This window comes from Corapipo altera, unplaced genomic scaffold (genome assembly GCF_003945725.1).
Source record: "Corapipo altera isolate COAL_440 unplaced genomic scaffold, ASM394572v1 93, whole genome shotgun sequence".
In the NCBI taxonomy this organism is placed as follows: Eukaryota; Metazoa; Chordata; class Aves; order Passeriformes; family Pipridae; genus Corapipo; species Corapipo altera.
This window is the reverse complement of record NW_020885000.1, coordinates 1,013,899-1,154,669: the sequence shown is the minus strand read 5'-3', so window position 1 is coordinate 1,154,669 and position 140,771 is coordinate 1,013,899. Positions and strand designations below refer to the sequence as shown.

Below are 140,771 nucleotides of genomic sequence, written 5' to 3'. Positions count from 1 at the left end.
ATTTCTTTAATATGCCAGCTGGGGATTCATGGGGGTACTCCACCATGCATGAATCAAAGAATCAGTATAAATTTCGGAATATAAATACAGTGATACTTGAAAGACACCCCCCCCTTCCACAAGCCGTCCAGAATTCTGTTCTGACTTTGGGGTCAAATAGCACCTGGGATTTTATTCGTGGAGCAAGACTGCCATCTTGCGTTCATTTCTTCTGGGAGGGGCAGTCATTTTCGCAGCGTGGTCTTCTCGCTTAGCAGGCCTCGTAGCATCTCAGATTGATCTATCCGACCTCTAACACGTAAGATAAGTGTTCTAGGACCAGTTAAGACATGTGTCTTAGAACTTCCCATTTGCTTAAGCAATGTTTAATTGACTTTTTTCTTATTAAACAGGTTTTCTGAGGCACGTAATACCCTCTCTCATTTCAGTGTCATTGTGATAATTAAGTCACAACTAAGTCAATTAAACAGGTGCAGGGCAATGTCGCTTTTGTTCCTGGAGGAATCTCCGAAAGCTACCACATCCCACAGCCTTTCGCATCTCTCAGGACTCTCCCATTTTCTCTGTTGCACAGGAGGACGTTCTCCAGGGCAGACCTTACCTGCAGCATCGTCAGAGAGACAGTGCGGGTGGGCTCCTTCTGCCAGGGATGGCTGCGGGGTGGGAAGGTGGGGGTGCAACCAGGGGTGCCCGAGGCTGTCCTGCAGAGCAGAGTCCCTGTGCTCCGGGGTTCTTCGTGCCAGGGCAGGGACTTCGCTCCCTGCTGGGGTCATGTCTCATCCTGCCTGGGTAGTTGCCCACACCTCTGCAGGGAGAAGCTGTTGGTGAGTGGCGAGAACCCCAGCAGGAGCCAGAAAGGGTCTTCCTGCTGTTGGATGAGTGCTGTGGGAGGTCAGGGCTCCTCCCAGATCCAGATCACACCAGCACATTTCCAAGAGCACTGTCAAATGGGAAGGACGAAACACAATTATTAGGAAGGAAAGGAGCTTTTCTGAGTCAGTCTTTTCAGTTTCTTGCTCCTGCGGAATCTGGGGGTTGAGAAAAGGAAAAGGAGCTCTCATGTTGGACAAGTCACTGAGACTCCTGAGCTGTAATTTGGAATGCACAGTGCTTCAGCAAGCAACTTTCTAAAGTGCTTTTGGCCTCTGCTCTGCTTTTGACAGAAGCAGCATCACTTCTGCTGGACTCATCTGTTTTTTCTTTATCTGCCCTTTTCCACCTGCAAAAAGAAAAGTTGCCCAGTCAATGCCCTGCAAACAGGCAGGTTTCTCTCAGGCCAAAGTGAGTGCACAGACATTCGGATGGAGTGCTACCAGGGAAGTCACGGCACAGGGAAACAGCTCCAGAAGGAAAATCTCCCGGAAGTAGACATAAGATTAGGGCCTGAGACAAAAAAACCCCACATGTGTCATCAAATGTTTAGAGATCTCCATATGATCCCCTCCAGTGCAGACCCATCCCTCTGAAAAAGCCCCCTCCCCTCCTCTCCCACTCAACCAAGCCTCTGCCCTCAGGGCAAGGGGTTCCAAGAGGTGAAGCCCCTTCTGTGCAACCAGAGCTGCAACAGAGCCGTGAGGCATCTCTGCAGCCTGAACAGAGCACAGGCCTGGGAGCAGCTACCCAGCCCTCTTCTGCTCTGGGAGGTGCACAGCTGGCTCACGATGAGGCCTGAGTGCCTGGCGGGCTCTGCCCTGACCTCTCCCAGCCGCACCCTTCCTGTGTTGGGCCTTGCTTGGTCCCAGTTCTGCTGTGTGTCACTCCTGCGATGCAGGTAGGTTCAGGCCTTGGGCACCGCTGGGACAGAACCGAGCTCCAAAAGGAAATGAGATCTCCTCAGGGCAGTGCCTGAAGGCTCAAGTGTTCTTTCAAAGTTGCTACCAGGATCAACCTCCAGGAAATTTCCTGCTGCATAAAGCACCACTGAAGAGCTGAAGCTGGTGACTGTACAGGATGGGGGCACACAACCCTGTCCCTTCCACAACCAGGCCTCCATGAATACTCTTGAAGGACCAATAGTGACCAAAATAGTCTGGTCTGTGACCCTATTTTCTGGGCCCCCTGCTCAAGGGGTCCCAGTGCACTCATCACAGACCAGTCCCTTGCAATCGCTGTTCCCACCACTGATCTATCTCTCCACCTCATAAGGATTGTTTGTCCCCCACTGAGGAACATCAAATGAGCATATTTGCACTGTAAAGAAGAGCGTTAAGCATTCACACTGTGTGTGTGCAGAGAGGAATCAGAGTGAGCACAAACACCATCAGCTACTTCTAGAGAGGCCAGGAAGGACAGTGTCTTGAGATTACTTCATTTTGAGAGTCACATCCCCTTGGACACCACCTGAATGCAGCCCTGGGACGTGCTTCTGTGAACACAGCTCCCTGTGTCTGGCCCTCAGGCCGTGAGGCATCTCAGAGAGGGGCAGAACAGGGTCTCTGACAGCCCAGCACAAGGCTGGGACCAAGAAGCCCGGCTGTCACAGGGACTGGGAGATCCCCTCTATCTGAGGGCCTGGGCTCACTCCAGCAACGGGGCTTCTATTTGGGCTGCCCCGTCCTTCGTGCTGAGCGCAGGATGGGACAGCAGCTGGCACAGCTGAGCCCTGTCTGTGCCAGCAGCTGAAAGGAGCAGCCTGGGGAGAGCACACGGAAGCTGCTACTGTCAGGGCAGGGGAAAGGCCCCAGGAAGGCTGAGGGCCTTCATGCTGCTGGAAAGGCTGTGTCCTACCTGCTGGAGTTTTCCTAGGAGGAAGGAAACTTCCCGAGACCGAGACACTGCCCCACACTGCAGTTAGAAAGGTGGAGAGAGGGGACGAGGAGAAAGAAATGTCCCTGTAAGGGCATTGCTGTGGGAGGAGAAGCATCCAGAAGGAGGAGGAGATCACTCCATGTGTGTATTTGAAGAAACAGAGTGTGAGGGTGGGCAGCGGTCAGGGAAGGATTGCAAATGGCAGGAGTGAGAGCTGGGGGGGAAGCCGGATGGGTGTCTACAGCCTGCAGGGAAACAGAAGCAGCTGTGGGACAGCACAGGACAAGTTGTGCTGGAGACGGTCAAGGGCACTGGCAAGGCATGTTAACTATTGCTTTTAGGACCAGAACTTGTCCCAGTGACCTCCCACTGCCCCCCAGTGTGGCCCAGTGATGCTCCAGTGAGCATCCAGTAACCTCCAGTATGACCCAGTAACCTGCCAGTGTCTCCCCGTGTGTCCTGGTAATGCCCCCAGTAACTTCCCAGTCCCTCCTAGTGCCCTCAGTAATCCCCCAGTCCCTCCCAGATCCCCCTGGTTCCCCCCAGTGTGGCCCAGTATCCCCCAGTAATCCCCCAGTACCCAGCAAAGGCCCCCAACTGTCCCCAACATGTCCCCAGATGCCCTTGGCCTTTCTGTGAGCGTGGAGGTTTTTGGTGTCAGATGGTCTACGAGGGGCTCCTTGAGGGAAATGGAGAGTTGGGGACATCAGGGATGGGGTTTGGGGACAGTGGGGAGGGGTTTGGGGACAGTGGAATTGGGGGGGTCAAGGGGGGAATAATGGCCACAGGGACGCCTTGGGGACACTGGAGACACCAGGGGGGGTCTCGGGGTGTCAAGGGGGGAATTAGGGACACCAGGAGGATCTTGGGAACACCAAGGGAGTCTCAGGATTCACCTGCTCATATTACAACCCCTTCTCTCCCCCCCACCCAAGCCCCATTAACCCCCCAAATGTCCCCTAAACTCCATTTTCGCTTTAATCCCCTCCACCCACAGATCCCTTTGACCTCCCAAGACCTCTTTTAACTTCCCTAAATGCACCCAAAGCACCTCAAAAACCCCCAAATCCCCATCCAAACTCCCCAGATCCCCCCCAAATCTCCCCCAGCCCGCCCCTCAAATCCCTTCCAACACCCCCAAAAGGGATCACCCGGTACCCTGGGACAGGAACACAGCAGGCTGTACTGGGGGCACTGGGGGGGACTCAGGTGTCCCATGGCAACATGGCCTAGCTCCAGGAGAGATCTGGGGAGCAGTGAGGAGGTACTGGTCTGTCCTGGTCTGTCCTGGTTTGTACCCCCAATCCCCAAAGCCCTTCTGTGGTGGTTTCACCCTAGGCCTTCCTGGAGACCAACTTGTAACCAGGAAGGAAGTAGAAAAGTGATCATGGAAGTATTCCATGCTATTCCTTTACGTAACTGGAGGTATAAATAAAGCCAGTGGGAGGGATCGCGCCCTCTTCCTCTCCGGTGAGGTTCGAGAACAGTGGTTCCCTGTTTTGGTCGAGCTTATCTGGAGCCGAGGCCTACAGTGACTGCTGTTATCTATCCGCCACGCGTGAGAGGAGAGCCTTGGGCCGCGTCAAGTCATTCTACCTGTTGGAAGGGAAGTGGTGAGATTTCTGCTAGTTTGCCTTCGGCTGGCTGTTTGACTTGCTCGGTCCTTGCCGCTTTTTGTCTTTCTCCCTTTCCCTTCCCCTTTCCCCCCCCCCAGGTGTGTGGTATTTTCCTTTTGTGTATCTGTCTCATATGTAAAATATATATATATTTGCTATAACTTTGGCTGCTTAGTTTTTTTTCCCTCTTTTCCCTCTCTGGGAGGCGGGTCCTTGTTGTAGAGTTTTGGGGACTTGACGGGAAGCCAGCTCGAAACTTGCACACCTTCCCCTGCTCCCCCGGGACCCTCCCGGACCCCAAAGCCCCTCAGGCCCCCCCAGGCCCAACTTGGTCCTGCTGCCCCTTGAGCATCTCCCGCTCCTGCAGAACCAGGCATTTCATCAGCAAATTTGCAGCTGTCACCAAGCTGGGGCAGGTGTTGATCTGCTGGAAGGCAGGAGGGCTCTGCAGAGGGACCTGGACAAGCTGGATCCATAGGTTGATTCTAAGGGGATGAGGTTCAAGCAGGCCAAGGGCCGGGTCCTGCCCTTTGGCCACAAGAAGCCCCGTCAGCCCCCCGGGCTGGGGCCAGAGTGACTGGAGAGCAGGCAGGCAGAAAGGGAGCTGGGAGTGTGGATTGGCAGGAAGCTGAACAGGAGGCAGAGTGTGCCCAGGTGGCCAAGAAGGCCAGTGGATCGTGGCCTGGCTCAGGAAGAGTGTGGCAGCAGGAGCAGGGAAGTGATTGTTGGACTGGACTGAGCACTGGTGAGGCCACCCCTGGAGTGCTGTGTCCAGCTCTGGGCCCCTGAGTTGAGGAAGGCCCTGGAGGGGCTGGAGCAGGTGCAGAGAAGAGCAACGAGGTTGGGGAAGGGAGTGGAGCACAAGTGGTGTGAGGAGAGGCTGAGGGAGCTGGGGTTGTTGAGGCTGGAGAAGAGGAGGCTCAGGGGAGACCCTCTGACTCTCTGTAACTCCCTGTCAGGAGGTTGTAACCAGGTGGGGGACAGGCTCTTCTCCCAGGCAGCAGCAGTAGGACAAGAGGCCTGGGTCTTCATCTGTGCCAGAGGAGGTTTAGGTTGAATATTAGGAAGCAATTTTTTCCCGAGAGAGTAATCAGCCATTGGGATGGACTGCCCAGGGAGGGGGTGGAGTCACTGTCCCTGGAGGTGTTGAAGGTGAGACTGGATTTGACATAAATGCCATGGTCTGGGAAGCACGGTGGGGTTGGATCAGGGGAATGTGGGAAGAGCTTCAGTGACAGCTCCCACCTCCGCACCCACTAGCTCATCCACACCGGGGAATGGTCCTACAAGTGCTTGGAATGTGGGAAGAGGTTTCAGACGAGCTCCAGCCTCCTCAGGCATGAGCAGACACACACAGGGGAGAGGGCCTTTGACTGCACTGACTGCGGGAAGAGCTTCAACCGGAACTCCACCCTCGTCAGGCACCAGCGCACCCACACCGGGGAGAGGCCCTACAAGTGTGGGAAGTGTGGAAAGAGCTTCAACCACAGCTCCACCCTAATCAATCACCAGCGCCTCCACAATGGGGAACAGCCCTACGAATACTTGGAATGTGGGAAGAGCTTCACCCAGAGCAGTCCCTTGACCAAACACCAACGGACTCACCTGTAAGGGAAGCCCTATGAGTACCCTGATTGCAGGAAGAGCTTCAGCTGCTGCTTCCACCCCAAATGAACCCCCTGATGGTGAGGCAACCCCTGGAGTCCAGTGACTGTCAGTCCATCCCTTTCAACCAGAAAGCGCCAGTCCCCTTTCACAGAGGCAGGTTCTTCCGACAGAACCCTTCCGGGGGGCTGTATGGAGATTCCTGCCTTGGCTGGGGACCCCCCAAGGTCACTGCTGGAGGTTGAGAGCGGAGATCTCCCCACGAGCATTGGTCTGGGGGAGTTCCATCCGTCTCTAATTAAGAATGATTGCTTTTATGCCAGCTTTAGTGGAATTACTTCAACAATTGCTTTAGTGTAGAGCACTGTCCTATCTTATCCTGTACTCCTGGTAGTTTTAGTGTTTCTATTGTGCAGGAAATAATTCTGTTGAAGATCTTTTATCTAATCATTTGTATCCCTAAATAATTAATTTGTATCAATAGATGTGATTTGCCATCATTAAAACCTGGGGAACAAAAGTGGTTCAGTCACAGCTCTGTAATTCCTCTAAACTGCAACTGTTGGCATAATCCAAGGCTGAGATTAGATCCAGCAGCCTCCAGCGTCCCAAAAAAAAGGAGTTAGGTGGGGTCCTGGGTGGGCTTTGAGTGTGTTTGGGGGTCCTTGAGGGCCCATGGGGAGGTTTTGGGGGGTTCCCAGCACCTTTTGGGGTGAGCTGGGTGCTTTATTGAGGGGCAGCTGCCCTCCCAAATCCCACCCAGAGCGGGTTGACATTGGGGGAACACAGGGGGTTCCCCATTCCTGATCCATCTTGGGCTGGTTCTGCCCCCCCAAGCTTGACTCCACCCCTTGGGATTCCCCCAAGCCCCTCCCCCACTGCCCCCAATAACCAGGACTGGGTAGGAAGCGGGGAGGGCCTGGCGGTGTCTAATAGAAATAAATCAAGGCAGATCTCTCTCTTTCTTTTATCCCCTGGGTGGTGACCATCAAGAGACATCCCTGCTTCATAGCAGAAGCTCCACACACAGTTCAAGAAAGTCTGTGGAAGAATCTGCCCTATGAAAGTTGACCCTGGGCTTTTATGCTTATCCAGTGATGGATCACCAATCATATATTCCCAGGCCAGTGAGCAGCTGATCTGCCAAACTCTGCTTCCAAAAGCAGGATGTGTGTTGGAAGGTTGGGGAACCAGGGTGGTTTTGGTACAGTTCAACACTAAACCAACCCCTTGGCACCAGCAGTAACTCCCCACAGAGAGCTTGCATTGCTTGCATTCTCTGACGAGATTCTTTTCCAGGTAGAACATCCTGCTACAAGGGGTCTGTTACCACCCGCCCCAGAAAGGGGGAGGCAACCCAGGTTCTTATTAATAAATCCCTTGTGGTGGATTAGAGTGTGACGACACTAAATAATCGGTGTTTGAAAATATATATGTGTAGGGTTTATTTTAGAACAATTTTGTTTCAAAGGTAAACAGGTATGTTGCCATTTTGGGTGTTATCATCTGTATCTATAGCAATATGGCATAAAGAAAACCTTTAGGGAAAATGCATAAGAGAGAGAAAAGAAAGACAGGATAAGGGTAAGGGAGAGTAAGGGAAAGAAAAGAGTGGAAAGCTCTCTATAGTCACTGCCCACGGGGTCCAGAGATGGAACTTGGTAGTTGCAGCTTCCATGTCTGTCAGTTGAAGTGGTGGCCTTGATCCATTGGGGGTGGGGGAGGGAAGCCCCCACACTCCAAGAAGTTATGAGTTATTATATCCATGGTCAGTGTCCTGGGCCATGCCACGACCCTCCTAACGTCTCCTGGGTCTGCACAGAGTTCCTGTGAGGGGCCTGGTAAAAGGGTTTTTCCCGCCTTTCAAGATTGGCAGAGGGGGAGATGGGCTTTGATGGGCCATGCCATGAACCTCCAAACATCTCAGACAGCCCAGCACAGAGTCCATGTGGAGGGCATGGTAAACACCACTCTTCTCGCCTTTTCAGGGCTTGACACTTTCAGCAGCACTAGAGGGGGAGATGGGCCCAGCTGCCCATCAGAGATATAATGCAAAAGTCCTGCAAAAGCCTGCAAAAGTCTCCTGGCAATCCTAGAATGCATAAATCATTAACCGTTTTCAGTCTCTGACAGGCCCCTGGCAACCAAAGAACCAATGACTCACACCCCACGATGAAGCCCAACCCATGTGCCATGGGCCCCTTTCTGATGTCACTGCCTATCCTCCTTATTCCAGAATGACCCCTGGAAAACAAAGAACCAACACCACACAATGTCACAGTGCAGCCCCACAGTGCCCCTCTGTGCCATCAGCCTCATTGTGATGTCACAGCCTATCCTCTCCATTCCAGAATGGCCCCTTGCAGCCAAAGAACCCATGACTCACACCACACAATAAAGCCCAACCCATATGCCATGGGTTCCATTGTAAAGTCACGGACTATCCATTCCAGAATGGCCCATGGCAACCAAAGAAGCAATGCCTCAAACCCCACAGAGAAGCCCATCCCATGTAACTTGTACCCCTTTGTGATGATGTGGTCCATCCTCTCCATTCCGAAATAACCCCAGAAAACCAAAGAACAAACACACAACATCTCACAGTGCAACCCAACCTGTCTGCCATGGGTCCCTTTTTGATGTCACAGACTATCTTCTCCATTACAGCACGGCCCCTGGAAAACAAAGAGCCATCGCCTCACACTCTAAAATGCAGGCCAACCCATGTGCCATGGGCCCCTTTGCAATGTCACGGCCGATCCTCTCCATTCCCTAATGGCCCCTGGCAACCAGAGAAACAATGACTCACACCCCACAATGAAACCCAAGCCATGTGCCATGGGACCCACTGTAAGGTCACAGCCTTTCCTCTCCATTCTAGAATGGCCCATGGCAACCAAAGAACCATTGCCTCACACCCCACAGAACAGCCCAAGCCATGTAACTTGCTCCTCTTTGTGATGTCATGGTCTGTCCTCTCCATTCCAGAATAGTCCCTGGAAAGCAAAGAAACAACAGCGCACATGTGCACAGGTGCATGCCCACCCATGTGCCATGGGCCCCTTTGTTCTTTGGTTTCTAGGTTCCATTCAGGAAGGGAATTGATAGGCTGTGATATCACAAACGCACCACAATGTCAGAGTGCAGCCCCACACGTGAGCCATCGACTCCTTTGTGATGTCACAGCCTATCCTCTCCACTCCACAATGGCCCCTGACAACCACAGAACCAACGGTGCACACCCACAGAGTGCAGGTCCACCCGTGTGCAGTGGGCCCTTTTTTGATATCACAAGCTATTCCCTCCATTCCAGAATGGACCCAGGAAACCAAACAACAAACACCCCATGTCCTCACAGTGCAACCCAGCCTGTCTGCCATGGGCACCTTTCTGATGTCACGAACTATCTAATGCTGGGTTATTCCTTTTGTAAACTCCAAGAAAGGAAACCAAAATCAGTGCATGACTTTAGCAGCACATTGGCTAAACCCCAACCATTCCACCACTCACCATCTCCTAAGTGCACTGAGGTCCTCGAGTCCCTAGCTCCGGCCAGAGTCGCAGCCTGCGGCTGTCACTGCATGGTTCACCTGGGATAGGGAAAGAAAACCTTCTGTGACATTTCTGAAATTTTTCTGGACCCCTACTCCTCCTGGCTACCTCCCTGACTCTTATCTCTTATCTACCTGGGACACTTATCTCTTTCCAAAGGCTACCGGGATGGCACCTCCAAAGAGAAGAGGGGAATGCTTAATTGCTCAGCCCTGCACTACCCTGCCATTGCCCACCAGGCCAGCAGAAGATCACTTGACCTTGTCACTCAGCTCCTCGGCCTGTGGTTCTGCTCCTCTGGGAATACGGACAGCCACTGCAAAGAAATCACAGAGGCAAAGGCACATACTGATGGATCGCCTCAGAGTGCAACATACTGACCAAAGTTCCCTTCTCAGGTTCCTTCACACCGACCTCTTACTGCAAGGACCTTCTTCCCATTCCGCTGACGCTTGTAAGGTTGTGTACAACCGGAAAAAACCCAGTTGACTAGGAGGCGGAGGCCAGCCCATCCACAAGGGATTTAAACGGCTGCTGGGAGCACCAGTGACCTGGTGTGCAGCAAACAGGAGCAGGCAAACAGGGATGTGGCACAGCAGTTAGAGAGGGAGTTCATGCAGGCAGGACAAGCAGGAGGGGCACAGCCACCTCCCAGCTCTCTTGGGTGAACTTCCCCCTCCCCCTCAACTAAAGGCAGCAATGGTTTCCAAAAAAGTGAAAGCCGTTGCTGCTGCTGTTATCACAAGGGGTATGTTCACACAGACAGAACCTCCCAAGGACATCAAGAAGGACGCAGCTGTTCAGGTCTCTGGCTGCGCAGAGTGTTTGAGCCTGGCTTTAGTACCAGAGGACAGTGTGAGTGGCATCTGTGTATGATGCAAGCAGGTGAATGATTTGCTGTGCCTGGTGGCAGAGCTCAAGGAAGAGGTAGAGAGGGTAAGAAGCATTAGGGAAAGCGAAAGGGAAACTGACCGGTGGAGTTGCACTCTTTCACCCCCAAAAGGAGCCCAGCAAGAGACAGTGAAGGCCTGCCCCTCCTGCCATCAGGCAGATGGAGCAAACCAAGTAGATGGGGGGAGTGGAAACAGGTCCCTGACCGGAGAGGTAAAAGAATCCCCTCCCTACCCCCATCACCTCCCCAGATGCCCTTGAAAAAAGGATATGAGGCCCTGGACCCAGAGAATCAGATAGAGGACAGGCAGGAGGAAGATCTGCCTGAAGGGTCTCCCAGTTACACCCAATCTACCAGATGGATTACAACTACAGCTAGAAAGAAAAAAAGAAGGGTAATTGTGGTTGGTGACTCCCTTCTGAGGGGAACTGAAGGCCCTATATGTCGACCAGACCCATCCCACAGCGAGGTCTGCTGCCTTCCTGGGGCCCACGTGAGGGATATTAGTAGGAGACTCCCTGACCTAATAATAATAATAATTATTATCCACTGTTGGTAGTCCAGGCTGGACTTCAGCAAAGCCTTGGATACCGTCTCCCATGGCATGGGCCCAGCTCTGTTTTAATATCTTTATTGATGATTTAGATGAAGAGGTTGAGTCCACCATCAGCAAGTTTGCAGATGACACCAAGCTGGGGGGAATGTCGATCAGCTGGAAGGCAGGAGGGCTCTTCAGAGGGACCTGGACAAGCTGGAGAGATGGGCTGATTCCAGTGAGATGACGATAAACAAGGCCAAGGTCCTGCCCTTTGGCCACAACAACCCCTGGCAGCGCTACAGGCTGAGGACAGAGTGGCTGGAGAGCAACCAGGGAGTTTGGATTGACAGGAAGCTGAACATGAGCCAGCAGTGTGCCCAGGTGACCAAGAAGGTCAATGGCATCCTTGCCTGTATCAGGAACAGTGTAGCCAACAGGTCCAAGGAAGTGATTCTTTCCCTGTACTCAGTGCTGGTGAGGCCACCCCTGGAGTACTGTGTCCAGTTCTGGGTCCCTCAGCTCAGGAAGGATATTGAGGGGCTGGAGCAGGTCCAGAGAAGAGCAATGAGGGTGGTGAAGGGACTGGAGCAAAAGTGGTGTGAGGAGAGGCTGAGGGAGCTGGGGTTGTTTAGCCTGGGGAAGAAGGGGCTCACCCTCTACAAGTACCTGAAAGGAGGTTGTAACCAGATGGGGGTTGGGCTCTTCTCCCAGGCAGCTATCAGTAAGACAAGAGGGCATGGTCTTAAGCTCTGCCAGGGGAGGTTTAGGTTGGATATTAGGAAGAAATTCTCTACAGAGAGGGTAATCAGGCATTGGAATGGGCTGCCCAGGGAAGTGGTGGATTCTCCATCCCTGGAGGTTTTTAAGATGAGACTGGATGTGGTATCAGTGCCATGGTCTAGTAACCCTGGCGGTAGTGGATCAAGGACTGGACTTGATGATCTCAGAGGTCCCTTCCAACCCAATTGGTTCTATCATTTTATGAAATTGAAAGGGATCATATACAGAGGTCTTTTTCTTACCAAAAGTAGCTAATTATAAAAAGGCGCTGACTCTTGGCTTTGCAGCAAAGCTGATGAATAATTTTGTTCCCAAACCCACTCCCACCCTCCAAAGGGAAAGGTTTTTAAAAATCCATCTGTTCAGGGCTAGGAATTGCCAATGGTAATAGATTTTATTCCTTGTGAGTTTTTAAATGATACCTGGATTTAAGCAATTGCTCAGAATTAACCTTGAAAAGAGCACACTTATCAGAAAGGTGAAAGCTGTTCAAGTAAGGCAGCAGGAAAAGAGGCAGGATGAAGATTAACAGAGACTTATTTCAAGTCTATCAATGAAAATTTTCTTTTTATTTCACCAGGTAAAACAATACTCAGTTATTTCCCCATTGCAGTGTTCTGCTATCTAGCTGGATTTTCTACATTGGCTTATTAGAGGATGTACCTCATTTTGTAGATGACCTTCTTGACAGCCTGGGAAGAGATATGTGGAAATCATGAGTCCTCAGAACTGCATGCTGGCAAAGGCTGCACATAAAATATTCTCATTTGCTGAAGCCAAATCAAGTAAATCCAAAAGAGGCATTCAGAACCACTGAGTACCTTTGACAGGTGTAGTCGCCCTGAGCCTTGGAGAGCAAAGTCTACTGGTCTCACAAAGGTCTTATAAGGGTTAATTATTTAATCTTTCTGAAGCTCACAGTTTTTAATTAAGTTGTTCATTGAAAAGAAAGTGAAGAAATCAATAATACTGGATTCAGGGAGTAATTTGCAGTAGGAATGGTCTAGTATCCTACAATATACATAGGAGTATACATACAAAATACTGAAATCTGAACACTGTTTGTTTTGTGCCCTAAGAGAGGTAGGAAAAATTGTTAAATGGAATTACAAGTAACATATTGTAAAACCACCTGAAGAACAATGTAAGGCACTCCTGGTGCAACTACTCAGGTGCGATATGAACTGCTACCAGACTATCTTCATGACATGACTCTAATATCCTTTTCTCTTTTATTTTCACAGTATTTTAACCTTCCAGTCACAAAGATAGGGCAGATAGCCGGCAAGAAATGTCAGTTTCAATAATTATTTGAAATAGCACTGGTACAACCTTAGTCCTGCTGATGCCTGTAATAACAACAGAGAATTTAATCTTTTCTCCCTTCTCTCTTACAGCGTTTTCCATGCAAAGTGGATGTTTTGATGACATCCCTGTTCTGTCCAAAATTTGCTCTGTTAGTCTCTTAAAGGAAACAGTCAGATGCTAATTTCCCTTCTGTGTGGTTGTTGAAACTTTGTCAGTTTCCCCATCCCACAAGAATTAAAGATGGCTTGTGAAAAGAGGAGAAAAACCAGAACAGCCTGCAGGGAAACCCTGTGCCCTTGAGTGTTCCGGAGGCCGATGTTCCATCAGCACATGATACAAATAACAAATTAGCTTACAAAGGGGTCTAAGCCAAATAAGTAGTAACCAGGGAAACAGAGTGTTTGGGAAGGTTGATATAGGAACTATAGAAGGGTTTGCATATGAAGAGAATTAGCAATATTGCAAGGAGCAACTGAAGACGAGAGTGCTGGTAGGAAATTTTGGGAACTGTAAGGAGAAGATTTTGTAGCTGAGGAGAGTATTTTGAGGAAGAATTGGAGTGATGCCATTAAAAATTGCAAGCTGCTGCTTGGAAGTTTCTATTCAGGTACTGCAAGGAGGTACTAGATGTTCCCGCCACATTTCATAACACTAGGAAACAGCACAAAGCCAAGACAAGCAAGAGCATAGTGCCTGTATAACTGCACTGTCCTTCAGACAAATGCAGACACTGCAATTCATTCATCCTGAATCCTTGGTCAAATCTTGTACCATTGAACTTAAGGATGCTCCCTATGAGACAAACCAAGCAATGAGCTTAAATCCTATGAAATAGAGGGGGTTGGTATCTCCAAAAGCCAGGTTTGCTCAGATAGCTGCAATTACCATTTTTTATTGAATACTGTGTTACTACTTTAGGCTGAACTTGAGCTAGAGTAAAGCAGCTACCTTCCTTTGGACCTATTAGAGTGCACAAGGTTTGAGGGGTTAAATCTTGTAGAAGAAAATTGCTATTTTATTTTCAGGCTCTTTGCAATCTTTCAGAAAAAAAGGCTTTCTTTCAGAAAGAAAAGATAAAGCTTTCTCCAGCAAAAGAAATAAGGTTTTTTAATCCTAATTTTAAAGGAGAAATCCAGGTTTTCTAAATGGAAAGCACATCTTCTAGCTAGGAAACAGCGTGTAGATTGTTGTACAAGCTCACACACTGGACTTTTGAGCCTGGAAGCAAATGAAAGCTACATCTTATTTGAGCCCCCAATATCTGACAAAAGATGCTTTACTGGTGTTCCTCTGCTTAGCTGCAGCTTCTAGAGAGCACATATCTTATCTGCTGGTCTTGTATCATGTTGTCAAGGGATGCTGACATATACTTTAAATAGACAGTTTAAGTGGGATTAATTTGTTATTTTTACTGCTGTTGACCACATCTGTTGGCCATTTCTGAGCTCTGTAGTAGAGCCAGAGAGCTGGAGAATGTCTGGTTAGGATTTTGTTTCCACCACCTGCCCCCAAGGTGAGGAATTCAGCAGCGTGGTTGCTAAACAACAACAGCTTCAATAAGAAGTAGAGGAACACCAAAACTTTATCCTATAATATTACTGCATGCAGCAAACCTTGTCTTCAGTGTACTTCTCTCTGAAATATAGACAGGACATATGTCTTGCAGTTATTCTGGAAGTGAATAATTTTGGAATTCACACCAATACAAACCAATTAAGTGAACTACAGTAAGCAGTTCTAGAAATAGTTTGATTTTCTATTTCCTGGCAAGTCGCTCATATTCATGCAAGGGTCACTATGCCTCTTCCCAGAGCAGCAGTGAGCCATGCTGTAATGGAGGAAGGAGACTATGTGAAGGAGACATTTGAATACTACGGAACATATTCTATACTCTCTTGTATTTCCTTTGGAATTATAATAACTGAGATGGATAGAAAGATTCAACAATGAGCTCAAAACATTCTTGTAGTGGATGAGGCTTGCATGGGAAGAGCACAAAGTCCTTTTAGAGGCCAGCCAAGAAAGCATGTCATATATTAACGATATTATTTAATGTTGTTTTTCTTAAGAAATATTCAAGGTTGTTGCTAATTAATACCTCGAGATGAACTGTTCCCTGCTGAATGAAACCATCTTTGTGTTGGCCATTTTCTCCATGAATATGGCAACAGCCCGTACACTAACAAAGATGACTGTTGTCCTTTTTTTGATCATTGCAAATAACCAAGGGGTGTAGATGACACCCTTCTGGGAACCTTCAAGCAGTAGCAGTTTTTTCCAGAGTGACAGCTCATGGCTCTTACTCAGGCATGAAATTTATGAGGCTGGAAATGCTGTGTTCAGCAGGACAGCCTCCTTAGTTTTCAAAAGAAACAAACTCTTAGTTCAAGGTCCACCACCCTGATCTCTCTTGGCATGTTGGAGTCCCTTGATTTCAGAAATTACCACTTCAGTGGGTGATTTAACGTGGTACTTTAACTCTTTCATGGATTGCAAGACCCTGTAAACCCAAAAACATTAACATCCATTTCATGGAAAGAAGACAGGATTTTGTTTGTCCGTAATGTGGGGTTTTTTATTGCTTTTTCATGTATGCAAAAATATATTTAAAATATTTTTTCCTAGATTGTGTTTATACTTCGGTACATAATATTATTTCTTTACGCAAAAATAATCCTCTTTCTCAAATAACCACAAATCTAACAGCATCCAAGTGGTTAGTGAATATGTAAAGGTCATGGATACAACTGGGGGTTGGGAAACAGAAGCTGAAACAGAAACGTTCATTATGCTTTTATGTAACTGGAGGTTTGGTTGCTATTTCAGAAATAGTCATTTATTGCAATCAATTGAATGGTCTGTCTTTGCTCTTTCTGTCAATAAATCAAGATGGATTTTTAATTCAGAATACAGACCATTAAAACAAGGAAGGTAGCAGATTATGTACTTTTGCAGGTTTTCTTTTAGGGGCTCCCTCTGCACAGAAAAGAAATGAGAAGGTACTCTCTGCCTTCTAGAAGAAAGTCAGAAAGTAGTTCTGGAGAGCTGAACTCCAGGTCTCAGTTGGCAAAGGAGGCATCATTGTCTCTGTGCTGCTGTCTCAGCCTAAACTAAGCCCAGACTGAGGTATGATGGCAGTAAGATAGCAGGGGATCAGACAGGGATCATCAATCAAGGGACTTGTGAGTAGATTAAAAACTCTCACCTGAAGCTCAAAGCAGAGACTGGATGGACCTGGTTTGCTACATGCAGGGACTTTGGATGAGTTGGAGCTATGCTGAAGGAGAGGGAAATTCTATATTAGAAAGACAGGACTATGTGCAGATAGCTTGCTAGTAAAAATTTGTATTAGAGCTCAGGAACCATATGTATGAGAGGGAGAAACCCAGCAAATGGGGATCATAGGTGAATGAATCTGTGGTTGTAGAAAGATGTGTGTCTCGGTTCATGGCATGCCAGTGCATGGGAGCTCATGCTCCCAGGATGCTTCAGACCAGGTATTACATACCACAATGCGTCTTGATATGGGTGGGTAAGTTTGGAAAAGAAGGTGAGAGTTACCTTATTTTGAGCTATCTTCTCTACATTGAAGCATTCCTGGGAAGCTGAATTTACATAACCACAGAATTTTTTGAAATTTATTTGTTCTGAAGTTCCCTACAAAACTGTGATACTGAGGAAAAAAATAAAGAAGTTTTAGAAACATAACATCATGTTTTCAGAATCACATTTGTTCTCTGCTGGTGTTGCAAAATGTGGAATATGTTAAGATTATTTACGTCAGGATGTTTTTGATGTAGGATCTTTCTATACTTTCAAGCCTAATCAGGAAGACAGGAGACCTAATCAGGGGAACAGGCAGCATCCCTTAGTCAAGGACATCCTGGAACTCGCAAACTTTAAGGATATAGCAAATCAAGATGAAATTAGGAAATCACTGTACCCCAAAATCGATGTATGGAAATGTGGGGAAGGAGACCCTAGACACAGGCTGAAAGTGGGTGGTCTGTGTTCATGAAGCACTGCACTGCATGGCTGCCAGTACTAAGAAATGCTACAGCTTGCACCAGCTGGGAAAAGCTGGCTTTGTTCTGCCCAGTAGGAAGAGTCTGTGGGTCAAGAGCAGTGAAACCAGCAGCCTGAGTTCCTCACAGCCAGGAGCTTCCCTTGAAGCTGCCCTGGAATGCAGAGTGAAGCAATGTAACATATGAAACCCAAAGTGTGAGCTGGGCAACACTGCATTTCCGCTTCATGGCAAGAATAATTCTAACTGCCTAGAAATTCAACCTATGCTCTTTTGGAGCTTCTGGGTCTTGCAACAGATTTCGTGGTAGGGAGAAGGGAAATGAGCGGTAGGGTTCTTATTGCCAAGGGGCTCTAGCACCCAAAGGTGATATGTGTTCACAAAATGAAGAAGCAGAAAGGAATAAACAAGGGACATTTTCTGAAAAAAATTCTGCTATCTTAGCTTGGGCAAATGTCTCCACCACAGATACTGAGATTGGTTATGGGATGAAGAAATCCTACCTTGGAAATGTAAGTGTTCATCAAAGAAGAAAACCTGAAAAACTTCGTTATTCACACATAATATTTATAAGAGCTGTGAATAGGCCAAGCCAGAAGAACATCTTTCTTTTTTGCTTTGGATGATGACCTTATCCTTGCAGGCTGACACTACTCCTTTCCCAGCATGACTAGTCTCCAAAGCACAAGAAAGCTCCCCTTGAGTACCCGTAATGGTGCCAAATCTCATGCAAACTTTTATTTTACATTCCTTAAAGTGAGGTTTGTCAGAGTTTACCTCCCACCTCCCAGTGCCCATCATCTATCCTTCTTGCAGCTTTAGGACTTGCATGGCAATGTCCTGAGGTTACCATAGAGCAGAGGGGTTTGCTGCTTGTTTTTTCTGTAGTTACAACTTTCGCTCTCTGTCCATCCTCCCTGCAAAACTCCAGCAATCTGGTGGAAGTGGAGACCTAGGACTCCACTAGAAACCAGGATTCCACCTACACGTTTGCATTAATCAGTGCTAATTCCCCTGTTAAACACAGTTATGATGCTCCCACATGAACTTTTTGAAGCTCTTTATGCCTTCTGATTTCCTAAGCTGATTTCTTAGGGATTTATACATGAGTTCAATTCTGGGAATTTCATTCTTGGCACTTATGTCTGTAGAGGTGAACTGACTGGTCACAATGTTCAGAGGTGCTTCCCATTCACCTGGTGTGCTTAGAATTCTTTTCTCATCCTCAATTGACCCTTGAATTTCAAGGCTCATAGGGGGATTTTCCCAGGGCTCAAGAAAGAATGTAAATATACAAAAGAATTTCTGATGTTATAAATGATCAGCCCTCTGCAATCTTTACCGGGTGCTGGGATGAGAAAAAGCAATTAAGGACATACTGATCACTGGGCTAATTTCAAAATCTACCCTCGGGAGTCTGACCTACTTTGGACTGAGCTTTTTCATTGGTAGTTTCCTCTCTGCTTCCAAGTAAAAGTAGCTGCATCGACAAGGACAGTGCTGCTCTCTGAGATGAAAGTGGGGAGAAAATGGTGTTCCACAGGCTGGATGCACCTAGCTGTTACCACTGAATGCATCAGTGGTGAGCAGACACATCACAGCTGTCCCCATAATGCACATCTCAGCCCAAACCAGAGCTGGATCCTCCTGATGGAAAAACTGGGTAAAGCTGGGCAAACCCATTCTTAAGTTTGGGGGTTTTTATATTATTTTTTAATTGGGACAGATTTAGCCTCAAGCCCTTGAGAGACTATAACAACGGGGTAATCTGCAAGGCCTTTGCTTTTATGGAATGATTTACCAAAGGGAACAGCTGAAGGCAAATGTTTTTGCCTCTAGATAATTGGAACAAGGTATTGCAGCTTTTTCCATACACAGAGCAGAGGCACTGGGCATGAGAAAGCTTCTCAGTGCTTGGGGCTGGCTCTACTTCTCCTTCACCTGCCTCTTGGTCCATCCCAAATGGGCAGCACGGGCTGTACAGATGAGAAAAGAGAGGTGTACAAGTTCCCAGTCACCCTAGAGTTGCTCTGCACAGATCTCTCCCTCCCTAGCACCTGCTAACCCGTTTTCTCTTTCCTTCTGGAAGGCTTCCTTCTGAAGGAAGAAAGATGATGATCTAATTTCATCCCAGGAACTGCATATGTAGCATATTGGACCTCTAGTAACGCTGCCACAAATGAGCAGAGCACAGCAACAAGAAAGCAAACAAGAGATTCTGCTTGATAATAGAATGGAAAGGTGGGGGGGAAAATTCAAATATGCTCCGCCTACCTACCCTTTCCTGGATGCACAGAGTGTGAATTCCATGACACTCATGGTTCATGGATAAACAGAAGCCTCCCTTTGAAGGGTTGGGAAGTGGTGCTGCACTGGTGGGCAGGCAGTGCTGCAGTGTGAGCCAGGCTCTGTACTTCTTTCTGCCTCTGGCCTGAGCTGACCTTGGGTTTTTTACTCCCAGTGACTCATTTTCCCCATCTACATAGTAAGTTCTGCTATTCACAAAGGGTAGCAGGCAGGATGAGGAAGGATGTCTACACTTAGCTAAACCAGTTTTTGCAGTTTCATTTTCTCTAGAAACACAGTATGAAAAGGGAAAGCCATCCAGAATTTTAACAGGGCAGAGGTGAGGCAGTGGGGGCAGCTGGGCAAGATTTTTCCAAACGGACTCGTGGAAAGTGGCTTATCAGGGAAACAGCTTGAGACCTAGCCAGGCCCCAGTGGGCAAGTGCAGAGGTGGAGCTTATACTGGAGCTCTTTGTTAGATATAAAAGGCTTAGATGGGTCAGTGCTGACCACAGTCCCTGGGAGGTGGCTGAGAGAAACTGTGCAGAGAGCAGAGAGCAGCGCTGGCCATGGGGAGGGCAGCTCCAGCCCTCCTGTTACTGCTCAGTCTGACAACGACTATTTGTGATGCTGAGGACACCTGCTCAGGTGAGTGGAGCACAAATATTACTGCCGTCCCACTTCTCCCTATAAGAGAACGACCTTGAGGGGGGAGAAGAGGCATATGATTTTTTCCTTCTATGCTTTTTTAAATTCAACTGCAAGTGGGAGGAGGGGGAGGCTGAAGTCTCAGCAACCACTTAACAAAGAAACCTCCAATTAAAGATGTAACATCCTTCCCCAGTCACCAGCGGGACCTCTAGGAACAGGCTGTCCCTGTTGATATTTTCCATCCTGGTTAAGGGTTTTTTCAGTGGTACCTTGGCACAGTTACCAAAGGATGCAGAACAATACAGAGTATTGGTGGATGCCTGCTGGGTGCTAGGCACCCTGGAAGCCTGGGGATGCTGCTCAATGCAGTGTTCTGTCTGTATTCCTCATGAAGGCCATAGGGGCAATTTCAAACTGACCTGCCATCAGGAAATTTAGAAGAACGCTTACAGTCCACAGATCCATCAGTGTCACTTACTCCGTTGTTAATACCCCGTTGGTGCACCTCTCAGGTTTTGTTTTATTAAGCTGCAGTATATTTGTCAGGCAATGTCATATACATTTCATATATATCAGCCTCTTCTCCTACTGAACTCTCCTGAGGCAAGAGAGATTCAGAGTCTGGCTCCTCTAATATGTGAGATCTTCAATGCCATTCATATAACAGCTGTTAATTCACGCAACACCTCCAATTTTCCAGTCATTGCTTTTGATTGAGTTGTTCTTCAACTTCAGAGTGTTTGGCTTCCTCTCCAAAATGTTTCAGAACCCTAATAATCTCCACAAATACTATCTTCATTTCCTCAGAGGTGAGAATAGTGGGACTGGGTGATGCTGACCGACTTGCCATTCTCCAAGGATGCCCAGGTATCCCAGGTGTGTCTGGCCCAAAAGGAGAACCAGGTCTCCCAGGAAAAAAAGGTGAGACCCCTGTCTTGGTTTAATGAGACTGAAAGTGTTTTGCTAAGAAGGGTGAGTTATGAGGTAGACCAAACCCCTCTCTCTCAGCAATTGTAAATCTGAAATTAAGAGGTTCTAATCGAGGAAGTATGGAATAAAAAGAAAAGTAACAACCCTTTATTAAAGGATATATGTGTATTGGCAAAAGCAGCAAAAGAACACAAAAAAACTAAACAGTCATCCTGTACCCAAAAGTCTCCTTCAAAAAAGGAAACAGTTTGATACTCCTCTGTCCTCCAGCGCGAATCTAATCACGGTTGGCAGGAGCGCTGTTGGATCCTGGAGGAGCAGAGTCTGCACTGCTCAGTGTTGGACAGCATGGGGCGCTTTTTGGCTCTGGTGGTCGCTGTGTGGGGGCCCCGGATCACGGGAGAAACCAAAAAATGGAGGTTTTTCTCCCCCACTAAGGATGGGAAGGGGAAGAGGGGAAAGAAGGGCGGTTTCCTTCCCACTAAACTCACGCTGTCTGTGACTGGCTGTGGTCAGGGCTCCACTTTTTTCATCGATGAGCACAAACTCCCTGATGAATTCTGAGCAGATTCAGGCTGGAGACAGGGCAGCGTGCAGGCAAGCCGAGGCCAGAGAGCAGCCAGATGACCATGTCGAGAGCAAGACGGCCTCGGAGCTTTTCACACAGACACACACACACGCCCTTGCCATTAAGGCAGAAGAGTCAAGTGCCTCTTTTCAAAGAGAGGAGGGGAGGAAAAACTCCTTCCCCCCAACCTCCCCCCCCCTCCCCACACACACCCCCCAGCCTTAGAGAAAGCTATCAGCCTCAAATGTAGGTCTACCAGCTAGTTCTTTTGTATAGTCAATTAATCCTTCCGCCTCCCTTGTTCAACACCTTTTACAGTGGGACAGGTGAAAGGAAAATTTCTGCTTGGATTTTTAGAACAAATAAACCTATGACACTCCTAAAGCCAATGATGAGAACTGTGATATGGGGCGGCATTTTTGCTTTAAGTAGGAGAAGTCAGATGAGGCTGCAGCAGTGGCAGCCTTTGCACTGGCTGCTGTTAGCAACTGGAGAATCAAATAGGAGTGGAAAACAACACCAAGTAGACATGTGCTGGTACACATGGAATCACCTTTTTCTTCCCTGAGCCCTGTCACAAGTCTGAAAGTCATAAAGTGATCCTGGGGTGCTAAGTGTCATAATTCATTTGTTTCTTTGCAACAAAGTAATCCATTTATTCTCTGTGTCTGTATTGAACACTTTGGATGGGAGGGAGGCTGTGATGTTCCTGCATGTTTCCTGGGGAATAGTTTGAGAACTGTACTGGCATCCTCTACCCCAGGAAGCAAGGGAGATGGTGTTCCCTCAGGATTTTCATAGCTAACTCATGGAGAAGGTGAATCACATCAGCAGAGGGAGCATATCCACCAAATCCATGGACAGGCTCCACGATATAAAAAGTTCATAGAAATTTTTATGTGAACTGCAGATTAAGACTTAAACTGACAGTACCAGTGTAGTGAGGTTTCAGCAGAAGAAAAGGAGTAAGGTAAAAGAGTAAACTATGTTGCAAGTCTGAACGTAATTAACAAAACCCATCTCCCTTTCTTCTGTGAAAGCAAAGGTTCAGCTCTCCCAGATTTTGTGACCTCTCTCTTCTGGTCAGTTTGTAACGTGCACATAAAAAATGAGTCTTTCTTTGCAGGAGAAACGGGAGATCAGGGATTCCCTGGGAAAGCAGGACCACCTGGTGCAAAAGGTAATGCGTAACATATTCAGTTCTAATCCATAAATCTCCCTAAGCTCAGGACACGCATTGGGAGACTTGGTTGGCCATAGTCCAAGAAACAGCCCTGAAGTAGCATACTGAAAGCCTGATTTTGGGGTATGGCTATTGCATGGAGTGAGCACAGTGTCCTTGAGTGGAACCACAGCATAGAGGAAGATACTACTCTTCTAAGTTCACACTGATCCTTAACAGACTCCTAAAATCAGGCCTCTCCCCATTCCCCACTCCTACATTAACCTTCCTCCACCACAAAACAAACCTGCCCAAATACCCCACAGCTCTGAGAACTTTGAAACTCGCTGTAGAGCTTCGTCTCAGAGGCCTGAAGCAGAGGCATGATGCTCAGTGCTTCCAGCATCCTCCAGGCTTGGAGTCAGTGCTTGATGCCCACTTGATCAGAAGGATGTGATCAAACCACCAGGAAACATCCATCACAGGGTGAGATTTTCTTGTAATAGGATGAACCCCTGAAAAGAGGAACATGTCTGTTGAGAAACTGGCTTTCATCACCCAGGTTGTGCTTAGGATCTTCAGCAGGGCCTGTGTACTACAAATATTGAAAAAGTACCTCTTCTAAAGAAACGAGTACAAGGTAGCACCCAGGAACTGAGCACCAGTGCACTGACTAGCAGGGAAAATAGCTTGGCCAAATGCACCAAAGACTTGAACTGAAACTCTAGTAGGAGATGGACAAACCCACTGAAAAAGCAGCTATTGCACAAAATCTCAGAAGTGGCTGACTATAAACAGAAACCCCGCACAAAAAGTCACTGAAGTGGAACTGTGAATCCCCCATACACTTCAGGAGGTGGCACAGCAGTTCTCTCTTCCCTCTATCCTGATCTTCCTGCTGTATCCGAGAGATACTGCTGATCAAGAGAACAGCCAGACTGGCATGGCAGCGACACCTGGGATACTCAGTTGAGTACCGTATCTTTGCACCTCTTGACAGGTTCTCTTGTACATTTGGGACATATGGAGGGGCTGGAGCAGCCATCTGGGGAACCACAGTAATTCATTTACATTGCTCATATGTGATGAGCATTTCCCTCTTGTGTTTTGCAGGAACAGTTGGAGAGCCTGGTTTCCCAGGACTGAAAGGTAAATCATGCTGTGCTGAATTTAGCATGTGAGCTACTTTGTTAAACTTCCACCTTGTACTGTTCTGGAACAACACACCAGATGGGAGCAATTATAGAGAAATGGAAGTACCCCACTAGAGCTCTTTGGTAACAGCTGTGCCCCATCATAGGCTCAGCCCCGGCCCAGGTGCTGTGGGCAAGACCCCTCCCAAACCAGCTGTTCATCAACAAGTGCTGCCCTCAGCTCCAGCACCTGGTGCTGCTACCTGGCACCATCAGCTTGTGTACCACCTAGCAGCCACCCCATTTACTCTTGGGCAACCTGCAGAGCTGCTTCCAGTGTCTCGGTGTGCTGGGTGTCATAGGGGTAGTTTCAGGGGTCTATGACTTGAGTTCCCACATGCCCCCCTGTGCTTTCCTGAGTCTGTGCAGATGGGCAGGTGGGTCTCCTCTGGTGGACCTGGGAGCAGCTCCTGCCTGGTTTTTCCATGCCTTTCTCCATGCTTAGCACAGATGAGCCAAGACCTTTCCCTAATATCACAGCTCTCCAGTGCAGCTACATTTGTCTAAGCAAATGATGCCAACTGCTAGGGGAGGGGAGTGCTGAGTGTGGAAGTCGAAGAAAAATTGGTGGTGTTGTTTGTCCAACAGGAACAAAAGGAGAGCCTGGATTTCCAGAAATATGGGGTGAGTTTCATCCTAGGTCTTCATGCCACTATCAGCTTTGCAGAGTGGACATTGGTGGACTACTTACACCAGAAATCAGGACAGGACAGAGATAAGAAAAAATTCAGAGTGACATTAAAGGACGGAGTAAGAAAATATCACAGTTAACCCGTTTGCTTCTCACAGGTACATGCAGCTTCTGTGGGTCTATTTTGTACTCCAGCCTGGCCAGGAAAGTCATGTCCTCTGAGCACTACTCGGGTCTCCTGTCCTCTGTGTGGGAGAGATAGACCTGGAGGAGGTCTAAGTTTCTTGGAGCTTCAGTGTCCTGGTTTCCAAGATGAAACCATTGGAAAGAGCCGTATGGACATGTAGCTACTTAAAAGGCAGTTATACCCCTCCACTTGCTGGAGTGGGAAGTTTCCGTAGATGGGGAGTTCACATGTGTGGTAGTGATCAGATTAACCTGATCACTGGGAAAAAAAGGGAAAAAGAAAACAAAGAAGCTTCTTTTGGCCCATCTGACTCCATGAGCTAAAAGCAGAGCTACAACCTGCTCTGGCTAAAATTGGGTGTTGCGTGGCCACAATCACATCCAGGGGCTCAGGCAGATCAGAGCTGCTGTAACACCTGAGGGACTGGGATGCCACTGAACAGCCCCTTGCTGCCCCAGGCACTTATGGCTTATTAAAGTAAAAAATAAGCATGCAACCCGGCTGCATGGATTTCCAACAACCAAATCCATTTATTAGAAGAAAACAGCACCTTTCATACCTTCGGATAACACGTGATTCACCTAGCCAACCACCATGGGACTCACACTGCCCATGTGTGTCAGAATATACTTTGGAAACTACCAATCCCAAGATGCATCACCCAGCATCCCTGAAACATGTTTCCTACATCTCCCCCGACTTTAATATTTAAGGTGAATCATAGAACAGTGCAAATAATAGAACAGTACATTTTTTTTAAAAAAATGTAAAAATGTAAAACCTTTAACAATTACCATAGTATCACAATGACCCAGCTCACTGCTTACTTTGGTTCTTCAACAAACTTACTTTTTTATTAGAAATTTTCTCTTTAACCTTTTGAACCTGTTTAATATGAACATGAACTGTTATTTTCCTAAGGAGTATAACACAACTGGGATAAACAACAACTTTATTGATATGAGGGTTTTGGCATTACCGGGGAGTACTTATGTAACCTTTATCTCAGGGTTTATGTAGAAAAGGGAAAACTCAACTCTATTTCAACAACAGGGTAAACGTCATGAACTGAATTCTTCTAGCGTGACCGTGTGGCTGAGGTAACGTTACCCTTTTAAGGTTTAGTCTTTAAAGTGCTTATACACTCACACAACTCTCTTTCATTCACTCACGCACACACACAGGTGGCCACTGCACCCATTCCTCACATGCACATCCATGGCTTTTAGCAAAACTGTATTTTGCCACACTGGTAATTTTCACAGTTAACAGTAGTAAACATCAAATGGTAAACATCAACTATCAAATGGTAAACATCAGGTGTGCATCTCTATCTGCAGATTCTTCGCTCTGTATTACTCTGGTTCTTGTTGCTGCTGTGAGGGTGTACCTATGTAGGGTCTGACACACCTGGAGAGAATCCATTTTAGTTCTTTACCTGTAGATATACTAACATATCCCCTTCCCCACGTCACGAGATCCACCAGTCCCACCCATTGCCCTGAGATTAAATCTTTTATCATGACCAGTGGTCTGAGAGAGGAGAATGCCTGAGGTCTGTGCTGTCTCTCATACCTGCTTTTCTCAGCACTGTCACAATTTAAAAAATTTATGACATATGCTGCTTTCCACAGACACTCCTGTGGGCTACAGATAGACTCCCCTTTTCTTTTGTCTTTTTAGCATGTCCTTTAGGGTACAGTGTGCTCTCTCTACCATGGCCTGTCCTGTGGGTGAATGCAGTATGCCTGTGGAGTGAGAGATCTCCCAGTCTGTCAGGAAAGTTTTGACTTTTGCTGAAGTGTATGCTGGGCCGTTGTCAGTTTTTATCCTTTTTGGTGTCCCTAGCGTTGCAAAGCAGCTAAGCCAGTGCCTTATTATGTCCCTGCCTTTTCTCTAGTGTGTGCAGTGGCAGTTATGTATTTGGAGTGCGTGTCGACTGCAACGTGAACGTATTTCATCCAATCAAACTCTGGTATGCGTGTAACATCTGTCTGCCATACCTCATTAGCTATTAGTCCCCTAGGGTTAACTCCTTCCTGGGATGGCATTGGATTTATTTTCTAGCAGTCTGGACATGACAAACTATGTCTCGAGTCTGATTGATGGTAATTTGAAATTGTCTCTTCAGAGAACGTGCGTTCTGGTGGAAAAAGGAATGAGACAATTTAGCCTGCTCAAGCATTCTAGGCACTGTTGTGAACCTAGCTGCTGCATCTGCCCTTTGGTTCCCTTCTCCTACGGGCTCCAGCATTTCCGTGTGTGATCTAACATGCATTATGTAAAAATCAAACCTTCTGTGATTGACAAGAACCCATACAGCACGTATTTCAACGAGTAAATATGGGTTTGCAACATCCCGAAGGAAGGAAGCCTTGAGATGTGAAACCAAACCTGCTGCATAATAAGAGTCATTAACAGTATTAATAGGTTGATCTGAAAAGAATTCCAAGGCAATGCAAACAGCTGCAAGTTCTAGGACCTGTACAGAACCATGGTTTATGGTCTGTACCTCCTGTTCCCACTGTCCTGTAGCAGGGTGTACCCATGTCTCTGCAGCATTTTTGGACCGCCCTGATGTGTCAGTAAAGACCGTGAGGCCTTTTACTGGCTGATATTGGCATCTGGTTGTGGCTTTTAAGGGTAAGTTGCCCAAACCCTGTGTTTAGGGTAGTGAATGGGAATGTCACCATCATAGCCTGCCAAGGCAGCTTGGAATCCAGTGTCTTCAGCCAGCAGCCAGTCGAGGCTGTCCTTCATCACCGGGATGTAGATGATCGATGGATCCTGTCCGTCCAGCTCCTGTAGCCATCCTCTGCCTATAATGACAAGCTTGACAAATATTTGTTAGTTGTCCACACAGTTTTAGGCAGTGAATGGGGCAGAAACAGCCACTCCAGGATCCTCAGTGGATCCAGTTCAGTTTGGTCCCACTGAAACAAAACTGCAAATGGTTGGAACCTGCTAGGAACAAGGACAAGGCAGATTTGAAGTTCAGGATTTCTCCTTCTGCCTTGTCTGCTCTTGATTGCCTTAGAACATGTCTGTAACGCCTGCTTTGCCTCCATAGTCAGAGATCGACTAGATGTCAAGTCTGGATTGCCTTTCAACAGTTAAAACAAGGGGTGCAGCTCCTCTGTGGTCAAGCCTAAAATAGGCCTTAGCCAGCTGATGGCTCCTAAAAGTTTCTGCAATTTGTTTAAGGTTAAAGTGTCCTTTACCTTAATCTGAAGTGGCTGGGGCGAGATCTCCTGCTGTGTGATCCTCCATCCAAGGTAGATCCAGGGCTGAGATCGTTGGATCTTCTCTGGAGCGACCTGCAACCCTGCTTCTTGGACAGCATTAGTCAGAGCAGTAATAACAGTTTGTAACTCAGTTTCTTTGGCAAGAGACACAAGGCTTCTGTATCCCTTTCTATGTCCCGGGAAACCGAATTCCCCACGCCTTTTTACCTTTTCTCTTACCACTTTCGTCTCACGTACGTTTTCTCGCCACTCGCTTTTTTCACCAATTCGTTTCGGCTTTCGGTCTTACCGCTTCTCGGCTTTTCGCTGCCTTGGTTTTTGGTGGTTTCGTTTCTCACCGCTTCTCTCGGCTCGCGTTCACTGCTGCTTTCTCGGCTTTTCTTCTCCACATCCTCTTGGTTTTTTGTTCTCCGCCACTCTTCCCCTGGCACGTGCACTTTCAATTTTTTCGAGTTCGGTTCAGTTCTGTGTCCTTCAGCCACGTTCTGCACTGAAGTCTGTTTTTTTTCTCGGTATGCGTCCCTGAGCCCTAAAACGAGCTAGTGGCAAACACACTCACAATTTTCCTTGCTGCAAGGTAGTCTATGTTTCCCTGTTACAGGGAGAAGCCCTCACATTTAGGGCGCCATGTATGGCTTATTAATATAATAAATAAGCAGGTGACCTGGCTGCATGGATTTCCAACAACCAAATCCATTTATTAGAAGAAAACAGCACCTTTTATACCTTCGGATGACATGTGATTTGCCTAGCCACCACCATGGGACTCACACTGCCCATGTGTGTATGCTTTGGAAACTACCAATCCCAAGATGCATCACCCACCATCCCCGAAACACATTTCCTACAGGCACTCCTCTGCCCTTTTATGTTTACTGGGCATGTAAAACATTTGACTAATAAGGAAAAGGCCAAGTCCAGGACCAGACCTCCATTAGGATGGACACACATGCCCACAAGACAGCCTGGTACAGCTGTGCATCCATGCATCAGACAGCACACTGGGTCACCTGCACCACCAGCACCACCATCTGAGATCATCTCCCAAAACTTTCCCTATGACAGATACAAATGTAGGTGTAGGTTGGGTTGTCTAATAGGGACCATTCCAGTCACTTGTGAATCTGAGATTCTGTTAGCAGATGTGGTTTGGGGAAGGAAAAAAAAAATATTCATAATATGTACATATATGTATACATATATATTATATATATATATTCAGAAGTGTTTTCTGTCTTGGGGAAACCTCAGTGTGGCCTTTCAGTACTTAAAAGGTGCTTATAAAAATGCTGGAGAGTGACTTTTTACATGGGCATTTACAGGACAAGGGGAAATGATTTAAAATTAAAAGAGGAGAGATTCAGATTAGATATTAGGAGGAAATTCTTCACTCGAAACTATTTGAGTAGGGTGGTGAGGCACTAGCACAGGTTGCCCAAAGAAGCAGTGGCTGCTCCCTCCCTGGAAGAGTTCAAGGCCAGGCTGGATTGAGTTTGGAACAACCTGGTTTAGTGGAAGGTATCCCCTCCACCCCCATGGCATGGGGGTGGAACAAAACGACCTTTAGGTTCCTTCCAACCCAAAACAGTCTGTGATTCTATGATTCAATCCACAGAGGATGATCTGAACGCTGTTCACCGCTGCATCCCAGGGAGCTCTTTCTCTGTATCCCTACTCCTTTCCTGACAACTCCACATACATTCTCTGTGTCCTCCAAACATTTTGGAGTCTGGACAAATTCCTTCTCACAGCAGTTCCATCACCCAGACCCCCAAGAGAGTCATTGTGAATGAGAGAACTCTGAGCACCTTAGACAATCTCTTGGAAGGTGCCCATCTCCCCTGCAATATATGGACTCAGAAATCATGGCAGGGTTTAGTTCCCAACAGCCACATGCCAGGGTCCTGCAGTGTTAAGAGCTAGCTGAGTGCTGAAGGGCTTCAAGCCTCGAGGCTGGTGTGCTCCCTGGATGCAGTGAGCACATTACAACTCCTTCCACTTGATCTCTTTCTCTGATTTGCACAGAACCCAGGAATTGCAAAGAACTGTTGGGCAAAGGGAAGATCTTGAGCGGCTGGTACACCATCTACCCCCAAGGCTGCAATGCTACAGCTGTCTTCTGCGACATGGACACAGATGGTGGGGGATGGATTGTGAGTAGGATGAGAGAGGGAGGTTTTTATGTTCAAATAGTGATTTTTGTTAAGGCTGCAAATGGTGGCTTCAAAGTAGAAACAAACGGGAGGAAAACACAGACTGAGCAGACAGCTGAGGTTCACATCAGCAAGCCAGTGTGAGTCCCTGTGTGGATGCAGGAGAATCTCCCAGGAGTTGTCTCTGGGAGCAGACTCTGGCCACTCCCTGCTTAAATCAGCAAATCATTTCCTCCTCATTTCCAAGGGCAGATGGAGGACATCCCTTACTGAGGGATCCCTTACTGACTCTTATGAGGTTTGCTCCCCAGAGACCCGCAGGAGTGTCCTGATGCAGGGGGCTGTGTACCTTAAGTGCTGTGTACGCTTTGGGTGAGGGATGAGCTGGTGTGGTTGAGGGTCTCCTTTCCTGTAGGTTTTCCAGAGGCGCTGGGACGGGTCAGTGAAATTCTTACGAGACTGGGATTCATACAAACGAGGCTTTGGCAATCAGCTGACAGAGTTCTGGATGGGGAACGACAACATCCACTTCCTCACCTCGCTGGGTAAGGTCTGCCTTTGTCCCAGGCTGGGGCCAAGAGAGTACAACGCCTGTACCACATTGGATCATTAAAGACCTCTGAGCTTCTTGCATCCATTTGATGCCCCCCACTGTTAATCCCAATGTAGGTTCTTGCAGACTATTACATACAGGAAATTGTATTCTTAAAAACAAACAAACAAACAAGTATTCTAGAAAGAGAATGAGCTGGCTGCACGATTTATCCTGGAGACAGGCCAAAACATTTTCCTACTGAAACTGGTTATCCTTCATGTTGTCCACACGAAGGTTTTGAAGTCTGTATGCAGGAGTCCTGGGCATGTAGCTTTCAGTGTTCATGACCACCCACCATCATATCTGAAAAGGTGCTTCCCAAGAAAACCATCACATGTAGAGGAGGTTCTGTGGGAATATTAAATAAAACATAATTTCTGAAGTAGTGGAAGCTCCTCTCAAGATAGCTCACGGCTCATTAAAACCCCCACCCTGACATCCAGGGATGTATCCACCATAAGCTCTGCACCACTGCTGCCAACCTTCTCTTCTAGGACCCTGTGAACTCCGCATTGACCTGAGAGACTTTGAGAACAACTACTATTTTGCCAAGTATGCTTCGTTCAGAGTTTTGGGAGAGTCTGAGAAATACAGACTAGTTCTAGGGGATTTCCTTGGTGGAAATGCCGGTAAGTTTGAAGCAGCTCTCTGGGAAAGTCTGTTTTACTAGAGCATTTCAGAAGTGCTCGGCATCTATAATGCAGAGCTGAATCATGCAAACTCCTTGTACCAGCTACATTTTAAAACAGTTTTTTAAAACTGGCCATGGTACCTCTAGTGCATGACCTCTAGGTGCAGGGAAGGAAAGAGACGCCCATCACAGAGATGTGACCCAGAGCATTACCTACAAGCCCAGCCACAGGGTTTAACAGAAAGTGTGGAGCCTGGTCCTGAGCAGCACCCAATCCAACTGACCTTCCCAACAGCTCTGTAGCAGCCAGGTCAAGTTCTGCTTTTGATTACTTTGGCAGGAAATATTTGACCAGAAAGTTTGGCATTTCCAGGGCTGGGGTGCTGTTCAGCTGTTGCAGCAACAGCACTGCATCCTCTTAATACCTGATGTTTTGCTTTTCTTTAAAAAGCAACCAAATTCTCTTCAAAATTCAATATCCCTCACAAAAGAATGAGTGAAATCAACACCCGAGAGACCAGTGCACTGCATTTATGTGGCTTTTTACACTGCAATTCTGTCTAGTATTTCAGACACCAGTGTGTCTGCAGAGAACCTGAACAGTGCAAGAGAAGCGACACCTATGTACATGGGAGGAGAATCTGACCCATTTGATTCACAGGCATAGACAAATTGTCTGTGTGTTTTGGCAGAGCTCAGGATACTTCTTTTGTCCAGAACCAAGGAAGAAACCTGGGCAACTGGGGCAAGATTACAGCGGGATTTAAAAAATTTGCCTTGCACCCAGCAAGGGCCACTGGTGCCCAGCAAAGTTGCACAGGCACATCAAGGTCCTGTTTGTGATCCTTACTGCAGTAACTGTGAATGTGTGTTCTCTGCAGGAGACTCTTTATCATACCACGGGGACATGCCATTTTCAACAACAGATCAGGACAATGACATGAGCTCCTTTAACTGTGCCACAGAATACAAAGGAGCGTGGTGGTACAATGACTGTCATTACTCAAACCTGAATGGGATGTACTGGATGGGTGTGCATGGGAGCTACGCTGATGGTATCAACTGGAAGACAGGCAAAGAATACCACTACTCCTACAAGCGAACAGAAATGAAATTCAGGCCAGTCTAATATGGTGAGAGGGTACCTGACTAGCACCAAGAGGTGCCACTCACCAGCCAAGAGAAGACAGAAAACATAAAGTTTGAGAACAAAAATAGACCAGGAAGGATATTATAGGTTGTGCCTTCTATGTAGAACAGACTTTTTGAGGCCAGAAGAGATCAGTACTTTTTTGAGCTCCCATAAGCACCAGACTCTCACCCTGACTACCTCCAGCAGCCACACCGATGTTGAGCTCAAGCATCTTTTTCTGAAAAGTGCTTTACTTTGATTTAAAGACCAAGTGATGAGTGAGGCCAATGCATCTGAGTAAAGCTCTCTGATATTATTACCCTAAACGTAATTACTGGTAATTTTCAGTCTAATCCATGTATATGAAGCCTCCAATATTCTTGCAGCCTCTTTCTGTTGGACCCAAGACTCATCTGAAAGGCACTGAATTCCTGCAGGCTGTGATGGAGCCGTGATGTAGAACAGCATGGAAAGGACTGTCAGCATCACCCCTTCCCTCCTCAAGTGCTCCAAAGCCTCATGTGGGACCTCAGTTGCTGGAACCACAGCAGAGTTGATCAGCACTTCCCACCACAACACAGCTGCAGTTGGCCCAAAGGCCAGTTTCAGCCACTCTACCAGGGCAGGTTTCTTGATCTCATTTGCCCCTGAGGACCAATAACTCTATGCAAAAGTCTGTGGTGGTACCAAGACACTACAGCAGGTACCAGTGTTTTCCATTTCACCACTTCTCTCCCCCACAAGAGCTCCATTTTAGTTTTCTCCCGCTACCAATCTGATTGGCATACCCTCAGCAGGAGCAAGGTCCCACATCATCCAGCTGTATGTCATTCATCAGCTTCTGATACTGTTGTCCAGGAGTAGCTTCTCAGAGAGGCCCAGGGTGCTGCCACGACAGCTCTAGAGATCCACAGACTCCTCTGCAGAGAGGTACCAGCAGGTGCTTACAGCCTGGGCTTTAACCTAGCTAAAAGTGCTAAATCCCCTCTCTTTGCTATCCTCTAGCTTCTCTTTTTACTACACAGAAACTGTCAACATTTAAATTTTGTTTGTGAAGGACACTGGTGTCTGAGGGATTAAGAGAACACCAAGAGCAGTTTACCCAAACTCTATGGGAATATCTATTTGATATTCCCATACCCCGATATGACTCCATAGAGGAAATATTCAGGTATGACAAGCCATCAGCAGTGCTAGGTGAGGATCTTGCTGCAGAGTGAAATTATCCTGAGTCCTTATGCTAGTTTTGGCTGGGGTAGAATTCATATTCTTCACAGTGGCAAGTATGGGGCTGTGTTTTGGATTTGTGCTGAAGACGATGATAATATAAAGATGTTGATATTATTGCTAAGCAGGGCTTACACAAAGTCGAGGCCTTTTCTTCTTCTCGTGGCAAGGAATCTGGGAGGAGACACAGCTGGGACAGCTGACCAAAGGGATATTCCACACCATATGACATCATGCTCGGCATATAAAGTGGGGGAGAAGAAGGAGAATGGGGGGACATATGGACTGATGGTATTCGTCTTCCCAAGTAGCCACTACACGTGATGGGGCCCTGTTCTCCTGGAGGTGGCTGAACACCTGTCTGCTCGTGGAAGCATAATTCCTTGTTTTGCTTTGCTTTGTTTGTGTATGCAGCTTTTGCTTTCCCTATTAAACTGTTTTTATCTCTACCCATGTTTTCTAGCTTCTTCTCTTCTGATTCTCTCCCTGATCCCACTTGTAGGGGAGTGAGCAAGCTGCTGAGTGGGGCTTAGTTGCTGGCTGGGGTTAAAGCACAACAGTCCCCTAAGCTGGCATAGTAAGGCATGGGCTGGTACTGCAGCCCCTCCAGCATGAGTCCCAACCACTCCAATGAACAGGAATCCTCCCTGTGCTGATGTAGGCATGTGGGGGAGAGGGTTATAGAATCAGAAAATGGTCTGGGTTGGAAGGGACCTTAAAGAGCATCTAGTTTCACCTGCCCTGCCATGGGCGGGGATGTCATCCACCAGATCAGATTGTTCAGGTCTCCATGCAACCTGGCCTTGAACAATTCCAGTGATGAGGCACCACACCTGCAGCAGTCACTGAGTCGGCTTGCACTAACTCCAGCCAGGAAGAACTAAATTCAGGATCCAGTTCCCCAGATACCTGTGCATACAGAGCTCCCACCTTTCCTCAAGAGAAGGGTTCTGATTCCTCCATGACCTCTCACACCTGACCAGTGAGGGGAGAGGCAGGAAACAGACTTGAGATGTTCCCTCAACTGGCAGGACACCATCTAATCCTTCTTGCTTCCTTTCCTCTTGCCAAGGGTCCCCAGAAGAAAAGCAGAATAGCCCCAGTCACTCTGTGACTGATTCTGGCCACTGATCATCTCAGAGCTTTTTCTCTGTCTTGGAAAGCTCATAGATACTGTTTGCATCTTGTGTTTGAAACCCCTTTTCTGCTTGTTAGTAGACCCATAATGGGCCAACCACGAAGCCCAGAAATGACAATGTCCCTGGAGCTTTCTCCAGACATTTCCCTTGCTGCAAATGACAACCGAGTCTGTGAGAGTCACCAGGAGCAGCCTGAGACAGGCTATGGGGTCTGGGAAGAGGACTTAGTTTCTACCACATAATGGAGCCAGACACACACTGAGAGGCTGGAAGCATCTCTGATGGCTTGTTGATGCACAACCATCTGAAAGCAAAAGCAGGGCCAAACCGGTCCTCTCAGGGCCCACCCAGTCCAGCCTCCTGGCAAGATTGAGACTGCCTCAAGCAGTAGCCTCGTGCATTGCCAGGAATGTGGGAAGACTCAGCAGCCCAAACCACCCATGAGATTACTGCAGGACAAGGGCTGCATGGAGGCTCTTTCCAGGGAGGAATACAGCCAAATGTAAGTGCCCAAAGATTTCACAAATCTGAAAGTTGACTGATATCAAGAAACTGGACTTTCGAATGAAAGGTCTTCCTACCTAACACCGATGATTATCCTGTCACGATTTGTGTTTGGATGCAGCAGATCCAGGGGTGAACACCTTCCTCCAATTTTCAGAGGTGTCCCTGTGAGAGGGCTGCATCTGAAGAGATATGTATGAGTCAGCACAAAACAAGCTGCAGCTGGGAAAGGGAAATCATTTCACTGTGGTTTTGTCCTCTCCTGTGTGTCTTGGTTGGTCTCCGACTAATTCCTTTCTGTAAGAATCCCCCAGGCTGGAGATGGTCAGGTGCTGTGCCACAGACATACCAGCAGCTCTCCACTGCAGTAACACCTGGCACTAACATGGGACCTGGTCTCTGCCATCTATTTCTGAGCAATGCAAAGCTCCCCCGCTGAGCTTCACACACAAGCTCTCACCACACTGGTGAATAGTGAATCAATACCAAGGGACCGTGCTGGAGGCATCGATCTCCACGGACCCTCCACCGGTCCGAGGCTGCAGCTGGGAAAGCACCTGCGGCTCTGCTCAGCACCATCCGAGATCGGCAGAGCAGCCGAACCGCTACATCCCGAGGCTGCTGCTCCCCGCCATCGCCCTCGGGAGCCGCTGCCCCAGCCCCAGCCCGCTCCTGTTAGAATAAAGCCTCTAGGGACTGCAACCAGCTCGGTCCCCATCTCCCGAGGAGGCGCAAGGCAGCCGGCGGGGCTGCATTAACGAAGCGGAGTCGCCTTGTAGCAAACCCGAAGCTCTACGCGAGGCGAGGGCTCGGTTCCGCGAGTACCCACACCGGGGACCGTGGGCGGTGTCACTGGAGAAAGGAAAGAGGAGATAAAAAGGAGCCCGGGGAGTGGGACGGCGGTGCCCCGTGTAGTACGGCCCTCCCGCTCCGGAGCTTCCCGGCGGGGACAGGACGAGTACGGCACGGGAAAGCCCGAACGCCCCGGGGCAGCCAGAGCGGCGACTCACCGGCTGCGGCTCCTGCGGAAAGCTCCACCGCCCGCTCGGAACACCCACCACCTCCCCGGCTGAGCCCACCCAGCCGGCCCCGCCCGCCCCGGCGGTGCGATGGAGGCACCACCCCCCGTGCCCGCCCCAGCCCCTCCCCAGGCCACCCCACCCCTCCGGTTTCCCCCCACCTCTGCCCCTCCCGGGCAAAGGAGAGCAGCCCCGGGCCCGGGAGCACGCCGAAGGCTGTTGGGAGCAGAGGCAGCTCCAGCCCTGCCATGCACACGCGTCTCCCGAGGAAACCGCGGGCAGATCCCCGACTGTTCAACGTCAACAGCTTCGGCCACACACAGGCACCCACACCTACACCCTGCTCCAGATCTCCACGAACCCGGGGGACAGGAGCACGGCGACCCCCTCAGCTGTGCATCCGGCACAGCAACGTTTCCCCGTCAATACAAACGATTCTGTGACACGGGTGAGGGTGCCCTGTGGGTTTATAGCAACCCCACTGTGCCCTCATCAGATAACCTAAATAAATCCTGGGTGATCTCAAACAGGAGCTGGTGGCAGCGGGGACTTGAACACAGCTGATGACAGGGAAGGCTGCGCAGCCACAGCCAGAAACATCTGTGCTGCACTACTGACTCTGGTGACACTAGTGTCTCCCAACACCTCCAGAGCAGGGCAGGGCTCCCAAGACAGGAAATATGTGACCAAGGCACGTGCTCGGCCCTCAGTGAGCCCCCTGCCCCCTCTCTGGCCCTGCTGGTTCCCAGGGACTCCCCATGATGCTCACACAGAGTCAGGAGCAGTGTTTATCCAGGCTGTGATACAGTCTGCAGGGGAGATACCTGGAGCAGCCACACTGCCTCTCCCAGATGAGGATCCTTAAATCCCCTCTGCAGAAGGATGAACTAGCCAGGGTAGTTTCCTCCAATAAGAATGAAATCAGGTGGAGAGAGGATGGCAGAATGTATATGGCAAGAAACTTCATTTTAGGGATGTCACAGACCTTCTTTCCCTGAAGCACCACAGACCCCTCCATCAAAGCTGGGACAGGCCACTGATGTGTGGAAAGCAACATCCAGCTGCTGCAGATCACACATTTTGCCACATTGCCCAAGGCCTAGAAGCCCCTTGTACTTCTACATGACAGCCAGCAACCAGGGAAGCAACAGCAATCCCTTCTCTGGGATGTCCAGGGGTCACGTTCACCATATGAAAGGTCAGTTCTGCAGATCACAACAGAAGATGCAGTTTCAAAGACGCTTCCTAGTACAAAAACACAGCATTTAGATGTCACCAGCTGTTAATGCTTTTAATGTAGACACCTCACTTTTAGAGTATGTACTGCCTATTTGCTGTGACCTTGTAAACACAGCTGCTAAGATGCAGCTGAACAATGAGAGATCATTTCCAGCAGTGTCCTCCCACTGAAATGTGGGGGCTGAGTGTGGCTTCATTGGCACTCACTGCACCGAGATGCAGGGCACCAGCAACCTGCAGTGCTGCCGACCCCAATGTCCTCACAACTCAGGCCACAACGTTGGGCTATGAACACCTCCCCCAAATTGGTGACTATTTCAGATACGTTTTCTTCACGACCAACACCACAAATACAGTGGGAACAAGCAGATTTGCACATGTGGCACCAGGAGCTCATCAGCAGACTGGCACCCCAAAGCTGTGCTCTGGGTACCCATGGCTCTGTGGCTCCATTTCCTTTAGGGAAAATTGGGAAAGGAATTAACAGGGACTGAAATCAACTCCATTCACAAGGCAGATGTGTCAGCACATCCAACAGGCTGGCCAGGCAAGTCCATTTATGGGCTGAAGCTCTCATGACCAAAAGCTCACACTAGGATGTGGATGCATCCTCATCTGCTTCAGTATTCATTCCTAGGCATGTCACTCCTTGCTACAGTTCAGTCTCCGCTTCAGGCAGGGATGGCCCAGATTGCTGCCCAGTGACCTATCCTGATTTCCCTGCCCACCCTCCTGCCTGCTCCTTCCACAATATGCATCAAGAGTCACACATTCAGCGCTAAAGTGAGAACCCCAGTTCCTTCCTCTCCTTTTGCTTTTCTCAGCAGACATTCCTTCACAGGCTGCATACCCGCGTGACCAGCTGTGCTCCACAGAACACCCTGCTACATTGTCCTGTCTCATCTATGAGCATGGATCATTTTTCCTGCAACAAGCAGCACACTCTGGCAGCAGCTGTCTACTTCCACAGCTTGCAGGGGAGCAGCGAGCCATCGAGCTAGCAGCAGCAGGTGTCAAAGCAGGGAGGTGGGCTCAGGCCCAGCCCAGCTGAACACAAAAGCAGCCCCGTCACCAATAGCCAGATGGCTCAGTGGCCCTGCTGTCCACATCATTAAAGGGAATGAACACCAGACAGCAAGGCAACAGGAACAAGCAGACAGTGTTGATGGCTGAGAAGCACCTGTATTTTTCAGACCTAAACTTAGGGAAACACGGTGTCCTCCAAAACAGAGTCTAATGTCATGCTGAAGGTCATTCAGTGCAGTGCAAGATATTTATTCCCTTTGTGCTCCTCAGAAGGTATCTTGTGCGATCACACTGTACAATCACACCACCTCCACGTGTTTGTTCTGCCTTTGACAATTTTGGGGCTCACTTCTGACTTCACATTTGTCAGAAGAGTCAAGACCTTAGGGGTGCATGGGTTTGTGAAAACAAACAGCATGTGGGGAAGTGACTCTGTGCTCCCAGTGCAGAAGGTGCTGCCGCCTTCAGCAGACATTTGAGAGTCTAGACCCCAGAGCAACTGCCTCAAGGTCCAGCAGCGGGAGAGGCTCCGGTAGGAGACCGCACATTCTTAGACACCAAGAATACACCATACCCAACTGTAAGAAACCTTCAAAAGGAGTCCCTAGTCAGTGCAGGAACTGCCCATGTGTGCTGAAATACCTGCTGTGGCTCCTGTTGTCAATATGAGACGTGGGACAACCAGGAGATTGTTGACACTGAATAGAGCACCACCGAATTGGGTCCTGACAAGAAGGGGTATGTTTATAGCTTGAGAAATTGTGTGCATGAACCATTCTCATACCCCAAAGAAGGAAAAATCTGGTTGCTGTGTAACCCAGCAGGCACTGTGGCTTAGTATGATCCTTTATACAAGTCTGAGGTTGCTGCTGAGCTCTGTCCCACACTGATGCCTACTCCTCCCACTAGCCATGTGCACCCATTAGCAACTGCCTCCAGGACGTTTTCCTTGAACATCCTGGAGGACTGGCAACATTCCTTCTTGGTGGCCTGGGCAGAGGCAGATGTGTTGTCCCTTGACACACTCCCAAGATGTGGGATCTGCTGCACCCTGTGCAGAAATGGGAGAGGCCTGGACTCTGACAGGGGTGGTATGTGCAAGGGAGACCCTAGCTTCACCTCTCCTGCCTGCAAAACAGGATGCTTACAGGTTGCTCTGCAGGAAGAGCCACTCCTGGCAGGGACAGCCCACCCACTCCTGCACACCCACTCCTGCCTACAGGCAAGTTACCATTTTCTGGCTTACAAAAATCACTCCTAGCTTTTGGCACTCCTAGCTTTTGGAACCTTACTCACAGACGGATCAGCCACCCTCCTGCAAAACACAGCTAAGTGGCACCTAATCTGTCATGCATTGTCAGACCATGCCCCACTCCCAACTGCATTGGAGGCATTGCTTGCAGAGTAAATTCAGAGCAATGAACACCTGCCAGAAATGCACGGACTGCTCAAGATAAGAAAAGCCAACAGTAAACGTGAAATTTCTGAGGGGCAGAGCCCCTCACCAGAACTCATTGACACCCTCTGCAGGCTGCACAGCAGTCTGTGCCCACTCCTGCCTGCAGCATGGTGCTGGGGGTTCTGACAGCAGCCTGCCAGTAAGTGCCACTGGCAGATTTGGTGCATCCCAGTGCACCGACCACAGCATCTCTTGAGGGTGCAGGGTCCAGAGCCACAGTCTGCCACTCTGGCATGGTGTTGGTCCAGACAGCAGGGGTAGCCAATGGAGGCAGCCGCATGCTGGCCAGGCTCTGTGGGGCCCACCCCCGGCTTCCTGCAGCAGTTCACCCTGCTGAGCTGCGCAGCCACATGCCTCCTCAGCAAACCGCCACATCACGGTCACCGTGCCGCCAAACCTGAAAAATCTTATCAGGAGGCTGGTGCTGTAACACCACTTTGTGCAGCTCTGGCAAGCCTGCACATGGACTGACGCTACCACTTGGTCACCTGGCTGGCACAAATCATACCATGCCTTCTGCACCTCAGGCTCAGCACTGTGCTGCTCCCTGCCCTCCGCAGAGACGTGGCTTCTTTGTCCCTCCTGTGCCACCATACTGAGCTCTGGCTCAAGACAGCATCTAGCATGGAACATCCAGGAACATCCACTATCAATGTGGAGGTACAGAGACACAGCAACACGATCAATATGATCAAAGCAATGTCCAATTTATTGTTTAAATCAGTTAACTTTTATACAGTTTAGTTTGCTCAGGGTACATGCTCACAACAAGATGATTGGATAGCTCAGTCTGTGCACGTGTCTCATGCTCTCAGTTTATTGGATCTGAGGCTCTGTCCATGTGACCTGAAATCATCCTTGGCATGGAAACCTCTTTCTAATTAATCTGCTTTTAAGGGTTTTCCTAGATCTGCAGGTGTACTTTTATCTCTAGGTTCTCAAGGTTTTCTTACTACAAGCATATTATGTTCTCAAACCTTATAATTAGACACACAGCTAACAAGTATAAACATCACATATTTTCACACAGTCTATAAGTATAAACAATACACGCTTGTCACTTCCATGGCAAGCAAGGCCTACAGAGTGCAGGAAAAATTGTTCAGAGAAATCTCTCTGTTCCGGTGACAATCCACCCAGTGCTTTATAGGGATAGGAGCACCAAAAGACAAGGCCAAACCTTTCCTCTGACATCCGCCAGGCCAAAAAAAAAGATTAGGGTTAAGTTCTTCCAGTCAGACGCTGCAGCCTTCTACATCACATCCTCTGTGAGCCAAGAGACCTGCCCCACAGTGTTTTCCTGGGCTACACCAATTCTGCAACCCTGAAGAAATCCAGCTGTTGCTTGAAGGTACAGCCTCACCTTCCCCTACTTCAGCTGTCCTGCCTTTTCTCCTGTGCTGGCAGCAGCCTCTGCATGGACTCTCCTGTGAGCCAGATCTCAAGACCAATCCCTCATGAAATTACTTCAAGAGGAAGAAAGCAGAACTCTTTTTTTAGCTGGCTCAGCTCCCTGGGCTTGGTCTTTACGCAATGGCACAAAGCCGTGCCCAGAAAGGGAGCACCTGATCAGGGAGGGAGTGCCCCCTTCTCCTACCTCTGACCTGGGCATACACAAGACGAAGTGGCCAGGTAACCTTGGCCTCACTACAATTACAGGGCCTGCTTCCCACATCTGCTGCCTTTTTGGCCTCTGCAGTACAAACCGGCCAATGTCCAATGCTCTTCTTGAATCCTTGAACACCTTCTCTCATATTTTTCTCCACTTGCTCCACATGTTGGAGGGTCCTCTTCCAACATAAATTTGCATTTTTTTTTTTTTTGTCCCAGGGATGCTCCCAGTCCCAGGGCTGCCAGCTGAAAGCAAGGGAAGGGAGAGAATGCAGTGTCCAAATACACTCCTCACTCTCAGCAACACTGCTCCAAGTCTCAATGCTGTTCCATGCTGCCACTGCAAGCAGCCAGAGAAACACAAGAAGTGGAGCCAGGCAGTGCTGCCAGGACCCACCAGAGCAAGCAGAGCGGCTGGGGGGATGCACTCTCAGGAGTTACACGGGTGAGCACTGACAGACCTTGGTCTCAGCCATGGCTCACCAGGGAGCCAAGCCACACAGCTGCCTCGACACTTCCACTGCTGCCCTAGAGAGCATCCAAGCTGAGCAGCAAGGCAGGACTGCTGGCATACCTCTGAGCACGGAATTATTGCTGGATCTCAGAAGCGCTCTGGGAATTTTTGTAAATGAAGATAGACTGATCCTACTTCCTCCAAAGAGGGAAACTGATGTTACACAATTACTATTTATAGTGAAGTTTATAACTGACTATATGCTTAACTCCTCTTCCTATTTTGAATGTTAGAACATCCCATTGTCATCCTGCCAGCTAGGACCCAGGGCTCCTTACACCAGCTGTTCTTTACCTGACACAGACATCAGACACCGATTCAGGGAAAGGCAGCGCTGCGCCCTATGCTGCTCAGTTCATAGAGGACAAGTGTCTGATCTCTCCACTGTCAGTGAACAGGAACTTGGGAACAGTTAACCTGGGGCAAACAGAAGAAGGATTTACATAATTTTAAATGAACAGACAAAATACAAATGCAGCCATCTAGAAACACAGGACTTCACTGTCCGGATCTAGAGGTCACTGCAAGCTGCTCTTTTGTCCCATCATAGCCAAGGATCTGGCCAAGAAAGAAGCTTGTCCAACTGGAGCTGCCCAAGGCTGACAGTCACAAATTAACACCTAAGGAGGACTTGTCTTCTCAGTTTAGCATCTTTGGATGAGTTTATTATTGACAGAGGAGGGACAAAAGAAGACCGTTTCTTTCTCTTTACAGATCTTGGAAAGCCTTTTCTCTTTGTCCCACCCACCAGCAAGTACTTTCATTTCTGAAGATACTAAGAGTCTTTTTAAATGCATTATTTTATTAGGATTGGTTTACACAAAAGGCTTCAGTAAAAAAAGCTTTTTCTCACCACAGGCTGAAAGTCTTTGTCCGTGTCACCTCCTGGATTTCCCTAACCTCTTCATAAAGCTTGGCAATGAGCACGAATCCTTTCTGCTTCCCCTAAAGCCATTGATTACACAACCTCACTGCCATTACTTGTAGCCTAACTCTGCAAAGCTCTTAAGGACAGAATTTAGACAAGCAGTGGTCTAAAAACAAGGTCTTAATCCTGCTTCACGCAGCACAGCCTTCACCCTGAGCCCAAAGTGGACCCACTCCAAGGATGAGTTCCAGCCTTTCCTCTCCACTGCAAAAGTAACAGTTTCCTGCTAATGTGTTTAGTTTTCTTTGTATCATTTCAGATTTTAAACTAAGACTTCTGAAGACTATTCAGTGATTTATGAAAAAGTGCCTACTATGTCACAGCCTTCTCTGGGAAGGTGGGAACAAAGTTGCTTGAGCCTCATCTTTTCGAGAAATAAACCTGCTCAGGAGCACCAAGCCAAAACAGTTTTAAAAACGAGACACTAAAAAATCAGAGATTTCAAAATCTTAATTATAATGAAGCTTTACTGAAAGCCCAAATCTGGGAGGGCAGGAAATTAATTTAAAAATAACATACTTGAAATACTGCTCAGAACTCCTCTAAGTATATTTTTATTATACTAAATTCATAAAGAAAGCATAATACTGTTTTAGTCCTAATGCACTAAAACCATTTTTTTCAATCAAGTGACCAGTCTGTCAGGAATAAATTTTATCAAGTTTCAGACAAGAAGTAGGCAGGATCTCTGTACATCTTCAAGTGGGAACCTAAGGACAAAATCAGCTCTAGAGGAGCCCTGGCCAGAGCCACTTGCTCACCGTTAGAGCCTGGTGCTGTCCTTTCATCACGCCAAGACAGGTCAGACGTACCTGATACCAGGCTATCTTGGGGCCACCTGACCCAAGCCCATCTCCCATGTTGCCGTTGCCACTGTGTGACTGCAGATGGTAATAGGAAATGTGAAAGTGCTGTTTCTGCATTACCATATCCTTTAAATCTTCCTTTAACAGCTCCTTTGGTGTTCAGTAATCTAAACCTCTTCTTCTCTAAAACATAAACTGCTATGACATTCACACACACCTTGTAAAGTCTCTGCAATATTTTGAATAACCTGACAATGTACTGACCCTTTGGGGTAAACCCAGACTTTTTTTGCACGCTGATACAGCACTTAGCATAACAAGATCAAACTTAATCATAGTTACCGGTAAGTTTACTTACAGCCACACTGGCAGGTCCAGCCCTGCCCAGTTTCCAACACAACTTTCTCCATCCCCCCTTTTGTTCAGCACTGCATTTTCTTTGGGGTATCTCCTGGGGTTCCCCTCTGGAACCAAAACTTAGAGAAATCATCCACAACATGATTTCATGCTGCTCTGTACTGGTTCTCAGAGCAGCCTAAACTCCCTCTCATCCCAGCATGTCCATCTGCAGAGCCTCTAGAGCCACTATGGGAATATGCTCTGTGCTTGTCACACACCTGCATCCTCCTGCCAAGAGTGGCGGGCATCATCCAGACCTCTCCTCTGCCTCTCCCTCACTCCACCGCTCCTCTCTGAAGAGGTGGACATGAGCCAACTGTTTTGCCAATTGACGGGCGATAGAGAGGACACAAGACACCAACAGAGGGAATGGTCTTACTTTACTAGCAAATTTAAGGCAACACAGAAACAAGATAATGCATTTCATATGGCAATAAGCTTAGCACGTGCACCATTTTGACAACAAACTAAGCAAGGTAATGCTTCATTACTCTACAAGCAAAGAATAGTGATTAAGAAAGATACGTCACCAGTTACCCCGCCAATACATTACCAACATCCAGACCACCTAATTCGCTAGGGAGCCCCGAGTCACAGCGAAGGGTTGGAGAACCACTCCTGATAACTGGGAAATCTACACAGTGTGTCCACTTGCAGGTGAGGTCTCCATCTTCACTGTGAGGGGGTCCACAGCGAAGACGCAGTCAGAATCATTTGCATATTTTGTCATGCAAAAACACCTGGTGACAGTCTTCTTGACCACCCAAGACCAGGGCTTGGCCAGAGCCCAGGTCTAAGTTGGGCAAGGTTCCTGGGTGAGGTTCCTAAAGGTCCCTAAAATATCTTGCAGACAGTCGCAAGACTGTACCACAATTTTTTAAGCATCCAGTTTAACAGACAAGATTTAGCAAAAGATGTCTCAAATATATGGTTTGACATAATAATGCTCAGCATAAACAGTTGAGCTCATCTATGTATAAGGTTCATACTTAGCACAAGCAATCTAACTAATCTATGTATAAGGTTTGTGCGTTTTCCTATATCAAGTAAGGACAGTACAGGATTCATCTCTAATCCTGTCTCAGGCCCTGGCACTTCAGCGACAAACCCCAGTGTGGGTCCTCACCCTGATTTCCTCCTGTGCTACGTTCTCACTTCCCTCGCCTCCCCTGGGCACTGAGCACAGGGCCCATGGCCCCTGGGGGCTGGCTGGGCTTTCCCTCCTCTCCAGCCCTTCCTTCTCACCCAAACACACCACGGAAGGGACCGGAGCTGCCACCACTTATCCCCGCGAAGGGCAGCACCGATTCAGCACCTGGAGGCAAACGCTGCAGTGGTTTGAAAAGCAGCAACCAACAGCAAGGCCAGGGTGGGGACACCCCGTCCCGTGCCCAGCTTCTCCCCCGGACCTGCGGGACGCTGCGGTGTAATAGAGCCAACATGGACCCTCGCTAGCTTCACCTCCGAGCCACACGCCGAGTTCCCGGCGCCGAGCCCGGGGCCGTGACGGCCGGACAGCACGGAGGGCACACCGCTTGCCGGGGAGGGCTGCCGGCGGGACGGGAACCGCGAGCACGGCCTGAGCCCTCCGCGGGGCACACAGACCCGCTGGCCATCCCGGCACCCCGCCCCGCCCCGCAGAGGGCCCTGCAGCGACCCACTGCACCCCTAGGGGGCTCGGGAGGCGACGGTCTGGCCCGGCCCGCGAGCTGCGCCCCGAGCTACGCGCAGGGAACCGCCATGGCGAGGCCGCGGCGGGGGCGGTGCTCGTGCGGTCACGTGAAGGGCTGTGGGTCAGCACGTGACGTCACGCGCTCGGTGGCCGCGCGGGAGCGCTCGCGGTCCGGGTGCCGTGAGGATGTTTCGGTCGCTGCTGCTCCCGCTTCTGCTTCTGCTCCCACCCGCCAGCGCCGCTCCTGGTGGGTGCCCCGGCCCAGGCCCTTCTGCCTGTATCCTCGGCCCCCGGGCTGGAGAGCCCCGGCCCTGCCGTGGTCGGAACCCTCAACCGACTTTCCCGGGCCTCGGGCAGGACCCCGAACCGGCCTCCCTGGGCAGGAGCCCTCAGCCGGCTTCGGGAGCTCCGAGCTCTCGTGGGCCCCAGTTCCCGGGCTGGGCCGTGCCGTACTGGCTGACGATGCCTGTTGTCGGTTTCCCGTGTGCTGACTGTGTCCCCTCCAGCTGCCCGGGCGGTGTGGCCCGGCCTGGAGGAGCGGCTTTATCCGCAGGTGCGGGACCACTTCAGCTTCGAGACCCGAGGCAACGAGACCTTCCCACAGCGGTACCTGATGTCGGGTAGGTCCCCGGGGGTGCTGTGGCCTCGGACTGGATTTTATTCTGCTTAAGCTTTAACCACCCCTGTCCGGTGGCAGAGCAAGAGCCAGAGAGCTGTGCTGGACATCTAGGAGTCAGTGTGAGCTAAGGGGGGGGCAGCCCTCCGTTGCAGTGAAGCATTCCCCTTCATTGTCTTTATTGTCTCCTTTTCCTTATCCTCTGCTCTTTACAGAGGCATGTAGTGATAGGATAAAGTGAACTGGCTTTAAACTGAAATACAATAGGTTTAGATTACGTATTAGGAAGAAATCCTTCTCGGTGAAGGTGGTTAGGCCCTTGCACGGGTTTCCCAGAGCAGCTGTGGCTGCCCCATCCTTGGGAATGTTCAAGGCCAGGTTGAATGGGGCTTAGAGCAGCCTGATCTAGCAGGTGTCCCTTCCACAGGGAAGGGGGGTGGAACTGAATGGCCTTTAAGATCCCTTCTAAACCGTACTAGTCTGGGGTTCGCTCCTTGCCTTCTATCTGTTCTGGCTCTGGGGTGCAGGGACAGGTTTGGGGACTGGTGTCTCTGAAACAAGAGCAGGCTAGAAGCAGCAGCTGCATTAGGCTTGCACCAGAGCTGGCTCTGTTGTGTGTGTGTGTGTTCAGTTGACCACAGCATCTCTTACACAGCAGCTCAGTGCTCTGAATGCAGCAAGAAAAACCAATAGTGACTGAAATGTTGCGCTTTGTACCCACCATTCTTAGGAGTGAAGATAACTCCTCTTGGGTCAGTGGTTTGTGTTATTTAAAACCCTGCAGCTGTGGATAGCTTAATCCATGCCAAACAATGAGTAGTGCCAGCAAGGAGCCAGCAGTGTCTTCCTTTCTAGCCAAATAACAAGTTATTTTCTGTGCCACTAAGAGAGACAAGGCCTTTCTAAACAGCATGTGACTAAAAAGACAGCAATTTCCATAACCAGTGTGACATGTTTTTCAATTCTGCCTACTCAGAGCAATCTGTGGAGCAATTTGGAGGGAGAGAGCAAAAGCGCAGCTGGGAATAGCAGCAGCCCTGAGCACTGCCCAGCCTGGTGCCCACCTGCTTCTGCCTCCCAGCTGCATGTGGGGCTTCAGATGCTGCAGCTCACCTTCACGTCAGCTGTTGCTCTGCAGCTTATTCATCACCTGTGCCCAGTCACGTACGTCATCAATTCATGGATCAGTTCAGCCCAAAGATATGGGCACAGCAGCAACACAGCAAGGGAGACTTCACTAATTAAGTGGCCCTTTTTGAACAGAACCTTGGGATCATCTGGTTTAAAGCATTGTGTAACTTTTACTTGTCTTCTTTTTAAAGTGTTACATTTTATCTGTGTGTCCTGGGCAGAGCTGAATAATATTTGTGAGGAGCAAAACATTAACATTACAGTTCTGCTGGCTTAAGAAGAGTTTCTTAATCAAAATTCCTGTGAGCAGTTCCATTTCCCTCTACTGTTTTTTGTGCAATATGAGAGTTTTCAGATTATCAGCAAGAAGCTAAAGGAGACTGTTATTTCACAGCAGGGCATCTGATACTCTTTAACTGAATTAAACTGAGTTTAATTGGCAGGTCCCCAAGATTTTAATCTAAAAATAGATACCTTTTTAGGGAGCCAGTCTGTTTTGTCTTTGGCTCCTGTGAATTGTTATTTACTCAAGGAACCATGAAGCATATCAGGAGAAAAGCCAGTTATCTACCGAACACCCAAAGCAAATGCAGCACAGACAGTGAGTCAGCCTCCTTGTTAGCAAAGAGCAGCAGTTTCACTAATGAGAGGTTTCAAATCCCATTCCAAGCCAAATCTGGCTTTGGCAAGTCTGTGTTGAGAATGCCAAGAATTAAATTCAGGCCTCTCTGTTAATGGAAACAGCCCCACGTGACATGCTGCAGCAACATCTGTAGGACAACTGCTGCAGAGGGTCTCTTTGGATGATATGGTAGTGTATTGAAATCAACACTTAACTGACGGTCTGAGGTCTGTCACTGAAGAAAACTATTTATTATCCCTCCTAATTCCTGTGCAGTTTATGACTAAACTAAAATCAAATGTTTGTTAAAGTCAGCAAGCATTAAAACAGCTGTTTCTTAGATAAGCCATTATTGACATCATGGCTCAGCTTGTCCTGCTAGGCTCAATTTGCCTTCCGTTTTAAACAGATCTGAGGACGAAGCACTTCATCTTCATATATCATCATCTATATATATATATCTAAAAAATGTGTGTGTGTGTTACATATGTAACATATATCAGCATATCGTCAGCAGCATGTCCTGAGGTCATTCCCACAGCATTGGGGGGGGGAAATTCTGCTCCAGTGAGACCCCACCAGCAGCGTTGCATCCAGCTCTGGGAACCCTCACACAAGAAGGATGTGGAACTGCTGGAACAAGTCCAGAGGAGGCCACAGAAATGCTCCAAGGGCTGGAGCCCCTCTGCTCTGGAAACAGGCTGGCAGAGCTGGGGGTGTTCACCTGGAGAAGAGAAAGCTCTAGGAAGACCTTATTGTGGCCTTTCAGTACTTGAAGGAGGCTTGTAAAAAAGAGGAAGATGACTTTTTACCAGGGCCAATAGTGATAGGACAAGAGGCAATGGTTTTAAGCTGACAGAGGCTAAATTTGGATTGGACATAAGAAATGCTTTGCTGTGAGGGTGGTGAGGCCCTGGCACAGGTTGCCCAGAGAAGCTGTGGCTGCCCCATTCCCGGAAGTGTTCAAGGCCAGCTTGGATGGGCCTTGGAGCAACCTGGGCTTAGTGGAAGGTGTTCTTGCCCATGGCAGGGGGGCTTGAACGGGATGGTCTTCCAGTTCAAGTTGGGTCTTCCTCCCAACTCAAACCATCCTGTGATATGTAATTTACAGCTTTGTGTGACAGCAGGAGCAGCAGAAAGATGCAAGCAATTCCCTAATGTCAATTTTGTGGGAAAATTGATCAGTGCAAGTGTTTAGGATAAGTTGGGCTGAAAAGGGAAATTGCTCTTTTTGGGAGAAACTGTTTGCAAATGACTTGCAGAACTTGAGATTTTAGTTATTTTCAGGTAGAAGTGGAAGTTTCAGGCCGTGTGCTGATCTCGTGGAAGCTCTTATTTACACCTACCCAAATGAGAGATTTCTGGAGCCTGGCCTTTTTGACACGTTTCTGTCCCAACTCAGGTCTCAGGAATCAGCCTGTTCACAGAGTTCTTCCTTGTTAAGCTCCTGCCCAAACTCACCAAAAATGGAGTCACTTCATGCACATGTTTTTTGTAGTGTTTTGGGGGGATTTTTTGTGCTGTTTGGTTTGTCTGTTTGTTTTTATTATTTTTTATTTTTAATTTGCTTCTCTCAATTGTCTCAGCAAAGTTCTGGAAGAAAGGATTTGGACCCATCTTTTTTTATGCTGGCAATGAAGGTGACATCTGGGCTTTTGCTCAGAACTCTGACTTTATATTTGAATTAGCAGAGGAACAGCAAGCACTTGTCATTTTTGCTGAACATGTGAGTATTTGAGTCATTATGCTTACTGTAGAGTCTTGTTCTGTTTACTGTTACCAAATTCAGCTTTCTGCAGGTCTGGAATACTCTTGCCATGAAGCTGAGTCAGACCTGCTGTAACCTTTTTCCTCGTAGTAGCAGGTCTTCTTCAGTTAATCATGGTTTCTGAATAATTTTCTGCTATGCCTACCAGCACTCCAGGATACAGACTGCTGTTTCAGTAAAACTTATGCCACGGTGTATTTGCTTTTGTAAGTAATTTCTACAAGCCTTGAACTCCATGCTGGAGTAGAGAGTTACTTTGTTTGGATAATGTTTAATCTTTTTAGCCTGCAAACTCCCAAACCAACTTTTCTCACACTAGTCTATTAACACTACTCTATTAAATGTACTATATATCAGCTTAGGCATGAAGAGATTATCCTGTTCCCTATTCTAGTTGGGGATTTCAGGAGAGAGAAATGTGCTGAGAGCTCATCTGGCACACACTGAAGTAGCTTGTGTAGTAGTAGAACGTACTGTACATCCTCTTCAGGAGCTGTCCTGAAGGTTTCTATGTATCCGGTGCAGGAGACATTCCTCAGTTATGAACAAGTTAGAGGACACCTCATGCTCTGTTATCTCTTCCTATCAGTGCACACTTACCCCAACTCTATGGTGACAGCAGCGGAGACCCAGACCAGCATTGCCACACTGTATCTGTTTCCTTTCAGAGGTACTATGGGAAGTCTCTTCCGTTTGGACTTGAGTCAGCACAGCTGAATAAGACTGCTCTGCTCACCGTGGAACAAGCCCTTGCTGACTATGCAGTGCTCATTACTGAGCTTAAGCAGCAGTTTGGTGCTGCAAACTGCCCTGTCATTGCTTTTGGAGGCAGGTAAGGTTTGTGGGGGCTCCTGCCCTTCTCTGCATCCTTTCCCAGCCACAGTCATGCTGTTCTTATAGATCTCTTTGGCTCTCAAGGAAGTTCTCAAGGCAGAGTTTTAAGCTATTTGATAGAGAGAAGATGTGCCTGTGCCTCAGCTCTCAGGAGCTCATTACCAGGTCCCACTCAGCTTTCCCATCAAGCATTAGTCTCCAGTTGTGATTGCTTTGGAGAAGCACCCCTGACTGGATGTTTCTAAGCTTCTTCAATGTACGAGTCATCCAGAACATTGTCCCAGTTTTCAAGAAGGGCAAGAAGGAGGACCCCAGAAACTACAGGCCTGTCAGTCTCACTTCACTGCCCAGTAAAATTATGGAAGTAATTCTTCTGGGAGGCACTGAAAAACACGTGAAGGATGACGCAGTCATCTGTCATACCCAGCATGGCTTCAGGAGGGGAGAGCCTTGCTTGTTGAACCTGTTTTTTTTCTAGGAGAGGGTAACCAACCTAGTTGATCAAGGGAAGTCAATAGATGTAATTATTTTGGACATCTGCAAAGCTTTTCGTGCAGTCTCTCACAGTATCCTTCTGGACAAAATGTCCGACTCATGGCTGGATAACCATGTTATGTGATGGGTGAGCAACGGGCTCACAGGTCGGCACAAACAGTTGTAGTGATTGGCGTGACATCAGGTTGACATCCAGTCACTAGTGGGGTTCCACAGGGTTCCCTCCTCAGCCCGGTGCTCTTCAACACTTCATTAACAACTTGAATGCAGGACTGGAAGGGATACTAAGAAAGTTTGCCAACAACACTAAATTGGGAGGAGCTGTCAAGTCCCTTGAGGGCAGAGAGGCCCTGCAGAGAGACTTCAACAAATTAGAGAGATGGGCAATGTCGAACCCTGTGAAGTTTACCAAGGGCAAGTGCCGAATTCTGCACCTGAGACGGGGCAACCCTGACTGTGTATAGACTGTATAGAGAGGCTAGAGAGCAGCTGCAGAAAGGGACATGGGGGTCCTTGATGGCAAGTTGGATGTGAGTCAGCAATGCCCTGGCAGCCAGGAGGGCCAACCATGTCCTGGGGGGGTATCAGGCAAAGCATCATCAGCTGGTCAAAGGAGGTTATGGTCCTGATGTACTGTGCACTAATGTGGCCTCACCTTGAGTCTCGTGTGCGGTTTTGGGCCCCACAATATAAAAAAGGCATTAAGCTGTTAGAGAGAGTCCAAAGGAGAGCCATAAGGTGAAGGGACTGGAGGAGAAGCCTTATGAATAAAGGCTGAGGTCACTTGGTTTGTTCAGCTTGGAGAAGAGGAGACGGAGACTCATTGTAGTCTTCAAGTTCCTTATGGGAGGCAGTGGAGGGGCAGGTACCGATCTCGCTCTCGTGACCAGTGACAGAACTTGAGGAAACCTGTGTTTTGGGAATGTCATTTGTCACCCCCAGGAGCAGCCTCAGAATAACTCCACAACCATCAGCAAATGAGTAAGTTCTGTCACCTTGGGTCTATGTAGCAGCCCTTGATCCATGTGTAGATTGTGGCCCTGGCACCGAAGCTACTAAGACGGCTTTGAGTTTTCTTGTGGTATTTGTTCATGTCTCCCCTTCCCTGTATCTGATCAACTATACAGCAGCTATTTGGTGTGCCCAGGAAGAATACTCTCCACTTGCCAGGACATGAGAGGGCTGCCTTTTCTGCCATGTTCAGGGGCACCCTTTGCCAAGAGCCTGCATGGTCCTTATTATTGTGTATGCAAAATGTACAGTGTGTCTTCTTCTCCCACTGAACAGTGACAGCTTCACTTGAGCCACACTTGACTCTGCTGTGAAGTTGTTGGGGCATGCTCAGGGTGGTGCAGAGTTAAATACTGAGGCAGGATTTACATTTGTCTGCAGAAGTAAACTGAGCTGCTGTGTTCCCACCAGAGCTGGTGTGAACATCTGGAGAAAGGCCAGTAAGAAAACACTGTGTGCTGCTCTTTGACCATAGCTGGATCTTTTCATGTGAGGATGACGCATCACAGATATCCATGAGCATCATGCATATCATGAGCACGCAAGAGCACGTGAGGCATCTGCAGATATTCATGAGCTTCTTGTTACCTTGGGTTGGGTGAGCCTGTGAATGCTGGCCTGAACTTCTGAGGTCTTACAGCATAAGTTGTCTGTTAAAGGAAATAACCTGTCCTTTCTTGGCAGCTATGGAGGAATGCTGAGTGCTTACCTGAGGATGAAATACCCAAACGTTGTGGCTGGAGCACTAGCTGCCAGTGCTCCTCTGCTGTCTGTAGCTGGGCTTGGAGACCCCACCCAGTTCTTTAGAGATGTCACCGTGGTAAGTAGCGTCTCTTTTCAGGAGCATTATATTCTTGCCTTAGGAATACTGCTTCTTTTTCCTTTACCATGTGTTTAAACAGACATCTGTCTTCGCAGCATCAGTGCTGAGCAGAGAGTGCGATTAAATGGGAACCCACAAGGAAAAGCAGCAGCTGCAGGTGTGATGGCAGAGCACTGCCTTAGCTGGAGCAGCTCAGCGTCCAAAGGTGCCACTTTGAGCAGCACAACTCAGTGCTAGTACCTTTAGTGCCACTAAGAATTCACTTTCCCATTTAGTGGCTTGACCATATTACAGCCTGAAATTTTTCCTTTGTGCATGGCTGAACCCCTTTTGGGGAACTTATTCTCAAACCCTCTCCCAAAATGCTGTATTTTGCATTGGTACCAATGATTCATAGCAGCTCCCTAGTCCCAAGGGGGTTGCATTTCAATGAAGAGCTTGGAAATCTTCATGTCACTACCTAAAAATGTGCAAGGTGTCCTAGGTTCTCTTAAACTAAAATTTAAGCATGGCTTTTGCAACCTGAGGCCATAGGATTCATAGGAAGATGGTGTTGCTTAGAACTGACTTACATTCAGTTTATAAGGAAAGAAATGTACTACCTGGTTGTACTGAAATCTTGTCTGATGGTGTCTGTTCTGCCTGTCTTTTGACATGAATTTCTAGATCTGGATGACACAGATGGCTTTGCATGAACTACCTGTGTTGTTCCTCAGTCAGGGTTTGGGTCTGTACCTGGTACAGGAGCCAACGAGCACACAGAGCTGAGATCCACCTGCTCACGTTTAGTACCCTTCCACCCAGAAAGGGGTGCTGGGTGATAGTTCACTAAACTGGCACCTCTCTTTGGGGAGTTTGCAGGCTTTTATACAAGTTACAGCAAAGAAGTTGCACAAAACTTGTTAATCGGTCAACTTAACCAGTGCTTTTCTGCACATGCTCTTATCAGTGCCTGGTTCACTATACCAAGGTGGTCAGACAATAGCATGTGAGGTCCCTCAGGGGTCGTTTTTACCTTGATAATTAGTCTTAGATTGGCTTTGGGCCACCTTAATCCTCTTCTTCCCCATCCCCCTTGTCCAGAGGTGATTCATCTTTGTTGACATTAAAATATCCTTGCCGTTCTTGTGTTACTTTGCTGTGATTCTCCACTTTGAGGGCTGAGGAGCACACCTGTGTGTGCAACTCGTGGGTTTTTTTGCTTTTATTTATATACATGAACACCTCGTTTCACTGCAGAGACTTACAGGATAGATGGCTTTACTACTAAGTATAGAGAAAAGACTATAATGAAAATAAACACCTTTGAAACTCTTACGTGTATAAAAGAATAATAGACATCTTGTCTTAAAGTTATACATTTTAAAACAAAAAAATGTAATGCCACTTAGTTATCTAACAGGCCTTGCAGTAGGAATTCTTTCCTGGTTGAAGCTAACTTCCTCTCAGCAGCCCTGTTCAGCCAGGAGCTCTGTCTTGCTTCAGCTGTGAATATGCTGTGAGGCATTAAACACCCCTGAAATTAGGGCTTTGACCTTTTCACTTGAAAAAACTTTCCAATTAATTTAAAAATCTATTTTCTCTCCAGCTATAAATGAAGCTCTGGGCTGAGCTCCTAAGCAAGCACTATGTGGTGTTTTCAAGGTACTATCACCTTCAATGCTCTTATTTGCAATCTGTGCATCTGAAATCTGAACTGAATTGTTCTTCTCAATGAGAACACCGCTGAGAGCTGTTAATGTTAATGAAGGCACAAACCTTTCCTGAGTCCCTGTGGAAAGCACTCTTTTCCCTCTGTCCCTCCGAGTCAGAGTGCATTGTCTCAAAGCAGCTTTCTCTGTGACCCTTACTGAGCCTTTTCAGCTCACTTCATAAGTCTCTAGCTCACAGGGAAAGTGAGCAAAGGGCAGAAAGTTGATTTTACATTCATAGTACTGGGTTGTATATGCCAACTGCCTGCAGCTGGCGGAACCCCTTGTATGAGGGCTGCACATACAGCCCCTGCCTGCTTCCCTTGAGGTTACTGCTGCAGCAGCTGCGCAGGCCATCAGCTCACATCACACATCTGAATTGGGTGTGAGTCAAGAGTAAAACTGGCAGCCTGAACAGAAACAGCTTTCCTTGGAATGGCTGCAATGCCTCCTGCCTCTGCTCAGCTCAACTGAACTATTTCTGGCCCATAAGGGCCTGGGGGTGAGCTGAAATGGGTGCTGAGTCCTTTGTACTGGGCAGTGCATGGCAGCAGTCCAGCAGTGCCTAGAGGTGCTCAGCCATCACAGCAGACAGAGCAGACCTGCTCCTCTGTCCCAGGCCAAGCCATCCTCACACTCTGATTGGAGCCATTAGTGTAGACGAAGATCAATAAGCACACCCAGAAGGAGATTTGGAACTCCTAAAGAGATGCCCAGGTATCTGTGGAAATCCCCATAATGATTTAAGCATAGTTATTAGGCAAAGGCAGAGTTAGGAAGAACAGAAAGGTCCCAAATCTATTTTTTATTTGAGGCTGGGTCTTTATAAGAAAAATGCCTAGCTAGTGACTTGTTATTACTTAACCATTGCTCTAGCAGGGTAAAGGGACCTTGGAAGAGCCCTAATAATTCTTCTTATTATGAAGCACTGGTTGCCAGCAGATCTGAATCTGCCTTACAAATGGAGAGAATAGAAACAGCTGGAGTCACTAGAGCCTTTAATAACAGAAACTACTTGTTCCACATTAGCCAGCCACAGCTCTTCAAGCATAACTTAGAGTGCTTTTTCGGGATCAGTAATGGTTTTCCCAAGAAAAAGGACATGATCATCTGGCAGGTCACTGGCAGGTTTAAGAAAAGCAGGTTTTGGTTCTGTACCCTGGATGCATAACTGACTTCTCCATGGCTCCTTCTCATAGACAAAGTGCAGTTGGAAAGACTCTGTTGTGTGTTTAAAAACAACAACAAAAACCTTCTACACCTCGCAGCCTGGCCCACTCTCCCCATGTCCTGGCCAAGGCATGTCTCCTCTTGCTGCTTCATGTTCAGTCTGATACTCCATGAAGTGCAGAGTGTTGTCTGACAGCCTAGCCAGACCTGGTGGCACAGCTGCTGCTTGGCCTGAGGTGTGCAGAGTGTTGGTTTCTACTGGGATGTGATGACTGTCTGGAGGACAAGGCACTGGTGTCACTGCTCTTGAAGATGCACATGAGGTGCTGACCAGGGGGCCAGTACCCCTCTAATCTCCTGGTCGTTCTGGCAGTTCTTCCTCTTGCAGCCTCTACAAGTATCTCCTTTGTGAAACTCAACTGTGACGTCTTGGGCACAGACCCCATGTGGTATAATGGAATCGTTTATTACAGTTCTTTCATGGTTTATATACCCCATTACATCAGCAGTAAATTCCTGTTAGTAACTTTCCTCTATATCTACTTTTTAGTTAAGCATTCACTGAGCATGAGAAAAATACCCCTAAGCAATTTCTAACACACAAAAATACATCTCACCACGTCCGCTTTTATCTTGCCAAGTTCCCCTTAAGTTTCTCCCAGGGTCATATAATCTCAGTTCCCTACAGTCAACCCGCGTCTTTTCTGTCCCTTCAGGATTTTCAGAAGTCCAGCCTAGACTGCGTCACAGCTGTCCGCAAGGCCTTCCAGCAGATCAAGGACCTGTGCCTGAGTGGAGGTAAGGAGAGAGCCCTGCAGACAGCTCTTAAGTGCAGGCAGCAGTCCTAGGCAGTCCCAACCACAGGGAAAAAAGCTGATACAGCTTTACCTCAGCTAGCTCTTCAGTTTGTTCAGCTAAATTGAAGCAAATACCCACATGGCTGCCTCTTTCTGCTTGCATGATTGATTTTTTTTTTTAATTAATTAACAATTTCAGTTAGCATTAAAATAAGCAAACCAACACCAAAACATTAAGCAGCTCTGTGGGGATTTGCACAGTGTTAATGAAACAGTTTTTTCTGCACCAAAGTGCAAAAACACTTGCAGAGAAAAACCACCAGTATGTTATGCTAGTAAAGCCACATGTTTTGCCAGATGCTTGTCCTCAACACCCACACTGTTAAGAGCTGTTCAGGTGGGTATGACAGCTTTGTGGTTAACTCACTGGGTAGATGTGAGAAATATATGGAGAGCAGTCTAGGTCCTGAAGCAATCATCCAAGTCCCTTCCATCTCCAGCCTCAGACAGTTAGGACAGAGAATGGCGAAGACCTCTGCAATGGCTCCTAAGTAGGCTGGACTAGATGTCGTGAGCTCATGCAGCATCTCCTGGGAGCCCTGCGTGGTATTGGGATAGCTGTGGTGACTTCTGGGTCTGTCCCGAGGCTTGGTCTGTGGTGCCGCATGGCAGGAGCCATGTGCCTCCTGGCTGCTGCTGGTCCTGGAACTGCCAGAGGAGCCTAGGGTCCAAAACACTGTTTAGCTTTAGGTCACAGCAGTAAGAACATTCGTGTTAACTAGCCAAGCTCTTCCAGGTCTGCCTGGGGCTATGCTTACTGCAGCAGGGGGATGAGGTGGTAATATTTATGGCTTAGACTCTCAAGTGAGTATCCAGAGGAGGTCCCAGACCTGCTTTGGTGGTCAGCTGTAGAGCAGGATGGGGACAGGAACTGCAACTCCAAAATGTGGAGGCTGAAAATGAAAATGAAGGGAGCAGCTTTCCCCAGCAGAAGTGCAAAGGTGTATCTGAGTACATGAGTCCATCTTGAAGGAACGTCTTCAAAGATGAATTTCCTGACTCCAGGTGACCTGTGCAGCCCACTGAGGTTTGAAGGCATGTCTCAGGAGCCCTGTGTGAGGGCTGTTCTTGCTTGGCAGTTCGTAGTGCAGAATGCACACTGCTCCCTAGGAGCATGGTTTGGGTGATTTTTTTGTTTGTTTGTTTTGGTTGGGGGTTTTTTTCATTGTAGTTTGTGGGGTTTTTGTCGTTGTTGTTGGTTGGGTTTTTTAAGTCAATTTTTTTCCCCCCTGCCAGGGAAAGGGGGCCTGTGGGTGTAAGCAGGAGCAGCCATCAGGGCACCAGCGAGGACAGGCCATACCAAGCTGTTCTGCTCGCTGTGCCAGCCAGGACCACTTCTGTCCCAGCAGGTGCTGATTCCTGTGGGCTCCCCAGGGAGGTGTCAGTGGCTCCAGAAGGGGCAGAGTGTGGGCCATGGACCACATGAGGTTGTGACATTGCCCAGGGAGGCTGTACCTAAACATCCACCTGTGTAAATTTAGATGTAATGTGTTCTTTCCAGTAGAAAGATGTCACAGCATCTCCATACTCCTGAGTGAAGTAAGATGTTGAAGCTTGGTATTGCTTTCCCTCTGTTAAAGTTTGTGTCTTTGATTTTCCTTGCTTCTGCAGCCTATGATGAGATCAGCAGCAAAATGGCCACATGCAGTAAGATCTCTAACAAAGAGGATGTTTACCAGCTGTTTGGGTTTGCTAGAAATGCCTTCACCATGATGGCCATGATGAACTACCCTTACAAGACTGACTTCATGGGTCACCTCCCTGCCAGTCCAGTGAAGGTGAGGACATTGGTGCAAGGGGGTGGCTGGAGCTTAGGACACTGTCAGGCACACCCCATCGGTGATGGCAACGGGAAGGTAGTGGTGGATGTTTCAGCCCTTCCACTCTGGCAGTTAATCTACACATTTTAAACTCCTCTGTGACAGTGACTGCTGCGTTTGAAATGCTCATGAAGGCAGGTTTGCTGGAATTGCTCCTACCCTGCTCTACCTTTACCTTAGACACATAAGCCCGTGTAAGCTTGTTAACTTCAGCTTTTAAACACCAAAAACCTGCAGCTTAGAAAAAAAAAAAAAAGTAGTTTTGTTGTAGCCCATCTCAACATGCTTTCAGAGATGTATTTTTCTTGGTAGGTATGGATGGAGATCTACAAATCAGCTCCTTTTTAAGTGTCACCTAGGAAGGTGACATAGGTATAATACAGAGAAAAATCTGCTGTTCTGGGGACTGCAAAACCTGTGAACTTTCAAGAGAATCAGAGATGGCAAAGTGTGGGGAAAGGGCCAGGTTCTCAGGGGGTTTCAAAGACCTCTTGTACACCATCTGCTTTTGCAAGGTTCCAGCTTTGATCTCAGATCACCACTTGCTGTTGCAATTCTTGGTGTCTTCAGGTGTGTTGACAGCCTGCTGTTCCCTGCTGGCTTCCAGCATACCATGCCCATGGGACTTCATTTGCCTCTGTGGCTCTTACCTGGAGCAACACGCATGCTGTGCAAGAGATCACACTGGCTCTGCTGCACTGGGACTTGGGAGATGCTGCCTCTGGCTCCAGTTCCCTTCTATGGTCTCTTTAATGACCTCTAAAGTGGAAATAATTATTCTACACATTCCCTTCACCCCCTGAAAAGGGAATTAAAATATTCTGATTGTAGGAGGAACTGCTGTATATCACTGTGGCCCCTCCACAGCTGCTTAACTTTGTAAAGGAACTGTTTGACCTTGCCCCGTCTACTTGTTTCTATGTATTTTGTTGTTAAAAAGGAGGAAGATAAAAACCTCCAAGCCTGTTGCATTAGGCCTTTGGAAAGCTGCTGAACCATAGAATGTGTAAATGGTAATTTTAATGAATTTTCCAGCTTAGCCCTTCCTCAGAGCAGAGACTGGTAACTGTTCTGTAATGTGTCTCACCCAGGTCGGCTGTGAACAAATTCTTGCCCACAGAGACCCAATTCAAGGCTTGGCTGCTCTTGTTGGTGAGTTAATATTATCAGTTTGCTCTTTTATGCAACACTGTGTTTTCTAGAAGCACCTGTCGGTAGAGTTGTTGCATTGCTATGTGTCAGGGGAGCTTGTATGGCTCTGATCTCCCACTGTGATGTTTTGCCCCTTGATGATTCCCACGGTGGCCCACAGGTTCATTCTCTACCTTTCCAAACTTATCCTTGTCAGATTTTCAGGCACTGCAGCCCCACAGTCTGTCCATGAGATGTGGACTTCTGAGATAATTGGTTCTTTTCTAAAAGTTTACCCCTACTCTGGACCCTCTTATGCGGTTCTGAATCATGGGTTTTCTACCGCCACCACCTGCGTCTCCTAGAACGCTTCCATCAACGCTGCCTCCGTACAATCCTAAACATCCACTGGTCAGATTATGTGACCAATACCTCTGTTTTAGAACAAGTAGCAGTCACTAGCATTGAGGCCATGTTGCTGAGAACTCAGCTGCCCTGGGCAGGGCATGTCTCAAGGATGAAGGATCACCGCCTCCCTAAGGTCTTGCTTTACAGTGAAAGATCAGCCTCCGGCTGCCGCAAGAGAGGAGCCCCAAAGAAAAGATACAAGGACTCCCTGAAACAACATCTCAGCCTTGGCCACATTGATCATCATAACTGGTCTACTCTGGCCTCCAGTCGGGAGGCCTGGAGACACACCATCTACAACACTGCCGTTTCCTTTGAGAACGCACGCAGGATCACTCTCGAGGAGAAAAGACAACGCAGAAAGAATCGTATCCTGCTGAATACACCACCTAAGGAGTCTTTCTGCTGTGCCTTCTGCAATCGGATTTGTCTATCTTGTATTGGCCTCATAAGCCACCAGCGTGCCTGTAACAAACGTGGATAGAGCCTTCCTAAATCTTCATTCGCGAAGCCCAGCCATGACCCCTACTCTGGGGGTTACAGGCTCAGTGCACTTTCTGAGGTCAGCTTGTTGAGCACAAAGTTGTCATCACAGTGTCTTGTGGTCTTAATCCAGTGGCAAGAAAACATATTGTGTATATTTATCTCTGTGAGTACTCATTTTATCAGCCAGTAGTGTTTGTAAGGAAATTATTAATAGAGATAGAATTCAAAGAACTTTCGAAGACTTCCTCATAAAGTCTCTCAAGTTGGTTTTGAAAATGAGTTCTACCTTGGTCATTGTTCAGAAAAATGGGTTCTGAACAGCAACAAAAAAATTGATTTAAGGAATTCTTACAGGTTTAATGTACTTAAGTAGCATTGGAAGCTAAATGTACCAATTCCAAATCACTGCTAAAGATGTCTGGCTGATACCTAGAAGAGTTGTTAAAACACTAATGCCTTAGCAAAGACTGTCAGATCTACTGGACATATTCACATCCTCCTCCTCCTGTGGGGCAGAGTGGGACTCTTGTTTCTTTGAGATGAACAAGCTGAGGGTGGATTTCTTCCTCCTGGCTGTTGGGGGGAGCATTTCATGCCTCTCACCATCTCCCCAGCTTCATTCACTCGGGGAAGTTTAATCATGCAAGAGGCACGATTGACCAGAGCCTTAGGTAGGGGACTGGCTTTCTTCCATACCTGCCCCTCTACGTCATACAGGAAAACACTGTCCTTTTTCTGCATGTGCTGCAGGAACCCACCTCCTGCCAGGTAGATTGTAGTGCCATGGGCTGTGATGCTGAACTGGCAGTAGGTGAATGGGGACAGCGTTAGCACTGTCCAGTGATTGCTTACAGGACAATAATACTCCATCTCCTTGACATGAATCAATTCCTCCACCTTCAGAGAACCAGACCAACAGTCACCCATCATATCACGCTTCAAGTGGCATCACTGTCACATCAGGCTTGCTTGGTTCATGATGAAGGAAACTAGTGTCTCAACATCTGTTTGAACACTGTGGGGCTCAGGATGCCAGATTTTTGATTCATGTTTAGCAATCAGAGCCTCAAAAGAAACTAGATAAAATACCAGAATGGCACATCTTGGAAGGAGCTTTCTTCTTGGGAAATAAGAGGATTGAGCTGAGCAAGGTACCACAGGGACCTACTAAACCTGGCATAACCCAAGCCCTACCTGCTATCCGAGTTTTTAACCCATTACAAAAGAATTCATCTAAACAGGGCAATAGGGCATTGAATTGGGAGCAACAACCAAGTTTGTGTCATCTGGAGGAATTTGTCAGCCTTGTGCAGTTTCTTGTTATAGACTCATTCCTTCCAAGAAAACCATACCCATCATGGCAAAATGGAGCCAGACCCTGCCCCTGAGCTTTTACCCTCTGATATGGGAATTGCCAAGTGATCTCTGAAAACTCAGTTTCTTGGCTTTGGGGAATCAGGTTCTTCTCGAGTAAGCCTTCCAGTCCCTGTTAGCCCTGTTCCCAGAGGGCTGGACATTGCTTTCCCTCCTTTCAGAGATGGGAAATCCAGGTTTGAAGAGACTTCCTTTGCATTCCAGGACTTGAGCTCATCTTTCCTAAAATTAGGCTAATGCTTTCATTCCTCTTTGCATTTGCCAGTGTTTCTCTCTGCTCTCAGCTCATGCAAGGACAATTGGGGGGTTAGTGTATTTCGGGCAGAAATTTGACCTGTTTTACACTTGGATTTTGCTGTGTTAATGACTGTGCCTCCACTGTGTGTGTTCTCTATTTAAAAGAGATGTACTCTGGCAAATAGAGTGACACCGGAATAGGCTCTGCTGCATGTGACTGTAATGGCAGAAATGTTTCCGTAAGCTTATTGTCCTGACTTGCAACTGAGCCAGTCCACTAAGGACCAAAAATAACAGTTACTGGTCAACCTGTTGGAACAAAGCAGGGCCTAGCAATATGGAGAGCCTATTTTGGATCATATTGGGGATTATAAGAGCAAATTAACTTACTCCTCTTAGTGTCTTTCCTCCGATGCAAAAGATCTTGTCCCTGAGCGTGGCCGTGCTGTGATTGCAGCAGGTGAAAGTCATGGTGCTGTTGCTGATCCAGCAGCAGAGGCGAGGCAGGTAGCTTTAAGTGTCTCTTTAAGGTTTTGCCCCCAGAGAACCCTCCTAGAAGGAAAGCATGTCTTGAAAATCTATCCATCATCCTCCCCAGCAAATCTTCAGTAAACATTAGCAGAGCTGATTTTTTTTTCTTTGAAATACCTGAGGAGCTCAGGTTTAAAATTTCACACCATTCTATAGAGCTGATGCAGTGTTAAATATAAAACCAGAGCTTCTTAGGTATTCTAAAGAGAAAAAAAACCTAATACAAACCAGTTCCAATTCTTTTGTAGTTTTCCACAAAATATTTTTGAATAAAACTTGTGGGGTATTTCAAGGGTAGCCAGGAACAGCTTTAATTAGGGAATTTGTTTCCAGCATGAGCAATCCAAATGGAGTTTTTTTCTTCTTTTGAAAGAAAAGTATTCAGAGCATTTTGAACTTTGGATGTCCGAGAGAAGGTCGGAGCCAGTCCCCCAGTGCTGCTGGCAGCTTCTCCCCAACAGGCACTGACTGACTTGTATAGTTCAGGGGTGCATTATAGAAAGCTCCTTGCAGAAGGAGGGTGCTGATATGGGAAGGGTCAATGCCTCCAGCTGCCTGTCTATGGAATTCAAACTGACAGCCTGTTGAATTCCACGCTGCTGAGTCTTTGCTAACAGGAAGATGCTATTCCAGGTTGGCCATAAGCCCCAGCTCACATGGGCACAGACACTTTGAATTGGCCACAGCCCTGCCCAAGCATGGGAAAATTAAGAGCATTACTGCAGGATTTAAAGACAAGCTCCATGCAGACAAATTTGCCCACTAGTTAGTCCACAAGTTCCAAAGGAAAGGAATGCTGGTGGGTAGGTAAGGTCTTACAGCCCAGGGGTATAGTGTTACCCAGCCTAGATCATATGAGATGTTCGAGGCTCTGTGAGGAAGTTTTGTCTTTGCTCTCTGGTACGAATTGCAACCATCAGAAGTGAAATGAGCTGCCTGTGGCACTATGGGCCAGCTGGGTCAAAGCAGGGACTTGAACCTGAGTCCCAGCCATTCCCTCAGCTCTTCCATTATCCTTCTGCACTGCTGGGGTACAAGTTTGCATGTGATGTCCCTGCCCCTGGGGCTGCAGCGTACAGGCCATCAGAGAGATGTCCCCTTTGTTGAAACTGTGCATTTGAAGTTAATTTGACTAAAATCACTACAGGGATTCTCAGCTGGCCATAAGTGCTTTAGCAAGCAGGGACCTACAGCAATTGCAGGCTGGTCCAGGACTTTTTTAACTGCAGAGGCGCAACACAGTGCTCTTCCTAGGAATAACCAGAGGCTATTTTTCAAGTCCAAATTAGAAGCCACAAAAGCTAAAGATTCTACAGTAATTTTCTGAAGTGTTTACCCCAAGCTGTTGTACTTGACCATCTCCCAAAAAACCCTGAAAGAACTGAGGATCCTGTGTAGGGCAAGAGCTGTACAGGCTCTGGAAGAGGGTAAGAGCCTGCATTTTGCCTCTTTTAGTACAAGTGAACAAAGCAGCACAGTAGGGTTGGTCCCAAATCTTCCGTTCAGATTCATAGCAGAGTTTAGTCCCATCCCCAACACTGGCAGTCTGCTCCCAGTTTACCTTCTCAGACAGCAAAGCTTTGTGATTCAGGATTGCAAGACAGGGGGGGCCACTTTTAATGTCTTGGAAAGAAAAGAATTCCTGCCGCAGGAGGGCAGTGAGGCTGTGCTGACACAGCAGGAAAGGGACACTGGAGCTGTATTACTGGTGTGGGCGCAGGCTTAGGCTGTGACATTAAGATGGTAGCAAAAATCAGTGCAACTGTATGAAAATATGCTGCTTTCTACTGGCTCTATCACTGCGATATAGAGGATTCCCTTGTCAGTTGTGCCAGCGTGATCAGCAATAGACATGGGGAGAGGAGCTGTGAACTCCCACTTGTTGTCAGAGGGCTGGTACAATTTCACAGTATGGGAGAGAGTCCCCAGCAGTGTCACTCCACCCACAGCGAAGATGCATTCAGACAGCACATCCACATGGAAGCGTGTCACTCCAGCGTGCTGGCAACCTGGAGCCAAGACGTGTTGCAGGGATCAAATCGGAAAACCTAGGATCATAGCAGACGATGGTTAGCAGAAGGCAGGTGGCTGTCTTATGTCTTGTGTGGCTTCAAGAACTGCTAAATTTTCCCTGGACTGAGGAGGGTTTTGTATTCAGACCTGGACAGGCTCCAGGCACATCCAGTGCCAGCCAGCTGGTGGAGCAGCTCCTTCTCAGTGAAGCTGAAGGCTCAGTTATGGCCTTCCTGCAGGTCTGCAGGGGTCTGGGAGCACGTTGTGGTCTCAGCTTGCAGCAAGCAGGAGGTGAAACACATAGGCTTACTGAAATACCCGTTTGCTGTTCTCAACTTCATCTATTCCAACAAGCTCAACCTCTCACTACAGAATATTGAGGAGACCTTCAAAGCTGCAGAAACCCTTCTGGTGTGGGAGGTGATCAGGCTATGCTTTCGCTTTCTGGAGGGGTGTGTGAACTGCGAGAACTGCCTGGATGTTCTAAATATCCCCAAGAAACTTGGACCAGATGAGTTGGGACAGAAAGCCATGTGCTACATGGGGCAGCATTACAGATACTGGCTGATCCTCAGTGCTGGAGAACAGCAAACAGCAGCTGGCATGTGACAGCTAAGAACTGTTTGAGTGAGATTTCAACAAGCACCTTTTTACATCTCTGTTGTTGTATGAGTGTGTAGTAAAGAGCAGGTGAGCTCTGCCTGCTGCTCTCACCAAAGAGAAGGCAGGAGTGCTTCCTATCCCCTCATCCCTGCTGGCATTACCCCAGGGCACAGCTCCTTTGCTAAGGCTTGTTCAGCAGTAAATACCTCCCCGAGCTTGTTCTGGATAGGAAGCCCCGGTTGCTGAACCAGGGCAGTATTTGCAGAGCCACAGTGAACGCTGGCCTGGACTGTAGCTGGCAGTCAGTGCCGCAGCCCATGTCCTCCAGCATCCTCCGTTCCACTACTGCTGAGCTGCCTCTGGCATCGGGGCCCTGGAAGGGAGCTGCTGTGGCAGCGAAACTCTTGGAACTCGATACAATGCTGAAGTAAGTCCCCTGGAGCATGAGGAAGAAAAACATGCTGGTTTTTCTAGCAAGCTTCCCGAAGCCATCTAGGAAAACAAAATCCTGCACAAGTCTTTCGACTCTCCAGACAGAAGGGGAAGGTCCTGGGAGCTAAAGCATATTTGCCTTTCAAGGGCAAAACCAAGGGAGGAGGAGTTCTCCAGTGAAGTGGGAGGCTGTACCTGTGCCTCCCCAGCACAAATCCTGTGGCAGCACCAGTGGGGACAAGGGCAGCATTCTTGGGGCTGCTCGACTAACTGATGTGGACCTGGCCAACCTGCACTGTGAAGTTGTGCACAGGTTAGGATGACAGTTTACAGCAGGAGCAAGGTGAGACCAGGGCAGGGCCTGACTGCTTCCCAGACAGTTTGGAATCTGTATTCTCAAGGGCTTTCAGTACTGCACAGTGCACAGGGAAATATGTAGAGGTGGGAGATCTATGGTGGGCAAGAGGAATGACGCCCTCCCCTCCTCACCCAGCCATTTTTCCAAGGGGCTAAAGGTTTCTTGTGTCTCACCTCATTTGATGGCTGCTTTCCTGTGGGAACAAATTTGCACTGTCCCAAATGACAAAGAGGAAACCGTTGATGATGGCAACACAGTGGTTGTACACTGGCACACAGAGGTCTCCAACATTGTGCCAGGTGCTGCAGCTCAGGTCCACAGCCCACATCTCCCTGCACACACGGTTGTTGGCGGCTCTGCCACCAGTGACCAGCAGCGCAGTGGAACTGGAGCAGAGACTCGTACTCTGCGACTGCAGGATGGGCTGAGCATATAGCCGTGAGTGGTAATCCAGAGCCTCTTGCAGGTACCTGTGACACCTACCTGAGTCCAGCCTCATAAGAGGCATTCCCTCAACATATCTCTGTGGGTACCATAAAGGAATGAGAGGGAATCTTATGCACTTGAAAATCTCTGCTGCATCTTTCAGCTGTGCACGGTCATGCTTGATGCTGTGGGATGTAGGTGTTGAAAAAATTCTCCGGAGCAGTTAGTTAGGGGTGAGATAAGAAAGGGTTTATTATGCCAAGGCAAAGATGTTATGACACGCGCCCGCTGTGCCCGAGATGTTACATTTTATAATACCATCCATCCAATCCCAAATGTGTCCACCCTGTGGCCTTTGCTCTGGACTGCCCAGGGTCCACCCCTGAGAAATGGGTCTGGGGTGTATTTTGGGACCCTCTACTTCATCATCTTCACCATCTTCAGAGCACAAAGGATACATAGTCACCCAGTTCTTGACTTCATTTTGTTGTTCAGGCCCTGATATGCTGTTCTGCAAACAATCTAGGCCTGCCTTGACAAGAGACTAAACATTGCCACTGAATTCAGGGGCAGAAGTGATATAGGGTGCATAGAATGGGGTAAGAGGGTTAAGGAATGTGTAAACTATGGGTGCTACAGCGAAAGGGACAAGGGAGTGAAGGTTGCTGCTTTTAAAATCTACTTATAAAACTTACAAGGCTTACAAGTATTAGAAAAATAAAAACCATTAGGGGCTTAAAGGCATCATGCTGCAGCCAGCTCACTGCAGCTCTGAACAGTTCCAGCTCAGTGCATCCCTCGGTGTTGGTCCTGTCCAAAATTTCACAAAGGGTTCCTTGGTCCAGGTCTTTCCAGCACTGAGGATCAGCCAGTATCTGTAATGCTGCCCCATGTAGCACACGGCTTTCTGTCCCAGCTCATCTGGTCCAAGTTTCTTGGGGATATTTAGAACATCCAGGCAGTTCTCGCAGTTCACACACCCCTCCAGAAAGCGAAAGCATAGCCTGATCACCTCCCACACCAGAAGGGTTTCTGCAGCTTTGAAGGTCTCCTCAATATTCTGTAGTGAGAGGTTGAGCTTGTTGGAATAGATGAAGTTGAGAACATTCCTCAGCCCAGCAGCACTGACGGCCTTCAGCTGGATGTTACTGTCTGAGCTCCCTGCTCCCACTGACTTTCCAACAAACAGGATCTTGCAGTAATTGCTTGCCAAAGCCAAAATTATCTTGTGGGCTGGAAAGCAAACCCCTTCTGCCTCCAGAGTCACGTCACACAGCACGCTCTGTGAGTGAAGGCTGCTGAGCCCTTCCAGGAGTTCTGGCACGTAGGTGTCGGACATGAGCCTTGCCATGCTGGCCTGTGAGCCAAGCAGCATCACTCTGGGTGGCACATAGCCCTGGAGCAGCCCCTCAGTGCATCTCCTAGGCAGCCTTCTGTGCTTGAATCAGCGGTTCCATGCTGCGAGGGGGCTGAGGCTGTGCTGCCCAGCCTGCAGATCCACCTGGAAAGCAGCAGCTGTAGCAGTTTCCTCCTCAGCAGCCCATGCCTGGGGCCTTGCAGCACAAACCACTGGATGCCATGCAGAGCTGCCTGGGGCTGTGTGCAAGTGGAGCTGGTGGTGCTGGTTAGCGCACAAATCCACAGTGTTTGTGGGGTTTGCTGTTACAATGGCAGCAGCAGATGGCCACCAGCTTAGCTGCAGTCCTCCTCCTCCTCCTATCTGGTAATTGCCCATCCACATAGAAAGCAGTTCATTCCTGGGCAGCTCCTGGCTATGCTTCCCTGGCCACCTGCTCAGCTATTCTTTCATCTGGGCAAGCCTGCACATGCCATGCTTCCCTTTGTGAACAACAGTCAAGCAAAATCCCCTCTGTGATGTGCCACCCTTGGCCCTCTGACTAAATTTGATCAATTCAGGCACAGCTCCTTTCAGGGCAAGGTTGGGAAGGTCTCAGTGGTTGTGTTCTGTTCAATTTGAAGCATTCAAGCAGCACAGCCTGCTCCTGGGGGTTTGGGCTGTTCCAAGGACTAGTGAGCCACTCGCTGGCTTTTGGCAAAAGGAGAGACAGAAGAGAGCACCTGGGAGTCCCCTCCTCTCTGTGAATATGACAGAAACAAAGCGCATCCTGCAGCCAGACCTTGACTTGGTCTTGGCCGTGAGGTTCGTGTGTTGGGCAGTTGGGCTTTTGTGCTGTGTCCCTACCTGGCAGGGGTGTTCTACAACAGGCTTTGTGCTATGTTCCCACCTGGCAGGGGTGTTTTACAACTCTTCCGGCTTGGCACCATGTTATGACATATACCGGCTGTACCGGTCCTGTGCTGACCCCACGGGCTGTGGCATCGGCTTGGATGCAGAGGCTTGGGACTACCAGGTGAGGGGTTAGAGACACCAACAACTTTCAGCTGCTGTCCTGGTTATCCCCCTGCCTCATGACAGCTTTTGTGCTTCTCTTAGGTTTGCACCGAGATCAACTTAACTTTCAACAGCAACAATGTGACAGACATGTTCCCCGAGATGCCCTTCACAGAGGCCATGCGGGAGCAGTACTGTTGGAACAAGTGGCGCGTGAGGCCACGAGCACACTGGTTGCAGACAAACTTTTGGGGAGGAGGTGAATTGTGCTGACTGCTCATTCCTTTGTTTCCCTGCAGCTGTCTGCCTGTCGCCCTCTGCCCAGCTAAGCCCCATGAAGACAGGCACAGCGCACTAATGGGTCCTGGCAGAAAGTCACAGCCTTGTGCTGACTTGAGCCAAACAGAGGTTTCTGTATTCTCTTAGGACAGAAGTGGAAAATGTAAAAACTGCCAAGAATTTGTTCTGTTCTCCAGTGTTTTCTGTTCTTGGCCATGTTTGCTGCAGTAGCCAAATACATTTGGATAACTGCACAGGAAGGAGACCTCTCAATTATTCTCTCTCTGGATTTCAGACCTGAGAAGTGCAAGCAACATCATTTTTTCAAATGGAGACTTGGACCCGTGGGCTGGAGGTGGGGTAAGCATGTGCACTCCTGCACCCTGAGCACAGAGTAGCCTTTGCAGGTAACACACTACCCCGTCTTCCTTTCAGAGCAACGCTGGCGATCCAGTTTTAGCCCATTTGAGTTTCTGTGAGCAGCTGTTTTTATGCTGAGCCACTGAGGAGCCTCAGGACTCTTAACGATGGACACAGAGTAGTGTCCATCAGCCAGGAACACTGATGGAACAAACGTGGGTTCAGTAGTGCAGACATAGCAAGACCTTAAACCCCACACCCAGGGTCTGAACCACAACCCAGTGTGTTTCTGTGTCCACATGTGGTCTCAGTGCTGCCGGCCAGGTGCTCCTGGCTCTCTCCAGTCCCAGCACACTTGGTGAGACCAAGCCAGGTGCTGTGAGCAGTGACTCAAACCAAGCATGTTTTGGCTTAGATTCAGCAAAACTTCAGAGTGCTGGCAGGGCTCAAGTTGAAAATTTAAAACGAAAAATGACCCAGAACTGGATTTTGAGCTAGTTGAGCTCCTGATTTAATGCAGAAGTTCCTTGTTCTAGGCTGGCTTGGAATCCCAGCTGCAAGAACAACAGGCTGCATAGGGTGTGTAGGCCCAAAGGAGACTTATTTCCAGCTGCCAGGGCTGGAATCAGCTGACAGTTCCCACTTTGGGGGAAGCCTTCCCTTCATTTGGGACAGGTGATCTGGCTCATTAGGACTGTTAGCTGTGTGCACGATACCAGCCATGCTTTTCCTTAGTCTTGCCCAGATCATGTTCCAGTTTTCAGAACTGATGTCCAGTTCTTCCCAGTACCTTGGTGAGAGCTGGCCTCTGCTCTTTCTCCTTCCAGATAAACAGTAGCCTCAGCCCTTCACTGATTGCACTGACCATTAAAGGAGGTGCCCATCACCTTGATCTCCGGTAAGTACCAAATTCTTCTTTGGCTGACAGAATTCTGTTTGATCTCAGCAAGCCACAGTCCAAAGAACGAGGAGATACTTTGGAACCACAAAATCACAAGAGTTGTTGAGGTTGGAAAAGACCTCTAAGATCATCAAGTCCAACTATCAACCCAACACCACCACCATGTTCTCTACTAAACCATGTCGTCAACTGCCACATCCAAGTTTTTTTTCAACACTTCCAGGGATGGTGACTTAACACTTCCCTGGGCAGCCTGTTCCAATGCTTTACAACCTTTTCTATGAAAAAAATTTCCCTAATATCCAATTTAAAGATCTCCTATTTCAACTTGAGGCCGTTTCCTCTTGCCCTGTCACTTGATCCCTGGGAGAAGAGCCTGACCACCCCCTCAGCTCCACCCTCCTGTCAGGGAGTTGCAGAGAGTGAGAAGGTCCCCCTTGAGACTCCTTTTTCCAGGCTGAGCCCCCCAGCTCCCTCAGCTGCATCTCATCAGACTTGTGCTTCAGACGCTTCCCCAGCTCCATTGGCCTTCTCTGGAAACACACCAGCTCCTCAATGTCTTTCTTGTTATGAGGAGCCCAAAACTCAGGGACCTCAGGATTCGAAGTGTGGCCTCACCAGTGCCCAGCACTGGGGAAGTACTTACAGAGTACTGGATACCAGGCTGTTGGCAGCCCAATGTGGAAGAGCAGTCTTCCCCAGCACAGAGCTCTTCCAACCCTCCAGGGATGCTGGCCTGTGCAGAACTTGGCACTCGGCTCACCTACTGTCACTGGATCAGGTTCTTGCACAGGGATTGGCACAAGTGTGTGACACCCTGCAGCAATCAGTCATGTGAAGTCATCTAGTTCCTCCTGGTTCGGGCCTGGAGCAGAGGGGGAAGCAGCCAGTGATGCAAGGGCAAGCTCAGGGCTCCTGCCCACATTTAGGCTGCTGCCTAAATGTGAAACACAAACCAGTCAGTAACTGTCCTTCAGTTTCCAGGCTCTGTCTGTGCAGGAGGCAAAGAGCTACTGCCCAGTGACTGATGCTGCTTTGCTCTCCCTAGGGGACGCAACCCAGCTGACCCGCCATCGGTCACGGAAGTGCGCAGGCTGGAAGCCAAGATCATTGACGGCTGGGTGAAATCCGCGGGCAAGGAGTGGGCACGGGAGCAGCACGTGGGAGCTGCAGCGGGCAGCCAGCTGTGAGCCGTCCATCCCCACAGCCCCCAGGCAGTGCAGGTTCTGAGCCCCTCCATCCCCACAGTCTCCTGGTTGGTGCAGCTGCCCCAGGACACAGCAGCCTGCTGAGCTGGGTCCAGGCTGGGTGGGACACTGTTCTCTCCTCTGCCATGATGGTGGAAATTCCCCTTTCCAAAGTGTCCCACCTGCACCTCATTGAGCATCAAAAGAAAAGCAAAAGGCCAAATCACTGACTTGCAGCCAAAACCACACTGTTTGGAGTCCATGCTTGCCTACTTGAAATGAGCTGTTACAAGGGGTAGGAATAAGAAAAGCTTGCCTGGAAGGCCCAGGCACTATCACAGCTCTAAACAAGATGGTTGGATGAAGCACCTTAAGCTTGAAGCTAAATTATTTTTAGAGAAAAAGTATTAGAAGGCTAGTGGAAAAGCAGAGGTATGGTCATGACTGACACAGGGGGCTCCACTGGTGACCAGTTATCTAAAACAGACTGTCAGCCTCAACCGGGGCTATGGGTTTGGGGTATTTTGGTTTTAACTTGCCCAGGAGATTCCAGTTGCTGAGATGAAGACTTACACAAACTAATCCTGGTGCACAATGCTGCCACTCAAGGGCTGTGTATTGGTGTAAAGCAGACTTCCACTGAGACATTTTCAGAGCTTTTTAAAACAAATTACAAGTTTATTAAAGTGTGTGATATCAAAGTTTATTAAAGTGTGTGATATAATTCCATGGCTTGGAATATATAACCGAATGTATAACCGAAGAAGATAAAAAGGGTTCCTTCTCACTTTCCCAGGTGGAATGATGCAGTAACTCATCTTTGCACAGAAACATGGATTCTTGCCTACTGGAATGACTATGCACCAATAATTACTAGCATAATTGTAAATGGATCAACTGAGGCAGCCAGTTGATTACTAGGGTTTAATATTTTTGCAATGATTTTATTACTTTAGTGGAGAGGCCTCCTGTGTCCCCACAGGTTTCCATTGCTTGTGCAGCACAGTCACAGCAGTGCCTCAGCTCTCTGACACTGCCCAAACAGGCTTTGTGTCAGTGTTTGCACTGCTGGGCCCTCCCTGGTCACAGGAGGACTGTTTCCCAGAGCCACTGCTGGTACTTCACAATGTTCAGGTGCTGACACAGGACCCACATACCTCTGCCCTGTTCTTAAGAACAAAAGGCCAAAGCTTGTGGCCCACCACCCCCCAAAAATGCTGGAGAGAACAGGAACAGATGGATCCATTCCTTTGTCAACTACTTCAGATACATGTAAATGAAGGACAACATGGAAGACCCGATTAGTCAACTCCAGTCCCCAGGAAAGCTGCTGTAAGCCTGCCAGTGGCACCACATCTTCAGAAAGACCCAAATCCTCTGTTCATGCAGATGAAAGCCTCCACTGGCCCTGCTCAGAGCTGCCACCATCCCTTCTGCTCTTGCTCAAGTTAGGCTTTGTGTTTGTTGCTCCAGCTGTGGCTTATACAAGGCTGCCACACCCAGCCTTACTGAGGTGCTGGACTCATGTTCATCCTCCATGCTCAGAGCCCTCAATGTTCTGGAATTCAGATTTGCTGTATCCAGGCATAATTCAGGATTAGCACCACAATAAAAAAAAAAAAAAGCAGAGAGCAAGGATTGCATCTTGCTTGTATTCCCTTTCTAACAGTACCCTTAAGTCCCACAAGCAGGCACCTAGTGACACCAGCCCAGCAGTGCATGAACACAGTAAGGCTCAGGGAGAGTCTTTTTGGGAAATCACTGCAAGTCACCCCTGCAGTCAGGGTTGGGTTTGGGCTTTGGAGGGAAAGGAGGCCCAGGTGTCTGCTGACCTTCCAGAAGGGCAAGAGTTCTTTAATCCCCTTATACTGGACTACACTGAGCTCCCTATTTTCCTTACGGATAGTTCTTGCCCCAAAGGAATCCACTTAGCGTGAGGAACACCCACTGATTGATATGCATGGATGAATAAAAGGCTTTCAGACACCATGGCAAAGAGATAAACATGATACATATGAACTTTCAGTACAGATGAGCAGTGCTAAAAAAGAAACCATGGCAGAAGTCTGAAGCCAGTGCCACCACCATCCATAATGTGTTGAAGCCTTGGGCAAGCAAGCGTGGAATGTAAGTGGAAAACCGTGGTTTTGTGGTGCTATCTCAGCTGAAGGGAAGAACCACAGCCACACAGCAGCAGTCACTGCTCATGAGTGTCATGGGAACACTGCTCCTGGCTCAACTTCAGGGCCACAAAAGGAAAATGGGGTGCCAGCAGGAGTGACCCAGACCAGACCATGGCTGCAGCCCCTCCCCTATGCTCAACAACCCAGTGGGGTTGTTGAACGAAGGCTCGTTTGTTCCATTGTCACATACCAATGTGGTGAGTGGGGGCAATGTGGGAACATTACACAGAACAGGAACTCAGATTTCAGTGGAAGCCTCCAGACTTGGACAGCAATCTCCAGCAATATTACAGAGACCAAAAAACCCCAAGCCCTTCTTACCAAATCCAAAGTCAGAAAAATCTGAAACTTTCTGTTGAAGCAACAAGCTTCATGAAGCTACCCTGTCCTGTCTGTTTCACTAGTCTTGTTAAATATACTGAGTGTGGCACTGGAAATCAGGAGCTGACTCCCTGCAGGGCTATTTCTAGGAGCGCACAGCTGAAGGGAAGTCCTAAAGTGCAAGAGAAATTCACAAAACTGTAAATGTGTTACTGCAAAAACCTTTCCTGTTCTCATCCCTCATCACTGCCAACATCACACGGGTATGGAACTGGAAACAAGATGTACTCTTTTGTCTAGTATTTGGAGGAGTAAATACAAGTGTACCTGAACTCAGCGAAATGCGAAACCTTGGAATGCGAAAATCCTATTACTGGAAAGTCCTGTGAAACACAAGGAGGGCCTCTCAGCCAACACCAGGGACCTGGCAAAACTGCCAGTTTCTATGACCTGTCATGAGAATTCAGCTTTCAGAAGTTCAGGGATTAGATGCTAACTGTGCCCCATCCACCTGTTGAATTTTCTTTGAGCAAACAGGTCTGTATTTTTTTCCTAAGCTGTGGCTCAAAGCCCCAAGTATGAGACTCCCAAGTCCTACAGCCATGCAGCTCTGTGGCTCTGCCAGTGCCCAGCTCTGTTCCTCAAGTGAAAGCCCAAGGAAACAGTAGAGGCAGTGGGGTCAAGGGTTGTTTTAGTTTAATTAGGCAGGTACTCAAACTCTTGGAGAGAAACCACTGCAGCTCTTTGTGCAGAAGGACAGAATCCCAGCTCAGTGGTGGCCTTTCCACAACATTCCACTTCAGCCAGGAGCATCCCAGTACACTGAAACATCAGAGCGGGTTACGGACCAGGAAGTTCAGGCTTTGGAACAAGGAACCACAGAGTGCTCAAAGGGAAAACTTTTGATTTTCTGTTGTGCTGAGGGAGCACATCGTGGAATAGAGATGGGCTGTGGAGCTCAGAGACTGACCTGACACAGCAGTTTGTTAAGAAAGTAAAATAAATAAGCAATTAAAATGACCTTTGCAACAGAACAGGAAGAACAGGTGAGCTTTGTTCAGATTCTTTAGTTTGTGCCATTTTGCATGTGATACAGGGGTGTGAAACAAGCATTTGTTCTCAAGGGAAGCGAGAACTGAACAATATGAACTTCAGGTTTAAAGGCTGAGGACAGTAAAGCCACATTTTGCAGAGATTCCATGTCCCAACAAGAACTAGGTAGAAATCAGCTGGACCAACAGGCTCAGCTAAAAGATATGTTTGGGAAACTGATGATTTATTCTTCTCTCCCTTCCTTTAACTCATTAGGAAATGAATTATTACTCTCAAGCCAATCATAAGGCAAAAATAATACAATGCAGACTCCCGCAGTCTCATTTGTAGAATCAATTACATTAAGACTAATGTAAGACTTCAAGAACAGAATATTTTTGGTAAGCATTTCTATGTATTCCATTTCCTAAGAAATGTCTCTGTTGCCTCAATCAGGCAGCTGTATGGGTGAAACACCAAACCCCGGAAGTTTCACAATCCATAGCACAGTCGTAATTAAGGGTTCAGTACTAGCTTCAGTCAAAGGCACAAGGCCAAAGCAACACAAGTCACCAGGACCTGGGTAGTTTCACTGAATTTATCTTTTTTTTTCTTTCATCTCCAATTTTAAGATTAGCTTATAGCCAAAGCTCAGCTGCTCAGCAGCACAAACCTGCTCCACAAACAAAAACACTGAAGGTGTTACCTCCCACATTTCAACAGCACCTTCCTCATTTGCTGTTGCGTCAAAGAAAACAAAAGTATTGGCAACCAATCAGTTGTGCAGCCAAAGGCCACAGTGACTGGATTCCACTGCACATGTATGTGAGAAGCTCATTGCAAGGGTTACTGCTGGCAAATGAGCAGGAGGAACATTAGCATTCTGCACTGACCTGTTCTGTCCTGCTACTCCCAGGATACTTTTGATGACACAAAAGGTGCATTAAATAATTTGTAAGAGTTCTTCATTTCTATAGCCCATCATTAGTACATGGAATGATAAATATTCTCTAAAAGACTTAAAAAGTGGTCCCAAGGGTAACTTGTAACTCCAGCAAACAAAATGGATCAGCATAAAACAAAGATGTATCTTACTTTACAAATCAAAGGTTTTAATTACTATAAAATACATATACCTCCTTCAGCCATTCCAGTCAGACTCAATCAGTTCTGTCAGTGGCGCTGGTGTTAGTGGGGACTGGACCTCCCTGCTGCCACCACATACCTGGTTGTGCCCATCACACCTACTGCCACAGGGGAAAGGGCATTTCAGTGAGAACAACCTCTTCCAGAAATATGAACAAGCACATTTCTGAGATCTTATCTGTGAATACAGGATTGTCCAAGTAGCTACAAATCCAAAAGGACAAGCACTAAAGAAAGCTCATTTCCAAATTCATGGTTTAAAATCTATTGCACGTATAAAAATGAAAGATTCCAGGGCTCCAATAAGATTCTTAAAAAACCTGTGTCTGCTTTGACTTCAAGCAACTGAAATGGATTTCTCCAATTCTACTGGGACCTGAAATTACTGTAATATTTTCAGACTGTCTGCTTTTAACACTACTATCGAAAATACTTCTAACCAAGGAAAACCAAATTGAAAACTTCTCCACAGTCCAAGAAATTATGAATAACATAAACTGTGCTGTACAGCTGTAAGCTTGAGTCAACAAACACCTCATGATGTGATATCTGGACAGGAAGGGACGGAAGGAGGCTGATAACTAATGTGCTCACAAGCTTTCCCAGTACCCAACCTCAGAAAGCAGCTTTCAGTCAGAATACCTGAGTCTAACTGATGCAAATAATATATAAAATGCACATGTAGTTTCACTTGTATTTCACATTATCTCCTGCATTCCTGCAGATAAGTTAAAAAACTGCAATACCTCTAAAAAATTATATACCACTTTGAGCCAAACCAGCAGCAAATTCCTTTTCGCCATTCATTTCAGCCTCAGCTTGAACAGACTGTTCAAAGTGCTCTACAAAAACTAAGACCCTATACAATGGATGCTCTGCTGCTTCTTTCTTCTCCTCTAAGGTGATGCAGCACAGCTTGTGAGTTTGGAATGAGATCAGAGTATCAGCAGCAATACTGACAGCTTTGCTTCTACCTGGGACAGCACTACAGATCTTTTGTTTATTCCACTTTCCACCTGAACCACTGTCACATTCTGACAAAGGAATGGCTCTGTAATCCAGTGTTTCGGTGAATCCAGAATAAACCAAAAAACTGTAGGCTTATTCTTGCTCTCCAGGAACAACCCTGTGCCCTAAGCTGACTCGCTGCATTCCCAATATATAATGAGCATTTAGTAAGACTGACATAAGTGAGTTCTGGGTCACCAGAGCCCCATGAATGTCGTGGTCCACACTGCAATTACTCTCTGAACCTCGTCATCAGTACTAGGGAAACCAGCTTGATATGGCACGGTTCGTTCATCCCAGAACCAGGGATTAGATTTAAGACTGACATGATTTCTTCAAACCAGAGATGCTTTCCCCAAGGTTTTGTTTGTTGTCTGAAGCCAAAAAAGGTGCAATATAGCATCTCTCCTCAAACCCTGAAAAGTAAAGTGACTTGGAGATAAAAATGCCACCACTGAAAAGTCCAGTGTTGCAGAGTCTATGCTGGCACCCAGATAGGGAGTGGATGAGCCTCCGTGTTAAAGATGTATTTGTCAAGGTTGATTAAGTCTATGTCATCTGAAAACAGCAGAAACATGTATTTGAGTGTTTCCCCAAGGAAGAAGCTCTCCATCTTATCCCGTGGCTCTGGATTACTGGGATTCTGGACATTGTTAATGGAAGTATAACCACCTGTAGGAACCTGTGCCAAAAACAAAACAAAACAAAACAGAATAGAAATTTGTATCTTTACATAATCTAAAATAAATTATTTTTTACTTCCTAACACCCAGATGCACTTGGAGAAGATAAGTGCTAGGAAACAGATCAGCATGTTTTTCATTTTGTACTTGGTTTTCCTTTACTTACAAAGCTTCAGTTATGAAAAACACCAACTCATTGCATTTTAAAAGAAACCACAAAGATAAAATGAAGCATCTATACTTAAGTTAAAGAGGTATCACAAGGAACATCCCCTTGAAGTTTCTGGACAAACATACAGAAAGGAACTAGCGACTTCTAGGTTAGAGCTGGCCCAAGCCCCATACCCATTTCTTCTAAGAACAGATCATGGACATTTGATGACCACTGGCATCTAGGTCACACTTTTACAGCATATCAATGATATCTCAACCAGCACTGTAGTCAGAATGAATACAAAACCCCTCTATCAAACCATTAGTGCCATTTTGTGCTCACTTTTTTCTTTGGCAACTTTAATCAGAGCGTTCATTCAATCCAGCCAGGTCCTTCTCAACTTCTGAATTCTAAAAGCAACCACAGCAGAGATTCAAACAGCTTCCAAGATGTAGATACACTAGCAGTCTTGCCTGCAGCTCCTACATTCCACTTTTTAATCAATGCAATGCAAGTTCTTTCCCTATATGGACTAAGTAGTGTATCTCAAACTGTAAGAAACCAAATTTTTCTGTATATTCTTACAAATTTCCCCAAATGTATCTGATGAATCTTGAAACACAGTAAGATTCCAAAGTTGGTGTTAGAAAGCAAGTGAGCAAATAAAGTCCTGACAGAACAAGGTCACCTGGCCTTACCCGTGTGTATTTATTGAAGTTCTGCAAGATTTCCCAGCCCCAGTCTTGATATTTCTTATCACCAGTGAATCTGTACATATAAAAAAGGCTTTCCACAGTTTCTGGTCGCAGTAAGTTGTGCCTGTCTGCGGGCTGCAAGAGAAAAAAAAGGCAGGGAATTTCCTCAAGGACACATGCAGGGAGAAAGATAATGATTCCCATCTCCATCTACTTCTAAGAGTTTGCTATGCATAACTCAGCTTCTAAATACACTATCAGGGTAATTAAAACCAAAGCCTAGGGTACAGCTAGAAGGCAAGGCCGCAAAGGAATTAACTGCTCCGCAACAGACCCCATCACCAGTATCTGACCAGGGGTTCGACAGCAGAACAGAGCTACAGAGGAATCATGGAATTGGACTTCAGGTCAGCTATCTGCTCACCTTGATTTCCACATCTTTGTGGCCCTTCTGCGCATGGAGGTTGAAATGTACGATCTCCGGGCTCAGGCCTGTCTCTACTTGAGCATACATCTGGTAGCAGGTTTCTATAAGGGCTTCAGCCAACTTCATATGATCAGCATCCAGTCCATTGTGGGCTCCTAGTGCCAAAGTACCCGGCAAGAAGCAAACCAAGTGATCCTGCATGACAAGACAACTCTTACTGCGGAGAAGTTATGCATCAAACAGGTATTTCTGTGTGTGTGTGTGTGTGCATCTCTGTCTGTCTGGGTTTATTCTTTCTCTTCTTCAAAACACATTTCTGGTACCTACAACTTGAGGATAAGTTTTTAACAATCTAATGTAATGCAGCATGAGGCAAGCAGCATTACTAGAGAAATCATTAAGTTGGAAAACATCCCAGACTGTGTTTCTATGACAAGTTTCTGGAAAAAAAGGTCTCAGATCAGGGCGAGGGGGAGGAGATGTCTTTTGGTTTACCAGAAGCATACAATACATTCCATGTCAGCTCATCCAGGGAGTCAGCAGAACCACCTAAAGGTTTGGTTGTCCTCATTCTGGGGCTAGTCCACCACTGATATAAGACTGTAAGAACTGCAGATTGATGTCACATATGGGATTTAAAATGATTCTTAACATTCAGAATGAAAGTTCAGGTCTCAAAAAGATAGTAAAACTATTCTGATGCCCCTGTATGAACCTTCAAAAGCTTTGTCCAGTCATAAAGGAAAGCTGAGGGTTGCAAAGGTAAACATAAACATAAGAGCCAAACATTCCCCACTTTTCCAGTTGGCCAGGGTAAGAGACCTGTCCAGCCTTTCAACAAGTAATAATAGATTAAATACCAAAATTCTAACTCCCTGGAACAGAAGAAAGTGTACTGACACATGGAGGTGCCTAAGCCAAATCTATCTGTCTCAATTCAATTCTGTCCCATCTTGGGATGGAGCAGCCCCCTCTACCCAGACTCTGGTGTCACTCACAGCAGGTTTGGAGAGCTTTTGGGAAATTCAGATCCAAGAAGAACATGCTGAAAACTAGACCTGAAGATCTAAAAAATATACATCAGGAAACCAAACAAGTAATAGAATTCATTAAAGCTCACTTCAGGTATTGAAAAAGATAAGGCTACACATACATTAGTAATACATCACTTACATTAGGATCACTTGCCTCTTAAGACAAGCCACACACACGTACCATACCTGCACTTGCATGAGATTTTTAAGACTTGCATGAGATCTTTAACTGCAAGATCTTAAAATGCATTTTAAAGAGTATGGGTGCATATATTAAGAGCAGGGAGTTAAGATTAATCAATTTTCCCCACAGCAAACAGCATACTGTTTTACTCAAGAATCCTACAGTAGGAAAAGAAAAAAAAGTCATGAATGGACAGAAGCCTCCAGAATTATCAGATTTTTTTTTTAATCCCATAACACAATATTAGATCACCACCTTCTTTTGAAGGCAAATCTGAAAAGCCAGGTGTGCAAGTGTCCACATATATTTTTGAATTACGGAAAATGAATAATACATAAAATAGGCAGCTTCAGACACTAGAATTTCAAGACCAAAAAAAAAACAGAAGAAAAAAAGAGAAAGAAAATTAGAAAATTTAACTCCAGCACCAAAATGTTCAATCTTAGAGGAAAATAAATGGGTTTACTAGAATAACTCAAAGAGAAGGACCCTGGTTTGCACATGCGATTAGTATGTACAAAGCAGTTACTCAGTACTGCCATCACACTGGAGAGACAGATGTGTATGTATATATAGTCTGGGGTTTTGGTTTTTTGTTGGTTTAGGGTGGTGGTGTTTTCCTTTAAAGAGAGAAAAGCTTTGCATTTGCCTGGCCATGTGTTGGGTTTTATTTAAATTTTGTCATGATTTTCTGTTTTCTTTTGTTGTTTTTTTAAAATGCAATTGTATTTCTTACCATCTTGGCACTGAAATGGCCATGAGCAAGCTCTCCTACAAAAGTAAGCTTCTTGGGGGCTGATCTCTGAAGAAGATGCTTTTTCACCCCTTCTATGGCTCTCATATAGTCTTCCAACAGCCTGTGAATTAAAATCATTCCCAGTTGGCTCAAGTACACACAGTCAAAACATATTTCATTATAGCTGATCACCACAATCCTTTAGGAGACTGTTATTTTGGTCTAAAGAATAATATTTAACTAAATGTGAAAACTGACAAAGAAACCCTCAAAGTCACCATTAACTGGACGTTAGTTGGTTGTTGCTACCATGTAGCAATACTTTAAAAAGTAAACTGTTATTTATGTATTAAAGAATACTGTTTCTAGGCAATAGCCAAAAATTATTTCAAAAATCCTGGGAAGTAAAGTAATTGAAATCACAGAAAATCTAGCTGGGAAGGACCTCATGGAGGTCTCTACTTCATCCCTCTGCTCTGAGGCAGATTCAGTTACATCAGGTTGCCTGAGGTTTTATCCAAGCAATTTTTTAGTACCTTCATCCAAAGATGCAGTAGTATTTCCATCCAAGATGGAGATTCAAAGACTTGGAGCAATCTTTTCCAATTGACCTCTCTCATTGTGAAACACTGTTTCACAGCATTTAATTTGATTTTCCTTTGTTTCCAAGAACTTTCATGTGGAAAACAACCTGTTGTTTTCTATTGCAAGGCTCACAAAATGCCATTGTGGTCCCAAAAACACTGATTCTCCATTTACAGTAAGGTAAAGCTTGGAAAAAGCAGTGAGAAAACTTTGTAGAAAGGCATTTGCTCTGATACACAGAAAAGCCTCTAAGAGGCATGTTGTCACTCTCTCTGCATTAAACCTCTCAAAATTAACAAGTCCAACATAATTAGCTCATAATGCAGACAAAAACTGCTGGATTTTTTGTCTTGTTTTGGAGGAAACCTTCTTTTTCAACATCTTTAATTCCTCTTCTCCTTGTAAAGTTTCTCTTCCACTTTTGCAGTGCAGACAAAAGAAGCATATGAGACTTAAAGAGGGACTTTTTACAAGGGCATGTAATGATAGAGAAAGGGGTTTTACATTGAAAGTAAGTAGGTTTATACTGGATATTAGGAAGAAATTCTTCCCTGTCGGGGTGGTGAGGCCCTGGCACAGGTTGCCCAGAGAAGCTGTGGCTGCCCCATCCCTGGAAGCATTCAAGGCCAGGTTGGACGGGGCTTGGAGCAACCTGGGATAGTGGAAGGTATTCCTGCCCATAGAATGAGATGAGCTTTAAGGTCCCTTCAAACCAAAACCATTCTGTGATTCTGTAATTAAAGCAAAGATTTACACAAACATCAAACTTCAGTCTCCTTTTGCCCTTCACTAACAAACCCAGAGCAAACACAGACATTGCTGGTGAAAGGAAATATCAGCAGTATTTCAGAAGTGTCTAATTATGCTCCATATCTACAGCAAAGACTTAATTTTCATCTCTTGCTGTCACACTCCTTACATCTGATGAGCTGAGGAAGAAAAGCTTTCTGTGGAGAAGGAGTTTTGAGACTAAGTCTAACTCTCCTACTGGTTTTCCATGAAGTTACCACAGGTCCCTCTTGCTGCTTAGCTTGCTTTTAAAAACAGTGATATGTTTACTTGACTCTTGGGCACATACGTTATTTTTCTTTAAGCAGCAAACTCACTACAACAAAACAGCTCACCTAATTCTCACACCGATATGAGAAGTGGAAAGAACTTACTCGTTTTCTTTTTTCCCACCCTGAATCCACTGCTTGAGCAGATACTCATAATAGCTGTCGGCTCTGGCTCCCAGAGTGTAGACCCCCAGGTGGGTGAACTGCCCGCTGTTGGTGTTGATGAACATAGGCACGAGGCCATCATTTTTCCCTGAGAGTGTGTGAACATGCTTCATTACCTCATCTACAGCTTTCTACAAGAAATAAAATGGCAAACATAAATTACAGGTATAAATGATGTACAAAACTGTAGCTAGTAACTACAGGCCAGTAACAAATCTGTAACTTTTCTTACCTAAATTAGCATCACGGACATAAAGCTCAGCTCGAGCAATATTTCAATACAGGATTTCAAACTTTTGGACTCTCAAAACATAATGTTCTGAAATAATTATAACTGTTTCCTTTCCTTCAAGGTAAGCCCACTCGAAAGCCAGTACTATGGGTCAGGACTATGATCTGATTTACTCAGCTTTGCAAAGTAGAAGTCCAGCTAAAATAACAACTACATGAATCATGCAATAGCTACAGCTTCCTTAAATAAATGCATTCTTCAAAACTGAGCGGTGGATACAGTTCAAAACAATAAAACACATCAGCAAACAAAAAGAAAAGTGGAAAATATTATTTTCTCTGAAATTACTCTTCCCTATACTGTGACCTGCTCTCAGACTCTTATCTAGTGAGTCATATTTTAGTTCCTTGGATGGCAACACTACAGTTTTGTTCTTTGCGTATAGATAATGGCATCAAGAAACCACACTCAGAATTTTTTTATTTTTTTAACTAAAAGCCGTTTCTGAGGGAAGAAAAATAAACAAAATGTCCTGATTATTTTATTGAATACCTAAAAGTAGTAGTGGAGATGAATAATTATTTTTCTTCCTCATTTAGAGTTTCACAACTTATTTATTGTAACTTAGAGACTCCAGAGACCACGAGTCAGTGGTGGAGCTGCAGGGAGGTGGAAAAAGAAAGAGACATCAACTTATTCTTCCATACCCGAAACTTCTCATCTCCAGTGAGACGAGAGAGCTCCCTAAACTCCAGCTGAATGCTGGTCACCTCTGCCACAGTGCTATCGGATGTCCAGCGAGGAGGATGTGCAGTGCCCCGGCCAATGTTGACATCAGAATACGGTATCTTGGAGGGGGTCTTGAATGCTGGCATAAGCCTGTTCCCAATGTCTTTCTAGAGAAACCCCATAAGCACAGGAAAAAGCAACAAACAAAACAAAAAATAAATATACACTCTCACCCCATTAGATTTTCTTCACTAAGCAGACAGAAAAAGACAGAAGAGCAGCTTAGTTTTAGATGGTGCAAGCAATTAAAGAATTAAAAAGGTCATGAACTTATAGTAATGAGCAGAGTTTCCACCTTGTCCCTAGCACTGCAGGCCTCATCTGAGGCTGCAATTCCTGTGCCACATGATGCAAGTCTACAGTCACTAACTGCATCTAGCTAATCTGAAGAGGTGGTTGATGCTGTTAAGACACAGAGAGGGAATCAAAAGACAATTATTACCCTTTGCTGTAGCACTAAACCTGCATTATATGGGAAAACTGTGGTTTAAACAGGTTTTAAAATGGCTTTTGGTGGTCTCTTTGCAAACACATGCTTCTTCCCAGCACCCCCCATGTTATCCATGCAGGAATGTCCTGGGAAGGTGTCCTGAGGTGTTTCCCACTGGTCTTTGTTAACTCCTTCCTGTGATTGGGTGTTCCTGTAAGCCCCTTGAGACTTCTAATTGGTTACTCTGTGAATCCTCCTAAACCCTATAAATGTAACATCCCCAACAATAAACTCGCTCTTGCCTCCTCTCCACGCCCGGTGTCCTGTCTCCCTGCCGGCCATGGGGCCACGTGCGGGGGGGGGAGGGGGAGCATCTCTCCCCTCCAGGCTCAGGGCCTGAAAAGACCCCTGAGAAACCCCTGGAGTTCCCTTTCCCCATCCTTCAAAGCGTTGCAATGGTTCTTCAGATGGAAATGGAACTAGAACTGGGCCGCCCTACGTCGTGGGTGGGGAAAGGGATCCAGCACTGGCGCCACCGTGTGAAGAAACGAATCTTACTGAACTCTTCTATGAAGATAGGTTGATTCCTAAGGCACAGATGCGGCGAGTCTGTGTTCCCCGGTGCTCCGAAGTTTAAGCGGTTCCTCCTGAAGCAGGTAGGAAGCAAACTTCGGCATACTCCCTAAACCTCTCCCCTGTAAACCTGTAACTACAAGAAGCGTGCATGCCTCTTTAAGAGAGAAAAAGAAAGCTTAAAGAACATATTTAATCCCATCCGCAAGTCATCTAATAAGACTGCTTTGCTAACCCGAAAGCTAGTTCCGTTTCCAGCAAGGAACTCAGAGCACGCCAGCACGGCGAAAAAAGGGTTAAAGCTGCTCGAAACAGCTCCGCAGCCGGCCGCCCGCCGTGCCGTGCCGCTTGATGCCGGCCCCGGGCCGGCCCCGCGCCGCCGCTCCAGGTGAGGCCCCGACATCAGCCAGCCCCGCTCCTGCCGCGTCGAGCCGCCCGGGGCGAGGGCCCGCCCCGCAACGAACCGGACCGGACACCCGCGGTGCTGCCGCCGCCCCGCCGAGACCCCGGCGTTGCTGGCGGCCCTGGCCGAGCACGCCGATCCCGCCGCTCCCGCGCCGCCCCCGGCCCCGGCAGAACCCGCCGATCCCTCCTCCGCCCTGCTCCTGCTGCACACAGCCCCCCCCCCCCCCCGTCCCGCCATGTGGCCCGGGGCAGCCGCCGCCGCTCCGCCCTGGGCACCGAGACTGCCTCCGAGAAACAGAAGAAAAGAACCATTTGGACTCTAATGAAACTAAATTAATAACAATAAGTAGTTTGTTTGGTTCAGCAGTAAATTGAAAGTTTGTGCAAGTGAAAAACCTGTTTATAAATACATCAATAAAAACCTTTTTAAATTCTGTTTAATAGGGACACCCTCAGACACTAAGAGAATAGGGTAAATTTAAAATCCATATATCAATAAAAGCATATTCAGCTTTAAAGAATAAAAAAGGTGGAAATGTAGCACTAAACCTGCATTATATGGGAAAACTGTGGTTTAAACAGGTTTTAAAATGGCTTTTGGTGGTCTCTTTGCAAACACATGCTTCTTCCCAGCACCCTCCATGTTATCCATGCAGGAATGTCCTGCATAACCCCCGTGTTATCCATGCAGGAATGTCCTGGGAAGGTGTCCTGAGGTGTTTCCCATTGGCCTTTGTTAACCCCTTTCTATTGGCTGTTGACCCTTCACCTGATGGTTTTTTCTATGTGACCCTGAACTTGTGATTGGTCCCCTTTTGACCCTCCTGAAAGCCTTATAAACCCCTACCCCACAATAAACTTTTTCCTCTTTCGTCCGTCCCTCCCTGGTGGTCTGTGGGCTCCTTGCGGGGTCGCAGGGCCACGTGCTGGGGCGGGGGGAAGGGCATTCACCTCGCAGGTAATGGGCTAGCAGCCTAAAGCCTGGAGGTCTCCCCCATTCCCACTAATCCGTCGGACTTTGCCAAGCATTTATTTCTTCCTTTGTTTCCTGAACTTTATTACTGTCAGCCATTCATCAGCAGAAGAGCAGGCATACAAGGATAAGTGCTAAACACAGCCAGGCTCTGAGGTCATCCAAAGAGCAAAGAGAGGTGCAGGCTTAAAAGCTTAATGGTAAATCCCTTTCCCATCACTTTAAATATGAAATTCTTAAAAAACATTTAACTTTCTGAGAAATCTTCCCTCAACTTTGTCCAGTATGGAATACACAACCCAGTTTCATTTGTAAGGCCTGTCACTCACAGCTTTTTCCAGGAAAATGCTATCTCCGGAGAGGTGGTAGGTGCTCAGCAAGCCGCCCAGGATACGGATGGTGCTCTCAAACAGGTTCACATCCACATTTTTATCAAATACTAAATCATTTGCTACCCATTTTCTTGCTTCTTCAAATTCTGCAAAGTATAAAAGGTAGTTCATTTATGAACTTCTGGAATGTTCAAACAACTAGAGATATGAGTATTCCATATATCCCAGACACTTATTTATATCTGTCTACAGAGGTGATCATTTTAGGTGGAAAACTAAAGTGAAGAGCACATCCTGGCTTAATTCTTATTCAGCACACACCACAGATGCATACAGAAGAAATATCCACCAAAATAGAAAGTTCTTAATAGTCTAAGAAAAGAAGGAATAGAGGAAGTCTTTATTTAAAAAATCCAGAAATTTAAGTCTTTCAAATCCATCTATTTGACTTGTCAGACAATTAGTTACACTTTCACAGAGCCTTCTGTTTTCAATTAAATCTTCAACTAAAGCTGTTATCTACCAAGACAACAGACAACATATTCAGTTAACAGCCATTAACACCTTTAGCCTAGCAATGTCCTGGGGAGCCTGCTTCCTGCCTCAGCACTTAATACACAAAATCCTGGCAGGTTGCAATTTTTTTCTCTAGGAACAAAAATGGTTGTTTACGACACTACTAATTTAAAAAAAAAGATGCTACTAATTTAAAAAAAAGAACGTAAAAAGAAAGCCATTTTAGATTCATCAGCCAGCTTAGCAGCAGCAGCAGCATCGCTCAGTGACTGCATTGGCAGAGCGTCTGTCTCCATGGTGCATGTGAGTCAGCTCAGCCTCCAATTGTGAGGGCTGGGCTATCTCGAACAATCTCACAGCCTCCAGAAATTCCTTCTTGTGAGAAGCAGCAGCACAACCAGTTTTCCAGAAACTGAAGGCATTTCACAGAAGATAAACTCTAAAGCAAAAGGATGCCTCTGTGCCCTCTGGTCTTGGATGCTGAGCAGATTAAGAACCACAGAAAATCTCCCAGACAGATATTAGGGCTATTAGCAGCAGAACAGCAAAGGCACAGTCCTCTGCTACAGAAGCTTTTGCATTCATCAGCTAATAAAAAAGATTGGCAGCCTCAAAGAAAACTTTGATTTACATAGCATTTGTTATTCAGAAGATACCTCAGGAGCTTTCTATGGCAACCAGCAGAACTGCTATAAAATATTAAGAACTCCTCACCAAGAACCCCTTTTCAGCACATCTAAATTACTAACAATTTATTTTAAAAGTTTTATTCAGTTCGCAATTAATTTTTTAGGGAAAAAAAAGAGCAGCACACTGATAACTTGATGAAACTTCAAGACAGCCTGCTGAGGCCTAGAGCTGCACACAGATGACATATTAAACCAAACGAAAATTCTACTTTATGCAAACTTCAAAGGGAGAAGAGAGAGAACCATGAAGGACTGAGTATTTATTGTTCCCTTACTAGCACCTCTGTTCTTCCTATCTCAACAGAAAAAGCTGCATGATTAATAAAAGTTTACAAAGGAGGCTATCTACCAAGGTTAAATAAATACAGTTCCAGAAATTTTTAAATAACACTAAAAGCCCTGCACCACCAAAAAAAAAAAAAAAAAAAAAAAAGTCAATCACGCAACAAAAAATTCCTCTTAAACACTGATTAAGCATTTAAGTTTTTTGCAACAGAATTGCAAAAATTTTGGCTTGGTTTTTAAAATCTGTTTTAAAGTTTTCTAACATGGTCACTTCCAGAGTATCTCTCAAAAATACAGGCAGAAGAGCAATTCAGGAAGAAGGTACTGAGTGCTCCCTTTCTCCACCTATGGATTCCTTACAGATATATCCACTGCCTCTCTTGTTATATATAACCATGGAATATTCTTTTTCTGGCTCAAAATTCTACTGCAAGAAAAATGCTGTCCTTTAATATAGTTGGGGTTTTTAAAAAATATTTTATACACATTTATGTGTGTGTATGTATATGTATGTGTATATATATATATATATATATATATTTTTACCCACACAGGAAAGCTAAACTTACTGGTCACACGTAAAAAATGTTCCCCTCAAAGACCTTTGAACATGCACTGCCTGGATATAATATAAGGAATTATTTTAGAGGTAAACAAACGGAGGAGGAAAAAAGTTACCTTCCTTTAAGCCTAAAATCCACATGGTATCCAAGGCATCAATTAAGGTAAGCCCAAGTCCAAACCACTCACTGTAGGACTTGGACAAAGGCTTCAGCTCATCGTGGCCCCAGGCAAAATCCTTGTACCCTCTCCAGGCATGGCGGAAGGCTTCGATCACAGCCAGCTGGCGCTCATTTATGGGCACTGCAAAGGAAAACAGCACCTTGCTCAGGACTTCTGCAGGGCATTATGCAGCTATACCAAGCACCATTTTGCTGCATTCTACCCAAAATAAACTTTCTTCCAAACTAACTGATCCGTGCAATGGAAAAACCATCCTCATATTATTCTTTTCAGGACAGCCTTTTCTCTGTAGAATAACCAGTCAGTGTTTCTGGTCAGCAATTCAGCCAGGTGGATAAAGATATCTCTCCCTGGCAACAAAATTGTCACTTCTGCAAATAAAACATTAAAATAATCACATGTACAGTTGTAGATGATTATCACTAAAGCTCAAAGAGCTGAAGTCAGGAAATACCAAATTAAGATCCACAGTAATTCAGCTGCCGAATACATATGCTTAACAATACAATCCTCAACTGATCCAACACACACCATTTTTTCATCTTCCCTCTTTTATTTATTGCTTTCTGTTAAATTTAAAACCACTTCTATAAAATGAATGTCTTTTGAACTTTTCATTTAATACCAAAAGAGGAAGAGAATTTACATCTTTTGTCTTGGCAAAGCCATGTCTTTCTCCATAATTCTACTGATATTTGCTTGCAATTTGCCATCATGTGAATTTTATGTTACACATCCACCATGGAAAATTTCAAGCCCATTAGCTGAAATTTTTCAAAATTGTAAACAAAGACTTCTAGAGTGGGAAACACCAAGCAGCAAAGTTAACCCCATAAATATTCAGCTAGCAAAAGTGCAAATATATCACGTTGAAATACGCCATGTTTATCACACCAGAACTTCCTTGTTGAACTCAGAAATAGGAACAACAGGTTCTTCACTCCACAAGGGCAGCAACTTCAAAAACAACTTCTGCAGCTTTCTGGTGAGCCTTAAAAAGAGTTCAGTTTAGTTCAGGGAGGAAGTCACTTTCCCTGTATTTGCAGAACAAAAGGAAAACCACTGCTGAAAAAAGAAGCTGTCTCTTTCACAACCTCTCTCCTTAGATTATCCTATCTTGAAATATGTGCTTTGTCCCAGAGACTACAATTCAAAGACTTTCAGATTCTGAAGGCTAATGAGCATGCAGACTGCCATGATGGAGTACAGACATTGAAAGGCTTGCATGTTCTAGGTAAGTAATCTTTCCTGAACTTTTTGTTTCCTTTAATTACAATAAATAAAATACATGTGCATGGGGAAAATTCGCACAATTTCAACCATAGAAGTGAACAGAAATAAAGGTATAATTAACTGTACTATTTACCTGGTTCCTTCTGGTCTTCAGCCTCCACAGATGAAGTTTTTTCTGGTTCCTTTATTTTACTGGATGGAGGTTCAGTGTTTTGGTCAGGTTCTATCACTGCTCCTCTCCAGCTGCAGATACAAGGGACTGTAATTAAGACTTATTTTGGTCACAGAAAGTCATGTGAATGAATGGGATTTATCTCTGCATTTCCTTTATCTCATGATACTTTGATTAAAAAAAAGTTGGATTTTGTGTCAAGGATCAAAATAACTGTGTTGTCCACTAGATAAGTTTTCTGTTCAAAGAAAGAAATTTGCACCAGAGAAATTTTACTGTATTAAGAAATGTGTCTTACAAGCTCTTGGAATTTCATTAAACATCTTGGCAATGGAATTTAATAAAAAACACCTGAGAATGCTGCATTACAAGTAATTTGTTATCTACCGGCTCTGAAATGGCCACACCAGCCACTAACACTAAATAGTACCACACAAATGGTGATCACCAAAAAAATCACAAAGAAGCACAAAGGACAAGCTGCTCAAAGTATGGGCTTTGCTACCATGGGGTCACAAGCCTTCCCTGCCACCACAGATGCATAAATCAGTTTTACAGGTTTTTGTGAAAAACCTCATAAAGGAAAAGTCTTTCAGGATGAACTTCAATTCAAGCGAAGTTCATATCAAGATCAAACAATCTCGATCATACCACTTAATATACAGATGTGTTGCCTTTGAGCTCACTGATATGCTTACTAAAGGAACTAGGCTTACAGGACCTTTAAAGTTTATATTGTTTATAGTCAGCATATCTTCTGACTTAGATAATCCCATATTCCATGTCTTACTTTCATTCTTTAAATTTGTAACTAGTCTTCAGTAAGCTTTCCTTGCTCTCCTAAATTCTCCTGTTATCAGCTGCTTAATTCTGTGAGTTACAGCACAAGCAGAAGCACAGCAATATAACACTTTCAGACAACACCAACAGCCAAAATGTTGAGGCAGGCACACTTCTGATGTTATGATCAGCTCAGCTGAGCCGGTGCTGAACAGGACACAAACACATAAAAATCCCATGCCTAGTGTTCCAAATCTGAAGAATATCTGCTGAACTTTTAGTAGTCTTTTCTATACCCATGTTACATTCCTTCAGTTATTCCCAAATCAAACCACTTCAATCAATATCATCTTGGGAAACAACTTGGTATAACTACAACCATAGCAGCACAGACCCTTTACAAAAGATACTACTAGATGTGTATAAGGGGTCTCTGAACTGTAGGAGAAATTGTATATAAGAAAGGAGTAAGCACATTGTGTACAGTCACATACACACAGCTACATACACATCTGTGGTTTCTGTCAGTTCAGTCTGGGCTCACTGTGTTTAGTGGCACCAATCCCTAACCAGTACTGACACTGCTATCATTTTCCAAGCCTGGGCTAGGACAAAGACACTTGTAGCAGCACTATTGTACCGATACCGGTACATTAATATTTATTACAACAAACAGAAGAAACCTCTGGACACCAAGAATCCTCCTGAACATTAAGAGCATCTAAGTGCATTAGAAATACAGCCAGCCTCACAGGGCTCCAAATCCTCTGCAGCTGTGTGATGCAAACAGTAAAATCAGAGAAGCTGCACATTCATTGAAATGAAATCTGTCAGCCTAGCAATATCAGCAGTTATTAGGCCAGGCTCGAGAAAAATACAAGGAAGAAAACCACCTCAGACACAAAACCAAAAAGCCCTTACAATTATCACTCCAACACTCAATGGATGTTGGTGGAGAGGGGAAACACTGTAGCTTGCTTGAAACATTTCTACCTGATAATGGATTTCTCCATTTTCTCTCCTTTATCAGTCTGGACTGGCCCTTCTACAGCCCTGATGGTACTGTGTCGGGTCTTCAGCCTTGTGTCCCTCTGTGGTGCCTTGATCTGAAGATTGGAAGGACCACGATGAACATGAGGTGGGTTTGGCTGCTTCTGGGAGAAGAAAAAAAAAATATGTGCTTGGTATGTTATAAAGATGGTAAAATTTCAAACCATAAGTCAACGATATTCACTCAACAACATTAAATAATGCTTCAGATAAATCTTATTTTGCTATCATATCAGCAGGCAAGTTCTGCCTTGAATGGAAAGTATGCTAAAGACCTAATGCACTAATCACAGTCAGTTGATGTTCCTTTCCCGTTGCACTCCCACAAACATAACCCTTCAAACACTCCTAACATCTGCTCTGCCTGCTGCTATTTCTCAAACTCTCAGAAAAGCTGCTCCAATTCACTGTGACATCAACTGCATTCATGCCTCCTATTCAGCCACCACTCCAGGCTCCTCACAACAGTGAGACTGATGCCCAGAGCACCCCCAAGTCAAAACAAATTAATCACAGCACGAGTGAAGCCTCAAGTAAGAGGTCACTGTGACCTAAAATCCTGGCACTCCCAGGCAGAGCAATGAATAATAAATAGCATACAGAACACTTAAATGAAAAAGATAAAGCAAGAAATGCTACACCAAAGCCCTTCCTGAAAGGCCAGCATTCCACTCAGAGTAGAGGTTTTTTTTGCAAGTTCTAACTCTTTTCTCCACAACAACTGTTGGAACCAAGCACTATTTGCAGCCTTCACAAGTTCTTTGGTAGCTTTATAAAACTCGTTTCTTCTCTCAGTACCTGCGGTGAAAGTTCAGGGTAGTCTCCACGGTTGGCATCTGCTTTCTGGGGTGCTGGTAGAACAGCTGGATTTGCCAACTTTACTCCAGGAATTTCTTGTTCTGTTCTCTGATCATCTAATGGCTTGTTTGCTAGACCTAGAAACACAAAACTGCTCAGCACAAAGAATCAACACTTCAGGTTGCAGCTAGAAATTTATAATTTGCTGTATTCACACAGCGGATGCACCTCCAAAAAATGCAGTCATAAAACATTGATAAACACACACTAATAGTTAAATACAAATGTATTTTGGTATTAATCCTCTACCTAATATACAAAAGGGCTGCTAAAAGGCACTTTTTTTTAAATTGCTACTATTTCAGTTTCTCAATACAGGCAGTAAGATAATATCAAAGCTAAATGTGCTTAAGTATTGTACAAATGCTTGGATTTTCTAATCTGATGGGCAGTCAAAACCAAGAGAGGATTATCTTATTCTACTGATTAGGTTTGGGCTACCAATATCTACATACAAACAGAATAAACAGCCACCAAATCTTAATCGACTGTCACGGTTTAGGAATGGTACTCCCAAACTCAGTACCCCCACGGAGACCCTCCAAAACCACACAGCCGCTCTCTGCTCCCCTGTTTTCTCCTCCCAGTTCCCACTGCATCGGGGATGGAGTTGAGAATTGGAGGTAAGGGAAAGGTTGAGATAAGAACAATTAACTGAAAGCAACAATAAGATAAGAAAGTTAACAGTAACAGCAATAATATTAATAACAAAATAGTCCCTTCCCCACCCCCCAATGACACAACATGGTGTAGAATTAACATCCAAGCCTCAGCCACAACCCCTCGTGGCTACTGCAAAACATTATTGCTGTCCTGGCTGGAACCAGGACACACACACAGGTACCTATGTACCTACACAACTTTTCTTGACCCTATTCATGGCCAAGATTTCCTCACCCTGTACGTTATCCATGCCTACCTCTATACCATCCAACTATATACATATATAAATGTACAGAAGTACAGGTATAAATTCCATAGTCAAAGACTATCCTTCTAAGATGTCTGTTGAGTTCATTTAGTCCAAGACTCTGGGTTCTATCCATCCTTATGTTTTCCAGGGCAGGAAGACCTGCTGTCAGTTGGTTCAAGCTGTATCAGGAGCGAGCAGTCTGCCCTCATTGTCCATGGTGGTTATGGCACAAAGTGGCAACGTCATTCAGCAACCAATATCATACAATTCAACATTACAGACTGTGCTCACCCAAAAATCAAATCCCCTCGAGGGACACATTGTGTTTCCCCATCCCTCTGCATTACCCATCAAGTGCACCCAGGTCCTTGATCAAAAACAATCAGACGGATGGGTTTGCGTTTGCTTGAAGCAGGACTAATCCAAATTACCTTCCCTAACGCATTCTGTATATGTGCCACAGGGACTTTATCACCTTCTACAGCATGTGGAGGTTTTGATTGGATAGGCCTAGCTAGACTGGTAGAGATAGAGGTGTTAACTAATCAGGTGGCCTTCATTAAATGCAAATCCCAACGTTTGAAGGTCCCACCACCCATTACTTTCAATGTGGTTTTTAACAGTCCATTATCCAATTCATGCACCAGAGGTTGGTGCATGATAGGAAATATGATACATCCACTCCATTCCATGTTCTCTGGCCCAGGGGTCTATGAGGCTGTTTTTGAAATGAGTTCCATTGTCCGACTCAATTCTCTCTGGGGGCCATGTCACCACATGACTTGCTTTTCCAGGCCCAGGATGGTGTTCTAGGCAGTGGTGTGAGGCACAGGGTGTGTCTCCAGCCATCCAGTGGTTGTTTCCACCACTGTCAGCATGTGGCACTTGCCTTGATGGGTTTGTAGGATTGTGACATGATCAATTTGCCAGGCCTCTCCATATTTATATTTTGACCATTGCCTCCCATATCACAGAGACTTTATTCACTTGGTCCTGCTTGATTGCAGCGCACGTTTCACAGTTATGAATAACTTGGGAGATGATGTCCATGGCTTAAGTCCACCCTTAGGTCATGAGCCCATCTGGATGTTGCATCTCTCCCCTGATGACCTGAAGGGTCATGGGCCCACTGATCCAGAAGTAATTCCCCATGTTACCAGTAATTCCCCGTGTTACCAGTCCAGATACACCTAAGACACTTAAATCTTGGCAGCCTGATCCACCTGTCTGTTGTGATGTTCTTTAGTAGCCCAACTCTTGGGTACTTGTGTATCTTACATGATGTATTTTAACAGCCAACTACTCTACCTGGGCACAGTTGCCCCAATTCAGCAGCCCAGATGGGTTTCCCTCTGTGCTGCCAACCGGTCTTTTTCCACAGGTCCAGGCACCGCCCAGAGAATTTGCCACAACCCACGAGTCAGTGTAGAGGTTGAGCACTGGCCATTTCTCTTGTTCAGTGATATCTCAGGTCAGCTGGACAGCCTTCAACTCTGCAACCTGACTTGATCCACCTTGTCCCTCAAAAGCTTCTGTGACCCACCGCAGACTCCACATGGCAGCTTTCCATTTTCAGTATGTCCCTTCAATACAGCAGGAACCGTCAGTGAAGAAAGCACGTCTCCTTTCATTTTCTGGTAGCTGATTATATGGTGGGGCCACCTCAGCACGTGTCACCTTTTCATCCTCTGATGATGACAGTCTGAAATTTTCACCTTCAGGCCAATTACTGATGACCTCCAAGATCTCTGGTAATTGGGGTTTCCTATTTGAGCTTGCTGTGTGATCAGAGCAATTCACTTCATGTGGCATCAGTGGCATGATGTGTGTAAGGGACTTTCGCTTTGAACACTCAGCCCAGCACTGGCAGCTGGGGTGCCAGGAGGAGCTGTGCTTCAGTGCCAATCACTTCTGAAGTGGATCAAACTCCTTCAGAAGCTGCTAGGATCTCTTTTTCAGTTGAGGTGTAGCAGACCTCAGATCCTTTGTATCCCCAACTCCAGAACCCTGGGGGTTGTCCTGGAGTCTCCCCAGGTACTTTTTGCCAGAGACTCCAGGAAGGGCCATTCTCCCCAGCTGCAGTGTAGAACACATTTTTCACATCTTGTCCTGTCCTGACTGACCTCAGGGCTACTACATGAGCAACCTCCTGTTTAATTTGTTCAAAAGGTTGCTGTTCAGGGTCCCACTTGAAAAGGGTTTTTTTCCAGGACAAAAGATAGAGAGGGCTGACAATATGACTGTAATCTGGAATATGCGTCCTCCAAAAACCCACAACGCCCAGGAAAGCCTGTGTTTCCTTCTTGCTGGTGGCTGAGGACACAGCTGGTATTTTGTTGAACACATCCACTAAAATCTCACAATGCCCATCTTGCCATTTTACCCTTACAAACTTAAATTTCCTGGGCAGGTCCCTTGACCTTACTTTGTTTTATGGCAAAACCAGCCTTCAGGAGGATGGATTATCTTCTCCCCTTCCTCAAGAACTTCCTCTGCTGTGTTGCCCCACACAATGATGTCATCAATGTATTGCAAATGTTCTGAAGCCTCACCCTTTTCCAGTGCAGTCTGGATCAGTCCATGCAAATAGTGAGGTTGTGTTTCCATCCCTGGGGCAGAGGCTGAGTTTCTGTCCTCTTCCAAACTCCCTGGTCAGTGCCCCCATCCTGGGACAGGGATCCCAGTTGCTTGGCTTCACTGCCATCTAGTTTCATATTGTGGGCTGCAAAAGCCCAGCACCAGAGTAACCAGGTCACCAGGGGCTCACCTGACTAGCAGTTGAAATCTTTTCACACATCTCACAGGTCACCCAAGGATGGGGATCAGGCGATTATCTCTGGCCCTGCCTCTTCCTCCTGTTCTGAGGGCCCTACTTCCTCTTCATGCCTCACTAAGCAAACTCATTTGGTTTTGGATTTCTTCTCGTGTATAGGGGCAACTGCTACTGGCATGGGTTGTTCCTTTGGCTCAGCTGCAGTCTGAGTGGTCACTGTGGCTGTTGCTCTGCTTTCCTCCTCCTCCCCCTGAGGGTGCTGTCTGGTGATGAGAGTGTCTCATAAATAGTAGCCAGGGCCCAACACACTGCAATAAGTTGCTCCTCTCTGGAGCTGCCACAGCATTCTCCTTTCAGATATTCTGCCACTTTATCAGGGCGCGGTAGCTGTTCAGGGGTGAACTTCCAAACCATTGCAGCAGAGAATTTCCCCAAAAGCTGGCCCATTTTCTCCCACATTCCATGCCACTCATGACTAGCCACCCTCGGGGCAGATCTCTGAATGACCTTCTGTAGTGGTTTGGATCTTGTTTTCCCCCCAGAGGCTAAGAAAAGTGGTAACCCCCAAGGGGTGGAAACCCCTGGAAGTTTTGAAGTTCTGTCCGATGGGCGCTCCTGCAAAAGATGTAAACATATCACAAGCACCGGAAGAGATGAGTCGTAGTTTTGGTAGTAGGTGAGGTAGCCATGTTGTAGGAGCCACGAGGAGAGGGCAGGAGCCCTCTGGGGGGGCCTCTGCCCCCCCCCCAGCCCCAGTTGGGGACTGCAGAGACTTGGAACAGTGTTAGACTGGACTAAGTGTCTGTAGTTATGCTGGGAGATGTTTTTCTCTCCATCGTGGGCAGGAGTAGCGGCAGACGCAGCGTCCGGAGACTCTGGCTAAGAGCCAGGACAGATAAGAACTGAACCGGAGAAGCAGCAGAAGCTAGCAGCAGAGCTACAGAGCTTTTGGGGTAAGAACTGTACCAGACCCCCCAAAAACCCTTGGAGACTCCTCTTGGAAAGGAGGGACATGGACTCCTACTAAGGAGAGGAGCCTTGGAGTGCTACAGCACTTGCAGAGAGGAGCTAGAAGCTCAGTCATCCTGAGAGCTCAGCCAGGACGGTGTGGGAGGTTGGCCTTGGGGGCCCTCCCTTGCTGCAAGCTACGAAGAAGCTCGCAGCCTGAGACAGGGCACAGAGGCCCTGCAAGGAGCTTGAATCTCCTGAAGATACCAGACCGTCACGAAGACCCCCTGTGCTTCGTGATATGACCGTGGTGGAACGACCTTTGTCTGGGGTGACGTAGCCCACGGAAGACCCCTTTGCCTGCATCAGGGGGCCGAGGGAGCTTGGATACCTCCCTCATGAGTGCTGGTAGAAAGCCAGCCACAGTTGCTGCTACATGCATGAGATGAGGAAAACCTGCTGCCTTAGAAGAGATTCCTGCTTTGAGACTGGAAGGGATCTGTTCTTCTTCCCTCCTGGACTTTTATTTGGAGGGGAGAAGAGATCTGATCCATTGTAAATACTATATGTCATGGTAGAGATAGTTGTGATTTTGTGTATAATGTATTATGATATTTATTTGTATAGTCATTGTAATATATTCCCTTTCCCCCATTCTGAGTCTGGTGTGTTTTTGTCTGGAAAACCCATCTCATATTAGGTTGAGATGGGGAAGGGGGCTAGAGCTAGAGAATTGGATTTTGGGGTATCTCAAACCATGACACCTTCCTAGACATCTCTTTGACTCTAAACATGGTGTGGACTGCACTGAGGACACCTGGCAGACTTAACAACAAGAACATGCTTTCCTTAACATCCAAAGGAATTCAAAAATCTCAAAAGCTGTTGTAACAGGCCCGAAGGAGGAAAGGGGCGTGAAAGGCTGGGGAAAATCATCCTCCCCTGTTCCCCACACAGAATGGGTACGATTATTACTGGACTCCCAAAGGTAGTGCCCAAGGTATGGTAGGAGAGCAACACACATCCCAAATGACCCTCATTGCCCTTAATGTTATCATGTCATAAAATGAAAACCCACACTACAGCAACAAAGCAATCCTGATCCCTCTCCCTGCTCTGAAAAAGATCCCCACAAGGAGCACATAGAGGAATATGTACAGGGTTAGGTACCACAACCATGTGAACAGACCAAGCAACACCATGACCAGTGGTTCTGTACCTAATATAACAAATGCTTAGATCAAACTTGTTTTCAGCCTGCTCTGGGCAGATCTGTTGTTACCTCAGCCCTTTGTGCCTCACACTGGGCGCCAACTAGGGCTGTTATGGTTTAGCAATGGTATTCCCCAACTGAGTGCCCCCAACAAGGCTCTTCAAACCCACACTGCCGCTCTCAGAGTCCCTTCACCACCACCATCACCACCACCACTCCCCCACTGCCCCTGTTCCCCCACCCTTCTGCCCCCAGCAATGAAGTGAGGTTGCACAGAATAACATCTGGACCTTAGCCACGCCCCCTCCCGGCTACTGCAAAAAATTAACCCAGGAGGGGGTTAATTTTTTGCAAAAAAACCCAGGACATCAACTAAAACAAAACGTTGCTCTAGTCAAGCTAAACAAAGAAAAGAGATATGAAAAATATTTCTGATTAAGCATTAAGTCATTGAAACTTCACATAAAATCATTTCACACCTGTGCTTTAATGAATACACCCAAGCACTGTCAATAGCAATTAAAACTGGTTATAAGAAATACAATTTCCTAACTAACACCTCACAGGCAATTCCAAGCTGTACAGAACACATACTTTTCCATGCTTCTCCCATGCTTGTGTACGAAATGACTCCACAGACTGCCAAGAAGGCAAACAGGAAGAGAATGACACTCCGCTGGAGTCGGGACAGCTGCTTCCATTTCTTTAGGAGAGAAAAGAAGTGAAAGGAAGAATATTTAGCATGACATTAAGAGCCTACTCAGTTAAAAATTAACAGTCAAAAATTAACTCTTACCAGTTCACTCAGATTAAGAAACACAAAACCCAGTAGGTTTAATTTTACCCTGTTTCCAAATGCAGATATCCATTGCTTATTTTCTTCGATGATGGAGAAAACAGGAATCTAACCAGCTAGCATGTGGCACAGCAAGCTCACAGAAATATCAGAGGCACTTGCTGCAAGAACCTCAGAACCTGCTGAATGCCAAGGATCCCACAGAGCTTCAACTACAGCTGACTTTCATCACAACCTGCACTGCCTAACCTAAAATCTCCATCTGCAGATGCCCAGATGTCAACTGGAAAATCAGCCAAAAGCCTCTTTCCTCCTGGCTGGGGAGGTACCGCACAGTGCATATGCAAAATAAGAACAGAAGCAAGTGGTAGGAAAACTAAAAATGTTACTGCAGCAAAGAAGAAAGGCTCAAAATAAGCTGAGCACCAGTCACTGGACAGGTCACGGGTTCAATCCCCGTACAGGCCATTCACTTCAAGAGTTGGACTCAATGATCCTTGTGGGTCCCTTCCAACTCAGAATATTCTGTCAATCTGTGAAAGAGAAGCCATACATCCTGCCTCTGATAAACATGGGAACTGTCACACGGAACAGGTCCCACACCACAAAGAAAGTCACCAACCTGCTGCAGCATGAAAATGAAGTAAAATACCACAACAACGAACAAGACAAATCCACAATGTTTCCAAGTTTAATCCTGGGCAAAAATGTATTGTTGAAACTGAAGTATAGGCAACAATCACTAAAAATTAGAGAGCAAATGGTATATTAGCATGAGAGAGGCTTATGTGCGTTAACCTGTATTTACAGAGAGAACAAGTTGGAGTTAAACATTAACTGCTAAAGTACCATTGTTACTTTTCCAAAAGTCCCATTGACATGCACTAATATTGGTTTTGGCATACAGAGAGCAAACTTAAGTTCCAGTGATACACTCAGGAATAATCCTTCCTACCAACCACATGACACCCCACAGCACTTCCCACAGTCCTCATCCTCTTAGCAACAGCCAGTCAGAACTGTTGATGTGCTCACACTGCGAGCCCCATAGCACATAAAGTTTCCTGTTTTCCTCCTGCCCTCTTGGCAGTACAGGAATCCTGCACACCCTTCCCTGCGCACACTGCAAGATGCCAGTCCCACTCTGTCATCTTTTGCTCTACCTGCACGGCAAACCATATGACCATCTCCCCGCTGCAGAAGGATGCTTGAAAACCGGCAGCCTTGAGATTCCTCAAGGTAGGACAGGAAAAGAGGGATTGACTGTGGTATCTTGGGACAGGCAGGAATGAGGCACAAGAACACATGAGGGTACCTACCACCATCTTATTGGTTTTTTGTTCCCAAAGAATAAGGACAAAGTAAAGGGTGAAATGAAGGACCCACATTTCTCAAGCTGGTAATAAAAGAGAACTGTGAGAATGTGTCCCTAAACAAGCTCTTCAAATGCTTCATCTGACAACCTGTAAATCCTCTGTGGGTGACTATTCATCATCTCCAATCTGTAACAAAGGTTATCGTGTCCTTTTGACTCACTCTCTCATACAAGACTCTCCAGGCCCAAGACTCCCACTCCCAGTAAAGCTCCCTACCCAAAAGCAGACAAGATGGTCACTTCCCCAGAGCTCTGCCAGGGGACCCCTCTCGTCACACTCAGCCTTCCCACAGAAAGCAGAACTGTCCCCTTTACTCTCCCAGGGCAGAAGACAGGGCGCCTCCTTCAAGCCTCAAAACAGGGAACAGAGGCACGGAGATCAAATCTCACACCACTCATTCGTGTCCACAGAGCGCAGCACTGCCCTCCAAATGCCCACTAGCAGAGCACAGGATTTTACAGTATTCCCCCCCCCAGCTTTGTTCGTGAAAATTAAGACATGACGTGGAGCTCCCTCCGCCAGCCCGCGCCCCACACCCCCCTACCCGGCGCGGAGCAGCCCCTGACAGCAGAGCCGAGCCCAGGGCCGCCCCGGGGCGTACAGCCACGGCCCCGGCCCAGCTCGAAACGGGGTGGGCCAAGGCAGGTCCCTCATGGCAGTGCAGCTACACCCAAGTGCAGGGACATCCCGATCGCCCGGCCCAACAGCGCTCCCTCACAGCCAGGTGCCCCCCGCGCCTAGCCCGGGGTGCCCGCGGTACCGCACAGCTCCCCGCGCGGCTCTCACCCGCCAGCAGGAGCGCCGCCGCCAGGCCTTGCTGTTGTTGTAGCCGCCAGCCCCGACCGTCTCCTCTGGGCCGAGACTGACGGAGATGAAGTCCCGGCGCGGCGGCCCCGCGGCGGCGGCGGCAGCTCCCGCATACATAGCGGCGCCTCAGGGGCCGCCGGCCGCCATCGCACCGCGGGACAGAGCGGCCGCTTCCGGGAGCCGCTTCCGGTGCCGCTCTGGCGGCGGCGCTTCCGCACTCGATGGCACCGGGGCGGGGCGCGACCGGATGGCACCTCCCGCCCCCCTCACGGGTTCCCCCTTCGAGCCGGGGCCGCGCAAATTTGGCCCTTGTCTCTCGCTGTCCCTGCGTTCCCCGCCGAGCCGGGCCCTGGCCAGGAGGACGGCAGATGCCGGGGCAGGCAGTGAGGAAAGGAGAGTGTGGGAACCCTCGCTGTTCCTCGATGTGGTGAGATTACGCCGTTGAGACCGTTCACAGAAACACTGGCATGGAAGCACGAGAAATGAAAAAGTGCACGTGGGAGGCTCTGAGGAAAATCAACTCAACACTTGGCCCGCAAGCTCCCATCAGCCGAGCCTGGGAAGATGCAGCTCCCATGGGGAGGCCCAACCCAGCAGCACAGGGCACTGTGGCCCCACACGAGGGGGCACGGACACCGCCGCTTCTCCAACCAAGGGAAACCCAAACTGCTCCTAACTCCGAGACGACAGGGAAGAGCTGTCTCATGTCATCATCGGCTGCCACTGAGAACCCGAGACAGTTTTACAGCAGGCCATGCAGGAACACGGGCCTGAGAGGAGACGACTGGAATCTACGAGCGGATGTATGTGAGTGGGTGAAAAGCAACTTAAGCAGTTGTATAAATAAACCCTTCCATGAGACCTGGCACTGAATTTTTGTACTCAGCAGGATGCACTCATCCCACAGCTGCTCCTCCACAGACCTCCAGCCTGTGCAAATAGTTCCCTGCATCTTCCCTGAGGAGGAGGGGTGTTATCAGTGGGAGTATGGGAGAGCATTGTTTAGTGATGTACACGTTCACAGCCAAAGCGTGACCAGGTTTGTAATAACCATTACTTCTGTCTCAGGTTCCTAGTCCCAACAGGAAGAGGGTGGCATTGAAGCAGCTGCTCTAAGTGGTGGCACTGAATTCACCTCCAGCTGTGCCTAACTGGCAGGTTAGAGTGCATCATTTGCCCCTTTACATTTGGAATCCACCTCACACTAGATATCCAGATAAAACTGAGACTTTTGTGTTTTCTGAGCATTTCATGATTAAGAAAACTAAGCAACCAAAAATTCTGGTAAATATGAACATTGCATAAACAAGCACGGGAACAATTTAAGCACGGACTCATTTTTAGTATTCATTTTCCTACCACAGGAAACTACTGATTCATGTAGCTTAAAAACACATTAAACCCACCAGCAGCCTTCGCAGGGGTGTCAAGAGAGAAACATGGGGGGAAGATCTGACATTTGCTGGGTTCAGCACTAAACCCCCAGAACAGGACAGTATGCCATTTGTAACACATTACAAACTTCCCCTACTGATTGTGCTATAAATAGAGCCCTGTTTAAGATGTCTGTCACTGTGCAGCAAAGCAAAATTTGCATTCCAGCAAGTGCTCAGATGGGAGAGCCTGACTCAGAGCCAGATCACTCAAACTGACTTGAAATAAGACAAACAATCCAAACAATCACCACCCACAACCTTCCGTGAGCAAACTGAGCTGAAAAGCTTGGAAAAAATAACCAGGATTGAAGACAAGAACACAATCTTCTGTTTTCTGATGAAAAATAGATGCCACAGTGTCAAACTCCTTCAGGAATCAGCCTCTGCTCAGTCCCACATCCCCCATAATCTGAAGCATGGACACTGCTGCCTCCAGCCGTACCACTGGTGATACTGTCTGTCCTGCAGCTGTGGTGACAACACCCGCGACATGTAGGGACAAAGACAACAAGGGTATTTTCCTCACAGACGAGAAACACAGACGGACACATAGAAATCACAGTAACATCTTTATTGTAAAAATGCTTAGATGTCCAGAAGTTTCTGAAGTACTACAGGACTTCCCTTTGTTTCGGGTACTTTTTTCATTTTATAATGCATACAAAGACTTTGTTACATACTGAACAGATTTCTTTTTTTAAAAGTTCTCTCAAAATTCTATGTTCCAGTTTAAAATGTGAAGAGTCATAGGGAAAAAAAAAAGCCCAACAGACAAAGCATTCAACATTCTAATACAGCTTTTCCTTGAAAACAACCTGGAAAACCGTATCAGCAGCTCTATGTACACAGGAAGTGAAGCTTCAAAAGAGAAAGTACTTTATGAAGAGCGAAAGAAATCTTTATAGCACAGTGCAGCGTAAAACAAGCGTGTGCCAGAATTGCTGAGCAATACTCACAAAGATACAACACAACTTGTTCTCGGACGTAAAATTTGACTGACAGGAATGGAATGTACCACAGAAACACTGTGCAAAAAGACTACAGAACTGAGTGTCATGACAAATGCTTCATTTATACTAAATGAGAATTACTGGCTGCACATGCCAGCTGAGGTAATCAGAACTGTCATTATCTGGTCTGCATGTGTGAAAGGCTTGTTACTCAAGTTCATGCAGAAACACTTTATAACCAAAACCTCTGATATTAACATTTAGATGCTTTCTTTGGAAAACTTGAGCCTACTTACAAACTGTATTTATTCTCAAAGCCATTTTTATACTTACCCAACATTCTGAATAGAGCTTCACATCAGTAATTGCATAAAGCCATGAAAGTTATTTATGCTTAATGAAGTATCATCAGCAATTCCATAGTAGAAGCTGATGCACTAAATAACATTGCAGATGAAACATCTTCCTAACTACCTTCCCTAGCATCAGGTTTAGTGGAAACGTATAGAGTACTCCTGAAGCAAAGACCAGCCACCATCCTCACCAAGGCTGAAATGACTCAGGTTTGCTCAGCGCAGGTTCTGCAGCAGGTGAACATGAGCTTCCCGGGACAGCGTCCAAAGGCTGAACAGGAACAATCACTGGTGGATCATGGCCATCCTGGGATCCCTTGGCCAGGACTGAGTTCACATGCTACATATGTTCTGACAATTAACATCCTTCGTTAGCTAACACTTATTTTTACATGATGTTTAGTAATATATTTAAAAGGAAGGCATCTAAGGAATTATTTGCTAAGTGAAAGAGTACTGGAAAACCCCCTGGGCAGAAAATGCAGAAGCGAGGCTGGTGTTTTACTGTGTGCCCTGGTGATGCTGAGAGTAAGCCTTTTTTTTTTTTTTGTGGGTAAGCATTAAATTCTACCATCGGGATTTGTTCCTTTTACTACTGAGAGAGCCCCGTCTCAGGATATGGTATACATTAAACAGGAAATTGAAAGGAAAACAAATGTTTGTTTTAGCTAGGAAGAGCAGAGAGTTGTGAAAAAAAATTCTCATCAACTTTTTTTTTTTTTTTAAATTAAAAAAACCCAGGTCACTACAGCTGTCGGAAGCAATCAGTCCAAGCAAGACACCAGCAAGCCCAGATACAAAACTAGTCTGACTGCTTTGGAGTCCAAACCTCAAGCAGTGCTTAGGCACAGCAACATCCTTACATACAGCAGACTCTGTATGATCTGCTTAGAGGATGCAGTTGCTGAATTAGATCTTCTGATCATCACAGGATTAGGGAAAAGATGTATCACCGCAGAGAAAGGCCTCAGTACCCACAGTCCTTCCTAACTTTTCAGGGGGGGGCCTCAAACTGATTGCAGCTGTGCACATAATTTAGAAACAAAACCAAAACAAAAAACCAACCACACCAGCACAAACAAAAAACCTAACAATGCACTGAAGAGATTTAATCTTCTTGGAAGCAAAGCTGATTTATTAGGCCCTGGCTGGCTCTTTTCCATATTCATGTGCCCAGCAAATAAGAAATGTAAGATATGTTTAACACCTGGAAGGTGTTAATCCTCACTCACATCCAAGTGTACAAAACAGACTGAGGTAAGAGGCCCAGCTTTCAAAGTTACCAAACAGAACTGGGAAGCATGAATATGTGTGTAAACACAACTGCTGCAAGGATTTGGCATTAATCAGACACTGCAAAGCGATTTTTTTTTTTATAATGCACTTCATAGCTGACATTTTAGTAATGTCAGTTCTCATAATGGCTCTGAAAAACGGATATCTGATGAGGGGGAAAGGCTTCCCTCTTCAAGAATTTTCAAGCATTTCCACTTTGGTTTCATCAAGTACAAAGGCAGAAGGGAAGTCTTTGTTCTTCATGTACACCTCCAGACCCTGAGAATGTGTGAGAACAGTATTGTTAGGCTGTAAATGCATCAGACTTGTCACCTATTTTTAAGTTTTCAAAGAATGACTGAGAAAGGTCATGGGAAGGACAAACAACAGCAACAGTTTCTCCAGTGATGGAAAGGGTTTTAGCCCCAAGCCTGGGGTTCATGAAGGAGTGGCACCAACGAACCGTAAAACACGATCTCAGAAACTAGCTTCCTGGGGAGGGGCAGGCATGGGAAGGTGTTCTTAGCTAAAATTAGAATAATCCTAGCAAAGGGAAGTCATCTTAAATTGCCTTGTATTCATTTTGTTTTCAGAAGGTATCAAGTGCAACAAGGTTGCTATGTGTACATGTTGAGGAATACACTTGGTGCAGGTCGCTGTTGCAAGTTAATACATTTGGAAACCTAGCAAAAGTGTAAAGTTTCAGGAACACCCTTCCCCACAGTGACGACATAATCCTCCTGCAGTCCACTGTTTCACTCTGTCTGTCCAACACAGGGAAGATCCTCTTCTCACTACTACAGGTTTCTCAGGATCAATTATTTTCAGAGGGACAAACTTGAGAAATTTTTCCCTAAAGCCAATGCACATATCTCACTTCACAGTCAGTACTCACTCCCTGTGGGAGATGGGCACAAATGAGCACAGAACCCACAGATTTTGTAATTTTAATATTCTGCACTTTTCATTCAGAAGATTTCAAAGTGCTTGTGAGACTTAATGAAACTGCAGCCTCGTTGCAAATCTCGTTTTACAGATGGCTAAAACTGAGAGTGAACAAACTGCTGAAGAGTAAACCACAGTGGAACCAGAAATGTGACACAGAGCCAAATTCCCAGTTCCCTTGATCTGACCATTTCTCATCAAGCCCAGTCTAAAGAAGTCACCTGTGTTCAGAAGGAAATCAGATGTATACCTGCACACTCTTAAAAATAGCTCCACAGATATAGTTATTCTCACCTCTCCAAAGTAAGACACTAATGGAGAAATCTCACACACAGCTGGAGGATCTTCAGTTCCTGAAAGACTAGAGAAGAGAACACAGGATTAACTTCCTGCCGTGCTTAAAAAACAGTCCATCTTCTTCAAAAGATTGTCTAGAACAGGATATCCAGAAGGATAAGGCATTTGTTATAGTCACATGCACCAGATACTATTTGAACACAAAGTGTGAAAATAAAAGGGAATTAGCAGGTCCCAAATGTTACTCATCAAAACCAGGGCATCACTCTTATAGAGGTGCTTTTCAAGTAAAATTAACAGCATGAGTTGATGAAGTAATGGCCCCATGAAGTAAAAGCAGCTTCCCACTCCACATGACACAGGAAGTATCTGAATTGGTAATCACTGTAATAGTCAATCCGTAAGCCCACCTGAGAATCCCGCTGGGTCCACATTCAGATAAGCTCGCAGGGCCTACAAATTAAAATTCCTCGGGCTGGCTAAACCCAGAGTGACAGAAAAGGCTGCCCCTGTTTAGTGGTGCTATAGGAGGGGTCAACTCATGACCCCAAGGGCAGGGATCTGCAGAGATAACACCCAGAACCCCCTTGTGCTGACTGCCTGGAGCACCCACAGTCACTAGAGGAGCAGGAGCTGTAATAGACACCAACCTGCACATCAAGAAAGCACCAGCTGAACGAAAATCATTCTGAGCCACCTTGTGACTACACGAAAACCTGGTTTTGGAGAGCCTAGCCTGGCTGAGCAGTCCCATCAGAGAAGCTGCAGAGGAGGTTACTGAGGTTCATACCTGAGTTTCTCTGGTATCCTGCAACCATTTTCATCCACAAATCTGGCCCCAGCCTTGAGAGCCCAGCGGTAATGCTGGGCCAGAAGGGCTTGCCGAGCAGTGGTAGGAGTGTCTTTGTCAGCCGTGTCTGCATTTTTTAGTGGCGAGAACTCTTCTTCTCTCAAAACTTCAAATGCCACAAAATTCCTACAAGCAAAAGGGAGAAAACAATGATCATGAAAACCAGAGCTAGTCATCAGCACTGCTAATGCAACAACAACGTTCATGGGGAAAGGCTCATACATTATTTTAAGGAGCAGTGATGTATGCAGCCTGGGGCAGTCAAGCCAAGGGAAGCCCACCGCCCACCTGAAGAGCCAAGGAGTACCAGGCCTGTAGGATGGAAAAACACGCGAAGCCTTGTCTCTCTGGGAACATAACAGTAACCTCCTGACTCTCTGGAGGCTGCACTCAGGTGAGAAGAAAAGTAACAGTTCTGCAGAGATTCCACAGAAACTCCTCCAGACACTGGGAGGCTCCCAGACAAAATAACTCAGAGCACAGAGGGATGGAGAGCACAAAGCTGCCCAGAGCTCGGACACAGTGCGAGCTGTGCACTCACTGCAGAGCATCCCACCTTGCCCAAAAAATGCCCATTCTGCTTGGGTGTCTGTAGGTCAGGACCAACTAAGGACACCAGTTCCCAGGGAAAAAGCAGTGTGGGAGGCCTCACAGGTGAATGTTAAGTACAGCTGTTTACTGGAAATGGGAATGCAAATTTAAAAAGCCCCACAGCAGTATCTGTGCGTTTCTCCACTTCATGTGTGAAGCAGAGCTGCCAAGCTGTTTTTGAGGTGTTAAAAAAGCATAAGGAATCGCTGCATGCAAATAAGTCCTGACACAGCTCAGAATTCAGCGCTGTTTATATCACTCTGCTTTTTGCCTTTGGTTTGATGATAACTTTACTGAACGCATGTCAGGAAATAGAGACTGGTTCAAACTTTAATCCTAAAGGAAATCCTCTAAAAAAGGAAATACTATCCCCAAACAAAGATAATTCAGTTTGTCTGAGGTCTCTCTTTGCCATTTATTTAAGCCTAAAACAGAATCTTCACTGCTGAATTTAAGACCTTGGAAAATAGGTTTTGTAAGAACACATGCTAAATTTCTACATTATTAAAATCCCAATTCCCTAGGCACAAGTACCCCTGACTGCATATGGCAGAGCACTCCCAGCTATGTTGTAGAGCTTAGCAAGTCAACACTGACAGTTCCCACAGCAACTGTAACTTGGCCCTACCGTGCTTAAGCAAACTGTTTTCCAAGCACAAAGGGTGCACACTGAGCCCTGGCATGACAGCACCCAAAAACGTAACCAGAGCTGCAGTTGCCATGGAAGCCACAATCCTGAAAGACCCAATTTTTGCAAGTCTGAACACTGCAACGTGGGCTTCATGTGCTTTGCACTCGATTTCCTTTTATTTTTCCCAGGCTGGCAGAGGCCAGACCAGCCAACACGTCCTTGGCAAGATGATCAATCTGGGAGCAGGGTTAGTGCATGTTCTGACTGCCCCATGAGCTCCCCTTGGAACTGTGCCGTTACTGTTGGGTTGGAACTGGGCATAGATTCAACAGCCTTCCTAACAAGCCACCCACAAAAACCATGTGCTCCCTCAGACAGCCTGTTACAACCTACAGTCATTCAAACAAACATTGAGAAGGGGAAAAGTAAAACAATGTCTGCCACTAACTTAGAGAACTGGAACACATCAAACACAAACTTCTCCAGCTTTATCCCGTTCGGTTTTAGTGGTTTTACCAGATTTCCCTCCTTGTCAATGTAGGGCACCTTCTTTATGGCTACGTGATGCTTCAGCTGCGGCTCACATTTCCTGCAAAAGCAGAAGAAACAAGTTCATTTACTTCATGCCCACTTAGAAAAAAAAAAGCAATACACTTGTGGGAAGTAGATGTCTTATTACTGCTCTGAGTCATCTCTCAGCTGTTGTGGGTGTTGCTCTCTCCCCAACGATGCAAGTCACATCCAGGAAACACTTCACTGAGCAGAGCAGCCTGGCCAGTGGCTCTCCCTGTACCAGTGGGACATGACAGTCAGACAAGAGGGAGTACTTGGCTTCAAGCTGAAATTGCAGGCAGAGGTTAAAAAAAAAAGGCAAGCCAAAGTATCTGATTGGGATGACAATGGAGCAGAGCAGATCCCTCACCCAGGGATGGATCAGGAGGGTCATACTGCTGCTCACTAAATGCCCATCATCACATCTCCATTCCGCAACACCAAGGTGTTGCGGAGTCCACCCACAACTTCACCCTCTCTCGCAAACTCTGTTGTCCCAAGGGATGGGCATGGATGACATTTCCCATTGGAAATCCTTGGTGTGGGGCTGCATCACTGACCACACTGCAGCCCGTACAGCTGCTCACCCCTGCAGGCCCAGGAAGGGTACCCCTTTTGGGTAGGGCCCGAAGAACATGCTGGGGCTGTCAGAAAGAGGACACAGCTCTTTGAAAACGTTTGGAATAGAGAAAAGTTGAAAGGCACAGGAGGTACTCATAACTGGGTGTTCCTGTTTCCCACTCTGTAATTTCAATCTTAGAGGCATTTCTGGGCAGCACAGCTGTCTAGCAGGTCTGCTGGGACTTACTGGGCCACTATTTCCAGGAAATCAACAGTGAAGAAGTGGTTGCAGATGTTGCCAGCGCTGAACATCAGTCCCCCCTCAGGGCGCTGCTGCTGCGCAGTCTCTGGGCTAATCTCACTGTACTCCACCACCTGGTACACCCCATCCACACAGCACACCACCCCAACGGGCTCCGTGGGGTAGGCCTTCTCCACCACCTGCAGCCACAGGACAAGGGCTATGACAAGGAGGAAGAAAATCTCAGCACTGTTACAACTCCTACAAACGATCCTGCAGGACTGTTGCCTGCTGACCCTCCAGCACCTCAGGAGCAAGGGCAGGGCAGTTCATGGGGCACAGAGCAGTCTGGAGGCACACTTTGCCCAACAACTGAGCATAAACCCCAGTACTCACCCACTTAATTGCACTGTTTCTCAGAAGACAAACCCGTTAAAAGCAATTGGCCTGCTGGGGGGCACTTTTCTTATCAAGGACTGGGACCTGGCATCAAATGAAAGCTGTTTGCAGCTATTAGCCTTCAGCTCCCTGTTTGCATGAACAGCACTAATGACTCGAGTAACATAAACTTCTCCTCAGGCACCTGCTCCTTTAGAATGAAAAAATCCATGCTGGTTTGGCTTTCCCCATCTTCCACAGCAGCGCATTAGAAATGTCTCCATTAGACTTAAAGGTGTGCTTATAAAACACAACCCGGTCCAACACGGCTTCTAGACTGTCCAAGTGCCTTTGTAGAAAGGGCTGAGCATGGAGGGGAAGTTTCCTGTACAGCTACAGTCCCTGCTCTAATTGAAGTTTATTTTCCACAGTAGTACTGTGGGAAGAACAGGACACCCACAGGTAGGGGTTTGGAATGCAATGCTGGCAGCAAACAGCTTTAAATCTGCTCAGAATAAGCCCCTGATGGGCATAGGGCTGAACATCCCAGGTCACGTAAGCTCCCCCCAGCCAGCAGCTTCCAAGCATAATGAGACCCTAACTCCCTGTGGTAAACCAGCCCAGTGTTAGCACTGCTTCACCTTTGCACCGCAGTCTGCCCCTTTGGAAACGCAGAAACCTATGAAGACTGGATCTGCCATTTTCACGAGGATATTGTCCACACAATATACGTGGACATACTGGATTCCACGCTGCTTCATGTCATCCAAGATCTTATTATCCACCAAAGCACGGTATAAGCCACCATTGCCATCTATAATGCAAGAGAAAAGAGAATGCCATGGCTCATTAGTGACTTTGGACTAGGGTTTTTTTGCAGCTAACAGAGCAAAAGCAGAAAGTCCTGAACAGACTTTCTTGAACAGCAGAGCAGGGAATGCTTTCTAGCCAAGAATCAGTGCTACCAGATTTTATTTCCAGCTCTGCAATGCAGCTCAGGTGAGCATGTTCCTCTCCTCACCCTGGCTCATCTCACCTGCAGAGTGGGACCATGGGGACCAGCCTCACTGAGCACCATTATGAGACTCTATGAAGGCTAGTAAGATCCTCACAGGGAGAACACTAAAGGGCAAAACGTTATGCAGAGGGTGGGAAAAGTCTGCTAAATTTCTCCCACAGTGCAGGGCAAAAGTGCATTTAAAACTCATCTTGGAGAAAGGCTAAAATAGATCTTATTCTCTGTTTATCTTCTCCCCACAACTTCCCAATGCTTTTTTAAAGGCTTGAACTGCAGCTGCACAAAAGACACCTGCACATTTGTTCATCACAGATCACCCATTCACAGTTCCTCCTTGGACAGTGCTGTCAGCTCAGGAAAACCACTCTGCAGCTGCAACACTCCATCCCTGCAACACCATCCCAACCAGGCTGCCTTCACCAAGTCTCCTACCGTCTCCAGGTTAAGAGGAGAACTTTACAACGTGAGACCTTGCTCTCATTTTGGAAAGAGTTAATCTTCTTGCTGCTTTTTTACCCATTTCCAGCTATCAGCCTTGAGCAGGAGCCCAGCTCCTGACATCTTCACCCCAGGAGGCAGCACCCCAGGGACCTCACACACCTCTGCTGATGCACCTTTTTCCTAACCTGCAGCCACACCACTCTAATCCTGCCAATACTCCTAGACTGATAAAAAACGTGTTGTAGGCAAAATCTCCAGCAAGAACTAAACAGTGATAGCTACCCTCCTGATTACCAGCCTGAAACATTTAACAGAATCCTCCCACACTAACTGGAAGCATTAACCCTAAGCCCCAAAGTGTTGAAAGAATCTTAGATGATGCAGGACATATACTGCTTCAAGCCTGCTTGCACAATCTGGCCTGCGTGCCGGACGGCAGGGACCTGTGTTCTCCAGCAGCAGATATCAGAAAGCTGCAAAGAGGAAAACAAGGAAGGAGGTTGTTATCCAGAGTGTGAGAAACCAGAAGATGGGGGGGCCTGGAAATGTGCCTTGGCTAGTAGAGCCAATAAAGTTATAGATATAGTGTGTGAAAGTAAATGTAACCAATAGAAAGTTAGAATAGAGCGTGTGAACCCTGTAGGACCCTTGATAATGTGTGTATTTTTGGAATAAAGGTAGAGCATTGACTATGAGGATGTGTCTCTATGAGGATGTGTCTCTGACTCTCGAGCTGGTTTTTGCATCTTCTCGTTTTACCAAAGCCTGCTCCTTGTGCCCCGGCTGGCTGATGGCCAGTAGCAACTATCAACGCACATGACAGTACTGCAGCATTCAAGAGCAAACAACGGGTACCTGGAGCCATAGCAATTTTCCCCTTCTCCTCCAAGATGGCCTTCCCATCAAAGGTGACAGCAGGCAGCATTCTCTGTTCAAACATGATCACGTTGGATCTATCCAAGTTGAAGTAGTTGTGTTGTACAAAAAACTCTTCTGTTGGCCCCAGTGTGAACTCACTTGTCATGATGTACCTAGGCAGGAATGGGAGCTGGGCAATGAGCAAGAACAGCACAAGCAAAAGACAAAACAACAAATGGAACACAAAAAGGAGGAACCCCATGAGTGTGAAATGAGACACTGCAGCATCCTGTGGTGAGCAGCTGTGCAGAAGAGCTCTCCTTCCTACATCCCGAAGGAAGGCTGTACTGGGTCCTGTGCGTGATCCTACCCACAGGCTTAGCTCCAGCCAGGACAGAAGAGCCTCACCCTAAATGTGAGCAACATCTGGATATCTGGATGAGCTGGAAAACAAAGCAAAGGGCAGACGACAGCCTCGTTCACCCTAGATTCAAAGTGATGTTAGGTGCCTAAAACACTGACCAGTTGAGTCTGCCAGCACCTCTTCAGTGCCAAAGCAAACAGCAGCACTTCCATATGTTGGCTACATGGTTTGTTTTTCTCTTAAGTTTTTCTATTTCCTTCTCTCCTTTCAGATCCTGTCTCTCCCTCCACTATCCTCCTTCACCGGTGGCTAAAAGCCATCTTCATCGTCTACCTGTCAAGCTCTTTAACAACCATTGGCATAGGAATACAGGGTCTTCTGCCAGCATGACAGGGGAATCAATCCCTCATACAGGAGAGCCTGGACCTCACGGCCCCCCCCAGTTTACATCTCTGCAGCACAGCACAGCCTGGGCTCAGGGGTACTGCAGCAGTGAACTGCCTCAACTGCCTCCTCAGCCCTGGAAAAGGAACTGGAAACATTATCGGTAGATGTACCATCTTGCAAATAATGCATCCTGGCTTCCAGCAGCACCAGGGATGGTGCATTTGCAATTCAGGTCCTGCATGCAAGGCTTCAGGAAGAAGCACAGTATGGACTCACCTTCCATGAAGAAACAATATATGAATCAACTTCGATCTCCAATTGGTAAAACAGTGTGGTACCCTGAAGCCCTCCTACTCTGCCCAAACCCTGCCTCAGACCAGACACCGATTCCATAAGGCTCTCTCTTCACAGTCTTAATAGTCTAACAAAGAACACTTAGCAGAAAACATTCCCAGAAACATCCTAGTGCCTTCCTCTCACCCACCACATCCCACAGGGAATTCACATTTTGCACTCTGCCCAGAGCTAGTCTCTTTTGAAAGCCAGGAGCAGCCAGCAGAATTAGCAACTGTGAACAGTGACAGCAGGAGGCGGCCTGAACGCAAAGCAAGAGGTTTTTTGCTGTGGCAGAGATTATGGGCAGAGAGGCTTGGAAAGTGAGGTCTAGGTCCTCCATGAAGGAATCTGAGAAAGCAGAAATGGATGAAATTTCTTGTGAAGCATTCAAAACAGTCACTGAAAAGTGCTGTTTATAGTGTTGCCGGGGCCTGTGCTCGGAAAGCCAGCAAGGTACAGCAGTCAGGGTCATGGTCAGTGATGCAAGGGCAGCATGTGATCCCTCAGGTCTGCAGACACAGACCTGCCACCTCCCATCCCTGTGCACCTTCCTCCAGCCACTGGCATTGCAAATCCTGTCGACAAAATCCCCTCCCCTCCCCTGGCCTGTCTCTGTGCAGCACCCAGCTCAGTGCTTCTAGAAGACAACAGAGGCAAGACTGGAACGCAGAGAGCCCTGCCCAGGAAGTCTGGCTCTGGGTCACCTACCAGGGAATGGCACACTTGCAGCGATGTCTCTGGCCAGCGAGCTGCTCCACTTTGCGGATTCTTTCTGCCTGGATCTGATACAAGTTCTTGCCACTGGGCAACCCCACGTTGTACATGCCCTTGGGATAGCTCACTCCCAGGCGGGTTCCTTGCCCTCCAGCCAGGAGCAGCACTGCCACCTTGTTCTGCGAGATCTGATACAAGCCTGAACAGAAGAAAGAAGCCCAAGGGAATGTAAGAACCTCCAAAGCAACCAACACCCCATGCTCTTCTCCTGAGCCTTTGTGCAGAGCTCAGGCAACAGCTAGAAGCTGCCAGTTCAATGTTGTCAGCTCAGAGAGAAATATGACACTACACACACAGGAGAAAATACATTTCATCTCCTGGATGCAGCAGTTTCCTCAGCTGAAGCAGCAGATGTTGCAACAACAGGCAACAGCCGTGAGCTGCAGCTTAGGAGATTCAAACTGTACATTAGGATACAAAGTCTTTACTAGGGAGGTGGTGCAGCACTGGAAAAGATATCCAGAGGGGTGGGGGCTGTTCCTTCAAGTTTTCAAGGCTTACTTTGGCAAAGCTGTAGCTGGCCTGGCATAGGGTCCTGTTCCAGATGGGGGTTGGGCTAGAGACCTCCAGAGGTCCCTCATCACCAACATTTCTACATCCCAAAGAAGCCAAGTCTCATCATCTTCAGTAAAGCATGGGCATTTCTGGAATCTACCTTAATCTACTATCTGTACCTGTGCTCCAGCTTAAATAGAAGCTGAACATGGCTGCAGTCAGGACTAATAACACAGCCAAGCCTGCAGGAGCCGCAACTCCCATAATCTAATTAAAACCAGTATCTTTGCTTGTCAGTCCAGAACCTGGGGAAGAAGCAGAGCACATAAGTAACATTCAGGTCACTCTTAGACTTTGTTCCCTGCCTTCTCCCAAGCCGGTATCACAGTAATGACTGACATCTGTGAGAAACATTTTTCCTTAGGGAACACTTTGCGTTCCTCTGGGAATGCAAGGAGCGCTAGGCCTGCCCAGGTTAGAAGCCACAGCTCTGCTGCAGTAGCTATCAGGGCCTTCTGCAACTGCACACCGCTGAGCTGCCACTGCTCCTGCAGCCCAGGATAGCCCATGCTTCACCCCTGCATCCAGCAAACACCTTCACATTAACCACAGCTGGGGCCAAAACATTCTTGATTTAGACTGAAAGACACAGGGATGAAAGAGATTGAATTAGAAGAAAAACAGGATTGGTTTTAAGCTAATCTTTAAGTAACTGGCTGTTTAAATGAGCAATAGAAGAAAAATACCAATTGCTGCTGTAACAGCATGGCTTGGTTTTAATTCTGTTCAGAAATGCAGCTTTCGGCAATAAAACCAAACTTGAGTTGTCCATGACATTGCGGTAACACTATTCCCACTTCCCACCCATGCTTACAAGTTTCAGTCCCACCACAGCAGTAACACAATGTTTCTGCCTAAACACACCCTTTCCCAAAAGGCTGGTGATGCCCAAGCACACTGAAGGGACCTGGTTCCACAGCCCGGCCATGGCTCTGCTGCAGAGCAGCCTCTGGCATCACAGGGCCACAGGATTGAGGGTTGGAAGGCACCTCTGGAGATCTGCATTCCACCCTCCCCCTCCAAGTGGTATTAGGACAGCTCTCTAGGGGGAAACCTGTGCTGATGGTGGAAGTCTTGGGATTTCAGTTTCAGGAGGTCCTTGGATAGCAGGGCAAGCTTGAACATGTTTAAACTTATAATGTAAGAGACACAGAGGATCTGGGTAAGCTGCATGGCAATGCAAATAAACCAACCAGCATTTCATGCAACAAACCACAAGCAATTAATGGCTCCTTTGTGCCTCCACTGAACTGCCCATGCAAGAGACCCAAAGCACAGAGCAGAGGGTCTGGGGTATTAGTGACACCACCAAGTACTTGCTCCAGTTCCAGCACATGGTTTTCCTGCATGTTCAGCAGGCTGTTTGCCAGTGCAGGGCACCATCGTGGGGGAAGGGAAGGAGCCAAGTGGAGGGACATGGGAGCATGGCTCCAAGCTTCCCCATGCCCTCGCTTGGGCAGTGGATGTATCCCAGCGGGACCCAGTGCAGAGAGAACTTATGGAGGGGAAAAAAATAATTTAAAAAAAAAATCTAAAAAAGTTGCCCTGTGGGACACTTCCAAACGGTTTTGCCCCATCCCTGGAAGTGTTCGAGGCCAGGTTGAACAGGGCCCTGAGAAACCTGATCTAGGGGGTGGCATCCATGCTCACAGCAGGACAGTTAGAACAAGATGATCTTTAAGGTGCCTTCCAACCCAAACCATTCTGTGATTCTATGAGACGGGCAATTAAAACATTTTTAATTTATTTAATTATTAAAAATAATCTAGAGCTGAAATTGCTTGAGCTTAAATATTTCACATTGATTTAAACCAAAGCTGATTGGGGTCTGAACTCAGCATTTTCTGGTTTCCGTTGCTGCAGCACAGGGAGCTACTTTGGGGTGCAATTGAGATTCACCCAACACTAGAGTAAGTCAGGCTCTCCATCTCTTCCCAGCGCTGCCAGGCTCACACCAACAAGCACACTCGGGTTCTGATACAATGGACCACATCCCATGGATCTCAAATTAGAGGTTTCTGCAGAGCAAAGACCACGACCAAGGGCATGACTCATGTGACACCCTAGAGTGAACACTGTATTGGGAGTTGGTAAGGTCCCCACTTAGTCCTGCAGCATCAAGTGGCCGCGATGCTCAGCCATGGCTTGTGGGTGCCACAGCTGGCGTCACCTCGCTGAAATGTGGATGTCCCAGGGGAGATGGCAGTTCTCAGTTTTCCATACAGTGACAAGAGGATGGGATCTGCCCAAGGGGGATTTGACATCTCACACCCATCTCCCAGAGGGGCCTCTCACTGTGGGGACTAAAACCTCAACCTCAGCAGGATGAACCCAAGCCCAAAGCAATATTACTGACAACTTCAACAGTGTCGCTCTGTTTCTCTTGCCACAATCCATCAGGCTGACTGGGCCATACTCCAGGAAAGACCTGACCGTGGCACACAACCCAGCAAGGGGACTCCTTCCCAGTATTTATGGTGCAACCCTACAACCCAGAGAGTTTTTCGAAGTTGTCCTCTCAGGTCACCATGAAAACAAATATCCCCAAAAATTTGAGTAAGCAGGTCTGCTGTGACTTCCCAAATGTAAAACCACCAATATTCACAACTAAAGTTCATAAGAACTGACTTATCTTACTGCATAGTCCTGGAGTAAATGGAAAGATATATCCACTTAAAAAAAAACCCCACCTTATTTTCTGCAGCATTTGAAATACAGTTAACCAAACAGAAAAGGGAAGATGTGTTGGCTGCTGAGATACTCACCAATGCTGCAGTCAGTCCTATTCTGCACAGAAAGTAAAGAACAAAAATAGATTTTGCAGGAGGAACACACTTGTCTTGCAAGAGCAGACAGAATTCTCTTGCTGAACAGGCACATCAGCCCCATTACAAGAGCAGTCAGCAAGAGAAGAAAACTCAAACTTTTCAATTCTGCAAAGCAGTCAGATAACCAGAATGGTTCATCAAACCCTCTGATGAAATGGGGCTACACCATAGCCCATGGCCAAGGCTTAGATTTCATTAATAAAACACTACAGAATGTAAAAGTGTCTGTGCTTGATTTATACCATCATCTCTAGGGCTGCCTGGAAAACATGGTTGCTAAATGTTGGTGTTTAAGATCTGAAAGCAAATCTGACCAGGCTGTTTTATCATCTCAGAGACAATAACAGTGGTATTATTTTTTTAACTATTAAAAAATATCTCAGGTGTTCCTGAGACAAGTTTTGAGTTGTCTGGTTCTTTTAACCATCACTTTTTATCACAGAAAAAGGGGGAGGGGGAAGGAGGAGACATCGCTTCAGCTGTTCATCTTTGGGGGACACAATGCAGGTGGGAGCTGCTGGGAGCTCAGACACACATGGCCAGAGCACAGAGTACTCAGCTCAGGGGTGGCCACAACCCCGCAGCCACGGGCTGTACCAGCCATGCAGTCTCGGGGATGCTGTGCAGCAGGTCAGGATGTTTCATCTGCTCCCATTCTGCTCAACACCACGAGCAGCTCACTGCAAACGAGGGCCTTTCAGAGCTGCATCCTCTCAGTGACCCATGATCCCACAAAGCCTGTGCCCATGACACCAGCTCCACTGGGAAATGCCATGCAGGGGCACAGGGATGCTGCTGGGGACAAGGCTACGTCTGTGGGGACATGCAGCAACACCCAGACTCAGCACCATAAAGTCTTGCTCCTGATTGCCATCCTCCAGGAAATTAAACAGAGGGCTGGTAGCCTCTCCAGATTAAACTGGATCATAAAAAAAAACCAAAGGGAAAACAGAAGCTATGCATGTACCCCTTCTGGTGGAAATTCAGGCTGCCTGCAGGGCTGAGGTGGCCTGGGGCCATCAGACTTCATGGGCAGGTGACTTGGGCACAGTGGCAGGATCCCAAACACACCAGCACTCCTGCAAGCAGTGCTGGCAATCAGTGAGGTCAGCCCACAGAGGTGGCCTGGCCTTCTCTTCCTTTCTGTGCTGCGGCCAGTGGCACGAGGCACACATACTAGATCCTCACTTGTCTGGCAGGGTGGAAGTCAAATGACCCAGTTTGGTAAAACTGTTAATTTAACTGCACAGCCCTGACTCAGCCCTATCTGCCTCTACGGCTCAGGGAGTTCCTTCCTCCTCACCATGACACCCTCAAACAGCCCTGCTGAGATGGACTTGAGAGTGTGGATGGATGAGAAGCTTAACATATCCCAGCCACATGCACTGGCATCTCAGAAACCCCCCCCTGTCTTGGGCTCATCCGACAGTGCGGGGAGCAAGTAAGGAGGTGATTCTGCCCCTCTGTCCTGCTCAGGTGAGACCCCACGTGCAGTGCTGCCTCCAACTCTGGGGGCACCAAGACAAGGAAGAATGGAGCTGATGGAACAAGTCCAGAGGAAGCCACAGAGATGTTCGGAGGGCTGGAGCCCCTCTGCTCTGGAGCCAGGCTGGGAGAGCTGGGGGTGTTCAGCCTGGAGAAGAGAAGGCTCCAGGGATACCTGAGAGCCCCTTCTGGTGCCTAAAGGGGCTCCAGGAGAGCTGGAGAGGGACTGGGGACAAGGGATTGGAGGGACAGGACAAGGGGGAATGGCTTCACACTGCCAGAGGGCAGGGTTAAATTAGATATTACAAAGAAATTCTTCCCTGTGAGGGTGGTGAGGCCCTGGCACAGGTTGCCCAGAGAAGCTGTGGCTGCCCCACCCCTGGAAGTGTCCAAGGCCAGGTTGGACGGGCCTTGGAGCAACCTGGGCTAGTGGAAGGTGTCCCTGCCCACAGGAGGGGGTTTGAATGATATGAGCTTTAAAGTCCATCCCAACTCAAACCATTCTGTGATTCACTGTATCAGCTGATCTTCCCTCCATCATCACTTGGCCCTGAACGTAGAGTTTGACATGACAGAAAACCTCCTCTACCCTGTGACCACGATGCTTCTATTTCTGTTTCTGATTGGAAATTTTGACTTCCCTGCCCACACGTCCCCACCTCTTTGCTGGCAAGGTTGGGTCAAGGCTGTGCAGCCACCTGCCAAAATTTTGACAAGTATCTCTGCAACCACAGCTGTTTTTTTCCTGGCTATACTTTTATTATGATTTTTTTTAACAGTGGTGTTATATTTTATAAAGAAAGATGCAAGACACATATGACTCTTTGTAAATAACTAAAATAAAGTGTGCACTTAGAAAAAAGCAGAGGATATCCATGTAAGACCTGAGTGCTGTGGGGGAAGCACATTCTCCCACATCCAGCCATGGTCTCCCCCATCACCCCCAGTTTTCACACACCCACACGGTGACTAAGGAAAGCCATCTGCATCTACCAGGTTCCAAAACCCATGGCTAATGGGCTTTCCTGGGCTTCTTTCACACTATCCATCCACTCCGCTTCCAGATCCCATCACCCTCCTGCCACACATGGCTCTGTGTGGATCAGGATCAGCACCAACCTAAGACTGGTCTCTGCACCTGTCAGTGTGCTAGGAGCTCACCCCAAGGCAGCAACTCAGCTCAGCAGCAATGAAACCCCTCCCTACTCCCACCCTCCCCAGGGGCTTACAGAATCATAGAATGGTTTGGGTTGGAATGGACTTTAAAGCTCATATCATTCAAACCCCCTCCTGTGGGCAGGGACACCTTCCACTAGCCCAGGTTGCTCCAAGGCCCGTCCAACCTGGCCTTGGACACTTCCAGGGGTGGGGCAGCCACAGCTTCTCTGGGCAACCTGTGCCAGGGCCTCACCACCCTCACAGGGAAGAATTTCTTTGTAATATCTAATTTAACCCTGCCCTCTGGCAGTGTGAAGCCATTCCCCCTTGTCCTGTCCCTCCAATCCCTTGTCCCCAGTCCCTCTCCAGCTCTCCTGGAGCCCCTTTAAGTACTTTAATACTACATATTTTTCATGACAGATACTGAAAATCATGTCAACAAAATACCCCTACGCCCTCTAAACCATATCATGAAGTACCATGTCCATTTGTTTTTTGAACACTTCCAGAGATAGTGACTCCATAAGTGCCCTGGGCAGCCTGTGCCAATGCCTGACCTCCCTTTCTGTGAAGAAATTTTCCCCAATATTCAACCTGAACCTCCCCTGGAACAACTTGAGGCTATTCCCTCTTGTCCCATTGTTTCTTAGCTGGGAGGAGAGACAGACCCCCCACCTGCCTACAAGTGCCTTTCGGGGAGCTGTAGAGAGCTTCACCTGCCCCTGCAAGGCATGGCCTTAGCACTTGACTCGGCCCCCTGCATTTCACAGCGCAAAGTGAAAACTCGGTGTCTCACCCAAGGTGCCCCCGGCCGAGGGGCACGGGCTGCCGGTGCTCAAGGCCGGGGTGCAGCCGTGACCCCAGCTCTCCGCCTCCCTGCCCGACTCGCCGTCTCTGTGGCTCCCACCTGCCGCCCCCGCCGGACACCGATCTCCCGCAACACGGGGTGGCGCGGGGCGGACTGCCCGGAGTCCCGCGGTGCCACCGCAGAAGGCGGCTCCTGCCCCGGGACGCCGTCGGGCACCGTCACGGCTGGGCCTCGGCGGGACGCGGCAGCCCCCGAAGGGGTGCTTCGGACACCGCCAGCCCTGGGACGGAGGGACAGGCGGCCCCGCGCCTCGCTCACCTTCCGCCTCCCAGCGTTGCAGCGCGGCGGGGCCGCTGCGGCGAGCGCTGCCCAGAAGCTCGGCGGGGAGCGGCTCCATCCGGCCGTCCAGGCGCTCGGGCGGGCTGCGCTGGCGGGCCCCGGCCGCCGCCGCCAGCCGGCAGTGCTCGCCCAGCCCCGGCGGCAGCGCCGCCAGCAGCGCTCTGCGCTGCTCGGGGCCCAGCTCGGCCCAGAACCGCAGCAGGTGGCCCTGCCCGCATCGCTCCAACCGCGCCCGCACCTCCTCGGGCGGATCCATGGCGTAGGGAGGCCCCTCTGACCGGCTCGGGACCCAGCGGGAGCAGGCGGGCCGGTACCGGGACAGGGCGGCACCGGGCGGGGCCAGAGGTGCCGTCCAGCCCCCCGGAGCCCCCTCCCCGCCGCTCCCGGGAGCGGGGCTGGTCGCAGCCGCAGCTAGTCACGCAGAGCGGGGCTGCAGGGCGATCCCCACCCGTTCTCGGAGCCGCCGGGAGCTTCCTGAGCTCGGCCCTCGCGGCGTCCGCAGGATTTGACGCCCCCGGCCCCGCGAGTTCCGGCTAACGCAGCACTTCCCCCACGGCCGAATCCTTGCACCCCAGCGGCTGTGATTCTGCGGTTGCCGTGAGATGTGTCTGCCGGGACCCCCAGCCGCTGGTGCTGGGACCTCGGTGCCAGAGGGGGTCTCACGCCCCGTCTTACACCCGCACTTGGAAACTCGTCGTGAAATCTCAGAGTTCCCTCAACGCAGAAGGAGCTGGGTGGGCCCAGCTGTACCCCAGCCATGGTGCAGGGTCAGATGCCCAGCTCAAATCCAGCTCCTCATTGTTGAAATAAAGTACCAATGAGATGGATAAAAGTTAAAAATGCACTGAATCACCAAAGTATAGTACAGGACAAATAAAAGAATTTATGAAAGATGAGTGAAAAACCAAACCAGCAGGAACCAAGAGCTGTGACCCAAAAACTGAAGAGCAGGAGGACACTAAATCAAACTAAAAAGCCAAAGAACAACTTTGTATGAACTGAGTGCTCATTAGCATAGTAAAATCTTTGCCCGTAGACTGTGATTGCCCCTTACTCACAGAAGCCCCTTCCCCATAGATCATGAGTAGTAAAACAAGTGTGGAAGGTATCTTTAGACGGAAACGAGAGACTGCAAAGACAATTATTAGAGCTTTAGGTCATTACCTGTAGGGAAATCCTGATTTCTGTTGATTCGAAAAAAAATAGGCACCTGGCATGCTGAAAGTCTGCTAGCTTTGTGGATTCACCACCCAGCACCCATCTCTGTGTAGGTATGAAATAAAATCAATTATCTTGACTCTATGTGCGGATCAGCTTCTTGCACATAGAGTGGAAGAACCCACTTTTGGGACAACAGAGAGAGCACTGGCAGCCTGGCAGCAATGAAGTAACCAGACACAACAACCCAAAGCCCAGGGTTGGGCCAGCCACAGCATCAGAAGGCACAGGGTGAGGGAGTCCCCTCTGCAGCTCATGCTGGGGTCACAGGCTGCTGAGAGGGAGGACGGTGCAGTGTGCTACACTCCTGCCCTCAAGCCCCACCCTGTGTATACAGTCCACTCCTGCTGCTGGGCAGCCTGGCACTAACCCCTTGTCTCAGCCAGCAGCCACCGGCCTGTCTCTGTGGCATCCTGCACACGATCAGAGCCCAGCTGGGCAGAAGGAGATGAGAAGACAGACAGACAGGAGCTCAGACACAGCCACCTCCCTGCATGTAAATGGAGTCAGGAGAGCTGGACTCCACCTGGATGTGACCATCAAGTCAGAAAGAATCTCTGAGAGCTGTCAAAGATTTTGTTTCATGCTCTATTTCCTGTTTAATGTAACTTGGGGTTTTGAAACCTCCTCGCTCTGCTCCCCTTTACACAAAATCTCTCCCTGCCATAGTTGTATTCCTTGCCTGCCCATTGTGTGGATGGGTGCAGGTCCTTCCACACACCTGGTGCCTGTATAATCACCAACCCTTCTTCATCAGAAAAGGCTCTGTCAGATACAACTTGTAAATCAAGCTCTGCCATTTCCTGCAGAACTTGCTTCAGTGCCTCAAAGGAATCCCATCTCAGAGCCGTGGGATCTCATACCCGTGGGATCCTAGAAGAACTACAGAAAATCTTGCTGCTGCTGGCGAATGTGCTCCCACCCTTCAAATCCAGCCATCCACCAGAACAGGTTTCTCCGGCTGCAGAGCGCCCCCTGGACCGGTTCCATAACCCATGGCAGTGTGTGTGTAGATATTTTCTTCTGCAAAGCAATAAAAATGATGACAGGTTGGATCAGTTACACCAGGCAGGACAACTTGAGTGAGCAGGAGGGAGGGATGCTTGGGCCAAACAAAGCACAAACATGCAGGTAGAACAGGAAATTCAGCATGGAAAAAAGCTCCAGCACCCTGACAGCAGAGAGAGCACACAGCACTCTGTCAGGGTGAGGTACCCCCGCAGGAGGCAGGCAGAGCTTCTTGTGTTTAGGGCCTTGCTCCAGGCTTCAGCATGTAAGTTCTCTCTAGTGCATTCCCCAAAGAAATACGGTTTTTCAATCATGACAGACTGGGGAATTTCTGGCTGTGATACAGCTGTGACTGCTGTTGCCCTGGCTTCATCATCATCAGGAGAGTGGAATTTATGATAGGACAAAGCAGTTGCTAGATGGATTCCAATCAGAAACCCTGCAGTATCTATCATACTTCCATTTAAGCCCTAGATAGATCCCTGTATTTAAAAAAGCTATGCTGAGACCCTAGGAGGGGTGAGATGGTGAGATAGGACACAGTGGCTGCCATTTCCTACTAACACCAGTTCTTGCTCCGTGGACCCAGGAGGCCAAACAACCCACTACCCCCACAGACAGTTTGTTTCAGCTTCTCACCAACTGTGCTTCTCCCAGCCCTTGTGACAGCCCGTGAACCACCAAGCATCCACCAGACTTCCTGCTTGCAGGCCTTCTGGGAGAAAAAACAGTTTGGAGGAGAGAAAAGTCACTTCATGGCAAGTGCCTGGGCACCACCAAAGAAAACACAACATGTCCCCAGGAGGCCCTATTGCAGCAAGATGGAAAACACAAAGTCACTGCAGAGATGAGGAGATAAACACAATATCCCTGCCCAAAGGGAAACCTCTCCAACCATGCTCCCCTCACTAATTTTAGCCTTTTCCCAGAGGTTTCTTGGGGCTGGACACATTTCTGGGTTGACACTTTGGTACCTCACTGAAAATAATTCCCTGCATCCACCAGCTTTGGGACTTAATGAATTTTTCAGTGACGGGACATACCAGGACTTGGTCTGGGCTGTTGTGGACACAGCTCCTGGTCTGTTTTTACCCAAGCTCTGACCAACCATTCCTGGGTACAGTCTGGTGACCTGCACTGGCTGAGGACAAACCCACTCTGGATGCAGCACTGTCTGGGCTGGCAGTGGTGCTAGCTGTTCCTTGTGCCAGAAAACAGTATGCACACACTGAGCCCACAGATCTGTGGCTGGTTCCCCACCAGAGAGAGCAGCAGAGGTTCACAACATCTGTTTGGACATGGTCACCAGGAGACAACCTCATAGCTGTAAGTTACCATGTATTCTCTGCATAATCAAGATGTACATGGGAACACCTACAGGCCACTGAAGACAGCATAGGGCTCAATCTACTGAGACAGTCATCCATCAGCACCCATCGATGGTTCACGTCATGTAGGAAGGTGCCCCATCACCAGCACCCTGTTCCTCCAGTGATCTGCTGGGGTTCGGTGCAGCTTCTGTGACCTCTCTTCACAGAGGTGGTTGGTAGGACATGCTGACATGCCACCAGCCTCCAAGGGAACACTAGGTGGCCTGTGCCCTCTCCAGAGAGGGGCAGTGATACAATTGGTGTCCCCGCACTGCACCCATGCATGTCACTGCCCACAGGACAGCAGAGAGGGAGAGCTGGGCCAGGTCTGAATGGCAGCTGGTGCTTCACAGTAGCTTGGAGGAAGGAGAGCTGAATAACTATGTTTTTTATATTTAAGAAAACAAAGAAGTCTGTCCATCAGAGGAGTCTGGGATGGCCCCAAGATAAAGTGAGAGAAAATACCCCGCCACCCCCCATAAAAAAAGCAACCCCCAAAAAGTCTTTTCCAAGAACGTTCAAAATCTCTCTAACGTCATCCACTCGACACGGTGAGGATGGAAATATCAGCCTGTCTCAAGGCAGCTTCTTCAGGGCACTCTGGTATGAAAAACACAGTAAGAGCATAGCTGCCCTAGGCAGTTGTGTCCCAGCTCCTTGTGCTGGAGCAGGAAGCTCCACACAGACAGCAAGAATATTTTGGCTGAAACAGCAGACACAGTCAATGCCAGGAACTGTTTCTGGTATCTCTGGATCACTTTCCTGGTGGGATAGACTGGCTAGGCAGGGAAATTGGACACAAGACATTACAGTCATTCTGAATTCCCTCTGTTATTCCTGGCTGTTCCTGCAAGACCAGAAAGGGGGGAGGAACCCAGAGAAAACCCCTTTTGTTTGCAGATCTAGCCTTTGCTGAACAAAACAGCCCATGTACTGATGCTGCCAGAGCTGAGCAGCACCACACTGACTGCCTAGTTTCTGGAATAGGAAGGGGAGGGATGAGGCACTGATTCCCTCTCCTTGTATCCTGCACAGGTGTGAACCTGTTTAGTCAAACACAGCTAAGCCAAGCAGAGATCTCAAACAGGTACAACAGGTCCAGGAAATCTGTGAAAAGAAATGAGTTAAAGAAAAACAGTTCAGCCACAACACAGAGACCAGCTGGAGCAGGACACAGTGTCTAATGGAGAGGTTTTGCAGAGAAGGCAGCATCTTGCACTAGGATTAGCATACTGCTGCATCTAACAGACACAGCAAATTTCCCTATAAAGTACAGAAACTCATTCTCCTACCAATGCCAGTACATATTAAGTTTATAAAAGATAAGATGCAAATCCTGTTTCTTTCACATTTGTCAACACTGGAGGGGTCTTTTTCCCCCTTTATTCATGTCTGTGGCTCCTTTGAGGCCCTCTCCCAGCTCCTGCTGGCTGATGGCCACTGGTGCCTCACTGGCCACAGCGCTGGGATGATGGCATTCAACTCCCTCTGTCAGCACTCACTTCCCCCTTCTCACAGGCAACTACACCACTGTGCTTGTGCTTTACATCCCTCTTCTGTAGGAATGCTGCATTGACTGACACTTCTGGGGGGTGTTTGCAAAGGTGATGGTGAGAGTGAATGCTACAGTTGTGGTTTTTTTCCCCTCTCCGCTAATTACACTGGCTCTGAAGTCTCTAGGAGTTCTGCTGGTTTTGGCAGGGTGGACTTATGGGGATAAATTTTGGATTTGTGCTGAAAATGGTGCTGATAATACAGAGATGATTTTTGTTGCTGAGTGATGTTTGCACAGAGCCAAGGTCTTTTCTGCTTCTCACCTGAACCCACCAGTGTAGGGGCTGTGGGTGCACAAGCAGTTGGGAGGGTACACAGCTGAGACAGCTGACCCAAGGGATATTCTGGACCATACGGCATCATGTTCAGTGTATAAACCGAGGGGAAGAAGGAGGAAGGGTCTGGCATTTGTCTTCCGCAGTAACTGTTACACAGCGTGGAGCCCTGCTTTCCTGGGGAAGGTTGCACAGCTGCCTGCCCATGGGAAGCAGTGAATGAATTCCTTGTTTTGCTTTGTTCGTGTGAGTGGCTTTCGTTTTCCCCATTAAACTGCCTTTATCACAACCCATGAGTTTTCCCACTTTTACCCTTCCCATTCTCTCCCCCATGCCACCAGGAGTGAGTAAGAGGCTGCTGGCTGGGGTTAAACTACGACAGGTTTTCAGGTATCTCTGCTTGAAAAGAAACCAGGATTTGTGCCTGGATGGATGGATGGATGGACGGACACCGGCCAGAGCAGCTCTTCTCGGGGTGCAGGGTCCCGGGTAACCGGGAGATCGAGGAATAAACACTTCCCTGAGCCCGCCTCGCTCGCGGCCGGGAAAGCGGCGCGGCCCCGGTCCCTCCACCATCCCTCTCCGAAGGGACCGGGACCCCCCGCCGCTCCCCGGCCGCGAGCGGGGCGGGCGCCGCGTGGAACTCAAACCGCCGTCCTCCCTCTCAGCCAATGGTCAGAGGGACCGCCCGCCACCACCCAATGAGAGCTCGGGACATCCCGCCCCTGACCAATAGGCGCGCGGGGCTGGCACTGGGGTAACGCTCGGCGGCGATGGCTCCGGAACGCGGCGATCGGTCGCTCCCCGCCGGTACCGAGCGTCTTCCTCGGGTTTTCCTGCAGAGCCTGCGGACTCTTTTCGATATCCTGGATGACCGGCGGCGGGGTTACGTGCACCTACGGGAGATCGAGTCGCGCTGGCGGGGCGCAGAAGCCCGGGAGCTGCCCACCGGGGTGATGGAGGGCTTGCGGCAGGCGGCGCCGGCCAGCGGGTACCTCACCTTCGAGAAGTTCGTCTTGGGGCTGCGGGCGGCCCTGCCCGGGGCTGAGCCCCCGGTTGAGGGCGGCAGCGGCGGGCAGCGGAGCGTGGAGAAGCCGCCGAGCCCTCGCTGTTCCGAGGAGCGGCGGGGGAAGAACACTGGGCAGCGGGAACCGGGGCACAGCCAGCCCCGAGGCCGCGGTGAGTGGCGGGACTGAGCGGGGCGCTCCGGGCTCGCGGGGTTATTGGCAGCGCCGGGCCCGGGGACTGCCGCCCAGAGGTCGGGCTGGAATCTGATTGTTCGCCCCTGTCCCTTGTGTTCTCCTCTGGGCTAGAGCCAGCGCTTCCCGCAGGGCCAGTGTAAAACTCCGCCAAAGTTACTGCCATGCTCGGTTTGGCTTTGCTGGGCTCTGATCCCGATGTGGATATCCCGACGCCGCCGCCCAACCAGGGCTGTGCTCTCTTCGCGAGGCGCTGGGCTATTTATAGCGCTGACAGAAGGAATTAAGGGCTTTGCCGTAACGTGTCCGTGGTTGTCCCCGGGCGTAGAGTCTGTCCTGTCCTGACCTTCCCCGGGGGTGACTGACACAGCTAGGAGTCTCAGAGGATGGCTGGTGCCTGGGGACCCCCCGAGCAACCTTGACGGGGTGAGGGTTGTGGTCACGGAGTAGCCGTGTGCTCGGTTGTGCTCTGGGCTGGGGTGGCCCTCAAAAAGGATTCTTTCACAATGTCATGCACGTGCAATAAAAATTGCAAAATAAAAATTGCAAAACCTGATCCAGCTTTTTGGTTTGGATCATTCTGCAGCACTATTCCCAATAACAAATAATTAAGCAATGAGTAAATGAGAAAGTGGCACCAGGGCAACATGCTTTGCTGTCCCACGCTCTGGCTACAGAGCTCACCCTGCAGGTCCCTGTGGACTCTTCCCCTTCCTTGGTACCTGGGGTCCCCGTGTGGCTCTGCCAGAGCCCTCTGGGGTGATGCGCTGACCTTGGCACAGGAGAGACCTTTTCACTGGCGTCTTGATTTGTTGTTAGTCAGTAGGAGATGTTATAAGGAAACCAAGTTTCTGGGCTTATCTGGGTAGGTAATAATTCTTTATCTAGGTTTGTGAAGTGCTTTGAGATCTGAGGACGCAAAGGTCTGTGTGGGGTCCTGGTGTTTGTTATTGCACGACCTGAGTGTGATGACATGACTTCCTCCACCTCGGGAATGTCAGGTTGGTTTGCCTTCTCTTCCCACCCGCTCCCTCCCAGTCCCTTCTGCTGGGTGGAGAAGAAACTTTAACTGTGGCTGAGGTTCTCTGCTTTCCACATCGCTGGATCTTCATCTAAGGCAATATTATTAAGCAGGCTGACTCTTCTATCATCAAGAGTGTAAATCTGGAAAAACCTGAAAAAAATCCTGCTTGGTGAATAGACAGCAGATTGAAAACTCTACCCTGGGAAGGAGCAAGCAAATGACTGCAGCAGCTTTCTGCTTGCTGAGGATCTTTTCATTATAGGCTGATGTTCCACAACTGTTTGGAGCCTGTGGACAAGATTAGTGCCTCAGCCCTTGATGCCAGCTTCCCAAGCTGCAGGGTCATATTCTGGCGAGAGGCCTGAGTTTCAAGTTGATTCATCAGCTTGGAAAATGTTACAGCTCAGAGTTACTCCATCTCTTTTAACTCCAGGTCCTGCACAACTGCCCAATGCTCCCTTGGAGCTCTGGGAGGTTTCCCAGGGTGCAGTTCAACCGGTGGATATCCTCCTCAGCTGGCCATGAGGGAGTTGGGCAGTGCTGTGACAGGACATAGCTCCATCACACTACAGAGAAGTGTGCTGAGTGTTGGGAGCTGCCTGTGCCTCCAGGAAGCCCTGTCTCCACTTAGATTATATTCTTTGCGTGCGAGGCTGCTCTGAGCCTCCAGCTACATGTGGTGGCTTCTGTAAGTGCAGTGAGAGGATATAAGAAGTCAGAGGAAGCTCTCCCTGCCTATGATTTGGGGAAAGGGGGTGCTCACAGGATGCCTCCCCAGCTCTGCTTTATGATCTGGGGTCAAAGGTGATTTGGATGTGACTCATGGCAAAATGGCAGAGGTTGGGGCCATGTGACTCTCCTGGCATGCCCAGGGGTGCAATGAGCCAGTGGACAACAATTCCCTTTCTCTCACTAAGTTCCACTAGTGTGTGGGCTGAAGTGCTTCTAAAGAAGTCCCTGCTTAAGTCACCTTCCAGCTTCTCCTCAGCCCAGCAGTGCTCAGGCAGCCTGCAAGCTTCTGCTGGGTGCCCCACAGTCCCTGGGGAGCCAACAGCACCCTCTAAGCACAAGGATGGTGAGGTGGATATTCGGGAAGTCACTGTGGTGGTGCCCGCTGGTGCCTTGTCGCAGCAATGTCTGAGTGTGTCACTTCTTGGGGTCTTTCCCTCTGTGGTTCCCCTGTGAGCTGAGACCTGGGGAAGTCAAGGCACGGAGCAGAAAGTGCCTTGCCCAGGAGGTGTGTGATGGCCTTGGGCACTGCCTCCTCCCCAGCACTTCACTTTCCCTTGCTCCAGGGGTGGCCTGGCTCTAGCAGCTCCCTGGAGAGCTGGTGGCACTGGCAGCAGGGGTGGGACGGTTTGTAGGGGCTTGTCTGGGCCATTGCCAAGGACAAGTGTGGAAATGTGTAAAACAGCCATGAGGTGTCTGCTTGTCTTGGGCAGGGAGGCTCCCAGAGGGAGGAGGTTGTCCTTTATCTCATGTCAGGATCTCTTCCACCTCTGATGATCTGGTCCTGCTCCTTTCCTAAGAAGAACTATCCAAGCTCATTAGCAGGGATCCTTTTTTAGCCACTGCCTTGTCTGTTCAGGTGCGCAGAGCTTGATTGTTTGACCAGGAGCTCCTGCTTATCACAGGTTCAGCTCAGTTCAACCCAGCACTTCCATGTAACAGCAGCAAAAAGCTTTTAACACATCTGTCCTACAGCTCCTACCAGAAATGCTCCTGGCTTTGCCTTAGGAGTCTGCCTTGGAAGGTACCCTTGATTTTGGGCTGTTTCTCAGTTTTCCGAGCAGGATGTGCTACAGGTTTGCTAGGAGAACACGCACACAGTCACACCAGTCTTGCTGGGTTCCTCCCAGGTAAATTTGGGTGTATGAAACCAAAGGCAGTTGGCAAAGCACATGGATGGGTGATATCAAAGACCATGTATATCGATGTGCTGGAGACCTGCCTGTGCCAGAGTATTTGCTGGCAAGTGGAGCAGGATGCTGTGATGGACCAGGAGGACTTTTCCCGTGGTGTGGTGACTTCTTTCTCCAATGACACGCAGTGATGGACTGAGCTATCACGTTGCCTGCTCTCCCCTCAGCCTGAGTCTGGTTCCCACTACTGAACCGGTGTGAATGTGGCAGCACAGGCAGCCCTGGCACAGTGCAGCTCTCCCAGATCTCGTTACCTTAAAATGAAGGGTGGCTCCTGTGGCCATTGCCCCTGATCTCCCTTGCCCCGTATCCCAGCTCCATTGTGTCCATGTGCTTGGCTGAGGAAACTCATGGAGCAGAAGGAAGCAATGTGCCAGCCCAGGTGATGCCATGCACCCTGTCCTGGCACTAACAGCCCTTCATGTGCCTGCAGCAGGGAACATGCCAGACCTGAGCCAGGTAGCTCTGGTACCCAGGAGCCAGCATGTGCCCAGCCATAGGAGAAGGATGTGCGATGGATGGCAGATGCATGGGGGGCAGTCCCGAGGAGGGTGTATTTTCCCCTGATGCTCCTGTTGAAAAGCCGGGTTGGGAAGAGCACTCTTGAGGAGACTTCTGTGCAGGGAGCGGGCAAGCTGCAGGACTGAGGGAGTAGCACGGGGCAGGGTGTGCTGGGCCAGGAAAGGAAGAGCAGCAGGCTGGTGCCCAGACATGCCTGGGGATGTGCTGGCTGCAGGCCTGGCTGCCCTGGTGCTATGGTTTGGGGCAGTGGGGTTTCAGAGTGCTGCTCTGCCAGCTCAGCCACAGGTGGATCAGAGCTGGCTTGGCTGTGGCTACAGGGCTGGGTTTCTGGTGAGGGCAAGTGGTGCAGGGCTTGTACAGACTTCAGTGCAGGTACCCAGGGAAGTCCTGCCCTGGCTGATGGGCAGGAGGTGTCTGATCCAACCTGGAACCTGCCAGTATGAACGTAATCTCCAAAAATAGGTTATGCATGGATTTGCATTAGCACCATGTGTTTGTGGTAGATTAGTCTTTTGCAGGATAGGATTTTGGAGTTTTAATAAAATTTTGAAAAAACTACAGCCTGATTTACTCTGTGATTGCATCACAGGTATGCAGTCTGGGGGGATGTCCACGTGGCCAAGTCCATCGCCAAGCAGGAGCTGCCTTCAGGTGAAGTTGGGTTCCTGGCAGAGCTGGTGCCACCTGAGTGGGAGCCGAGTGTCCCATGAGGGCCAGCAATATCACTGACTGGACTAATTTTGCCTGGAAGCTGCTTGTGATACCAAAAAGCAGCAGAAACAAACTTCTTAATGCCAATTTGTAGATGTTAAAAAGGGCATTCTTCTTTATTCAGCGCTGGACGTTCGGAGGAGAGCTCCTCTAATCAAACGACAGATGGACAGGGCTTTTTATTACACATACTGTTTATATATTAATTATATATTCTCATTTAATGCATATTCATTAGTTTGCTTTACATAGTCACGCCCATATTGGAAGTCCTTCTTTGGTCCTTCCGGATCTTCTTCGCTGTCTTGACCTCAGGTCTTGAGCAGGCACAGCATTATTGTTTCACCATAAAAAACTGTAACATTTGTTCTTTATCTTGTTTGGGTACACAGAGCTTAGTTTACCTCCTGTTTGTTTGAGTACATCCCTTATCTAATTCTCTAGGACTTCTCCAAGATTATATTGTTCCTTATTTGGGCATTCCAGGATACTGTGAGTAAAGTTTCTATTTCTCCTATCACTTGCTCTCTGCAGAAGATGACACTGAGGTCTGTTGCCAGCCTGGTGCAGCTGAGTCAGTCATTCCTGAAGCCTGTCCTGCCTAGACAAAGATGGGAGCAGGCACTAAGGCTGGTGCTTTGCTCAGCCTCTCCCTGTTTGCAAGACCACCCTGCAGATCATCCCACAGAAGTGGGAACCCTGGGGAGGTTCTTGTTCGAAGTGGCTGGTGGCCTCATGCCTTCCTCTGTTCCAGGTGGTGATGCGAAGTCTGCTGGGCAGTCCCAGGGGGATGGTGGCCACCCGGGGGCTGGGGACACTCGGAGGCATCAGAGGGGCCGTGCAGAGCACCGGAGACACACCATCACCAACGGCGTGGATTTCAGCATGGTAAGGGAGAGCCCTGTCATGGGCTCCCATGAAGGGGAAAGTGGATTGCAGGGGTCCGTCACTGCTGACACCATCTTTGGGCTATGGCTCCCCCTCTGCCCACCTGCACACGTGAGCCGTGGGACATTGGGCAGATCCTGATATTTTGGATACAAAGCTCTCTTGATGTATGTGGAGGTGCTGCCCTAACTTCCGCCGCTCTTTCTGTTTTTGCCAGAAATCGTGCCCGACAGGGAGGAGGTTCATGCCTTCCCCTGGAGTGGGGTCAGCCCGTGGAGCTAGCATTTGACTGCATGGCTGTCTTCCCTGTGGGCAAGGTCCTGGGCAGGGAAAGGTAAAGGTGGAGGTGTGGTAACAGGTGGGTCTCCGGGCCTTTCAAGCACCCCAGTGAAGGTCAGGTACTCTGCACTGGCAAGTGGTGGGGCCAGGCTGTGCCCCCTTCCAGATGTTTCCTGCAGGTCAGGGCTCAAGCATACTGATCCTCCTGGCTCTCAAAAGAGTTTTTACCAGCAAAGCAAAGAAATCCACACTGAATTTAGCCAGGCAGCCCAGGATGGAGGCATCTGCTTCTCTCTCTCTGCCCCTGAGTGGAGAGGCTTGGATCAGATTGCCTGGGTGAAGGGATCTGCCCTGGAGAAGCTGCCTGGGCATGTTGCCCACAGGCTCAAGCCAAATTGTCCTGGGAAGAGAGCCAGGACCAAGCCTGCAGGATGAGTGCTTGGTGGGACTATCACCATTGCACTTCCACCCTTTGCACCCTGGTGTCGCCGTGCTCCTGCAGCCTAGCAGGCCTGAGTGGTGGTGCCCAGCCTGGCGCTCGCCTTGGGGGACACAACATGCCCCGATGCCAGCCTGGGAGGGGGTGTTTGCTGGGCTTGCAGCCTTGCAAGGGCCAGGATCCCCCATTGGGCCAAGCACTCGCTGCTGAAAGGTGCTGATACGGAGTGATAAATGAATGTCTGGGATTGAGGGCTTTGTTTCTCAAGGGTTTTAGGTGACTGGAAGTTGGGAAGGTCCCTGCTTCCCTGGCAAGGCTCTCCCCTGTGTGCACAGCTCTGGGCTGGAGCCCATCACTGCTGTGAACTCAAGGTCCTACCTGGTGCTAGTGAGAAGGGGCTGGTGGGCACTGTGTCTGTCTCCAGCTCTGCCACAAGTGCTCTTGCTCTGGGCTTCTGTTGCCCTGGTCTCTATTTCCCCAAGTTGTGGGGGCAGTGGGAGAGGTCCTCTGCATTTTTTTACCCTCTCCACAACATACCTGAGAGCTGCACTGTCTTTCTGTTCTTCTAAGCCCAGAGAAGTGGTGTCTGTCCCTGTCTCAGCCTTTCGTGACAACCTGGGCACAGCCTTTGGGCACTAGTCCCATTTGTGAGGCTACAGAGAACAGGTTTGAGTCCAGCAAGGACCTAATCCTTATGCTGTCACCTCTCCTACCCCTCCCTGCCCCAATGGTGGGAGGATGCTGGGCCCCCAGGGGACAAGGAACTGTCAATAGACTTGTTTACCTAAAGCCCGTGGTGGATGGTAGCACTTGTGTCCATCCTACATCCCAAAGTGCACCAGGACTGGTTCCTCCTGAGCAGGGAGTGGAGCCGTGAGGGCTGTGCTGCAGCCCCAGGACACTTTACACTGCCACTGCTGGTCCCTACTCATCAGCTGATGTTTTCCAGCCAGTCCCTCATTGACTGGTCTGATTTCCCCATAGCCATGAGGGTGGCTGGGATGAGACCTTCCGTGAGAGGCTGAGCACTGTCATTTGTAGACAGCTGAGGGCACAGCTCCATCCCCTCCTCTTAACCCCAGGTAGCACCAACCAACTCCAGTTTTTTGTCTTCCTCATGCCTCTGAAGCTGCCTCTGCCCAGTGTCCCATCCTTGTGAGATGTCATCTGTCCCCACACCAGGCAGGGCTGGCAATGTCCCTCTGCTCTGTGGGATATTGCCTCTTCCTCTGGTCACCGTGCTGGCCAGCAAGCCTAGTGGGAACAAGGCAGAACAGGCAGCAGTGGGCTGCACCCCCAGCTGAGTGGGGGTCCTTGCCACATACAGCACCTTCTTCATGCTCCTCACAAACAGCCTCCGTAGCATCAAGGCTCTGCACTTCTTCCTCTGGGTAATGTCCCTTTGGGCCATCGGAGAAGTGTGCAGGGAGGCTCTCATGTTGCAAACAGCGTTTCCAGAAGTGGGAGCAAGAGCAACCCCAGTGTATTGCGTGGCAGGTGTGGGATGAGCAGAAGACACGTTGGAGCCCAGTCTGTGCTGTGGGTGAAGGCCAGGCTGTGTTGTGGCAAAGAAGGCAGAGGCAGCAAGGCAGGCAGCTCCCCATGCCCTTGGCTTGGAGATGGGCACAGAAGCTGGGGGAGCAGCCTGGCATGGAGAAGGGGAGCAGCGCCCTTGGGCTCACAGGGTGAGAGTGATGAATGGGTCACTGCACCAGTACTCTGTTCCCTGGGGATGTCCCCTCTTCCCTCTCCACCTCCGTGATTGCTGGTGGCAAAGTGGTGCTGAAGGGAAGTAGAGGCAGAAGGTGGCAGTGGAATGGGGACTCTGTGTCCCCCGTGGATGCAGGCTGAGCCCCCTGTTCTCCAGCAGCCTTGGCTGTGTTGCAGCCAGGCACAGGGTTCTGCTCATCCTGTCCCAGGGACCTGCTCTGGAGGCAGGGGCCCCAGCCACTCCTGTAGCAGCTCTCCAGGCACACCAAGGTCCCCAACCTGAGTGACTGGCAGAGACACTCAGCAGAGAGGTGTGCTCTGCTACGCTCTACACAGCTCAATGTACTTTGCGTGGTGAAGCAGAATGCTGGGGAAACAGGACTGCAGGTTTTCCCCTTCTCGCAGCCTGCACAATGAGCTGGGCTGTTCGCTGCTTGCCAAAATCCAAGTGTGTCTGTGCTGGGGCTGATGCTCACACCCTGAAGGGAGGTGGGGGTGGCTGCTCCTGCTGCCTCCCTGGGTAAATAAGAGGTGAAGAAAACAGCTTCTGTGAAGGGGAGCAGGAGGGTGGAGGTGATCTGAGTGTCCATCACCTGCTTCAGTTGTTCTCTCAAACTAGAGAACTCTTCCTCCTAAACTCTTCCTCCAAAACTTGTCCTCCAAAGCAGCATCAGTCAGCAGACATCATCCCACTCCTCTATGGCTTCTCATGAGGAGAGGGATAAGACCCCTGCCCATATCCACATTCCTCCATACCGCATGAAGAAACCAGCTCCTGGAACTCAACAAGGCCTTGATGGGGAGTCGGTGACATCCCTGTGCTCTGTCCTGCAGCTGAAGTACATGAAAGATCTGGAACAGGAGAAGGATTTCCTACTGCAGGGTCTGGAGCTCATAGACCAGGCTCGAGACTGGTACCACCAGCACATCCAGCTCATGCAGGAGCACCAGCAGCTCCTGGGGAAGAAGAGAAGCAGTACTGTGAGTCTGGGGCTTGTTCTTGTGGTGCCTGGCTGCTTGGGAGGAGGTGGGGCTGCTCTGTGGATTTGGAGAACTGGACTGGGACTTGGCTGGAGCTGGAGCCAGCCCCATGGTAACCCCCAGCCTCTTCTTCCTCTCATCCCACAGGATTTCCCTGAGAGTGGCTGGAGCCACCTGGGGCACCTGGTCCCCAAGCTGCAGGAGGTGAACCGCTGCCTGGGTGAATTCCTTTCCACCACTGGCAAGGTGAGAACAGCAATCAGCAGCTTGAAGTTGTTTGTGTGACCTTAGGACCCATCCTGTCCCTCCCCATGCTGGTAGCAGGGCTGACATTGGAGGTGCCAGAGTTTCCCCCAGCTCTGAAGAGGTGACTTGGCTCCATTGGCAAGACAGGTGATGGGGGGCAGCCTAGAGGACAGCACTGCTGGTCCTGAGCAGGGCTGGAGTATGGTCAAGGCATTTAGGGGACTAAAGGAGGTTCCCAAAAAGGTATAACCATTGTCAAGTGAATAAGAAATCCAACCTGCTGAAGTGCTGAATCAGCCACCTCAGAGCTGACTGTCCCGCCGGGCTCCTGGTAGGAGCCAGGTACACTGGCAGGAATGCTTCCCCCCTCTGCCTGGTGGGCCAGAGACCCTGCGATGGCCTGTGCTGGGATTTTAATCCTCTGCTGGGCTTCCCTCAGTTCCCTGAGTGCCACAGAAACAGCTTCCAGCCTTGAAGAAAGGCTGGGAAGGGCCACAATGGAGGAGGCTCAGTGTCTGATCCCTTCACCTTCTCTGCAGCCAGCAAACCCCTCCTCAGCCCTGAGCAGGCTGGTCACCACAGTGTCCCCAGCCTCCACAGGCTCCCAGCAAGCCATCAACATGCTAAAGGAGCAGAATCGTCTTCTCACCAAGGTGAGTGGGGGTACAGGTGGAGGAGGTGGCCTTGGGGGTGCTGGGAAAGGAGGGTAGGATAGGGCCAGGAAAGGAATGCTAGACAGTGGGAAGTGTTCCTTCAGCTTGGCCAACCTTGGTCATCTCAGAGAAGGGCTGCACATAGAGACCCTCTGGCATGCAGCTGTGCCCGTGTCCATCTGTTTGCTGGGTGAGTCAATGGGCAGGGATGGGGCATTCCTGTCAGAGGGAAAAGACTGTGACAAATGCAGGTCACAAGAGGGTGATGAGACTGCAGCTGGGGTCTGTAAGCAGGGCGGATGGGGAAGGGATGCCCATGGTGCCCCCACCAGGGCCAGGCTCACTGCTGGGGTTCCTGTCCCGGCACACGGCCACAAAGATGCTCTGAGGGCTGGAGCCCCTCTGCTCTGGAGCCAGGCTGGGAGAGCTGGGGGTGTTCAGCCTGGAGAAGAGAAGGCTCCAGGGAGAGCTTGGAGCTCCTTCCAGTACCTGAAGGGGCTCTGAGAGTGCTGGAGAGGGACTTGGGACAAGAGACTGGAGGGACAGGACAAGGGGGAATGGCTTCCCACTGCCAGAGGGCAGGGCTAGATGGGATATTGGGAAGGTGAGGGTGGTGAGGCCCTAGCACAGGGTGCCCAGAGAAGCTGTGGCTGCCCCACCCCTGGAAGTGTCCAAGGGTAGGTTGGACAGGGTTGGAGCAACCTGAGCTAGTGGAAGGTGTCCCTGACCATGGCAGGGGGTGGAATGAGATGAGCTTTAAGGTCCTCCCACCCAAACCAGCCTGTGATTCTGTGGTTCTATGAAATCTTACCTGCAATACAGAAGTTGCCAGCATTTTCCTCCCATCCCTTGCAGGAGGTGACTGACAAGAGCGAGCGCATCACCCAGTTGGAGCAGGAGAAATCTGCCCTTATCAAGCAGCTCTTTGAGGCTCGTGCCTGCAACAACCATGAGGCGAGCCAGCTGGACTCCACCTTCATCTAGCACCTTCCCCTCCCCGTCGTCGAGCTTCCCCAGGGGTTTCGAGGGACTCTGGCCCCAAACCCATCATACCCGTTGTTCCAGATGTTGTTTCTCAGGGTCTGGGACTGCCATTGGCATCTCTGCAGGAGGAAGCTGGCACCCCACCTGGGGAGCATCCCTGCCCTGCTGTGCTGCTGGCTTTCCAGCCATGCTGCTCTCAAGCTGCTCCTTTTCTGTCTCTAAATGGGTGCAGGGACTCTCTCCCCAGCCCCACAACCCCCAGTGTGCAGGAGACGTGGCTGCTACCTGTGCTGCCTGTGCAGGGGGAGCTGCTGTGCCCTTGGCCTGACTTAGGCTGGATTTGGCTGCTCTTGGCAAAAGGTGATACATCTTCAACACTCCAGCCACCATCTCCAGGCAAGCCTGGCCCTCGGAGGGTGCCTTGCCCCTGCTTGTCCCGCTATCGGAAGACAGGACTGGAAATCCAACAGGTTTTGGCCTGTTTTGGCCCCTCTCTTCTGCCTGTGTTCTGCCTGCCAGAGATGCTGCCCTGGCCAGGCAGTGCCCAAGCTGGTGCTTCTCTCGGCAAACCCTCTGTCCCATTTGTGGTAGTGATGCCATAGTCGCTTTTTACACATTTGCAGGCTCCTGTAGGGAATGAGCTGTAAATCCAAGCGAGGTAGCCTGCACCTCTGAGCTGCTGTTTCAGGCTGTTGACAGGTTGAGGCAGACACCTCACCCTTTCCTTGGCTTGACCTACCATATGTTTCCTGATGGTTGCCAGGAAAGTTCTTTTCATGATGACTGTAAAAGGAGAGGTCATGTCCCGTAGCCTGAGGATGCTCACATCATCTTGACCTCGCAGAGGGGCTTTGGAACTCAGTTTTGTATTTAACTGAGCATGAGTGATGGAGCAGAAGCTGACAGGCTCTTCTCTTTACACATCTTCACGTGGAGAAACGGCAGCTCTGCGTGTCCTAATGGTAGATGCTACTTCCTGGGGTGACATCCTGACTGTGAGCTGCACTCCTTTTCAGCTCTCTTGTGGGGTGGTGGCGGTCTGAGATAGGTCCTATTAGGTGGTGCATCTCGGGTATCCTCCTGCTTCCCACCCAACTCAGTGACAATTCTTGAGCTGAATGACATTCGACTATGGCTCAGTACTTGGTATCCATGGTACTTTCACTGGAGATCCCTGTGAACCCCCATGGGT

At 48.1% G+C, this 140,771-nt stretch overlaps 5 protein-coding genes, 1 long non-coding RNA gene and 1 pseudogene across 10 annotated transcripts; 4 read left to right on the top strand and 3 right to left on the bottom strand.

Annotated features, from left to right (window-relative positions):
• Positions 1–19,871: 19,871 nt before the first annotated feature.
• Positions 19,872–32,855, top strand: LOC113958624 (ficolin-1-like). Of its 2 annotated transcripts, XM_027667026.1 has the most exons (9): positions 19,872–19,997; positions 20,808–20,921; positions 22,625–22,678; positions 23,774–23,809; positions 24,442–24,477; positions 29,942–30,069; positions 30,485–30,614; positions 31,159–31,293; positions 32,177–32,855. In XM_027667026.1, exons 1-9 carry the CDS (start codon positions 19,919–19,921, stop codon positions 32,422–32,424), a joined length of 960 nt encoding a protein of 319 aa, XP_027522827.1. In that variant the 5' UTR covers positions 19,872–19,918; the 3' UTR covers positions 32,425–32,855. The 2 variants fall into 2 exon arrangements, with proteins under 2 accessions (XP_027522827.1, XP_027522826.1); XM_027667025.1 differs by lacking the exon at positions 22,625–22,678 and having other exon boundaries at positions 19,877–19,997.
• Positions 32,856–46,093: 13,238 nt separating this feature from the next.
• On the top strand, positions 46,094–72,593 carry DPP7 (dipeptidyl peptidase 7). Its single transcript, XM_027667031.1, has 13 exons — positions 46,094–46,217; positions 46,477–46,590; positions 49,926–50,065; positions 50,776–50,939; positions 53,132–53,267; positions 56,848–56,929; positions 58,600–58,766; positions 59,900–59,960; positions 69,061–69,179; positions 69,263–69,419; positions 69,735–69,799; positions 70,627–70,697; positions 71,749–72,593. The coding sequence occupies exons 1-13, from the start codon at positions 46,157–46,159 to the stop codon at positions 71,888–71,890; spliced, it is 1,479 nt and encodes a 492-aa protein (XP_027522832.1). The 5' UTR covers positions 46,094–46,156; the 3' UTR covers positions 71,891–72,593.
• LOC113958627 lies at positions 60,884–68,512 on the bottom strand (annotated as a pseudogene).
• Positions 72,594–73,755: 1,162 nt separating the features above from the next.
• Positions 73,756–102,331, bottom strand: MAN1B1 (mannosidase alpha class 1B member 1). 3 transcript variants are annotated; one of them, XM_027667029.1, is made up of 13 exons: positions 102,165–102,331; positions 99,801–99,909; positions 93,300–93,436; positions 92,445–92,602; positions 90,633–90,742; positions 89,201–89,386; positions 87,030–87,178; positions 84,238–84,426; positions 83,239–83,429; positions 81,491–81,611; positions 79,534–79,731; positions 79,113–79,244; positions 73,756–78,259 (listed from the first exon to the last, which is right to left on the bottom strand). In XM_027667029.1, exons 1-13 carry the CDS (start codon positions 102,300–102,302, stop codon positions 78,056–78,058), a joined length of 2,022 nt encoding a protein of 673 aa, XP_027522830.1. In that variant the 5' UTR covers positions 102,303–102,331; the 3' UTR covers positions 73,756–78,055. The 3 variants fall into 3 exon arrangements, with proteins under 3 accessions (XP_027522830.1, XP_027522828.1, XP_027522831.1); XM_027667027.1 differs by having other exon boundaries at positions 92,445–92,605; positions 102,165–102,330; XM_027667030.1 differs by lacking the exon at positions 93,300–93,436 and having other exon boundaries at positions 92,445–92,605.
• Positions 79,692–92,589, top strand: LOC113958628. 2 transcript variants are annotated; one of them, XR_003531567.1, is made up of 3 exons: positions 79,692–79,779; positions 90,373–90,500; positions 92,482–92,589. It is a non-coding gene; the product is annotated as an uncharacterized LOC113958628 (long non-coding RNA). The 2 variants fall into 2 exon arrangements; XR_003531568.1 differs by lacking the exon at positions 79,692–79,779 and adding an exon at positions 90,047–90,251.
• A 1,846-nt stretch (positions 102,332–104,177) lies between the features above and the next one.
• Positions 104,178–122,973, bottom strand: UAP1L1 (UDP-N-acetylglucosamine pyrophosphorylase 1 like 1). The gene is made up of 9 exons (XM_027666951.1): positions 122,576–122,973; positions 115,358–115,562; positions 113,560–113,735; positions 111,887–112,059; positions 110,874–111,067; positions 109,962–110,102; positions 108,232–108,417; positions 107,439–107,505; positions 104,178–106,478 (listed from the first exon to the last, which is right to left on the bottom strand). The coding sequence occupies exons 1-9, from the start codon at positions 122,850–122,852 to the stop codon at positions 106,392–106,394; spliced, it is 1,506 nt and encodes a 501-aa protein (XP_027522752.1). The 5' UTR covers positions 122,853–122,973; the 3' UTR covers positions 104,178–106,391.
• A 5,795-nt stretch (positions 122,974–128,768) lies between these two features.
• SAPCD2 (suppressor APC domain containing 2) lies at positions 128,769–139,890 on the top strand. Its single transcript, XM_027666952.1, has 6 exons — positions 128,769–129,200; positions 134,154–134,287; positions 137,550–137,696; positions 137,844–137,942; positions 138,482–138,595; positions 139,451–139,890. The coding sequence occupies exons 1-6, from the start codon at positions 128,795–128,797 to the stop codon at positions 139,577–139,579; spliced, it is 1,029 nt and encodes a 342-aa protein (XP_027522753.1). The 5' UTR covers positions 128,769–128,794; the 3' UTR covers positions 139,580–139,890.
• Positions 139,891–140,771: the final 881 nt, after the last annotated feature.

Excerpts from the sequence above, each read along its gene's own strand:
- UAP1L1 (XM_027666951.1), bottom strand. The coding sequence starts at position 122,852 with ATGGATCCGCCCGAGGAGGTGCGGGCGCGGTTGGAGCGATGCGGGCAG. Across the intron at positions 115,563-122,575 it reads GCAACGCTGGGAGGCGGAAG|GCTTGTATCAGATCTCGCAG; the intron begins GTGAGCGAGGCG and ends TCTTCTGTTCAG. Across the intron at positions 107,506-108,231 it reads AGGATACCAGAGAAACTCAG|TCTTTCAGGAACTGAAGATC; the intron begins GTATGAACCTCA and ends TCTCTTCTCTAG.
- MAN1B1 (XM_027667027.1), bottom strand. The coding sequence starts at position 102,302 with ATGTATGCGGGAGCTGCCGCCGCCGCCGCGGGGCCGCCGCGCCGGGAC. Across the intron at positions 92,606-93,299 it reads ACCCTGAACTTTCACCGCAG|AAGCAGCCAAACCCACCTCA; the intron begins GTACTGAGAGAA and ends TTCTTCTCCCAG. Across the intron at positions 87,179-89,200 it reads GATTTTAGGCTTAAAGGAAG|AATTTGAAGAAGCAAGAAAA; the intron begins GTAACTTTTTTC and ends TATACTTTGCAG.
- SAPCD2 (XM_027666952.1), top strand. The coding sequence starts at position 128,795 with ATGGCTCCGGAACGCGGCGATCGGTCGCTCCCCGCCGGTACCGAGCGT. Across the intron at positions 129,201-134,153 it reads CAGCCAGCCCCGAGGCCGCG|GTGGTGATGCGAAGTCTGCT; the intron begins GTGAGTGGCGGG and ends CCTCTGTTCCAG. Across the intron at positions 138,596-139,450 it reads AGAATCGTCTTCTCACCAAG|GAGGTGACTGACAAGAGCGA; the intron begins GTGAGTGGGGGT and ends CATCCCTTGCAG.
- LOC113958624 (XM_027667026.1), top strand. The coding sequence starts at position 19,919 with ATGGGGAGGGCAGCTCCAGCCCTCCTGTTACTGCTCAGTCTGACAACG. Across the intron at positions 20,922-22,624 it reads AGGTCTCCCAGGAAAAAAAG|GAGAAACGGGAGATCAGGGA; the intron begins GTGAGACCCCTG and ends CTTTCTTTGCAG. Across the intron at positions 31,294-32,176 it reads TTTCCTTGGTGGAAATGCCG|GAGACTCTTTATCATACCAC; the intron begins GTAAGTTTGAAG and ends TGTTCTCTGCAG.
- DPP7 (XM_027667031.1), top strand. The coding sequence starts at position 46,157 with ATGTTTCGGTCGCTGCTGCTCCCGCTTCTGCTTCTGCTCCCACCCGCC. Across the intron at positions 46,591-49,925 it reads ACAGCGGTACCTGATGTCGG|CAAAGTTCTGGAAGAAAGGA; the intron begins GTAGGTCCCCGG and ends CAATTGTCTCAG. Across the intron at positions 58,767-59,899 it reads TCCCTGCCAGTCCAGTGAAG|GTCGGCTGTGAACAAATTCT; the intron begins GTGAGGACATTG and ends TGTCTCACCCAG.